This window comes from Cebus imitator, unplaced genomic scaffold, assembly GCF_001604975.1.
Source record: "Cebus imitator isolate Cc_AM_T3 unplaced genomic scaffold, Cebus_imitator-1.0 Scaffold856, whole genome shotgun sequence".
NCBI classification, from domain to species: Eukaryota; Metazoa; Chordata; class Mammalia; order Primates; family Cebidae; genus Cebus; species Cebus imitator.
The window spans coordinates 149,464-279,150 of NW_016108171.1; the positions used below are offsets into that span (position 1 = coordinate 149,464).

The 129,687-nt window shown below is 44.4% G+C and overlaps 1 protein-coding gene and 1 long non-coding RNA gene across 23 annotated transcripts; one reads left to right on the plus strand and one right to left on the minus strand.

Moving 5' to 3' along the window:
* Positions 1-20,160: 20,160 nt before the first annotated feature.
* IKZF1 (IKAROS family zinc finger 1) lies at positions 20,161-120,387 on the plus strand. Of its 22 annotated transcripts, none has more exons than XM_017520566.2 (9): positions 20,167-20,386; positions 34,997-35,050; positions 42,888-43,007; positions 82,357-82,416; positions 91,194-91,454; positions 97,133-97,300; positions 101,990-102,115; positions 106,378-106,512; positions 114,473-120,387. In XM_017520566.2, the coding sequence occupies exons 1-9, from the start codon at positions 20,257-20,259 to the stop codon at positions 115,180-115,182; spliced, it is 1,764 nt and encodes a 587-aa protein (XP_017376055.1). In that variant the 5' UTR covers positions 20,167-20,256; the 3' UTR covers positions 115,183-120,387. The 22 variants fall into 22 exon arrangements, with proteins under 22 accessions (XP_017376073.1, XP_017376067.1, XP_017376059.1 ...); XM_017520572.2 differs by lacking the exon at positions 20,167-20,386 and adding an exon at positions 20,393-20,809; XM_017520573.2 differs by lacking the exon at positions 20,167-20,386 and adding an exon at positions 20,825-25,164.
* On the minus strand, positions 96,707-102,010 carry LOC108297890. Its single transcript, XR_001822377.2, has 2 exons — positions 101,491-102,010; positions 96,707-100,562 (listed from the first exon to the last, which is right to left on the minus strand). It is a non-coding gene; the product is annotated as an uncharacterized LOC108297890 (long non-coding RNA).
* Positions 120,388-129,687: the final 9,300 nt, after the last annotated feature.

Genomic DNA, 129,687 nt, shown 5'->3' on the forward strand with positions numbered 1-129,687 from the left:
TCAGTTCATTCATGGATCAGTTAGTAGTAGGCGGGTCCTTTGCACAAGTTTGTCCCCAGTATTAACTCATTCCCGCTGTGTTCCCGGCCATAGGAATGTGTGCGCCAGTCAGTTTGGACAGCCAGCCTCCATCTGTCACTTGTCAGAAGGAAATGCAAAGCCCAAGCACTCTGTATCACCTTGGTAAAGATGAAATAAGGAACTGAATTATTACTTGGAGGATAGAAGACAGGTGGAATACAAAGCCATGACGATGTTCAGATTTCAATAATCTCTTAATTCACCAAATGATTTATAAAGAAGCCCCTGACTTGCATACATCTCCTCTTCTGCATAGCATTTATCACCCTGAGTGCCATTTGATCTCATTTCTGTTTTCCTCAATAAACACTGGTGTTCTTGAATGAAAGCAGCATATTATAGCCTCTTGCAGGCTTGGGGGCCCAGCCCAGGACCTGGTATGTTACTATAAACAGTTAACAGTGGATGGATGAAGAAATGATGAATGGAGGGAAACATTTAGGGATTAAAGGTTAGAAAGAAAATAAGAAGGGACTGATAGGTAAGGGAAGGAAGGAGGGATGGAGGAAGGAAAGAAGGAAGGAAGGAAGGAAGGAAGGAAGGAAGGGAAGGAGGAAAGGGAAGGAAGGAAGGGAAGGAAGGGAAAGGAGGGAAGGAAGGGTGGGAGGGAGGAAGGAAGGGCTTTCAGTAGCAAGTATAACAATCCCAGGAGCACCGGGGTCATGCATCCCGTAATGCAGTGCCGCACACAGATGAGCTCCACCTCCTGGATCAAACCTCCTGGACCAACACGGAGCTGGGACTGGGCTTCACTCAAGAAGCAAATGAGTTTGACCCAGGTCTAAAAGATCTCAGTCTTCAGAGACTCCTGCCTCCTCTTTGCGTTCCCTTCCCTTCCACTCAGGCGGCAGTGCTCTCCTTGGCATCCTCCCCAAATCAGAAGGGAAGTCACTGCTACTGGCCGTTCGCTCTTATTGATGGATTACACTGCAGTGTAAATATGTTTTATCAACTTTAGCCCAGTGGTTCTTAATCTTTTTTGGCAGGAGAAGAGAGAAGTTGGCTGGGTGCATCACAGACCTGCCCTGACATCTTGATAAAAGATGTGGATCCTCTCCTCAGGGAAACCCACCCCCCAGCACCCCTTAAATGCACAAGCTCAGTGTCAGGGGTTCCCAACTTGAGATCTGTTATCAGGGTCTCCTAGACTCTGTATTATTTGGCTCTGCATTTTTTTTTTTCCAGTTTTAAGCTTCTGATCCCTAACTGGGGAAGTCCCTTTCTTAGAGGATTATCAGGCTCCAATAGCCAGATAGGGAGGAAGATATTTCTCTGGTCAGAGTCAGACTTCAAAGTGCACAAATGGAATTCTGTTGGACGCCTGGGTAACGGAGAGGCAGTAAGGTAGCAGGGTGACGTAGGAGCACTTCTCCTGTACTCTGGGATCTCACTGGCCCTGTGTGCGCTCTCTTTCTCTCTCACACACACTAGCCACTGGATGGAAGTCCCAGAATATTAAAGCCCCTGGGAAGCCGCCCTCCATTAATGATTAATGTGTCACTGGTTAGCAGCCTTGCTTCCTAATTTTCCAGAATTATATACCTTTGGCCTTCCAGAACGACTATCACATACATAATTTTTAATAGATTTTTTTTTTCTTTTTGAGACGGAGTCTTGCTCTGTTGTCTAGGCTGTAGTGCAGTGGCACAATCTCGGCTCACTCCAACCTCCACCTCCTGGGTTCAAGCAATTCTCCTGCCTCAGCTTTCCAAGTAGCTGGAATTACGGATGCCCACCACCATGCCTGGCTAATTTTTGTGTTTTTAGTAGAGACAGGATTTCACCATGTTGGGCAGCTTGTCTCAACCTCCTGAGCCACCCACCTTGGCCTCCCAAAGTGCTGGGATTACAGGAGTAAGTCATTGCACCCGGTCTGCACAGACTTTTTTAAAGACAGGGTCTCACTCTGTTGCCCAGGCTGGAGTGTAGTGGCACGATCACAGCTTGACCTTCTGCTGGGCTCAGTGTGTGCATGCGTGCATGTGTGTGTGTGTTGGGGGGGTGTGGGTGTGTGCGCACGCAGATGGGGTTTTGCCATGTTGCCCAGGATGGTTGCAAACTTCTGAGTTCAAGCGATCTTCCTGCCTTAGCCTTCCAAAGTGCTGGGAGTCACTGTGCTCAGCTGGCTTTATTTTTTGGAGCAGTTTTAGGTTTACAGCAAAGTTGAACAGAAGGTACACACTTGTTATAATTGATGAGCCTACACTAACATGTCATTATCACCCAAAGTCCATAGCTTACATTAGAGTTCGTGCTTGACGATGTAAATTCTATGGGTTATGACAAATATAGAAAGACACATATCCACCATTATTGTATCATACACATTGTTCCACTGCCCTAAAAGTCTTCCGTGCCCTTCTAATTCATCCCTCCCTCCTTGCTACCCCCAACACCTGGCAACCATTGATCTCTGTGCTGTCTCCATAATTTTACCTTTTCCAGAATATCATAGAGTGGAAATCATATAGTATGTAGCCTTTTCAGAATATCCTTTTTCACTTAATAATATGTCCTTAAATTCCTTCATGTGTTTTCATGGCTTGATAGATCATTTATTGTTAGCACCAAGTAATACTCCATTGTCTGGAATTACCAGTTTATTTACCCATTCACCTACTGAAGGACGTCTGCTTGCTCCCAAGTGCAGGCAGTTAAAAATAAAGCTGCTATAAATACTTATGTACAGGTTTTTGTGTGGACACCAGTTTTCAGTTCTTTTGGGTGAATGTCAAGTGTGTGATTACTGAACTGTGTTTGGTAAGAGTTATGTTTAAGTTTGTGAGAAACTGCCAGCTGAATTCCACGGTGGCTGAACCATTTTGCATTCTCCCCAGCAATGAGTGAGACGCCCTCTTGCTCCACATCTCACACCTTGGCTGTTGTCAGTACTGTGGATTTCCATCATTCTAATAGGTGTGTAGTATTATCTCATTGCTTTAATTTGCATCTCCTTAATGGCATATGATGTCGAGCACCTTTCATGTGCTAATGTGTCACCTGCATATCTTCTTTGGCGAGGTGTCTGTACTTCCACACTGTTTATTCTACTGATAATGAAGTTTCTTACAGCAAATCCTGTAACCTTGTTTCTCATGAAATCGTTGTAACCCTTCTTTGTTGGCTTTTCTTTTAGATCAATTTTCTTCAAATCTAAATTATGTCCCAATTTTATAAAATGAAAACCAAAATTAATTTCAGTATTTGGTTTGTCACCAGTTACTACTCTTACAGCTTATGAATTGAAACTACCTTATCATTTTTAGAATCATCCAGAATCTCTTTTTAAAGTTGATGACACTTTTTTTATTTCCTCTCTTCAATGAAGAAGTAATGGCTCAGCAGATGACTCCTTCCAATTCCTTGGGTATCAGGGAATGTAAGCCACTGGGTCCAATTGCAATGAACAAATTCAGCTTTCCCAGGTACTTTTTGGTCACTTTCTTTCCAATTCTAGTACACATTTCATCTCCCCACATAAAGGCTTCTAGCTTTTAGGCCGCAATTTTTTTTAAGAAAACAAAAACCATAAAACATCCGTACTTTCCTAATTTTACCCTAAAGTTCTAAGTTCACCAAACAGGTGAGGAATATGCATTTTTAACAACAACAAAACTAAAAACAGACACTTTAATTTGAAATTTTGGGGGAAAAAATATTTAAGTAAGTAATCATAGATTATAAAACATGCTGAGGATTCTGTTATCAAAACATTTGAATACTCAAAAATACAGTTAAAATGACATTAAAATATGACATGGAAAGCACATCCAACAAAATAAAAATATATATAAACAGAACTTCATCAAAATCAAAACCTGGGCTGGGCACAGTGGCTCACACCTATAATCCCAACACTTTGGAAGGCCAAAGTGGGCAGATCACCTGAGGTTGGCAATTCAAGACCAGCCTGACCAACATGGAGAAACCGTGTCTCTACTAAAAATACAAAATTAGCCAGGCATGGTGGCACATGCCTATAATTCCAGCTACTTGGGAGGCTGAGGCAGGAGAATCGCTTGAACCCAGGATGGAGAGGTTGCTGTGAGCCAAGATCGTGCCATTGCACTCCAGCCTAGGCAAGAAGAGCGAAACTCTGTCAAAAAAAAAAAAAAAATTAAAACATGTAATGCATTGAGGCTACTATCAAGAGAGTGAAAAGAAAGAATTGGAGAAAATATTTGCAAACCAGGTATCTGATATGATTCTCTATACCAGAATATCCAAAGCCAAGTATATATTCAGAAAATATAAAGTATCCAGAGTGTATAAAGAAACTTACAACTCAACAATAAAATGACAAAAAACCCAGTTAAAACTGTGCAAAAGACTTGCTCATCATTTCTTTCAAGATATACAAGTGACCCATAAGCACATTAAAAGATGCTCCATGACATTTGTTATTAGGGAAATGTAAATTAAAACCACTTTACAGCCACGAGAATGGTTATAATTCAAAAAAAAAGAAAGAAAGAATGGGCTTTGATAAGGATATGGAGAAATTGGAATACTATATATTGCTGGAAGGAATTAAAATGAGTTACAATGTGGTCCTGCAATTCAACTCCTAGGTAGGTACCCAAAATAATTCAAAACAGGTTTTCAAGCAAAAACTTGTACATGAATGTTTATGACAGCTCTATTCACAATAGCCAAAAGGTAGAACCAACCTAAATGTTTATCAACAGATGAATAGATAAACCAAATGTGATGTATTCGTATAGTGGAATTTGCTCCACTGTCAAACAGAATGGAATACTGATACGTGCTATAACATAGGTTAATTTCAAAAACATTATGCTAAGTAAAAGAAGCCACAGACAAAAGGCCACATAGTATATGCTCCCATTTGTATAAAATATCCAGAACAGGCAAATTAATAGAGACAGAAAAGAGACTAGCTGCTGCCGGGGGCTGAGGGCAGCGGAAAATGGGAGTGACTGCTTAATGCGTATTGGAATGAAAAGGTTGTGGGAATAGATAGTGCAATGGTTGCACAATACTGTGAATGTACTTAATACTACTGAATTGCATACTTTAAAATGGTTATGATGGTAAGCTCTATATCATGTGTATTTTACCACAATAAAAGAGACAATAAATGTTTCAAAGGCATGATTTAAATTAGTCTTACCAGTGCATTTTATTTCAGAAACCGGTGTTTACATTTTATAAAGATAGAGCTAATCCATGTTTTAAACTTTTGTTCTAAACAGGGGAGAGAGAATGTTCAGATGTTTCTCACCTTCACCCTGTGTTCTTGGCATATTGGCTGCAAATGTACATTATTTTATTTTTTTAACTTAATTTGGCCTCCACAGCTATGCGCTATAGCTTGAGGTCCAAGATATAGGAGAGTTTCATCATAAATGCTTTTGGATTCATATTTATGAATTTTTCTAAACTTTGTATATGTCTGAGTCGTAGTTAGTGTTTTACAGTAAACCCAGTCTTTCACTTTTCCGGTAAAGTTTATAGCTATCAAAATTGCACCTAACATTATTGGTCTCATTTATCTCTTAGATTTAATTAGATTTTCTAAACAGTCATTGCTCATTATGTATTTTCCTTCTCCTTCAAAAATGAATCAAATATTAGTTTCCAACGTATTTTTGACCAAATTTAAGTTCTTGTTAATACTTCTTTAATTCTATGAAACAAGTCAAGTGAGTTATCTCAACTATATTTTCATAATGTATGTAGACTTACTGATAATATTAAGTATTACTGCAATGGTTAATGTTATATGTCAACTTGACTGGGCTAAAGGATGCCCAGATGGCTGGAAAAGAATGATTTCTGGGCCTGTCTAAGAGGGTGTTTCTGGAAGGAATCAGCATCTGAACCAGTGGACTGAGTAAAGAAGATCAGCATCACTGACGTGGGTGGCACCCATTCAATCTGTGGAGGGCCCAAATAGCACAAAAAGACAGAGGAAGGGCAAATTCTCTCCGTACTCTCTCTCTCTCTCTCTGCTTAAGCTGGGACATCATCCTGTCCTGCCCTCAGATATTGGCATGCTCCTGGTTCTCAGGCCTTGGACTGCCATCTACACCACCAGGTTTTCTTGGGCCCCAGCATGTAGATGGCAGATCATAGTGCTTCTCAGTCTCCATAATCATATGAACCAATGACCTCATAATAAATCTCTTTAGATCTATATCAGTATCTACACCTGGATGTATTCTATTGGTTCTGTTCTCTGGAGACCTGTTGATATGATATGCTGTGTCCCCCACCAACCCAATCTCATCTTGAATTCTAATTCCCATAATCCCCACATGTTGCAAGAGGGACTTCATGGAAGGTCATTTAATTATGGGAGCAGTTACCCTCATGCTGTTCTCATGGTAGTGAGCAAGTTCTTGCAAGATCTGTTGGTCTGGCTTTTCCCCTTTTGCTCATTCTCTCTCCCGCTGCTACATCAAGTCAGACTTGTTTGCTTCCCTTTCTGCCACGATTGTAAGTTTCCTGAGGTCTCTCCAGCCATGCTGAACTGTGAGTGAATTAAACCTCTTTCCTTTATAAATTACCCAGTCTCAGGTATGTCTTTATTAGCAGCATGAGAACTAATGCACCTATAATACAATTACTAATAAATGATAATGTAGTACAGTCAAGGAATATAGAAAATTATTAAGAAGAAAATATAAATCACTCAAGAACCTCTTACTCGCTGTTAACGTTAATATTTTAGTGAATAGCCTTTAGATATATGTATGAGAGATATATAAAATGCTTAAAACAATCCTGCAGTTTTCATTTTCACTCTACTATACATAGTGGATATCTTTTCATCTTAGAAAATAGACATAAGTCATCTACTGATAGCTCAAAAATATTCATTTGTGGGAATATATCAAATACGATTTCATTTGGGATAAGCATTCCGTTTTCAATTCTTGCTTCTGTGAGCATCATTCTAGTGAATGTTAAACACCCATACATGTATTTCCATATACAGTCAGTTATCTTTGCAGGTATTTCTTGAGGTTATGAAGTAAAAGTCCTCATACCTTCTATAGTTTGAATTCTACTGATATGTAATGCTAACTTTCCTCTGATCTGCCCTAGGAATCCCAAAACCAGACCCCAATCTCCATAACCTAAAGACAATCTTTTCATTGTAAATTGATAAATTACAGTTGTATATATTTATGAGGTACAAAGGGAGATTATGCTTTACAACTAGATTGTAGAAAAACTAAAACAAGCTAATTAACATATCTATCACCTCAAATACCTTTCATTCTTTTGTGGTGAGAATGTTTATTCTTAGGGATTCCGAAAAGGTCCAATACACTATCACTAATTATGTTCACCACACTGTACAACAGACCTCAGAAACTACCCTTATTTCTCTTGTCTAATTGAGGCATCATCTAACAGTTTATTTTAGTTTTTATCTTTTTTTTTTTTTGAGACGGAGTTTTTTTCTTGTTACCCAGGCTGGAGTGCAATGCCGCGATCTCGGCTCACCGCAACCTCCGCCTCCTGGGTTCAGGCAATTCTCCTGCCTCAGCCTCCTGAGTAGCTGGGATTACAGGCATGTGCCACCATGCCCAGCTAATTTTTGTATTTTTAGTAGAGACGGGGTTTCACCATGTTGACCAGGATGGTCGCAATCTCTTGACCCCGTGATCCACCCGCCTCGGCCTCCCAAAGTGCTGGGATTACAGGCGTGAGCCACCGCGCCCGGCAGTTTTTATCTTTTAACCTCTACTAAAGTTGAACATTTTTTTTTTGCTTTCAGTGGTCTTTTGTATTTTTTTATAAATTGTATAATCATGTTCACCCATTGCTTATTGAGTTATTTCTTTTTTATTAATTTGCAAGAGCTCTTCGTATATTAGGAAATTTAACTCTTCTTTCATATTCATTGCAAATATTATCTCAAAATACCGTTAGTATCTAATAATGGTCTTCTTGTCTTTTCCTTTCATAAAAATACTTTATCTCTGAAATTTTCAAATACATACATAGAAATAATTACATATGGAATCTCCTTATAGCTATTACTCAGCTTCAATAATAATTGAAACTACTACCAATCCGGTTTTATCTGTCAACCATTCTTTTTCTTTGTTGTTTTAAGCCAAGCTCATGCTACCCATAAATACATCTGTAGGCATCTCTAAATAATATGAACATTTGGACTCATAACCATGTACCATGTTCCCAATTTATCCACGTGTAATATGATGGAAATTTCACCAACTCACGTAAAACCCTTTTGCATAGCATACACCCATTTCAAAACGTCTTACGACTATCCATACTCCTTCTCCTGGCCCATCTCCTGAAGCTGTTTGGCCTATTAAATCAGAAACTATTTCATGCAGCTACTTGTCATAGGTTCTTGAACAAATTTTCATAATGTTTATCAGATTCACTTTTTCCACAAAGGTTTTTTTCTTCATTCAGATGTTCTCCCCACAGTGTTCACTTTCTCTTTTCTGTGTATCAGATATTTGCAGGCTTTTGAACCTAAAGGTAGTTGTAATTCCAATTTTCACTGCCTCTCCTCAATTGCAGCTCAATATTTTCAATTTAAGTGATAGTGTATGCTGAGATGGCAAGCTCTTCCTGTTAATTTTCCATGTTGCAGGCATTTACATAGGCTTTTGGGGAAGTTAAGGGTTTTCCCCAAAGCATTTCCCACTCACCACAACTGTCCAACTCACAGCAGACTTTAGGATTTCCCCCAGATCAATACACTTATTTTAGTCTCATATTAACTCATCTTCATTAAATCTCCCTTTGCCTATGCAGCAAGCAGCCTGCCCCCAGAGTCCCAGTCTTCACCAGGTGTCTCTCCTCTTTTACTCAGGAGGACTTTCCCAGGAAAACCATGCCACTAGCCAATACACACACACACACACACACACACACACACACACACACCCCAGATTAGGAGAATTTGTGACTTCTTCACTCCTATTTACACAGTCCTGAAGTCAAACCATCCAAGTTTGACCGGGAGGGGTTAGTCAATATAGGTTAGCAGGTGATGGAGTTAGTGATTGTGTTTGTGCATATCTGAGAGTGTGATAAGCTCTGGCTGGTTTTAGCACAGTTAACTCTCGGTGCTTGGGTCCTTCTGGAATAGAATGGCATAAAAGCCAGGGAGGCCAGGTCCACTTAGCGATGATGGGGCAAGAACTTGCAAAGATTTTCCCTCAAGCTGTTCTCAGTTCCATATCAGTGTCCTAGAAGTATGTTAACAAGGCCAAACTGAAGTCATAGCGTATCAGTTGGGGGTTTCATAGCAATCATCTTGTCAACCTTTATCATCTAATGAATAAAACCAACACTTAGGAAGGTGAACTGAATGACTTGCCCATAGTTGGAAAGAGAATCATGACGCAGACCAGGTCTCCTGAATCTTCCATCCACCAAACCAAACCAAACCATCTCTGGTGACACCCTCTGGCTACTGTGCTTTTTACTCAAGCACACAAGGGCCAGTGTTGACTCTACAAAGCATCACATGTTACAGCAGAGCCTCAAACAACCTACATGGGACTAATTGCCATAATCAAATTAACTCCAAGGCTATGAAACTCACTTTCTCAATCTGGGGTCTCATCTGTCGCAATTCTAGAATCCCTCATAATGGACATCAGGGAAATGGAATTTAGTATGGCCCTATTGGATAAACTAAAGTCTACTAAACAAAAGGGAATAGTGAGTGGAACTAAGAAGAAAAATAGACTTCAAAGGAGAACAGATGATGAGCTTTGACTCCCCCAGGAAGCCCCAGGGCAAAGCTTCGGTCCCACCCTACCCTTGACCCACCTCAGACCTTAAGGTAGTTGGTCTTTTGTCTGTAAAAAGACAACAGGATTGGGTCTCTAAGTAAGAAATAAATAGTAAGTAGTTCTCCAGGTTTTCTGCAGTTATGTCTCATATTTGACAATCTTACACTCACCGACTTGACAGTCTGCTTTCACTAATCCATATGCATATAAGGTGTATATTACCCCCATGTCTACGAGATTCTCACTTAGCCAACGACATCTGTCTTTGAACTGTCACGAAATGCTAGAATGATTCTTTTTCTTTTGTGGTGTCAATTCCTCTTTCTGTCATTATTAACCTTGTTAAATACCCTCTTCCCTCCCCTTCTGAAAGGCATGAACTGAGTGCTAAGTTTCAAGCATACCCCCTTAACACCTCCAGATGGGGGGAAAAAAGCACATCTAGCTATCTACTTAATCAAACATCTACTTTCACTCCATCAACGGGGAGTAGGCCCTTTTGTACATTTAACAAATTCAAGCAATTTAGCAACTGGGTTAAAGTCTATGTAAAGTACTTCAACAACATGGGAAATGAAGACACTGGTCTTCTGTCTTAGAATTGGTTAATGGAAGACATGAAGTCTCAAAACGCGCACAACAGTGGGTTCTTACGGAGCTGCCTAATGCACTGCTGGGAAAACCTTGAGAAGTTTTCCATCACGGGGGGAGGGGAGTTGACAGTTTTTGCCTTTGCTGTCAGTTCCACTGTGGGAGGCTCCTAAATTTATTATACCTGGGAAGTGATTCTAGTGCAAACCCATCCTGAAAGAAGCCAAAGAAGTGAGGCATGCAGAACGCCCTTCTACAGGTAATATTGGTCCCTACCCCAAGTTGCAGAGGCTGAGTCAAGGTGACTCCATGGGCCATGACCACGGGGCACTTTATCTAACTTAAGGTGGAGCACAGCAAGAAATTGATCCTATTTGCTTTGCTACATCAATCAGTTTTCCAAGCCTTAACTGAAAAAAAAAAAGTTCAGCTCATAAAACAGAATTGTCACAGTGGAGTGGTGGTGTTTTCCATCAGCAACAACATCTATAAACCACCCTTTCTACTGAGTAGTCAAAATGCTCAATGCCACCTGTTAGAAGCTCACATGTCAAACATTAGTTTTGGGTCATCAAGAAGCAGCTGTATTTCTTTAAAAAAAAATTAAAAATAACTCTTCTCGCTTTGGGGGACTCCTTTACCTCAGTTTCCTCATCCACAAAATAAGAATAATAACGTGGTCCAACTTTCTGGGGAGGAGAAGATTGATAAGTGCTTTTTGCTGATGAGCTCAAAAGCCACGCAAATATAAATCACTGAGTACTGCACGCATTGCCACACTGCTATGGAGGTGCTGGGAGCTTTCAATGAAATCAGCAGGAGCTCCAGGAATGCAGAAGAAGGACGTACTGGGAGAGATGGGCCCAGAGCATTTGGTGGTGCTTACTGAAGCACAGTGTTGTAGTAAAGGGGCAGCTGCTAAGTGTATAATTATCGACCGCTGCATTTGGATTTGCTCTGAGAACTCTGCTACATCAGGTAGTCCAGCTCAAAGGACATCAATCATTTGGTGCAACACTCTGTCTCTTATGGACTTAATGGCCTTTGAATCCAAAGGGCCAAAAGCTGCCCTCTGAAGTGAGCAAAGAGCTCTTCAAAGGCTGGAGGAATACAAGAAGGATGAACTGACGTTTGATTCACAAATAATAAAGAACCTAATAATAAGGTAATTAAAGTAGCACGCAGGTTCTGAGCTTCAAATCGTCAATAAACAAGTGCATATCTGTGCTCTACTCTTTAGCCCCTGGAACCAAATCCCTGGGTTCTACCCTCAGCTTAGTCATCTTTTGATGGCCATGGAATGTGTCCCCAACTATAGTCAACTATCTTACAAACATATATATGTCCTGTATTTCTATTTGTACAAAGAATTGGCTCCTGGAATTGGCTCCAAGGAATTTATCCTGCATAGTCTCTTTTCAAAAGTAGCCTTCGCTTATCATCGATAAATAAAGACAACATTATTCTTTCTCCCAAAATGCAGGGTCATTCAGTACAACTTGTTGGAAATAGCCTGCTTGGCTGAAAATATTTATGACCTATAATCACAGAAAATAAAGGGATACTATAATGAGAAGTCAATCTTTCAGTTTAATTGCAGAACACTTTTTAAGCTAAAGAAAATTGTGAATTTGAGCTCTGAAGTGGAAATAAAGTTGCCAGCTTCAGACTGCATATCACAGAAAATGAGTTCTTTTTCTTCATTAGAAAAACATATCTGCAAGTAATAAGATATTATGAGTAAATATTAAAAGAATACATTGCACTGGGCTGTGTGTAGCTATAGAATACATTATATCTTTAAATTATTTCTAAATCACCAAGTTAGAGAAAGTCTGCTCCTGGCCTTACTAAATTATAATCTGCATTCTTATCCGAAATAAAGAGGTATCACTCACTTAGGATAATTGCCTGCTACAACCAGAACAGGATTAGGGAAAATTCATTATGGTAGTGAAGTCTTGTATTTTGAAATTATTCTTTGCTTCCTTTTTGAAAAACAGATTGAAAATGAGCAGAATGATGCACATACAAGGAAAGTGTGAACCAAAGTGTCAACTTTTGTTGAAGGAAGGAAATTTGGAATATTCTGTACTGAAGCCTTTCCTGCTAAGAGAGCATTAAAAAGGTGAAGCAGAAACACGGCTGGTGTGTGATGTTGAGCCCCAGACAGGACAGAAGTTTGGGAAGGGAAGGAGGGACTTTCGGCTCTCAGGAGAGGAAAACACAGTCCCTCTGCATATTGGAAAACAAATGAGCCAACTCCTTGCCCTGTAATGTAAACAAAAATGTTTTTCTTGAGTTACAAAAGTAAGATAAACCATTCAAAAGTAGCCCCATGAAATGGAACTGTCTGTTGAGTATCTGCTCACTGTTCCAGGAACTGAGGAAACAAACAGACAAGAGTCAAATCTCTACTTTCACGGAGAGCAAACAATAAAGGATATCAATGAAAACCAGAGAGAAGGCAGGAGGAAAGGTGACGCTTGGGTGGATCGAGGTTGCTCCCTTTCATGGAGAACAGACAATGACAATTCAACCACAATGACAATTGAGAAAACACTTGAAGCCAGTAAGGGGGAAGAAATCCAGCAGAGGTAGAAATCTGGGGGAGGACCTTCTAAGAGAGAGCAGTGAGTGCAAAGCAATGATCTGGTCTGGAGCATTTGAGGACTACAAGGTAGGGCCCAGTGGCCAGATACGGGCAAGTGAGTGGGAGAGTAGCCAGGCCCGTGTTGTGTCGTCAGGATGGAGGAGTGAGAAAGGAGGGAAATCACACACCCTCCTAGGACTTTGGCTTGGACTGGGGGAGGGGTCTGGTCTGCATTCCACACAGAAGCACCCCGATCTGACTGCTCTTCATCAAGCTCTTTCTGGATTCTGTGAGGGACAGGGGTGGAAGTAGAGAGACTCCCTGAGGAGGCTGCTGCTATTTGCAGGTGAGAAGTGACCAGCCGGTCTACAATGGAGGGAGAGGAGGTTGGACCATGGATACCTGTTACATGCAGAGCTGGCGAGATCCCCCCATGGACTGGATGATGAGGGAGACAGAGAGGCATCGAGAATGACTCCAAGGATTTGGCCTCAGCAATTGCTAGTTGCTATTCAATGAGATGAAGCGGTCTCAGTGAAGCAGGTCAGAGAAGAAGATCAGGGATTCAGCTGGGAGGTAGTAAATATGAGTTGCCTATTAGGCTTCCAAGTAAATGCGTCAAGGAGGTGGGAGAGTTCAAACGGAGGTCTGAACAGCAGGTACAAATTTTTGGAGTAAGGGTACAGAGATGACATTGCAAATTGATTCTGGAGATGTTCCTTCAAGGAACTGACTGCGAAGGGAGACATGTCCAGGGTCTCCTCTGGAGAGCTGCATTCATTTAGGAAACAGACAGGGGAGAAAACAGCCAATGAATGGACAGGAGAAAAACCTGGCCAGTGGGGTGTCCTGAAGATCTATCTCACTGATATCAGGGTTCAGTGAAGTATTGGTGCAAGTTTTTGGTAAATTTTAAAGTGCTAGATAAATGCTTACTTACTACTCTTGGGACCAGCTGGACTTTGCTCCATCCATTGAGATCATTCTTCCCAGCTCTTAGATTTTAAAACAAAAAATCCACTTGCAACTTAGTCAAGGTTAGTTTCAGCTGAGAATCTGGAGACACATTCCTGGGAATCAGAGCTTCTGCCTTCTTTTGACTTGTTAGATAGCACTTTCTAAGAATCTTTGCAGCCACCCATATGCAGGGGAAGGGGAGAAGGGTGAACGGATACTGATTACTAGATATTACAATTGAAGACTTATGTTCATGCTTTTGTTTAATCCTAACCACAACTCCGCAAAGCAGGATTTATTTTCCCTGTTGCAGAAATGCGAATGTGATCCTCAGAGAGGTGACATAACTCAGCTGAGTTCACGGAATGCCTTCGCCATGTACCTGTGGTCTAAGCTACATGAGAGGCTGAGGTGGACGGATCCCTTTAGCCAAGGAGGGGAGGTTGCAGTGAGCCGAGATCATGCCACTGCACTCCAGCCTGGGTAATGGAGTGAGACCTTGTCTCAAAAAAAAAAAAAAAAAAAAAAAAAAAAAAAAAAAAAAAAGAAAGAAAAGAAAACAGAGTTGCTATAATTCAAAAATGTACTTGATTGCTGGAAAGGCTGTTCACATGCCTTAATCTCTCCTGGACAGCTATATCCCATCTGAACCCTCTACCAAGATTACTGCTTCTAAGATTGACAAGTTGGCCTTAGGGGAAATAAAAAATTCAAAGAGAACTGGAGAAAAATGCTTCACCAGTTGGAGAAGGGTGTCTTAAACCAGCAGTCCCAACCTTTTTAGCACCAGGGACTTGTTTCATGGAAGACGATTTTTTTTCACAGAGGTCATGAAAGGATAGTTTGGGGATGATTCAAGAGCATTACGTTTATTATGCACCTTAGTTCTATTATTATTAAGTTGTAATATATAATGAAATAACAACTCACCGTAATGTAGAATCAGTGGGAACCCTGAACTTGTTTTCCTACAACTAGATGGTCCCATCTAGGGGTGATGGGAGACAGTGACAGATTATCAGGCATTAGATTCTCATAAGGAGCATGCAACCTAGATCCCTCACATGCATGGTTCACAATAGGACTTGCGCTCCTACGAGAAACTAATGCCACATCGATCTGATGGGAGGTGGAGCTCGGGCAGTAACACAAGTGATAGGAAGTGACTGTAAATACAGATGAAGCTTTGCTTGCTCACCCACCGCTCATCTCCTGCTGTGCAACCCTGTATTGGTCCATGGCCATGAAGTTGGGAATTCCTGTCTTACAGGAATCAGTCCTTGGAGAGATCTCATTTCTGTGCTGGGAAATGTGGTGTAAGCAGGAAGAAAGAACACAAGGATGGAGCCAGAGGAGGAGCCAGCATGATTCACAAGGTAATTTGAAAAGAGAGGGCAGAGGCATGGCTGAAATATTATAACTGGGCAAGATTTGTAACCCAGCCTGGTCACATAAAAACTGAATGTTTCAAAGTCCCGAACACTTACCCAGTGCACGATATCTGCCAGGGAGCCATCGAAGTGTCCTTAATGTGCACTAACTCATTTAGATCTCAAACATTTTCAAGGATGTTTGTGCCACGGCAATGTTCCCATTTTACAGAAGAGGAAACTAAGGCACGGAGAAGCCTAGTCACTTTCAGAGCTAACTCCAATAGTTTGGCTCCAGAGTTTGTCACTTCACAGCCGGGTTCTGGGCTTTCCATCAGCCCCTGGCGAGTCACCTGCCCTGAGCTTCAGTGTCCTCATGTGAAATGGGGACCACAGTGCTGGCTTTGCTGCATCATTAGATGGGAGATAAGGACTGAATGCCTGTTACAGAGCTGGGCTCAGGGCCGAGTGATTGTTACAATATTACTATTAATCTTTGGTTAAGTCTCTCTTTTGAGACGGATGTTTCTAAGTACCCCACCCCCGCCAGCCAGGTGTGGAGCAGAAAAGCATTTGCTCAGACCTCCTGAATGATCTCTCCTCCCCATTTCCCTCCTTGTGTCCATGAAGCCTCCCCCACCTCTCACAACTCTTTAGTGCTGTCCTTTGTGTTCCATAAGGCTCATGTCAGAATTTATCGTGACATATTTTGCATCAGAATGAAACTATTAATTGTCCACCGACTCTACTAGATTGTGAGCTCCTTAAGGGACAAATCCTACCTTCTGCTTTCTTGTGACTACCTGCATCTCAAGTGCTACCTGCAATGGTACACTCTCAATAAATACAGGCTTTCTGAATACATAAATGAATACATGCCACCAGAATGTTTATGCTCCCAGAAATCCTGCTCCAATCCTATTCCTAGCCAAAGAATCAACTGGGAGTGACACACAGCTCTGTTTTTCTTTGTTCTGATCTGTTCAGGTCAGATGAATATGTTATTTTTTTAATAATCATCAAAAACATCTTCAGAAGCTTTTCATCAGAACATTTTTTATATAAACCTATCTCCTCCAAATCACTATATCTGACTCAGTGTGTTTTTTAATCTCTTCTAACCAAATGATATCGATAGAAATTTGTTGGTTTTGAGAACATAAGTGTATTTCTCTTAAAATTTCAAAGGAAATAGAGTGAAAGTATTGTCAGGAAGTGGGAAGAATTCATATGTCAGCTGCAGCCCATCCTTGATTCAAAACCCACAGGCAGAGATGTGAGTGGTCAGTAGTGCCAAAGGATTTCTGTGGTTCCTGCAAACCAGGAGCCACTGGGAGCCAAGATAGGGCCTTACAGCTGTTTCAGGAAACTGAGCGCCCAGAGGAGTGTCTTGCAGGGCTCACCAGGTGCTTCCTACCCAGGCACTGCCAGCAGGGTAGCCCTAGCTCTGCACCAGCCCCTGTCTCTCCTCTGCGTCCTGCTCCTTCACCTCCAGCAGCAGGTGGGAGCCAGTGAACTGTTCTTAGAAACAGCCAAACCAACGAGGGAGCCCAAGAAAAAAGATCGAGGACCTCGCCCCAGGTCAATAATCATTAGTTTTTAAAAACAGCAAAAACAGAAGCTGGAGGTTATGAAAATTGGGAAAAAGAAAGCAAAGATGCAGTGTCTTTGTTGCAACCATTTCATCCAAGTCCTGGGTCTTTCTTCTGCTCCCTGCTCCTGTTTCTTTTCAGATGAAACTAAATGAGTTCTCTTAGCTTAACACTGTAAAAAGACAACTGACTTTTATTTTTTACCAAAAACAAAACAAAACAAAACAAAAACTTTTGCTGTTATTTTTAAATATTCTTGCTGTTTTATAACCATCAGAGGAAACACTCTCTTTATATTGCTGTTAACAGATTTTTTAATTGATGAAAAATACAATTGTAATAACTACTTCCATACATTATTTTAATTGCACCTAATTCTGTCAAGACCATTGTGAAGTAGATATGCTCTGCAGATAAGAAACTGAAGCTCAGACTTTAACTTGCCAAACACAGTAAGAAACAAAACTATTAACCATATCATATCACTTGAGTCATACTTTTACTTTCCTTTGAAAGTAAAAAACTCACTCTCCTTTGAAAATCCCACCCAGGCTTTACCTGGACAAAAGTGCCTAGCTACCTCTCTTTCCATAGGGAGCTCTGAATAAGTAGCCTTTGATTAATCCTATAGGTGGTCTCTATACAACCTCAAAAGAAGAAAAATTGGTGATTTAGCAATTATTTTCCGAAAAAATTAAAGCGTTTTATTTAACACTCTAACATTATGAAGAGGGCAATACATAAATCAAATAAAATGACTTTAGACATAAAATGTCTACAAAACAGTTTTACATGTTTCAGTTTCTCCCTATATGTTTTCCCACCCATTTTGCATTTTCCTGTTTTCCTGAAGGTTTAAACATTTGATTTATGTCACCTCTCTGGTCCCTCTGAGTCTATCCACTGACCCCAGGTTACAATAATATAAGCCTGAGTTCCTTCAACTCCACCTGCTTGGGGGCAAGGGTAAGGTGTGGTGCCTGCAGCCTGACTGCCATTTTGGTTTTGAGACAGGGCCTTGCTCTGTCACTGAAGCTGGAGTGCAGTGCTGCCAATCATGGTTTACTGTAGCCTCAAACTTCTGGGCTCAAAGGATCCTCCTGCCTCAGCCTCCTACATAGATTGTTGGAACTGCAGGTGCATAAAACGACATCTAATTTTTAAATTTTTAATTAAAATGGGGTTTGATTTTTAAAGTTTAGCTTTTTTTGTACGAACAGGGTCTTGCTTTCCTGCCCAGGCTGTTCTGGAACTCTTGGCTTGAAGTGATCTTCCTACCTTGACCTCTAAACGCAGGTGTGAGTCACTGCACCCAGCCAAGAAGCCTGAGTCTTCACAGCACACTCGTCTCATTGGGAAATTGGTTGTGTTAGCAGGGAATAAACGTTCCAACTTGGAGTGTACTCCTCTCTGTCAGGCATGCGGTAAGGTACTCCATATGTGATCTACTTAACCCACAAACAACTCCACCAGGAAGCTTATATTAACACCATCAATTTGCAGATGGGGAAAGGACCTCATTTTTGAGAGGGAAAGGACCTCAGTTAGAGTCGTAAGCCCAAACTATCTGGGCTCATAGCCCCATGCGCTCCTGCCTCAGCGGGCTACACCTCAGTGAGATGCCTGTTGCGGTCCACCAGTCCACTCCTGAGGACCAGGGCACATAGAGAGATATACCAGCGGCTAAAGGTACTTACGCATCCAAGAACTAGAGGAGTCCCGTGTCCCCTTCACAGCATTGCTGGCCTCCCTCTGGGACTTGTACCTTATGTATATTGCCTCATTTAATCCAAGCAAGGACTCTTTAGGATTAGTGGCATGTGGCATGTATTCTTTTTACAGACAAGATGACGCCCAGGAGTTTGAATAACCTGCCCAAGGTCACGCAGTGAAGGAGAGGACTAGAAGGTAAATCAAGAGACCTTTCGCTACCCTCCCCTTCTCCGGGCTGTAGCAGTGAGTTAACTGGCTCAGGCTTGCCCAGCGGATTGCCCTTCGGGACACACTGAGAACTGTAGTAAGAGCCATATAAGTGCCCAGGAAGAATGTGGCCAGACGCTGTTTGTGATTCACTGGTAGACGGGTCTTCTCCCGGGGGCAACAGGCAGATCCCTGTCTCTGGTGTGCCCAGGCCTCAACTTGGCAGCCTCTTGGGCCAGGCCACAGCCTTCCCAGGCAGCGACAGTCTCCAGCCACACTGAACTGCCCTGAAGGGACATTTCTTGCTTATTCCCTTGCCCGGCTGTGCCCTCTACCCTCAAGGCCTTGCCTTCTTCGCTTGCATGTCCTGCCCTGGGAGGCTCCTTGGTCTTTCTTCGCTCTCCCTACAGATCTTCACGCCTTCCTGAGCCACTGCGCCCAAGCAGGAGACCGCCCTCGGCCCTCTTCCCAGGGCGCTCTTCCTCACAGTGGTACCCGGGATTTTTCTTCTGTGCCTTCCTAGTGGCCCCTACAAGTCTGGAAGGGCAGGAGCCGCATTTCACTTCTTTGGGTCCCCTCCCCTAGCGCCTGGCGGGAGCCAGGCTGCATTTGTGGAATTCATGACTTTCTCTCTCCGGCTCAAGCTGAACACACTGCTGGCTCCTGCTCGGGTGGAGCCGGGCTAATCAGAGTGAGGGGCTCCCCGTAGGGCGAAAGGGTGCGCTGTCAGAGGTGGCATTCCGTTTTACGGAGACACACGGCGTTACACTTCAGGGAGAGGTCTGAGGCGCAAAGAGCCGTCGAGCGGACTGCGGGATTGCTCCGCTGTCATCTCCGCCCGCAGCAGCCCTTCCTCACGCACTTGCGTGTGCACCCAGGCCAACATGGAAGGCGCCATCCTAACTTCTGCCGTGAGCAGGTGGGAGGGAAGAGAGACGAGAGGTATTCCATTGGTTGTCTGGGAAAATGAATTGCACCTTCCCCTCCCTTACGGAGGATCAACTTTTCCCACCCCCTCGGGTGGGCACTTTCATCCTGGGGCCGGAGCCCGAACCCGGGAGCCAAGGGGCCCCAATTCCAGGGACGTGAAGCTGAGCGTGCAGCGGGCGCTCCCAGACACTGGGGAAAGTGCTTTACGGTGTCCCGAGTCCCTCGAGTAGTCGCCAGCTGGGCGAGCGTGCGGGTGCCCCGACCGGCTAGCGGCCCCGGGTGCAGGGTGGCGGGCCCGGCGGCGCGCGTCCCCCTCCCTCCCCTTCCCGGCGGCCCGCACGTGTCGCCCGCGCCGCGCCCCCACGGGTTACGCGCGGGTCCCGCAGCGCCGCGGCCGAGCTGGGCTGCCCGGCCAGCGGGCACAGCGCGGACCGCCGCATCCCGTGCGGGGCCGCGGCGCGATGCTGCGCTGGAATGAGGAAGCGCGGCGGCGAGGGGAGGGCCCGGGCGCGCTGCGCGCGGGGGTGGCGGCGGCGCGCCGAGCGGGCCAGGCGCGGGCGAGCGGGCTGCAGCCGGCGGCGGCGCCAGCAGGTACGGCCCGCGCCCGCCGCCGCCCGGGCGGCCTTTGGGGGCTGAGCCGGAGCCCGGCGCGGTTGCAAAGTTTGCGCGCGCGGCCCCGCTGTCCCGGAGTTGCGGCTGAGACGGGCGCCGCGCGAGCCGGGGGAGCCGGCGACGGGGCGGGGACGGGACGGCGCGCCCTCTCCGTGTCCCGCTCTGCGCCCCCCTGCGCTCCCCGCTCCGTGTACCAGAGCTGCGAGCCGGGGGACGGCCGAGCCCTGCGCGCGGGGCCGAGCGGGCTGCGGGGCAAGTCCAGCAGGGACGGCCAGCGTGCGTCACCCCAAAGTTTGCGGAGCGCGGGGCGGCGGGGCGCGCGCTCGGGCCACCCGCCGCTCTGGGCGGCAGCAGGTGGCGACGCGAGGGCGCCGCGGGGGCGGCCGGCACGGAGAGGGCCAGGTACGCGGCCCGCGGGCGGCGCTGTGCGCGCGGGGCAGCCGGTCGGCCGGGAGCGCGAAAGCCGGGTCGGAGCCGGCGGGGGGCGGGGAGTGTGGCGGAGAAATGGGGAACAATGCGAGTGAGCAACTTCAGGAAGTCATTGTGAAAGAAAGCTGGGAAGAGCTCCGCGGCCAAGTTAGCAGGACACTCTAACAAGTGCCTGCGCGGCGGGCGCCCGGGGCGGGAACTGCGGCGACCCCCCTGGGTCCCCGCGCAGCGCAGCCCAGCCCGGACGGGACGCTCGGCCGTGGCGAGGCGGGCGAGCCCGGCAGGGCAGAGGGAGCCCCGGCTCCGAGGTTGCTCTTCGCACCCGAGGATCAGTCTTGGCCCCAAAGCGCGACGCACAAATCCACGTGAGTGTTTTCAAATTGAATTTCAATAGGAAAACTTGGGGTAACTGGTGAATTTAAAAAAAAAAAATGTAAAGAAAGGCGGTGAGATTGGTAATCCCTGGTGTCGCTCAGATCCGCCTCTTCTTTCTGAGGACAGTGAAAGCGCTGACTTCTGTCAAGGGTCTGCCGCTCTGCACTGTGCCCGCAGGTGCAGGACCAGGCCGGCATGGGACACTTCTGAGCAGCCCCGCTGTCACCAGAGGAGGAGGTTGTAGCCCCCAGACATATTTAAATTTATAGACCTACATAAACCCACAGAAGTCAGCCTTTGTAAAGTCATGTGTAAAGAGTTTTCCTTATATTTGAGCCGAGAGCTTTCTTTTTATACTACAAAAATAATGAGATCGAGTCTGAACTTGATTTCTGTAAAAGAGGAATTATCCCGGCTTTGAAAAGTTAGTCCTTTTGCTGACTGCAGGTTTGGCTCTCAAGTCACCAAACCTTCTCAGGAAAACACTTAATAATATTAAGGCATCAGGTTATTTGCGGTTACATTTGAAATGTATTTTAAATATTTGTCAAACATCGCTGGTGATGCCTAAGGAACCTCGTGAGGGCTTGATTGTTTTTCCTTCTAATTTGGAGGCACAGTGTATGGCATCTAATGACCGAAAACCCTAGCGATTCCATAGGGTCTGACCAGGCACAGCTTTCAAATGCAGCTTCCCTCTTTCCAGGGACTGCAGCCCACCCAGATTGAATTTCAATGCGGCACTTTCTGCTTAGCTTTCCCACTCACAATTTCCCACTGTGCTTCAGGCAGTATAATTCAGCTTTGAGATACCTTGCTTTAAACTTCCAGACAAAATAGTGTTGAAGAAATATCTCCTTATTAGTTCCATCAGCTTCTGTTAAAAAAGGAAAATTTATGGAAGTTGAAAATACTTCATATGATATTTAAACCTTCATAGAAATTCAGATGCTTTTAAGGACTGGTTCACTTTGGTTATGAGATGAGGAGGGAGGGAAACCCACAGAAAAATTTCCCGGGTCCTCCTGAATTTATTTATTTGTTTGAAGATGTTTGTTCAACCAGATTTATTGTACTCATCTTTTATATGGGGTTTTAAAAAGCAACAGTTTCAGTATTATTTATATTAGAATGTGTAAGAATTGTTTCTGTGACAAATCAGATCATTTGGGCTGTGGCTTAAAATGTACACAAGACAAATATTTATGACAGGAAGGTTCACCATCTTAAACTGGCATCTTGTAAAACGCAGAACATGTTAAAGAGGTAATGTGTACACATACATATAAATAATGATGTCACATTGAAAATACTACACCATTCTTGCTTGATTGAATGTACCTGATTTCAAATTTCACCATGAAGATATTTCATACCTTTTTTACATGAAAAAAAAAATGTGCTTCTCAGCCTCCCAGTCCACCAGAGCTGATGACCAGAACATTTATTGAACTAAGTGGTCATGTTTTCTTCCCCTTTTGTTTCATGGTGAGAGTTGAAGGAAGGAGTTTAGGAACTCTCCAGTACTTTAATTCATCAGTGTTCTAATTAGAGTGCTACCTCTTGGAAAACTACATATCCCCATAATGCAGAACCATCATAGCAATAATCGCCCACCCTCGGGGTCTTCAGGAGACCACAAGGGCTACAGATAAAAGTGTGGATGTGTTAGATTTGACCCTTTTGAAGAGTTTTATACAGGCGCCTAAAGAGAAGATCAGCTGTGGCCATTTGCAGCCATTTCCCTTGTTGAAAAACTAAGATCGCAGTGAATGTGTTGGCGGAGAGGTCTAAAGCCCGGTTGTGCCACAGACCACTGTCTTCCTTGTGTGACCGGAGGCTTGGAGTTTGAGAACAGTGGTTCTTTGGTTTGGATACATTTTTGTTCTTGATTTGGATGTATGTGTTTCATGCATGGCTAATGTAGCATATTTTCAATATAAACATCAAAGATTTTGAAATTGGAAAGAACTCTATATACATTAATATACGTATACACACACACTTCAAGATGATGCATATATTAACAGATACATGAAATAAAGAAATTCCATGTGCATATGCGTGTACACAAAGCATGCACATAGCGTGGAGAGGCATGGGGCAATGTGAAAGAATTTTATCAGACTGACATGAAATTAGTATTAAAGGCCCCCTTTATTTTTAACCTTTTACTAAAAGAAAATGGATTTCCCTATATTATATAACAGTAAATTTTAGGCATAAATAACATTTTTTGAGTGTTTGCATAATGTTATGTATTAATGTAATGTAACTGCAATTAACTAAGAATTCATCAAGGATAGCACTGTTTTGTGGCATTTTTTCCCTCCTCTAATCTTTGGAATTGTGAAATGATTTCACCATGATATAAGTGTTGGTTCTTGTCATATTCTAAGGGAGATTGATGTAAGTGGCTTCCCTCCAGCTTACAGAAGGTAAACCTTTTTGTGTTCTCTGAAAACGCTTGCCTTCTGATGCCTCTGTTTCTAAGACTGACAAGCACTCTGGGGCACTCCGAGCCTGCTTCTAGCGGCAGACTTGCTGCAGCTCCTGCCCTGGCTGTGAACATTGTTCTCCGTCTGGTGTCTCTACGTTCATATTGACGGAGACTTCAGATCAATTCCATTTCATATTTGTGCTGAATAATCCTTCCATTTTATGGGAGAAAACACAAGATGTAAAAGCAACAAGTGACCCATCCTTTGAAGCTTACAAGAGAAGACATATGAATCTATTTCATATCTTAAAAACATATCAGTTTTATTTTGCTCAAAAAGGGCACATGTACATTTTGACCTGGATTTTAGAAACGTAGAGTTTCAAAGGATCAGCATTATACACACTGTCGCTCACACATGCACACTTAAAATTCAGATGAGGAACAAGATAGAAATGAAGTTTTATTAGGGACGTAGGGCACCTAAAACCAAAGGATATCAGTAGTAACAAAACAGTTTTTACTGTGTGCTCACTGAACACTCATGCTGGTATCTTCATGCAGACCATGAGCTTTCTTATATTTCTTTGCAGTTTAATAAGTGACTTCAGACCTCAGGTTACCTTTCTACATCTCCTGGAATATATGTTTATGTTCTTAAAGTTTCAGTGTCATGACTTTAGTAGCTTTAGTTTGAGTTTTTAAATGTTTGGTGATACTCCAACAAATATTTTTGAAGACATTATGAAACCTTATGAAGTGCTGCATACTACAAGTGAGATACAACAGCAAACAAAAGATTCGCAGAAGGTTTTTAAGTGGTGAAGTGCGGGCCTGCCCATTTTGGTGTCTCCTTGGTGGTTACTCCTGAGAAGGCCTGGAGGAAGAGCAACTGAGACCTAATCCAGGGGCAACTGCCGGACTGTTTCAGTTGGCGATTTTTCCCTCTCATGTTTGACAGTGATACATAGGTAGATGCCAGAGGAGTCTTCAGCCAACCACCTGTTAATAAACTGTTAAAAGTGGTGCAAACCGCAGCTCACAGGTATGGGGGCCATTTGTCTTGCCTGTTAACAGGCCTGGCCCTAATTCTTTTCTCCCATGGCCATTTCTGCCTTTGGGGAACTCACAATTCCTGTTGACTAAAAGAGCGCCCTTTTCCACCACAAGCTTGACAAATCAGACGTCCACATAATTTCTGAACTCATTTTGGTTAGGGCAGGAAGCACAGGCTCCCTTCCTGTCTGTGTTTTCCTAAGAGAAAACGGTCTTCCCTCCTTTTTTGCATATTTGGCAAGCGGTTCCACCTTTCTCTGCACCCTGGTGGAGTGTGAAGGCAGCAGTGGAACCTTTTGGAGCAGGAGGAGGACACAGAGGCCCTGTAGCCAGGCACCAAGATCCCTCCCAGGTGGCTGAGTCTGAGGGGAACTCCGAGCAGCCCTGGGTCCTCAAAGTCTGGATTTGGGTGGAAAAGGCAGCTCTCACTTGGCCTTGGCCGGGCCTTGGTTGGTTGGTGAGTGCCACATGGTTTCTTTGTGTGCTTGCCTGGATTGGAATAGCCAGTGTTCTCCCCTCTTCCCTGTTGGTGTTTCCGCAGTGGGTGGTCTGAGCCCAAAGCAGCTCCCCATACCCCTGTGCGGGCCGCCTGTCTTGGGTGATGGAGAGTATCATTAATGCTCCCTCTGCATGCTCTGCTTTCGGATGGCCCCAGGCTCCACCTCTGATAGCTCATGGCGCAGGGCCACGGCTTAACGAATGGCTGGAAATAGGTCCTAATTAGTGGAAAAGTGCTTTCTTCATATTTTCTCACTCAAGTGTGCAGTGATTCATTTTTCTTCTGCAATCAGCTCACTGCTAAAGGAAATCTGACTCTCTTCCCGCCATTTCACACCGAAAGTTGTCTAAAGGGTGTAGGAGGTTGGGTTTCTGGAGAGAGCAGTGCAGTAGGAAGAAGGGACCCAGCATGGGCTTGTCCGTCTGGTCTTCTTTTCTTCCTTTTTTCCTCCTTTCTCTTCTCTCTCTCTCGCTTCCCTCCACTTCCCTTTCCTTTCCTGTCCTTCCCTTCCTTTCCCTCCCCATTTTCTTTCTATAATTGGTGGGGGTTTTGTACAGACTGTTGAAACATCAAGAACTGCATAAAGTGTTTTTGAATGACTTAGAAACTAGATTTTTATGCTCCATTTTTGAGATCACACACTAAAACCTACACCTTTAAAGCATTTTCTGTTAGTTTGAATCTATTTGAAAATGAGCAGTATGGTTTAGAGTCCTGTTCTGAAGCTAATAGTTCCGCTATGAATATTGATTGATCAGTTTTTGATAAACTTTTGTTGTTATACCAGATTTTCGCTGGCAAACCTAGAACAAGTAAAATTCCACATAAGATACTTCCCTACACCTAATGGGAAAAATGTTTAATTTAGAGTCTTTAGGAGAAATGAGAATGAGGAATTGACCTTTTGTAAGCTTACTTCTCAGGCACTCTGAAGTGTGTTCCAGTGCTGTTAATGGAAAGTATAGAGAGCCAGCAACCCCCTAGTGTGAGCCCCACTTTTAACCTGAAAAAGTGACCTTTTCCTCCTCCTTTGTGCTGAGTTATGTGTAGGGCAGAAAATTAAGCTGATATTCAAAGAGACTCACTGCAAAAACATATTGATAAATTGTATATTCTGTTTTATTAAATTAACACCATACTGCTAATTATCTCGGGTTGTTAAAGATAAGGCAATTAATTATCATTTTAAAAACTGGTAGGAAATTGTGAGTACTTTTGCAGTACCAGTGTTTTCCCACTCTAGTATGAGGTTGTGTATGTTTCCTTGAATTGAAAGAATTTTCACTTTAAGAGCAGACGATGTTTTTGTTAAAGAAATGAAATTTGCTAAAAAGGAACGTATAAAGTAAAACATTAAAAATAAATAATTGCATCGTACCTCAGGGCTGCAGAAAAATCAGACTGCAGTGTTTAAAATGAGTTTTCCCACATTTTCCTCTGTGATGGACAGGAGCACTTTCCGTCAGGTTATAAATAAAGACATGCCCATTTTTGTAGTCCTGCAAATGAGGAAGTTGTAAACTCTCTGAGGTTTTACTGATGATCCCCCTCTCCCTGGCTGTGCATGAAGAGGTCATAGGCCACAAGTTAAGGGCTATACAATGGGGTCTAAACTATCCTGGTGGGGCCTGATACCCATGTTTTGCATGGACCTTGCAATGCGATGCGTGGTTTTGGCATGAGTGTCTTAAGAACTCTTCCAGATTTGGGTTACAGGACAGCCAGCACTGAGCTCCCTATTGCAGAACAAAATAGGAATCTAGAACCTTCTTGCAAACAGGATCCAGCTGAAACACCAAGTTAGATTCTCAAGTGATGTTCTTTTCTGTCATTATTTGATTGTTGTCAGTAGCAGTTATTGATACTAAGTCATTGATGCATTTCTTCTTCCCTTTGCCCTTTGAGACACGGCTTATTCTGACTTCAGTGGAACCCCTTGAAGGTGGGGCAAGCAAGGTGAATTTCCAAGGTAATGCTACTAAGAGATCAAACTGCAATTTAAGGAGATTTTTGAATCAACTTCAGTGTGTGATCTCATATACTATGAGCATAGTTCAAAAATGTGAGCATAGATTAATTTCTTATAGTTCTGAAAAAAATCTCATTTTAATTGATGATAGCTGATAATTTTATGGATGTCTTAAACACAACAGAGCTCAGAATTCAGTCCCTTTGGGGAAATTTTTGATTAGTCTGAAAACCAAGTGGTCTCCCCTAGTTTGAAAACAGCAATCAGGATGTCTGCACCTTTTCATGCTCTCTGGAGCAAAGACTACATACCCATGATTGTCTACAGGTCAGGCCAAAGCAGCTTTTTATATCACATGGAGTAAGAGGTAAATGGGTACATGTGCAACAATAAACCCCTAATGTGTTTACTCTAGAACACACGTTCTCTCTGCTTATATGTAGATTTTGTAGATCTTGTCTTACCACCTGCTAATGGTAGATACTATATCTACATAAAATGAAGAAAATTTATAGTACCTAGGAATGTGTCCTCAGTAGGCAAATCAATCAGTAATGACTCCCAGTTATTTTTAATAAATATGCACGTGTGGGTACATAAACAATGGGATATTCCTGTGAAGATCTAAATAATTTTAATTCTTTGGGACTAAATAAAATATACCTCTTCCCAAATAAGCTCACACAAACACTTATTTTAATAGAAGTCAGATGGCTTTGCAGAAACTTCTGTGTTACAGGTACCTTGTTTGAGATGTTATGGGTATGCAAGTGGAATTCTCTATTATGTGTAGTGTTAAGTTTGAGTTTTAAAATATCCACCTGAAATGATTTACTGGTACATCAAGATAATTTCACTGCTCGGAAGGCACAATAAAGCATTCTTTGTGACACCATATGGCCTTGCTGAGGGAAAAACTTACTGTTAGAACTTTGTGTTTATCGCTCTTTAAAAAAATGAAAAAAAAAAAAAAAACTTTGAAAATAATGGAAACACAACTGTCCCTGGTCCCCTCCTCTATATTTTATCTTTGTAATACAAATTTTAAAAAGTCAAGACCTTGGGCATATCTGTGTAGACCCTTCTTTGGAGGCAGTTTCTGTGATTTGTAAAGCTGTAGGTTTTATTTTCATTGCATTTCATTTTGTCGCACGGCTCCTGGGCATGCATGAAAGTCTTCTGAAATCGGTAAGAGGGCAGAAGAAAATGATTCTAAATTTAGATTTTTTTAACTTAAGTGATGAAGTGTGAAACGCCATTTATATTTGAGGAAGCTACCTAGTAAGTAGCTGATGTCAATGGCCAAAATCAGGAGAGGGCCTGTAAAAGCCTCTGAGAGTTTTGACTGTGTATGCCTCTCCCATGGCTGCTCAATAAACAGTGGTAGTAGTTTGAGAGCAGATGGTACAGTAGTATAGACAGGAAGTCTCTCCTCCCCATGTGAACCGTGCACCCCTCTGAGAGGCCAGAAACAATGCAATACACCTGTAACGTCAGGGCACACAGCCATGGCCAGCTCCAACTCCAACTCTGGGCTTCTTGCAGCAACAAACGTAAACACAGAGGACTGTCTCCTACTCTACTTTCTCTATTTTTAAGACAACCTTTCGAATACAGCATCTGCCGTCTTTTCTTATACTTCACTTTGAGGCAGGTGGCTCCACTGTGGCATTTAAAATGTTCCGTTTCTTTTCCCTCTGTATCAAATACCTCTTTACAAAGAAAACGTTCAAACAGCATAGTTTTTAACTGTATTTTAAAAGGTTTCCTTAGTTCCCTTTGACCCTTCCTCTTTTGCATATCAGTTCCTGGCTGTAAAAATAAAATAAAAAAAAATGCTAGGACAGAATCACACATCTGAGCTGATTTGCCCTCAAAAAGAAGGTTCACAGTGGAACAAACCGCAGGAGGAGTTTTCTGTGGCTCAGTTAAATGTCGGGGGAGGGCGGTGTGAAAGCCAAATTGGATTCCTGCTTTCCTGTTTAAATCTTGTTTTTCATTGTTATTTGTACCAGCAATACTCTGTGGAATAATCATGAAAATGTGTAGATTGGCAGCTAATTTTTGAAAAATGAAAAGAATCAGAAATGAAATAAGAGTGCTCAGAAGTTTTTATGCTCTCTCAACCTGTTTTGTCAAATTGTTACGAAAACCTATAAGGTCTCTTTGAGTAGATACAAAGACTTTGCATATTGCCTTAGCTTTCTCTTGAGGCCTTTCCTTTTTTAAAATACAGTGTAATTCACAGTGATAACAATAGATTTGCAAAAGTAAAATCTACCAGTCTGAAGATGAAAGGACTTGTCTCTTAGCAGGAATAATGGGTTTTATTAAAGAGGTCTCTGACCTAAGGCATTTTAAATAAATTAAAGGCTTGGTCCATGTCCCCCCATGTATCTACTCCTTTCAATATTCAATATAAGCATCATTGAGTATTTAAGGAAATAACCCGAAATGCAACTCTAGTGTAGCTTCACTTGTCAGGGAGGAAAAAGTAAATAGCATACCTTTGGTCAAATAACCAGAACTTTACTGTGCTATAGACGTTTTGTGATACAGTTTGCCTTTATTGCAGAGTATTACAAAGATCATGTTTGGTTTGTGGCAATATATAAGTAGCATCCATCCTCATCTGTCGTACGTTTGGAGTGCGTGACCCCTGCACTGGGCTGTGACATTCTGATGGGCAAGACTGCTAGAGAGAAAGAAGCATCACCGTCAGACTGAACTGGTTCGAGCCTCAGCCCTGTTGTTGATTAGCTATATGACCCGGGGAAAGCTATTTCTCTTAGCCTTGGTTCTCTTATCTATAAAATGGAGGTGGTAATGCAGATGCCTTGGGTTTAATTGGGAGAGTTAAAGACACATTTACCTGTTTAGCAAATAGGTGGTGAATTTCAGCTCAACATTGAACACTATGCCAGGTGTTCAAATAAGCAGATGGACAAGACAGACAATGCCCACGGTCTTAGGAGGTTTAACCATTTGCCTCTTAAAAGAAACTTAGTAGGTTGCTTGGCTAAAGCCAGTGGGTACCAGTATCCTTTGCTTTGCAGCCTTTTCCTGGGGTACTGAAAGTATTCAATAAATGTTACAAAATATCACTGGACAAAGAATCCTCCATGGAGTACCAGTGGAGAAGGAAGGCATTTGCTTAAAAACAAATTAACAGAAAGACACTGTAAGGCAGCTGTTTAAGTTTCAGAGAACTACAATTATTTTAAAGCTTGAAAAAGTATTGTGGGCTACCAACAGATAGGTTAATTTTGAGTGACCCTAAGTACTTTGTAGGGTAACTTTGGGATGCTGTGTACTTAGTGGTTTTTTAACAACCGTAAATTTGGGCTGTTAGGAAAGCAGTACAGTTGTGATTCTTGACAGGCATGTGCATTTTCATTTTTACCTCATTTGTCTAGACTCGGCTTGTCAGAATTATGGAAGAGACTCCTTGTGTCACTGTGAAGAGAGGTATTCACTGTCAGAAAGCAGAGAGGAGCTGGAGGCAGCTCAGAGGCCTGAGATCCCCCTGCAGGGGCCCCAGCAGGCTCAGCAGAGCTCTGGCCAGACTCTCCTCTGGGGTGCTGCAGTTAGAGTGAGTTCACTTCCCAGCCAGGCTTGCCAAGGCTCCTCACCTGGAAGCAGCAACTGCCCAGGGCTGCTGGATGTTTCTCCCCAGGACACAGCCAGGTCCCAGTCCCGCCTCAGTGTGGAAGGAGGAAAGGCAGGGTCCAGGAAGCTGTTTCAGGACAGACCTGAGGTCCCCCAGGGACACCTCGCAGGGTCAGCGGGGGCTGTAAGTCAGCACCACCCACGTGGCCTGGAAGAGGCCCCTGTGCTGTTGGCTTGCCTGGCTCCTAGTCCGGCTTCTGCTCCTCCTTTGTAAAGTTATGGGTGTGCTATCAGTTTCCAACTGAAACTAGGAAAGTAAGTCCTATTTGGTCAGAAAGAGGGAGAGAAAGGAGAAGGACAGAGAGAGACTGAGAGAGAGACAGTCTCTCTCAGACAAAGGGAGACAGAGAGAGGGAGGGTGGGAGAGAAAGAGAAGGAGATGGGAGGTGGGCAGAGGAGGAGGGAGAGATGCAGAAGACAGAGGGAAGACAGAGATTCGGACCTCCCAAGTCAGTGGACAATCTGGAGTGGGAGTGGGGGGTGCCTGGTGGCTTGTGACTGCGGAGTCCGCTCCTCGCTCCTGGAGGCGCAGCCATGGACAGCTTCTGTCACGTTGGTCCTACACTTATCTCTGTATCTGTTTCCCCTGGTGCATGATTCAGAACTGCATGCTCCTAGAAAACAGTAATAGCATTCATGTTCGTAAGAACTGTGCAGGCGAAAGGTAGTTTGCTGATACTGTTGTATTTTCTACTATGGATTCTTTTAGCTCTTGCCTGAAATTGTTTGGATTTCCCAGGCAAAGTAGAAAACTGTGGTCTGTTTCCGTGAAATAATTATTCCTTCTGGCGTCTCCCTTTACAGACCTACTGATTTGGGTTTTTCATTTAGGTGAAGGTTTGTGAAACCACGCCATTAGTTTGCTTTTGTGATTAACTCCTTTTACTGAAGGTAAGCGCCTTTTAAGCGGAGGCCACATCAAGCTTAAATTCCATGTTTTACTTTACACTGTGTTTCTTCCGTGTGGGAGAAGAAGGGCTGCCTAAGAGCTTGTAGATTACGCAGCCAAACTGCTGCATGTGCTGACAAGGGAGCGTGGTGGGACTTAAGTGCCCTTCTGGACACCTCAGGCTGCCCTTTGTAAGTTGTCTTGGAAGAGGCCACGTTTTCTTTGCCTCAAACACTTTTCCATTATTTGATTATTCCTTTAGCCTTTCTCTGGAAGCAAAGCCACTTTTACGAAAAAGTCACTGCTTTTTCATCTTAAAAGATGCAAGTTTGGAGCCTGGGAAAGTTTTCAGGAGCTCATCAGCTCATCCCTTATGATGTCAGATGAGTCAGGCCACAGAATTCACAGGGCCCAGTGCAGACTGAAACCTTGAGGCCCCTTATTCAGAAATCATTCAGAATTTTGGTGAACATCACCCCAAGCAAAGAGACCCCCTAAGCACCAGCCCCCAAGCAACTGTACTCCCAAGCCCATGAAGCCCTTTGCCGTCAGAAGCAGTGTGGTTGAAATCGTGTATGAACTTGGAAGTGAGGTGGTTTGTGAAACACAGGTCTCCATGCTGGGGCAGGAGGTGGGGATAGGGCATCGAGTGGAAATGCCCACCCAGCAGGCCCATGTGCGGAAATGCAGAGCTCTCTGGCTCCTGCAGACTTGGCTGCTGACACTGAACTTGCCCCAGGAAGATGCTCCCTGTGGTGTGATCTGCTGCCCACCCTTAGCTCCCTCCAGGAGATTGGTGCCTGGACTATTTGCAAATGACTACAGAAGGAAGGAGGTTCCTACAGAGCAGAGCTTGATCTGGGGACCAGCCGAGGGCAGTTTGTCAGGATTCCTGCTTGAACCGTTCTCACATCTCACCCCCTGCAAGGATCAGTGTGTCCAGAGGACTCAGCATCTATCACCTCTGTCTCCATGCAGGAAACCCAGGGGCTCAGGCCACATTCTACTACCAGAAGGGTGTTTGCCCGTGGTGCTTAGGTGGAAGAGCCTTGACTGTGCCTTAGGAAAGATTTTTTTTTTATTTTAATTGAAAATAACGAGTATGCAACAATAGGGCATTGGTTGTATAAATGAGTTGAGTAGCGTGTAGCCAATAAAATGATGATGGTGATGTATATTTGTTAAATAAAAAGATATGTGTAGTATTAAATTAAAAAATAATTTAAAGCAGTATATTTGTAATCTGTTTAGTGTCCTCTTTTTGTAAAATGCAGATAAATACATATACAGAAAAAAAATTAGTAATCCTAAGTGGTAGAAATTATGAGCATTTTCTTGCCTTTAAAAAAGGTTGTAAAAAATAATATCGTTTATGTAGCAAAGAGTTTAAAGTCACCATTCTCAAAATTTCGTGTTGGTATAGTTGCTGTGATAAGATTTAAGTTCTGCATGCTTCACCAATCAATACAAAGATATTTAAGACCTGGTGTGTGATAGGCCACATTAAAATACCATACATGTCTTCAGAAAACTAAAGCACTAAGTTCTAACTTCTTATACTAGTGCGGCACGGTGATTAGAAAGATTTTTCTCATTTGGGTCTGTCTTGTTTCTTTATCATTGTTTTGACAGTTTCAGAAGAATCATGGCTTTTCCCCTTTTTAACAGTAAAGGTATCTGAGACTCTTGATGTATTGCTTTTTTGGTAGTGCTGGTCACATGCTTGTGTCTGGGCTAGTGTGTTTGGCTTCCGTGTGCTGCAGGATGCTTACCCTAGTTTCTGAAACACATTTTCTGTACGGTGGCCACTGGCTGTACTCCTAAGCCACACACCCACCTTGAAAATTCATGCCACTTTTAGAAATAGATAAAAACCCTCCCATCCAGAAAAAGTGACTCTCATGTATATCCTCACCATGACTAATACTGATGTTCCTGAAATTGAAAATACATATTCCATAGGTACCATAAAAGGTATTAAAGATATGTGGAGTGATAGATGTATTATGTATAACACTTCTACCCACGCAGTTTTCAGCCTAACTGAGTGGGTAAGATCCCTGAATCATACATCAGTTTTCAGGTCCGTGCTGAAACGAGGCCTCAGCTCAGATCCACACATCTGAACCAAAGAGATAGAGGTGGCCAAGAAAAAATAGGGGGACTGGGTAACAACCTGGTTTAAAGTCAACAAATAGACTCAGTTTTCCGGTTAGCAAAGGAGCTCTTCTGAAAATCATTTACCAGAGCATAAATGAGCAGATTTCCTTGAGGTCACCTTCTGCTGGCCACAGCTTTCTTATCCATGGAGGTGCCAGCTGTCATCCACTTTGGGACACCTGAGACTGCTGCGTGGTAGGCCAGGACCCCAAGTGCGAAACACACAGCACACCTTTTTGTTTCTACTCCACTGACGCTGGGGCTCTCTCCCTGGTGTCTATGGCTCGTAGTGTACTTTGTGGAACATTCACTGTGACCACCGAAGGACAGCATCTTCCAGTTTTTTTTTGTTTTTGTTTTTGTTTTTTTAATTTAAACCAATCTGAGAAGTCAGCCATCTGTCAGCAAAACAGGAAGGCTTGGGCCCTCTCCTGGGCTCGTTTTGCTGCCGTAGTGAGCTTCACTTCTCCCCGTGTAAGAGTGCTGGTGAAGGCTGAGGCAAGGGCCCAGAAAGATTGAGGGACAAAGACAGGAGCGCCCGCATTGCCCATCTGCCAGGCTGGAGGTGTATTCATTATTGATGGAGGTAGTGCAGTTGCTGCTCAGATATGCAGCCCTGCCTGGGTAAATGAGACATTCTTCAGCAAATTGCTTCGTTTTTTGATTGCTGATTGTACGCGTGTCACCAAGCTGACTCAAGGTTCATCGATGCATGCTCAGTAAATTAGAAAGAACATAACTATGGATCAGCCAAGAGAATGAATTCTGTGCCTACAATGACCCAGGGCCATTTAATTTTCTGCTTAATTTTGTTGCAGTCAGTTTGCATTTTGGGTTATTATGCAGTAGGAAATTAACAATAAATAACAAATTTGGTCCTCCTGTGCTTGTAATGATATTTTTATAAATCTTTGTAATGCTGTTTTTAAAAGGATCAAGGTCTGTGCCAGTCTGATACTCTGGCAAGTATGTGAGGAAGAAAAATGCATTATTCTTGCTAGATAACCTTGTTGTTAAATAGCATAGGGGTTCTTTCTCTCTCTCTTTCTCATATCTTATTAGTGTTTTTGCTTTTAACTAAAATCCCTTCCTCTCTTTCTCAGATAACCTGAGGACAATGGATGCTGATGAGGGTCAAGACATGTCCCAAGTTTCAGGTGAGACCTTATGAGATACCTGTGTGGGAAATTCATGAGAAAAGCTTCCCTGGGGCCAGAAGTCAGGATGCTTGGTATGCTCATGGGGGAGGAATAGGGGCTATTCTGCAAAAGAAAAGACCATGATAGAATTTGCCTGAGTGTTTCCTTCACCTGTTACAAATTATCCGACTTTGAGAAGCTGAACAGAAAGTTTCAAGAAGAAATTAGTTTTACTATTAAACCTCAGGAAACAAAAAAGGAAAGAGCTAAATACATATTTGTACTGTTGGAAGGAGAAATGGCTGATTGATCTGCCCTAAAACCCAAACACATGCCAATGATGGTATTAAAATGAAAGAGAGAGAGGAAGAGGAAGAAGGGGAGAGAGAGAAGGAGAAAGTAGCTTGAAAAACGTAATTGCTGGGCGTGGTCATGACTTTTTGTTCATTAAGCGTGAATACAACATTGCTCCCCTTTGCCATATATCTTTTCAAGCCATATTGGACATAGCTCTTCTCATCCAGGAGACCCAGGAAGTGGAGAAGTCTGTAGTGGGAGAAACCTAAGGGTGGGTCACAGACTGTGACCATTTGGCAGTACTGAGGATGGATGGCCAGCCATTCCAGCAAAACCGCACAGTTCCTCAGTGCATGGACACAGGAAGACAGCTTTCTGTCTGGCCCTGTACCCAGAGGCATCAGCCCCAGTAGCAGCTTCCATGGACTTTGGGGTTTTTGGTATTTCATATTTTCATGTCTCATGGGGTCACAGCCAGCCCCAGAGGCTAGCCTCTATTCAAGAAAAGTCTCTCAGTGGCATCTTGCCTTGGCTGAGTGCCCTCGTGTTTTGAAGTTTCTATGGGATTCCACATGTCAGTGCTCCTGATGAAGACCAAGACCAGTGTGTGGCTGCTCCCATGCTTGCTGGCCTCCCTGGAGAAGGTGAAGGAGAGAATCTTCCGAGTTCCATGAAAATGGAGATAGATCTTCCAATCACAGGCCTCCGTCTCCATCGCTCCTTCAGCCACTCTATTCATGTTTTAGGTTTTGGACTTTTAACTCTCCCAGATGCGAAGAACAAACAAAGGCTAGCCTATTTTTCTCTTAGAGTTAGGCGTCATATTTATTACAATATAATTTTCATATTCTTTATGTAATTCTCATCTTCTATATCTTAAATGTAACTCTCACATATGAGAATTATGTAATTCTCTTTTTGTATATCATTGAATAATTTCACTTAATTTTTAAATTTTTTAATAGACATAAAATGGGCACTTAGTGATGTTATGATACACACAATGTATAGTAATTAGATCGGGTAAATCAGCATATACATCGTCTCAAACATCTATCATTTCTTTGTGTTGAGGACATTCAACATCTTCCTTCTAGCTATCTGAAACTATATATTATTGTTAACTACAGTCATCCTGCAAGGGTGTAGAACTCTAGAACTTATTCCTCCTATCTAGCTGTAATTTTGTCCCCTTTAACAAATCTCTCCCTGTCTTCCCCTCCTCCCACCCTTCCCAGCCTCTAGTAGCCTCTGTCCTACTTTTTACTTTGATGACAACAGCATTTGTTAGCTCCCACATGTGCGTGAGAACATGTGGCTTTTGAACTTTTAGAATGTGGTGTTCAGGCACTTCGTGGTACCGTTGGTAGAAGTGAAAATGTGTCCAAAAGTTTGTGATTATCTGTATAAACTAAAATTGTATAAATCCAACCATCTATCAACTTCACGTTGAAGAACTTACCTTAGAGGTGTAGTCTCACAAGTGCACAGAGCATGTAAGCATTTGTTCATTGCAGCAGTTATCAATATTTTAAAACTATGGTACATCTGTGTACGTCCACATACAGCTCTTACAAATAAGGAGGATGTGAATGAACTAGTATGAAAGGAAGTCCAAAATACGTGTGAAAGTGACAAAAGCATGGTTCTTGATGGTATGCAAAGTAGGATCCCATTCTTTAAAAAGGAAATAAATTACATACACGTACACATTTTCCATATGCTTGCACATATGTTTAGGAAAATTCTGGACTTCCTCTTGGAAGATTGGTGGTAGAAGGAAGTGGGTGAGTTAGGGAAGAGGAGGAGGAGAAGGAAAACTTTGCTTTTCATCTTCTCCCTTTTGGCATTATTTGAATTTATTTTCCTTAAGCACATACTTTGTTTTTTAAACAAAAAAGCACAACAACAAAAGACTAGTTAAATGGGAGGGCAAAAAGCAGTTTAACTCTCTGTTGGCTTCGCCAGCCTCTCATGCAGCCTAGGAGAGCTGGTCTGGGAAACATTGGCCCATGAGGACTGTGATTCTCACTCATGGAAGAGGGTCTCATTCACTGGGTTTTTTTACTGTGACTAGAAGTGATAGAGTCAGAAAACCCAAAGATGTTACAGATTTCCAGAGGCGGAAAGATGCTTTCATTGTTTCTGCTTTTCTGCTTTTCTGTGTCACTTTCACTTTGGGTAGCTTCTAATTGGTATTTTGCGTGGTGTATTTGAAGAAAATGAAACCCCTTCAGCCAATGCAGGGATCTACACTCTGATATTCTAGAGTCAAAGCTTAATGCTGACGCCTAGGGATTTATCTCTAGAATGTCTCTATAAGGAATAGCCGCTCAATATTCTGATCTCAGGTCTTAGTAACAAAACTAACAAAAGCCTGATTTTCCTCTGGTGGTTTTCTTGTCCCTACCACTATACAAAATAAGTAATTTTTTCTGCACTCTGACTGTTTAAAGGATAGAGTGGCTGGGGTGGGGATAAGAATGGAGGCCTTATTACACAAGACTTCCTGAAAAAGGAGACTCTTTTTTTTGTTGGTAATGATTTGGTCTGAAATTTAGTTTGTATGCACTTACCAAAGGGATTCTTATTTCTAAAACACTCATGGTACTTTTGATTTCTGTTAGCCTTTGAGTACTCTACATAGTGATGAGAGCACTCAAAGAGTCATGTCACTTTTAGAAAGAATTAAAGGATACTTTTTCTACTTCTTGGAGTTTCGTCTCTGCTTCTCCAGTTAAAACCAGTATTTGTTTTTTCATTTCTAAAGTTGGAATAAGTGACAGCTATGGCATAAGGATGTACATTTAACCAAATAGGAGTTAATATTCTTGATAAGAAATCTCAGGAATATGTTACTGAATCATCCTCTTTTCCCATAAAATATTTAAGTATCAGCAATTTCATAGGATTCAACCTAATATATGTGAAATGCTTGATAAACAGATAAAGGCTTAATATCTGGGGGGTTTTTTTCAAAGTACTGGGTTCTTTGTTCCTTGAGATTTATCCTAAATGTGGGCTGTGTCCTGGCTTACTGCGTCTTGCAGATGTGTAGTAGCAGACACTCCGTAAGTGTTTAGTGACTTGAATCCACAGGGTATTGAGAAATGCTATTGATAGACTTGGAGGAGAGAATATCTAAAGCAGGGTACCCTTTAGGACACAGCTCACTAATTTTTGGGTAGAGCATATTTTTCCTTTCTTTGTGTTTTTGGCCATCTTTCCAAAATATGTGTTATAACTATGCATTATTTTTTGGTTTGGTTTCTAAAGAAAGAGTCAGCCAGGGGAAAGTGAAGTATATGGGAGCTAAGAGACTTGCGTCAGCATCTCATCTCTGCCTCCCACAATGGGAACTGAGACAGTTATCTTTGCCTCCTGGACCGCTGTAGTATTATCTGTAACAGGAGGGACTTGAGCCAGTTGATCTCTCAGGTTCCTCTGGCACCTCTGACCCTAAATACATATTGGAATTTTACTTAATGCTATTTGTAGTTTTGTTGGGATGTAGAAGCCAGAAGTACACCCTTAGATATATATAATCTGCTTCAATAAAGACTTTTTGTATATATTACAGTGTCAATGGCAATATTCAATCTAGTTAAGCATAGTAAATCACTTTGATTGAATGCTTTGTATTTAGCAAACATTACACGAAGTGTTTTCTCATTTCAAACTCACAAAGTCCCACAGAAGAAAACAAAGTTATCATCTCCAACTTGCAGGGAGCTGAGACCCAGAGAATTTAAGTAACTGACCACAAGTCCAGTAGGGAGTCAGAGATGACTCTGGGGTGTGAGCCCTACTTGGACCCTAGAGTTCAAGCTCCTCCACTACTTTATAGAGTGGAGATTCTGTATTTTGACCTTGTATTTACCCAAGGAATTATGGCCCCTTGGGCAATTGTATATAATAAAACCTCATGCATTTGTGGGGGGGGGCAGATCACAGAACTTTGTGAAGTGAATTATAATCTACTTATGAAATTATTTGCTTACAGTTTATAAGCTAATTGTACAATATCTCATTCAGTTTTCCCAAAACACTTGTCATAGGTAATGCTTTATTTGAAACATAGGCCATAGGTAAGTTAAACATAAATTTGTATTTTTATAATTTAGCCAGAAGTTTATTTCGTTTTTCTGAATAAGTGAATTGTATTGCATCTTCTAAATTATTCTGTTTAAACACTTGATGTCTTGCTATCTTCATCTCTGTGTGTTTGCTGGGAGCTTGGTGAAATATATGCCTTATGTTTCTCTGTGCACATAGTTTACCAAATAATGCCATAAGCTTACTTAGCATATTAGAATCCATGTACATTATTTTTATTTTATCTTTACCGCAACCCTGTGATATAGATGAAAATCATGTTTTTCAGCCTCCTTTTTCCACTTGAGGAAATGAGTCTTAAAAAGGTGACCAGTCTCATGTTCCCATTGGTCTTACAACTAATCAGTGAAGCCAGAAAAAGCCAGAATTATGTCCTGGGTCAACTAACTTCTAGTCACTGTGTGTTAGTATTTGAGATGTGTTGGCTTGATTTAATCATTTATTTTTCAGTGTTTTTTAACCTTTGCATACTTTTACATTTTAAATGGTTAACCAGACAAATTCATTTAAAGTCAATGCATAAAAATACTGTGCCTGTTATGACAGGTTTCATGTAGTGATAACTTTTCATCATGGAGATCCTCAGCTGTCACAGACGATGAGGGGCCCTGGGTACAGAGGCTCACGTGAGGGATGAAAGTCTCAGCAGCCTGGACTCACACTTTGGAGCTTTTAGGCAAATCAGACAACCTCTTAAGAACTATCACTGAGTTGAGGCAAGGCGAGCTTGAATTAACGCAGAGCCCTTGGTGAGCATGTGAATATATCTCACTTCATGACCATCCAGTTCCGACTCTTTACTAGATGCCACTATATGTACCAAAGCTGATTGTTTATTCTCCCTTCTCCCCATGTGGTTTCTTCTGCATAGAGAGTTTCTATTGATCAGTCTGACCCATGGTATTTTGGAATTGTGATCCCTACTGTTTCATTATTCCTTTGCCTCCCCTGTGTTGAAAAAAATAAATGTCCTGAGATGGAAGATCAGGGACGGTGGAACACTGACATTTAGTTCAGTGCAGGAACCGAAGGCAGATGTAATTCTTAAGAAGCACCCCTGTTATTATGAACCATCCTCAACAAATTGTAGGTGATCCTCTTCTCTCATAGACACAGCATTTAATTCTTTTGGAAAAAGTAGGAGTTATTTGGATGTATTTTAGCATGCACTGAGCAGAAAGGATGGCGTTCCTTCACTGGGTAACTCCTGATTCTTTATGATCCTCTCTTGGCTCCAGGGCATCATGCACCTAAGGGCGTCTGAAGGAATCTTTCAGTGCTCCAGCATGATCACAAGGAAAAGCCATTGGAGGAAAAGAGTCAATAAAGTTTAGTTTCTCAGCCTAGGTTCCTGCCTCCCCAAATTGCAAGGTTCCCACTTTACACAGAAGACCTGTTATGTATAGCACAGTTCTGTGTAAGATTATTTTGTTATTCTTACCCCTTGCCCCCACCCCCACAGAAAAAAGATTCCTAAAGTCCTAGAAGTTTGAAAATCATTGCTCTAGGAAGTCATCTTACACAAAAATAAGAGTTGTCAGGTGATTCATATACCTCCTGCGTTCTCCTATGTGGAGTTTTTCCCCATTTATGAAAGAGGTGAAAATACTTAAGATATCTAGCAATTGTCACTTTAAAATTTTTCTATTTATAGCATGAAAATAGTAATGACTTAATGTACATTTCCAAGGCTTTAACATAACACGAGGACATTCAATCAGTGTCTCTCTGGCCTTTGTTTTTCCTTGGGAAATTCTCATAATCCTGCTCCATCTTTAACTATTTATTTTGTATTGGCTATCTAAATATACCGAATAATGCTCTTTCTGAAAATATGCCAATTGTGGTAATTACAGTTAAGCTGGAATATTAAATTGTGATGCCTGTTTTCTAGAGAGTGAAGTAGTATTCCCCAGAGCATAGGCTTGGTGCCTGTGTAGGTTCTATTTTAAATATTCCAGTAAGGGTTGTTTTATATACCAAGGATGATTTTACTGGTCTTGCCAGTCAACTGAAATGCTGGTGTTACTCTTCTGGGAGGTTTATTCAAACAAGCAAGGACATTGCACACAGTACCTACTCATATTTTTCAGACATTTTAATATTTGGTTTATCACTTGCACACACTCTTAAAAATCTAGCTTTGTCTATGTGTTCATGTCATTTTGTCTGTTGCTAGCTCAGTCAGCAGACACACACTGCCAGGCTGTTGCCATTTCATTAGACTTCTTCAGGACCTTCATCTAAAACGGTCTTCCACACCTAGCTATGCAGCATTAGTTCACATCATCTATTTCTTGCATGTGGGTTGTGTCGCACCTCAAGTTTAAGTTAGATTGGAAGGGCAGAAACTATAGGAGTTGCAGCTTCAATGGAAAAAAAAAAAAAAAGCATTTTCTGCTAGTCATGGCTTCCCGAGGAAGGTTGGATTCCTCGGAGTAGGAGTGATCCCACGTTGCCAGAGCTTCTGCTCCAATTTAATTCTAATCCAGTCAAAATAAATATAGGTATTCTGTAAAACCCAGTTTCATTTTCTAAATCCTACTTTGTCTAGTATAAGCAATTTTTGTATTTATGTGGATTGTGTTTTATTTTCCTATTTCAAAGAAAAGAATTTGTGTTGGCCGACTCCCTTTGCATGCAGAGGGGGTCATTTTCCCAGTGGGCATGGGGTTCCCTTCCATTCCCTGCCCAGTCGTCTTCTCCCCACCAAGTTAAGTCTAACTAAGCAGCTGGTAAGATATTCCCTGGTGCTTGAAAAGAAAGTGAGCAGATAGCAGGATGTATGGCTCTAAGCAGCGTACCCACTGTGGTGTCGTCAAACACAAATTGACAAGAGGGTATGGCACAACAAGCTCATTGGAACGAGCTTACAGGGGGAAGTTGACAAAAGGGAGAGCCTTAAAACTGTAGATGCCTTTTGATGCAGTGATAGAACGTCTAGCTATTTATACTGTGGTGATTGTTAGGGATTTGAGCAAAGATTGGCTATTAGGATGTTCATTACAGTGTTGTTTAATAATAATAAAAAAAAACACAATATGAGCTCAAAAATAGGAAAAGAATTTAAATAAATCCTAGTGTACCCGTTATAAATCAAACTATGGAAATATGGCCCCTAGCTGGAAATATGTTTCTGAGAATGTCTAAAATCTAGTTTATTATTTGTAGTATATAGAGGTGATTTTAAGAGTGGCAGTGTCTGGGATTACAGGTTATTTTATTTCTTCCCTTTTGCACATCTGGGTTCTCTCATTTGTTTTGTGTGGGGAGCAGTGACTTTTTTTTTACAAAAAGAAAAAGGTGTTTGTATCTCAGCAGAGAAAGCACTGGTTCCACCCAGTACCTGCCCCCTCATGCCACCCTCTCAAGCCAAGCCAAGGGGAAGCCCAGGCACCTTGACAATGAATGACCCAGACTCAAGCTCCTTCTTTATCCTCAGGGAAGGAAAGCCCCCCTGTAAGTGATACTCCAGATGAGGGCGATGAGCCCATGCCGATCCCCGAGGACCTCTCCACCACCTCGGGAGGACAGCAAAGCTCCAAGAGTGACAGAGTTGTGGGTAAGTGGGTCACCGGCCGCCTCCATGCCTGTGAAACCTTTATCTCTTTGTATTTGGATGCAAGTCATTTTATCCATTGTGTTCCCCCAACTGGCATATTAGAGAAATATGGCACAGAGTCGGCAGGATGAGGGTTCTCTAGTATGCGGGAGGATGGACACTCACAGGCCAGCATGACCATGAGAGCCACACACACCCCATAAAATGTCCGAGTTGAGGAGCAGTCTTCCCCAGGGATGCGTCTCTGTTACTGTCCCCTGTTCCTCACTGCCCCTTCAGGAATATCGAATCTTATGGACTGTGTTTTGGCAACAGTGCTTCAGTGTTTGGGGTTAGAAGAAGCCACATCTGGCCATCTTGTGCTATCCCTCTAATCCCTAGTTCTTAAATTTCAGATTTAACTGAAAATAGAAAGTTTCATAAATGGTAATTTTTAAATGTTAGAAAAAAAATCTAAGTTAGCACAGAGTTACACACCTTTTCCATAAAAACGTATGTATGGAACCATCATCTGCAAGTCCACTGGCTAAATTAGACATGCAACAGTTTGTGTTTGGAACGCTTCACCCACCCTCTTTATTTCAAGAAATCAAAGACTGAGAAAAGTTAATTAACCAAGGTCAAATGACAGAGTCAGAAGTGAACCGAACTTCTGACTCAAAGACTAGTCAGAAATTCAGTTATACCATGTTCTCATGCGCTAATGAGTCAACACTTCCTTGGAATACCTGTTTTCTTCTTTCGAAAGAGAAAAAGCTGTGATACTGAGAGCCACCTATTGACACAAAAGAGTATCATGAAGGACACAAAGGTAAAATGAGGTAGACTGGATCAGTGTGGGTCAGCTACATAAGCTCCCATAGCCAAGGAGGGAACGTGTATGTAAAATTCCCATGCTTATACGAATCACCTCACTGTCTGCCTATAGGACATACTAGTGCAATAATGGGAAATTGCAATCACTGAGAATTTTATCTACATGTACAGAAAACATACTTTATATGTTTTTTATGTGTATTAGAAACCAAGTAGACTAGGTATAATGGTTCTTTTTTTTTTTTTAAACTCAGCAGTACAGTTAATGACACAAACAGATAAAGATAGTGGCTAAAGCCATTTGGTGTAGATGAATCCAGAAAACAAGTACATTTATGAATTATTTTACCCTATAGGAAAATGACTATGTTAAACGGGAAAGCAGAGGGGAAGAGAAATGAACTTGTGGCTCATCCACTGTATTCTACCCAAGGAAGATACATATATCATTTCAGGGTTTTCCAACGTTGGGATGCAAATGATTATGTTTGATTTCAACTTAGGTTTTTATTTTTGAGATTATCTTCTGTGTATTGCAAGTGATACTGGTTTTACCATACATTGTACCGTTACAAGGGTTCCTTTCAAAACACATTTATATAAGTTAAAAAATCAAATGAAATGAAAACATTAAGTCACTAGTAGTACATAGATATGATAAAAGTTTGCAAAAATGGCGCAGGAATAGCCATTTGGAGGGTGATGTTACCTGACTTGTTTAGTCCCTGAAGCACCCAGCGCCAAGGGTACTGTTCTCCCTGCTTAACACAGGAGCAAACAGATGCTCACACCCTGCCTGAGAATACAGAGAGGCTCAGAGACTGAGCCAGAATAAATGACCCGCTAACCATGTAAATGAGAATCTGGATGTCAGAGTGAGGATGCTCGCTCGGGTCACTTTGGAGAAAGAGATGGGTTCTCCCTGGAATCCCTGCAGCTGCCCTTAGAGGCTGTGAGCCATGGTGGCTGGGGGCATATCCTTTAGAGAACTGAAAGTCAGGCTGATTCCTGGAGAGTGAAGACTAGCACACATGCCTTCAAAACAGTGTCAGTATCCTGTCCCTTATGGACTTCACATTGTTGGTAGGTTTTCCTGGATGGGAGATCACCCAGCACCTGGTTGGCATTACTGACAGGTTCCCAGAGCTGTGTCTCTTGGTTCAGAATCCTGCCCTCCGTCCTAGCTGCACCCAGCACAGGCATCACCTTGGAGTCAGGGGCAGGTTTGTCATTGCCCATAGGCCCTGACCCTGTCCTTTATCATGTTTGACATGATTTTTAGTCTACGTTTTCTTCAGGATGAAGTTGAGAAAATATGACTTCAGAATTGTGAAATTAAAGAGCCCTAGAAAACCTCTTTGCTTGGCTTGTAAATAGCAGTTGATGCAGCCCTGTGGACGGGCAGGGACAGCCATGTGACCTGGGCACTGAGACGATCTAGGAGAATGGGAGAATGGATGCTTCTCAGTGGAGCTGGGGGCTGTAGGAGTGATGGGTTACTGCAAAGAAAGCAAAAAATACGAAGGTCTGCACGACACACTGGGCACCACACAAAGGACGGGCTTGAGAAGAGGAAGTGAGGGAGGGAGAGGATCTCACAAGACTCGAGCGTCCAGGAGACATGGAGGGAAGAGTGGGCTCTTTACAGAGCTGCATTAGAGACCGGCCTCGAAGGTTCTGGAAGGAAACCAGCTGGCTTTCTTATGTGGCGACGGGCTGTTCATTAATTTGTAGTGTATAGCATTCAATAAATCAAGTGTGTAGAGAACATTAGGAAACAATATAAAAAGGTAAGGAAATTCGTGGGTAAAGGAAATAAACTGGGTGCCGTATTTCATCAAATTATTCCATGGGAATAAGTCATCGGAGCAAAGGACTGTTAAGAGTGCACAGCAGGAAATGAGAAGACAGCCCTCCCTGGGGACAGAAGCCATGGGCCCGGCAGGAGGAAGTGGAGTTGCTTAAGAGCAGGGCAAGCAGCAGGGTCGGAGACTGCCGTGTGGGTAAGGCACACCTCGGAAGGGACAGGCCCAGGCCCCTCCTCCCTGGCCTGGAGCTTCTGGCAAGGCTTTTCTTCTCTGAGCCTCAGTTTCCTCTTTTGAAGGGAGCAGTAGCAACTGAACCCATGTCAGAGTAGCAAAGACAAAGTAAAAAGGACAGAAAAAGAAGTGCAATGTGTGCAAGACAGAAATTTCAGAGATTTATGAGAAGGGTAAAGGAACCTATTGGAGCTTCAGTTGGGAAAAGGGAGAGAATAGATGACCTTGTAACACCAAGGATAGAAAAAGGACTTCTTGCTTAACAACAACAAAAAAAAAAGGTCCAAAGAATAAGCACACTGAAAACAGCCAGAAGAGAAAGGAGGAACTCGTTAGAATAGGGCAAGACCGAAGGACTGAGTTAGGGTGCCGGGCAGCACCACCTGACCAAGTTCAAGTTGAGCCAGCTGTCGCTGTTGAAATTTTAAGGAGAAATGGTGAGAGGCTAAAAGATGAAAAAAATAAAGGTGGAAAGTTATTTGCTAATAATAGATTACAAGGGCGTCTGCTTTAGAAGGAGACAAGGAACGCTTTTGGAAAGCTGTGAGCTGTTATGACCACTGACATCCTTCAGTTTTAGACAAATCTAATCTCAACAAGGATAACAGACCATATTAACAAACAAATTGATGGGAATGGTGGCAATCAGTCCCCTGTGATGAGGGTGTGAGGATATACTGATTGGCGAGTCACTCCCAGAATAAGCAAGTAATGGCTTCACACCTCACTGCTTTGTTCAATGTGGAAGGAACATTCTAGGTTTGTGTATAAGTTTGGGGAGAAGGAGACAGAGCCAGGAGGGAGAGCAGCCCTGCAGCCATGAATTGGCCTCAAAACAAAGGATTCAACGTGCGGCTTGGAGAATGTAAGTTAGACTTACAGGAGACATGTAGTCTTGACTCTCCTTTTGGCAAGGGGAGATTTAGTCATCAGAATGGTCTATTTAATGAGACTCTAGCTTGTTCTTCTGAAGTGGTCTTTTTAAAAACTAGAGAACTCTCACCTCTCTGAAGTGGTTGTGTCTGAAACTGTTTCAAGCTGAGCATGCACTCAGTGACCTCTTCAGGCAACCCCAAATCTACTCAGTCAGCCACGGCACACATACTAGAAAAGTAGAAACATGAATCCAGACTTATTCTGAAAACTCTTGAGCAGGGGCTCTTAAAAGTTTTTCATTTAGGAATTAAGTCAGAGTTGGAGTCTGGAGAGCAGATACGTGTTTTGGATGAGAAAAGTAACAGGTTAGTTATTTTCTTCCCTTATTCAGTAATACCTCCATTTTTTCCCTCCTTCTTTATACATCCCTTTTTGCCGGCTGCCGACTTCTCTCCATGTTCTACATTAACCAAGGGTCCTCAACTAGGATTCTGCTGACAAGCACACAGGTCTGGAGGTGTAAGGACATTCCTCCCCCATGAATTCAGGCAGCAGGGTGGAACAGAGGAACAAAAGACCAGAGGATAGAGAAAAAAAGATTCCAGGTTAGAAAACGGGATGGCCACCCAGGAGAAAGAAGACAGGCTAATTTAGGGCTTAGAGTAAAACTGAAGAAAAAACACAGGGCAGAGGCACAGGGATTCTGTAGACCTGAATTGGGACCACGATTGATGTAAGCAGAGATGGGTTGGTTGAATTCGTGCAAGGCGAAAGGTTGGAGCCCCATATGGGCCTGGAACAGGGCCTACTAAATGACTTGCTGTCTGGCTTGATAATCGGGACAACCTCAGGCAGTAGTTATTCAGGTGGGAGGAAACGTGAGTTTGAATATAGGGAGATAAGGTATATTTCTATATGTCCCGGTACATTCTAGAATGTGCTTCTTTGGCTCTGTACACTGGAGCAGCCAGGTCTTCAAGTTATGAGGAGATCGCCATGATTTCATGAGCGGTTTATTTCCGCTTGCATCTCACAGTGTGGTGTTCAGAGGCACGGGCTCTAGGCGCCCTGAGAGAAACTGAATCAGTACAACGTTGAATAGTTTGAACAGTATTTGATTTACCCCAGCACAATTGGAAAAAAAAAAAAAAAAGTAGAAAAAAAAATCTAGATGTTTTCCCCCTGGACGACAGAACAAATGATCGAGTGTGTAAAAGCATAAATCTTTTTTTTTTTTAATTCATTCAATCAAAGTGAAAATTTCTTTACTCAGCCATGAGTTCTAGGACTGCAGTGGGAATTGTAAGAGGATTACTATATTTTTAATTGGCTATTCTGTTGCCAAATCTCCCCTTCATTTTCCAGTGTCAGGCAGAAGACCAGCACAGTACTAGGGGGTAGACAAATGGTGGTAACAGTCCTCTACAGCCTGGGAGGGAAGGAGCCGCGTTGAGGACAGCTTTCACCATGGAAAGAAAGCAGCTGCTCTGGTCTAATTGGAGATTGGGCAGCAGGCTTTTGAGCACGGATGCGGAGCCTGCTTATCTAATCAGCAGCTAGAGGAAGTTGTTTTTATCTGCGAAATGCATCTCTTCTAAACCGATAAACCCCATTTTAGCTGGGGAGAAATATTATCTAGCAGCATCTGAGCATTAGCTGCAGCTGAGCTCAAGCATGTTCACATGTGAGAGAAGTCTCAAGCCGGGAACTATTTGCCGAGCTTCAAGTGGCTGGAGTATTGGTTTTCAAGTTTTCTTTTTTCTTCTTCTTTAAGGAATAACTGAAAGCATATTGTTTGGATTCTTGTTCACCTTGCTTTTTTAGTTCCTTTCCCCCATCATAGTTGAATTATTATTCAGTGGTCCATAGAGCAAATTTTGAAAATTCTGTGTTACCCGTCTTGCAGTTTACTACCTCTGTCTTGGAATGGCTTGTGAAGACAGCAGGTATCGTCAGCACGAACATATCCAAACCAGAAGATGCCAGTTGGAAAGCCTCTTCTTTTTCAAATTTCCCAAACATGAGATATAGCATCACAAAATAATCTGCCCATCTCTAAGCTTTTCCATGTTTGATAAGAGAGGCTGTCATGTAACAGGCTCATTGCTTTGCATTTCAAAGTAAATTTTAATTTACAATCTTCTAGATTGCCTTTTGGGTAGGTTTTTTATGACTGCTAATTTGTCAAAAAGTTCAGAATGTTTAGGGATCTTGATGTCTTCAACAGAACCTCATGACAGCTTTGACTTTAAAGTAAGTGACTTTTGTGCTAGATCAGATGCCATCTTGTACTAGGTTTTGGAATAGACCGGTGAGGTCAGACAGCAGAAGTTTAATCACTTTCCTTGGAAAACTGAAATTGATGTGCGTGTGTTTGTGTATATGTGCATGTGGTAAATGTGTCTTGTGTGTGCAAGTGTCTGTATATATGTGGGGGATATGTGGTGTATGATGTATGTATATGTGTGTTTGTTTGTGGCATATGTATGTATCTGTGTGCGCGCATGTGTGTTTATGCATGCAGTTGTGTGTGGTATGCATGTATATGTGCATTCATGTGTGCACTGTGTATGTATGTGAGGTGTATATGTTTATGCTGCTTATATGTATATGGGATGTGTATGTGTGTGATGTGTGTATATGAATGGGATGTTTAGTGTATATGTATGTTGTGTATATGTGTATGAGATGTGTGGTGTGTATGTGTAGTGTGTATATACATGTGAGATGTGTAGTATGTATGTGTGGTCTGTGTATGCGTATGGGATGTGTGGTGTGTAGTGTGTATATGTGTATATGATATGTGCTGTGTATATACTGCGCAGGATGCGTGGTGTGTGGTGTATATGTGTGTATGGGATATGTGGTGTGTATATGTGGTGTGTGTGGGCATGGAATGTGTAGTGTGTGATGTGGTGTATAGTGTATATATGTGTATGGGATATATGATGTGTATGTGTGGTGTGTGTGCACGTGATGTGTGTATTTCTGCAGGATGTGTGAGGTGTGGTGTATGTGTGCAGGGTGTGGTGTATATGTGCGTATTGGATGTGTGGTGAGTATATGTGGTGTATATGGTATGTATGTTTGTATGGGATGTGTAGTGTGTATGGGATGTGTGGTGTGTATGTGTGTATGAGATGTGTGGTAGGTATGTGTGTGAGATATGTGGTGTGCATGTGTGGTGTGTATGTGTATGGGATGTGTGGTGTGTGGTGTGCAAGTGTGTATGGGGTGTGTGGTGTGTATGTGTGGTGCGTTGTATGTGTGTGAGATATGTGGTGTGCATGTATGTGGGATGTGTGGTGTATGATATGTATGTGTGTATGAGTGGTACATTGTATGTGTATGGGATGTGTGGTATGTGATGTGTATGTGTGTTGTATGTGTATGGGATGTGTGCTATGTGTTGTACGTTGTATGTGTATGGGATTTGTGGTGTGTGTGTTGTATGTGTAGGGGATGCATGGTGTGTATGTGTGTATGGGTGTGTGGTGTGTATGTGTGTTGTACGTGTATGGGGTGTGTGGTGTGTATGTGTGTATGGGGTGTGTGGTGTGTGTATGGGATGTGTGGTGTGTATGTGTGTATGGGATGTGTGGTGTGTATATGGGATGTGTGGTGTATGTGTATGGGATGTGTGGTGTGTCTGTGGTGTATGTGCACATGCATGTGGCAGCTGAGCCACAGGGTGTTGCTGTGCCCGGGAGCAGGCCATGTGGATAGGCAGGCCCAACTCTTTCATTTCCTAGCTGTTGGCCCTGGTATGTGGCTCTGCCATTCCTGCCCTGTGAGGTGAGGGCATTTCCCCGATCCTGGCTGTCATGTCTGTGAAGCCTGACCCAAAGGAGCACAGCATAGACCGCCGTCCCGGGCAGCCACGCCGACATTATCATCTTCTGCATTTTGGCATGCTCCATGTCAGACATTCCTGTTAAGCAGGTGGCTTTAGGGGGAAGCCCTGACTCACTGATCCCAACAAAAAGCTTACAATTCCTCGGTGATTAAAAAAAAAGGTGGGGAGGGAGCAACTTGTGACTAGCCTGGCAAGGCCTACAGGGTTCCGGAGAAAGCTCTGTTGGCAAAGCCATGTGGTTCCCACAGCTGGAAGCACTGGGGCAGGAGGAGCCCTGCCTGGCCCCCGGGGGGACAGAGGGAGGGACGAGTCATTTTGCCACAGGCGCGCATGTGCTGGTAGCGGGGTGTGCATGTGGACCTTAGTCACGCCTCAGCTGTCTCCTTCTTTAGGAAGGTGTGGAGGTGGCAGGAGTGGGGTGGGCTCGGCTCAGGCTCAGAGGACAGGAGGCCCGCACTTGCTGTGCAGCTGAGGAATGAATGGTGCACTGCTCAAACCTCAAACGCGCTGATCTGGGAATACCCTTCAGGTGGCCTATCAGATAGCTTGTCCTCGGGACAGGCAGCGGCCAGAGGCCAGGAGGCCTTTGGTGCAAAGGAGAGGTGGGCCAGGAGGCACGGCAGGAGGGGAAGAGGGGCAGGGAGGGGTGTCCCAGCAGCCCCGTGGTGTTTGCCCTTTTGAGGCAGCTCCATCTGTTGGTGCAGTGTTCACCTCGGTGGGTGACTGGGGCCACAGTGATTCCACTGAATGCAGTGGGAACAGCCCAGAATAGGCGTTAGTGTGAGACCCAGGGATGGTGACTAGCCTCAGAACCATCCGGATGGTAGGGATGTCAGCCGTGGGTGAGTTCCAGCTGTGTGACACCATCAGCTCAGGAGGGACAGCCGGCGAAACAGCAGGACCACAGGGGCTCTGGGGAGTAAATACCTTTAACTGTTTAAGGGAGGAGCGGAGAAGGAAATAGAGAATAAGTTGTGTGATTCGAGCAAAATTTCTAGAAACAAACATGGCAGGGAAGCCTGGGACAGCGATTTTAGCGAAGGCGAAAGGAATTGCCGGGGGCAGTATGGTGGCCAAGAAAGAGGTGTCTGGGGGGTCAGTGGTGGCTTTCCCGCAAGCAGCCCAGTAGGGTTGGGGAGGTAACCAACCTTGTGAGTGGGACCAGGAGCAGCACAGGAGAGGGGGCAGCCTCTGTGGGCTGGCGGCGGTGTCTGGAACTAAGGGAAGAAGACAAGGAGTCGGTTGGGGTCGGGGGTCAGAGGGGATGGTATTTATAGAGTAGTGTTTTTAGGGGAAGGTTTAAATGTGATTGAAGGCCAGTAAGTGGGAGCTAGCGGGGAAGAAAGGAGGTCTTTCCGGACACAGGCTGTAAGATGGCGTTCCCCTTGCCCTGCTTTATAGCAGCAATGTCACCACTCACAGGTGAAGGACTCAGCTCTGATTTGCCCCCTGTGCGATCCCCAGCACATGGGCATCCGGCAGCCTACAGCAGGTTGGTACCTGATGCATGAGTATTGAATGAATGAATTGAATGTGGCACTGCTCTGGAGAGTGGGCCATGCCAGGAAGCTGCCTGCCAAGCCCTCTCTTGCTGGCAATTCAGGCTCTCTCAAAGATGAGGGCAAACAGAGCATGTAGGACAGGAGAGAGGACTTTCTAAGTGAGAGGGGAGAATTTAAGACTGCATCTGACTGTTCATCATTTTATTTTAGGTCACTGTTTCTCAGTGGACACAGTGATATCGGGGGTAGAGGGGCACTTCTTCAGGTGAGACTCCCCTTCCCATTGCAGGATATTTAGCCACCAACATCACAGGTGGTACCATGGTGATTGTGACACCCCAAATGTCTCCCCATTTCCCAGGTGAGGCCCCTGCTGGAAAAGCCATCATTTAGCCCAGACTCATTCATCCTCACTTCCTTCAGTACCTCCTACTCAGAAGAGCTTTGAAAATTCAGAGGGGCATCCTTGGCAGATTTGTTAGGTTTTTTAATATAGCAAGTAATGTTCTAGAATCTGACATGTGAATTAAAAAAAAAAAAATCTGTAGAGAAATTGGACCAGAAAAGTTTGAAAAATACAAACCTTGCATTTTCAACCATGTTTGCAGTGGTAACTACCTGTCTTCAAAGATGCAGATTAACTACGAAAAGTTGCTTAGTTTTATAAACAAAAACCAACATTAGTCGTAATCTTCATTTTATTTTGATGCCTTCAATTCAAGATCACATTGAACCTAATTGGTTCAATAAGTAGAAGCAACTTCTAGAAAATAAAGAGATCCTCAGATTAAAAGTGCTGTCAGAGTAGAGAGAGAACGTTTTCTGTTGCCGGGTTTTTGGTCCCAGTTTTATTTTCTGCTTTGTTCCATCTGCGTTGAAAGAATAGTTAGCTCTGTGTATAAAACAACCAACCGACATTTCGTTAACTTTCCTTCTACATGGGGTTTCAGAAAGAAATGGGAAAATAAAGCGGGGAGGGGGGGTTGAGCTGTGGTTGCCAGTTGCCACCTGTCCCCCTATCTGGTTAGGGCATTTTCTGATTTGGGAAGTGTAAATATAACCCAGAAAAAAGAGCTTCCCCTCCTTTTATGCAAAAGTAGAAAGGCTTGAACAGAGTACAGCCTTAACATCGCCCCGGAAAGTTTCCACAGAATGCATTAGACTAAATGAAAGCCCTTGCTCTGGAGAGTGGGTCATGCCAGGAAGCTGCCTGCCAAGCCCTCTCTTGCTGGCAATTCAGGGCTGGGCCTGGGCTACTGTCTCCCACCAGATAAGCCCAGTTTTCTTCAAGGCCCTAACAGGAACCTACATTTCACAAATGACCGCAGACCTGCTCACCATTTTAAATTCTTTGCCTGTTAGGATCAGTGCGATAACAGAAACTTACGGGAAACTCAGAAAGCGTGCTCCGGTGAGCAGTGAGCCGCCTAGAATCAGCCAACTGCTAATACTCAGAAAATCTGCCAGGCTGTTGGTAAACTTTTGGTAGCTTCAAGTCGACTGTGGTTGGGAGTAGTTACAGCACAGAAATCGGTGAATGCTGCAAATCCGGGCTTTTTCTTTTTCTTTTTGAGAGCCGGTTTATCTGCACACCACTAACTTAAATACACTTTTAATGTCCTGACAGCTGAAATTTGACAGTGCATTTTGAAAGGAGGAATTTTTGTGGGGTAGGGGTGTGTGTGCATGTGTGTGTGTGTGTGTGTGTGTGTGTGGTGGAGGAGGAGCTGGGAAAGGGTGACTCTATTGGGGAGGACTGTGGGGTGCATATATATAATTTGTCCAACAAGAGTTGGTTCCAAATGACCATTTGCTGTTGATATCACAAACTGGAAATGCTGGAGCAACTAGACTCTCCATATTCTAAACAAAACACTTCTTTAGCATTTAGTTTGGCTGCTGGGGGAGTATGATTAGAAAAGTATTCTGTGTCTTATTCATGAGATATTATTATTGTTATTGCTATTATTTGGAGCTGAATGATTTTTATTTGGGGCTGAATGATATTTAAATGTAAAGCAAGATGTCTAAATTACATTAATATGTCACTAAATTCATATGATTTTTTCCAGAAAAATATTGGCCCATGCAATATTCTTTAATTCCTGTGATTAACTTGGTCTTCTGCAAAGAAATTTCTGTTGACTTCCTTAGATGAAATGCAGCCCTGAGATGGGTGTGTAGAGCCAGGAAGTGGCCTGTGCAGTTCTCCCTGTGCCTGCAGGGGTGGCTTTGTGAGGGCACTTTCTCAGTAAGGACTTAGCAATACATGCATGTGTAGGGAGACTATCAGAAAACTTCCTCTACTGCAGAAGGGCTGGAGGCACTGTATTTTTGTGCTTTGAAACACCTGACACTTGCTGCACCTCCATTAACCGAAGAGCGAGCCATTTGGTGCCCTAATTTCAGGAGTGAGTTCAGCTGCAGGGATCTCAGAGAGACAGGTCTAGGGTGTGTCTTTGCAAGGCCTGCTGCCAGGAGAGTACTTCCCCCACAGGGGATGTGGCTGCAGGCTGCCGATTTCCACTGAAATCACCGGGCGATGATTCCGGTGAAGCCCTGAACATCCGGTGTCACTCCTCAGCAGGCTGGGTGTGATCGATGGAAGGCCTCCAGCACAGCCCCTTGCTTCATGGCGGAGCCCAGTGGCAGATGTGGCCGTTCTGTTTTTCAGAATGAAGGACTGTTACCCTAGAAGTGAAATCCTGCTGAAATGAGAAAAGGGCTGTTATTCTATTTCTACAGGCAGCTCTATGATCATTTTTATTATCATTCTTGGAACCTGGCAGAATTTTGACTACTTTTGCAATATCTCTATGCTCTCCAGTTGAACTTGGTGGCAATAAAAATAAGAATCTTCCAGTGCCCCTGAGCATTTCTACTCTGTCCATAATGTTTAGTGACAATTAACTATTACCAGGTGTAGCTACCCTTACTTAATCTTAGCATTACGGTGTAAGTAATCCTTAGTGAAATTATTGTTTTATAGAGAATGCTGTGATCTGAGGGAAGTGACTTTCATCCTGAGATGGTAATGGAGTAGTTTTTGTCATTCCAAAGGCTGCATTTTACTCACTGTTTTAAAGTATTATTGGTACTCATGTATGGTCTCAACACTGGTTTTTATGTTTGACTTTGTAGCTTTAAGTGTAAAAATTTCTGTTAAGAGTTTATATGTGTTAGTTAATTTTTCCCATTTCAGTAACCATGTTTATTATTGATGGAGTCTCCTAAAATATACCCTTAAAATCTGCTTGCCCTGTGCACATTTTACATGTTAAGGGTTCTTTTTTTTTTTTTTTTTTTTGAGACGGAGTTTCACTCTGCATCCCAGGCTGCAGTGCAGTGGTGCAGTCTTGGCTCACTGCAGCTCTCACCTCCTGGGTTCAAGCAATTCTCCTGTCCCAGCCTCCCAAGCAGCTGGGATTATGGGTACCCACCACCACGCCCAGTTAATTTTTTGTGTTTTCAATAGAGATAGGGTTTCACTATGTTGGCCAGGCTGGTCTGAAATTCCAGACCTTGAGTGATCCACACGCCTCAGCCTTCCAAAGTGCTGGGATTACAGCCATGAGCTACCATGCCCAGCCAGCATGGAGTTTTCCTAATCAGAACGTAGGCCGACTGTCCCAGCCCAGCTTTATGCCTTACGAGACACAACAACCTTGAACAGCCATTGTTTGAGGGACAGAGGTTTTACAGATGGATGATAGCTAGCATCTGTGCAACATTGTCTGTGAAGTATAGGACTCTGATATTACCAGGTAGCACTGTCCAATGGGAACATAATTTGACCTGCATATACACTTGTCCATTTCTTAGAAGCCACATTCAAAAAGAAAAATGACACAGGTGAAATTAATCTGAATGTATTTTCTTAACTGAGTATGCATAAATATTATTTAAACATGTACTCGGTATAAGCAATTGTTAATGAAATATTTTACTCTTTTTGAACGATGTCTTTGAAACCCAGCGTGTATTTTCTTTATCCTCACCACACACTTCAGTTTGGGTTGGTCACATTTCAGGTGCTCAGGAGTCACATGTGTCTAGGGGTTACCTATTGGACAGGGCAGATCTTGAAAGTTCCAAAGAACTATGTGTCATTATATTGTGGTTGGGGGGAGCTTTTTAGATTAACCCTTATTGAATGTTAGCCAAAGACTAGTCATTTATCAACTCTCTAAAAGTAGTTTTTAAGTCAGTTTGCTTTTCAAAACATTTTCTCAGTGTTCAATTACAAATGTATATGAACACCTGCTTTTTAATTCTTTCATTTTTTTGCCCGCATTTGACTTAAAGAAAATCTAGGTCCAGTCCAATTTTAACCATTGGGTTTATTTTATGTAGCTGTGTTTTAAGTATAGGTCTTGTACTTGTAGGCATTTTGGTTAAGTACAAAGGAGTGACAATACAGCAAATAGAGCACCATGTAAACATGTCAAACAAAGCAGTTTTTCAAAGCTAGGTAGCTGAATTAAATGTAGAAATACATGACATTTAGCTTTAGTCTTCATCACCTTCATTTTATTGCCATGTACTCTATGGTAACTTTTTAAAGTCGGGAAGTCCTCTTTAAATTTTTGAAATGAGGTAGGCTACTTTATAGAGATGAGGCAGGTTCCCTGAGAGTGCCCTTGAGGACAGGCTCTAAGTAAACTAAGCTGCAAAGACAGACACCATCACGCCTATGGAACTGTTTTGCAAAAGTGTGGAGAGTAATGCCTCTTGATACTTCCTAAAAGATGCTTTTGCAACCTGATGAAGCAACAGAAGAGAGGTGTTGAAGGAAAGCTTGTGTTTTGTCTTTTTTTTTTTTTTTTTAAAGGATCGTCTTGGCTATACAGACCTTTTTTTTGGTTCCATGTCACGCCTATGGAACTGTTTTGCAAAAGTGTGGAGAGTAATGCCTCTTGATACTTCCTAAAAGATGCTTTTGCAACCTGATGAAGCAACAGAAGAGAGGTGTTGAAGGAAAGCTTGTGTTTTGTCTTTTTTTTTTTTTTTTCAAAGAGAGAAAGATAAGCAGCAAGCTGTCTGCCTGCAGCCTGAGAAAGCAGTTCCACCCTGGCACCCATGTCCTCATAGCCCAAGCAGGGCCACCCTGGCATGTGAATCTCCTCCGCAGTGTGCAGCCCAGACCCCAGCCTTCCTGTGTAAGGGACACCTCTTGCCTCTAACCGCTGCTCTTCTTGCAGTTCAGGAGACAGCGTGTGCTCCTGTGGCGGCTGTATTTCCTGAGTACACCATGATCCAAAAAGGCACAGATTCGTCATGGAGGCTTTGATTGGGCTGTCACTGTCTTTTGACCTTTCTTGTTTGCTTACCTGTTTTTTCCTTCCCCCCTTTTCCTTCTTTCCTCTGTCTTTTTTCCTCTTCCTTCCTCTCTTCCTTTTTATCTTTCTTTTCCCTCCTTTCTCTTTCTTCTTCCTTCCTTCCCTTCCTTCCTTCCTTCCTTCCTTTCTTTCTTTTTCTTTCTTTCTTTCTTCTTTCCTTCCTTCCTCCCTCCCTCCCTCCCTTCCTTCCTTCCCTACCTCCCTCCCTTTGTTCCTTCCTTCCTTCTCTTCTTTCTTTGGCTTTCATCCGGTCTTCCCTCCTTCCTCTCTTCTCCCTCCCTTTCTTTCTTTCTTTTTTTTTTTTTTTTTTTTTTTCTGAGACAGAGTTTCTTTCTTGTTACCCAGACTGCAGTGTGCAGTGGCGCGATCTCGGCTCACTGCAACCTCCGCCTCCTGGGTCCTTTCTTCCTTTTAACATTTGATCAGGGTTATTATTTCATCAGGATTCTGTTATTTGGGTCCAAGAACTAGTGACCAAATTGTTTTTCCCAGGAGTAAACTTTTCTACAAGACATAGAGAAAAGGCTGCCGGTACCATCAGGCACACCATCCTATGTGACAGGTAACCTAAAATATTAGTACAGCTGGGAATAACTGGAAGAGTCAAAGCTACCCAAATTTGTTGCATTTTCCTGCTCCTTAAATGAATTAGGGATTGCCTGGCTTGAGGTTTGTGGACAAGGAGAACTACTTCTTTGTATAAGAGGCTTGTGCCAGGAGAAGACACACGGTGGTGAAAATGTTACTGTCTCTAGCTATGGTCATCTCGTGTCTTTAACTATATGCAGAGTGTAATACATGCAGAGGCAGCAGCACACATGCCCCGCAGACTCAACCTTGGGGGTCCACATTTTTTCCATCACTCACATTTATTTTGCATCTCCCTCTTTAGATTACCTTCAGAGACCCAAGCACTTGCTTTTGTATATTTGAGTCTGTGTTTTATTTTTCTTTTAAAAATAGTCCAAAACCCTTTTAGAACCTAGACCTTTGAATAAAGTGTTGTCTTAACCCGGGGAATGCTGTTTTTGTTCACAAATAAGGCTTAATTGTGAAGTCGTGAGAATTGCTTTCTGAGCTGACTTATAAATTTACCCACCTCTTTTTTCCCCAACCCCCAAAAAACCTCCAGAAGGTGAGCCCAGCTTGTTGTAAAAGATTTTTGAAAAGGGAGGCCTGGTTTTGAGTTTCAGTTCTCTGCCTTACCAGAATCAGGATGTGTGGGACAGACCTACCTTCTCTTTCTTCATCTGCAAAATACATTGAATGAAATTGTATTTTTTCATAAATATATGATATGTAAAGCGGTATTTCAAAAATGTATTAATCTACATGACCAGGTCGGAAAGGATGCACTGTTTGTCTTGTGTCTGGTGCGCGGCTGTCCTCATATGCAGATGCTCAGGCCACATCTGTTGATGTCCTCTGCCTTCACTTCTTTGTCCCTTCCAAAGACTCCTTTATGAACTCATTCAGCAGTATTTATAAGCCAAGTTCCTTCTCTTCACACATCACCAACCATAGGGCAAGTCATCCACATTTCACCTCTGTATTCTTTTGTGCTTTGGGAAACACATTTTACAACTTCCAGACTGTTTTCCTAAGTTCATCTGAGTGCATCTAGAATTTTTCCATTCCTCTGCATCAGTGCTAAAAGTACAAATATTGCGTATAAGCTGTTATACTTCAGTTATTTTGTACCTTGTGTGCAGGTAGATTGCAGGATCCTTGCAGGCAGGTACCACATCTACTTGAATTGCTTCGTGATCATGAAACACAATGCAATGTAAAAAGTAGAAACGTAATTACAGAAACACTAAATTCAGTGTATTGTGATGATACCTTTTTATGAGATAGACTTTAGAAATAGAAAAACATCTTAGTTGGAATTGAAAGTCAGGAAGCAACATTTTAACTAAGAGATGAAAATACTTAAAAGGGAAAGGAGCAGTCCTTATACAGTTGAGGGGAAAATAAAATGTGTCATCTAAAACCTTAAATATATTAGGTTGGTGCAAAAGTAATTGCGGTTTTTGCCGTTAAAAGTAATAGCAAAAACCGCCATTATTTTTGCAGCAAACTAATAGATGGCAAAAATAAGAGGAATGAATATTTTAAGCTTTGCTATATAACTAGAATATTCTTAGAAGTCTGCAGTCTGTGAAGGTCACAGCCTCTGGTCTTCTCTCAGCCCTTAGGGTATAAATAATCTGAATTGACAGCATCTTGGGATCTCAGAAATTATTAGTACATCCCACATTGGATTACCACCTTACTAAAATACTCGTGGGTATATATTACGAATTTGTTTTATCCTATTTGGTTGTAAAAACCATAAAGAAATCTGCAGGCTTATTAACATATTACTCAGAACTGTATTGTCTCCAAAGCACAAACCAAATCAGTTATCAGATGTTGGACTCAATCATGGCAAATAGGAGGTATATAAGGCCTGTTTCACTTGAGGAGCTAAACAAACTGCAGAGGCCTCAACGGAAGCCTTGCACCACACTCTAAGTTTGGAGCTCAGGTTTTGAGTGGTGTCAGCACTCCAGAATGCATGGGACCCCGGGGAAGTGGAAATTGAGCCAGCTTTAGGGGATCAACTTATGAGACAGGTACATGTTAACTATCTGTGTGACCCGGGCACTCTGCTAGGCAGACGGGTGAACCAGGAAGATGACATTCATGGGGCCAAAGAGTTTGCCTTCTGGTGCAAGAAAAGATAGATGTAGCTTGGCAAAAAGGAAAAAAAAAGGTAAAAGATAGAAATGAAATAGAGAATAATCTATCTCCTTGTCCCACAGGCAATTCTGCCTGGTTTTGAACATCTGGTTCAGTTAAAATACTTGATGAAAATATTTAGCTTGATGTATTGAAGTTCTTGGCTGCTTTTGTGGGATGCACTGATTTCAGTCTGACTGTTCTCCTAGTGGAAAAGGGAGCGGTAGCTTCTGTCTGTATGTGCATGAAACAGATGGAAATTAGAAGTGCTTCTAATGCAGACCCCTTCATCCCACCCCCACTGCCCAGAGCTAGCCATGTGCACAGTGTGTCTGAACAGTGTTATATCGCGGCTGTGCACAGAGATCCCCAGGCCCATAAAACTACCAAGAAGATCATCAGGAAGACTGCCAAGAGATCATCAGGCCCCAGTGCATAAGTTCTTTGTGGGCATCCTTAACAGGTGATCAGCTCACCTGTTGAGACCCCTCAGGAGGCAGCCCGCTGTGAGTTTAGGGAAGCACTGATTATTAGAAAAGCCCTAAACTTCTGCTTCTCTCTAAAGCCAGCCCTGCAGATGTCTGCAGTGTAACTACTTTCTCTTCTGTCAAGCAGAACTGCCCTTCTAATCACTGACAACAACTCTGCAAGTCCCTCTAAATAGCCTGTTCTCGGTCGGGCGCAGTGGTTCATGCCTGTAATCCCAGCACTTTGGGAGGCAGAGTCCGGTGGATCACAGGGTCAGTGGATCACAGGGTCAGTAGATCAAGACCATCCTGGCAAACATGGTGAAACCATGTCTCTACTAAAATACAAAAAATTGGCCGGGTGTGGTGGTGCACATCTGTAGTCCCAGCTACTCGGGAGGCTGAGGCAGGGGAATCTCTTGAACCCAGGAGGTGGAAGTTGCAGTGAGCCGAGATCACACCAGTGCACTCCAGCCTGGTGGCAGAACAAGACTCCATCTCAAAAAAAAAAAAAAAAAAAAAAAAAAAAAAAAAAAAAAAAAAAACAAGCAGAAATATCTTGTTCTTTTGGCTAAACCATGCTGGTTTTCTCAGAATGTAATGAAGCAGACACCATGATACCTTTTCCTTGCTTCTTCTTGCTGGTCTCACTCTTCCCTAGCATTCTTCAATGTGCCTGAGTCCTTCCTGGAACGCTGCACCCAAAGGGCCTTCCTGGCTTTGCTAGGGAACACAGAATGAGAAAGAAAGCCCAGCCCCTGCCTCCAAAGGAGCTTGCCCGTGTGTAAATCTGCCTTTCCCCTCAGGGTGTAACGGCAAACAGTTTCCCAAAACTAAGTGTGTGATTCCACACAACTCACTGCCATTAGTCTGAGAAAGCATGGCATATTAAACTCACTTTCCATACTTCCCACCTTTATTTACCATTCCGGTTCTGAGGGGCAGAGAGCTGAGCAGGAATAGCACCTTCCTTGCTCCTCCCAGTAGAGCACATGCGCACGTGTAAAATTGTGTTCAATTTCTGCAGCCACGGCCCACGTTAACCGTCAGCTAAGAACTCATGAGTCAGTTTCTCGGGAACAGCCCTGAAGACATTATCTCCCGATTCTTGTATTTGTGCCTTTGATATTTGGAGGGAAGGGTAGGATCTGGCAATTCTCGTTATCTCATTTGGTTCAGTGTGTTTCATTTCAGCCTGTTAAGATCTTCTGGAAATACTGTATGTGCTAGTTACAGGGACAGTGATAAATAAAGCAGCATTCCTACCCTTGAGATGCTATTTCCACAGCTCCGTAAGATGCCTAGCTAAAAACAGAGCCCTTTTTGAAAACAGCCTAATAATCTGTTAAAATAGTAATTGAAAGAACATGAAGTTAGCATACCTGAGCTGCTAGGGATGCCTCCTGTTCTGATCCCTGACAAGGATCAGATCCCAGAGCCCCTGAGATGGCTGGCCTCCCTGTCTGCACAAGCCCTCGCAGAAGGAGAAACAGTTTATGATGGTTTGTCAGTGAACCAAGCTAAAATCAAAGTCATACCCTTTAAACCATTGGAAACCAAGTTTCTGCGAGTTGCCTAAAGGGAGCAAAAATCCCACAATGCAACGGACACAAGCGGCAAAGCAGACCACTGTCTCCCCAGGAGCCTTCCTTGACTTCTACTTTACTTTATCTATTGACGCTAGTCCTACAAGTAGCTTTGTCCATCCAATTTTTAATTGAATTTCGTTTTTATTTTCGTGAGTGGAAATATTACCTTTAAAGAAATCAATCCTCTCCTGAAATCCAGAATTCCCGGAGCTCAGTTTACATGTTTGCCCCGTGTCACATGATTCCACAAGTCACTCAAGGGCAGGTGGATTACCATCGATACGGAAAGATTTCTTAGAAAGCTTAAGTGAAAGGGAAACCAGGGAGAGAGTGTGCTTCATGAGAATAGGTATGCGGACGGCTGTCTGTGACGCTCTGTGCAGCCCTCCTGTTTGCACTGAACCAAGCTGTACTGCAGATGGACACCCATCCCATTTCCCCCACTCGCACCAGAGAAGCTCACGTTGCAAGCTCTACAGAGAGGACTGCAGAGCAAGGGGCCATGCAGGGGAGCGAGGGACATTTTAGTGTAATCAAAGTGTGAAATATGCACTTTCCTTTATTTAGAAAGAATAAAGAAAATCCCAGGGTTTCCCTCTGATAGGCTAGGGAGATTTCCAAGAAAATTCCTTTTTTGAGAGAAATCTCCGTTGATATCCCATCAGTCAGCCATACCTGCATAATTGTTAGATAGTGAAAGAAATTCATTTTTAAGTTTGTCAGAAAAATAAATTATTTGAAGTCTTAAATTGCTGTCTCTGGACATGACGTATCTGGCTCTTCCAGAATCCATATTAGTCATAGCTGAGGAAGAAGGAGAAAGAGAGGGGGGTTTGTTGATTATTGATTTGTAAGATGCCCCACGGGTTGGCTGTTAGCAGAATTCTCACCTCCAAAAGGAAAATGAGTGTGAGCTATGTTCAAAGAGAAACAGTTATTTTTGGCACATTCTTTGAGGTAAAACACCTCCCTAAGCTGCTGTTTCCTCATTGCTGTGGGACCAAGATTAGAGCAAGAACATCGTGGTTTTGAGACCCTAGACGTCATCCATGGCTACTGCAGAGGCCCTGCCCTCTTGAGTAATGAGACGGGCCACCACTTTTTTTTCAAGAATGAACAACGTGAACCACCAGAGCAGATGTGGTCAAGTCAGCAGCTTCTCTGAAGATGGACATGAGCTTGTCAGGGTGGAGCAATCTCAATCAGTGACTTCTTATTTTGCACAGCAGTGTACCCACTCATTGAATAAAACGCACCAGAACCATGAACTGCAGATGCTAAGAAGAGTTGTCCTTCAATAAGGGAGACAGGCTGTGCTGGCCGCAGGGCACGGCTTATGTAACTTGGTCCTTGTCATGGGCAGGCATGACCCTCTCTCCGCTTCACAGATGAGGAAGGTCCCCAGCACAGACCCAGTGTCCAGCATAGCCTAGGGGTGTCAGGCACTACTTAGCATCACCAGCCCCCTGCTTAGTCATGGAGTCAGCCAGTTTGTAACATAAACAGAGGTTAACGAACTGATCGTTCCATCACACAACTGGTGTGAACCCATGTCTTCTGATTCTAAATCTTTTGCTCGTTAACTCTTAGTCATTACCACTTTTTACTGTAGCCCTGTGTGTTCATGGCCTTTGTTGCCATCAAAAGATCAACTATTAGCTGAATAACATGCTGAGACATGTTGGTGTTGTGTTCTAAATAGCACTAGGAAACTGGTAGGAAATCTGACCATGATGGCTACTATCCAGTCTAGTTTGTCTTGCGAAGTGTTTGTTGAGTGTGTAATAAAGAGTAAGGTGGATGAATAAGAAATGGCCCGAGTCTTTCTAAGAGGGCAGCATTTACAAAATAAGCAAAGAGAGAAATTGGCTTTGTTGAGAAGCGCATGCGCCTTTTAGAAGATAGGACATGTATTCTGTACCTCCAAGAAGGGGTAGGATTTTAGAAGCGATTGATGGGGAAAAGGAACAGGGAGTGGGAACCAAACGTGGACCACTGAAGAGCAGGTGTAACCGTGGAAGCCTGACCCCAGGCTTTGGTTTATTGTGGGCCAAGAGGATAGACCCTGTGGGGAGGGCTGGCCACAGGGAGGCCTTCCAGAAGTCTATCCTGCAGGCGGTAACAACCACCCAGTCTATAAGCTGAGTGGGCGTGGGGGTGATGGGGAATGGGTGGGGAGTCATCGGGGTAGTTTACTCACCCCAAAATGTTAGCTAGTTGGAACCATTTCTTCTATTGCCTTTTATCAAGAAATCTTACAGCAAGTATCATCCTAGTGAAAACCTTGTCACATTGAGGGCATCTGTGCTTATGTTTTCATACGTGCTATTGAGTCTATGAGAAATAAGGCTGGAACCTATGAGCACCCTCCATGCAAAGTTTCCGTCAACGTTTTAGAAACAAGACAGAGTGTCTTACTCATTTTATAAATTCATTCAGAAAGCTGTAGGTTTGAAAACTCCAAAGTTAAATGTAAGAAGCTCTGAGACACACATGAAATTATCCCCACATCAGTAGAGGTGTCTCAGCAGAGATGGGAAGAGGGGCAGCAGGGTGTAGGGAGGCAGGGCAGCCCCAGTGTGAGCTGTGCGGGCTGGGCTGAATCCCACGGCCACCACCATCCACTACGAGGCCCGGAGCCAGCTGACCGCTCTCTGATCAGCACAGGTTAATGCCGTCTCCTCAAGGATACCGCGGTCTGACATCCCAGGATGCAGACCTGAACCCAGCACCCGCAGGGTCTGCACATTCCCTCTCTGAGGCAAATCCCAGCTCCAGAGGCTGGTCCCTGTCTCTGTTTCTCAAGAAGCCTGTGCAGATGTTCCCCTCACCATTGTTTCCAGTCGCCTTTGGCTTTCATGGTGCAGATGCTAAGTTTGGTTTTTTTTCAAGGTCCGTGTGGGAATTCAGTGAACTGAATGGGTAGCACTTCTGAACCCACCAGTAACACATGCCCTCTGCACTGATTTTGAAAGAGAGTTTGCTTTAGGTGTCTTTGCTGCCAGGTAGAGAATCCTGGGGCAGGATTCCGAGGCAGGTGCATGAGCGAGGATAAATTGGGTTTTGATGGCATGTTACACCAGTGGACTCTAACGACGACCTCACCTTGCGCGCAGATAACTCTGCCTTGTGCTTAACCGTTAGAAATGTGTCACTGAAGTGTGAACATATTTATGCTGTTAGATTTCCCATCATTTCTGTTCTTTCATTCCCTCTCATTTGCATTGGTTACTCATAAATGTAGATCTTTGGTACGATTTGTACAACTGCCGGGTGTCAATCTGTGAAATTGCGGAGCAAGCTGGGCCCTGGTAGCGCTTCATCCCTGCGTGCTGGCTTGCGCCAGTTGACTCAAAGGCAATCCCACATTCAGCTGCGCTGGGGCCAAGGACCCAGGGAGTCAAATGTGCTTCTGTTTTCTGTGTTTACCAATTTAAGACCTGCGTTTAAATACTGGTGATGCATTCTAGCAAAAGAGGTTTATATTTTAACACAGTAACTCTAATTGTTTAATTCAGTTTGTGTATTACTTCTCAGAATAAAATAGTAGAAACCAATGAACTATAGACTTCCTAAGTTTTAATTTAAGATCACCAAAACATTTACCACGTCACAATGTTCATTACATGCTGTCTCTTTTTTAACATCGTTTTTATAATATGGGGAGTGGGGGTGTGGATTTAACCATTGTATTGTTATGATATTGGGGGTAGATTTAACCATTATGTAAATTGGGTTTTTTAATTTTAAAAAAGTCACTTATCTTGATGTAAAATCATATGTCTTCATAACCTTGATAAACTAAGTTTTGCATGATTACACCTTAAGGTTAAAACATATTTCATTTCATCATTTCCCAGAAGGGGCACCGAATTCACCCATTTCCTGTTTTTCGTCTCAGAATGTTCTGTGTTTCCTCCATATCTACTTTCCCAGCAGCAGGACCCTGGATGCAGTCACACCAACCTCATTTACCCCACCTGAGATGTATGCACTTTGAACAGAGTTGCAATCAGATCAGCCATCTCTTTGCTCAGAAATGGATATGGGAGGTAAAACGTGCTGCCCCAATCATTGTGTATGAAATCGTTCAGCAGGCTGGCCAGCGAGCCCTTCACTGCAGCAAACATTTTTCTAGAGCCCCTGTGCCCTCTCGGGCTCTTCCAGGCCTCACGCTCCGGCTCACACATTCGGAGGCGATCTCGGCCAGGATTTCCTTAAACCAGCATTTAGGGGAGGGAGTATTTCAAGACCAAATTTTCTAAATGACTCAAGCATACCCCCATTTTATTTCTTGTGTATTTTAACACTTTTGGGTGAGGACTCTTCCTAGAACCTCCTAACAATCTCCCCAGCTACCACATCAAGATTCTTTAAAGACTATCTTGAAAACGTTTCAACCTTTTCTTCTTAGCTCAAGAGTTCTATCCTAAATACTAACTCCGGCATTACAGGGAGATGAATTTGTGGGCACGCTGTAAATTATAAACCCCTTAAACAGGGAAGATTGTATTATGTTTTCATTACTTTTCTCATTGATTCCTTCAGCAAACACTTCTATTGCCTCCAGTGCAGCAGAGGAATTGACTTCTAGAATTTCCACAGCAGTCCAGCTTTCAACGGTGTCGTCCTCTTTCAGCCAGAAAGTACACTTGTGTTTCCCTGCCCATAGGTCCTGAACCTCACTTCAGAAAAGTCATTGTGCATAGAGAGCTAATAGCTGCACCCGGCATGATCCTGCTTTGAATTCTGTTATCTATTTGGATAGTATTATCTGTCTCTTCCTCTGCATTCTAATTTGCTACTTCCAATCTGCTGGGAATTACAATAAGAAAGAACCATTTAATCATTTTCACAACTATGCATAAAGCAATGTGCGTAAGTGCCAAGAGAGTGTATGAGGGACTTGCCCATGAGTAAATGCCTGAGTCTTAGGTCAAGGGTTTTTTGCTTCTCTTTTGGTTGATTACCTCATAGATCAGTTTTACTTTCTTTCTCACTCTTGACCTATCATCACTAGCTATATGGATGATGTGTACAACTTCTGAGTAAGAATAATGTCCATGGGATGGGATGGGATTGGCTGGTGTTTCTGTTAATCTTAAAGTTTATATATTTTAAGTTTAGTGTTTCAGAATGAGACCAAAAGGGTGACATTTTCAATCTCTTTGGTCTGTCTTCAATTTTTTCATCTTAAGTTTTTGTTGTGCTTCTATCACTTAAAGGAAGCCTCCAAGTTGAAATCAAATACTAATGACATTTTGTCTAATGTATAAATATACTATTATTATTTATTAGGAAATTTATTTTACTTGGCCCTCAGCCATGATGTATCATGGCATAACCACTATCCCAAATTTGAATGTCTTATCCTTGCATAAGGTAAGACTTCCTATGAATTACATGTAGTTCGCGTTTTCCCCTCTTACATATTTTTAAAAATTTTTTATACTTTGTTTTCTGCAAATGACCAAGGTGATAGCTGCCCACGCCGCTTTTCGCCTGTTTACCCTTGTTTAGATCTTATGGTAGAATCTTTTCAAATAGAAGACTCAGAAAGACATGAAAGAGCTGGAGAAGCCTAAGGGGCTGACCGGGTGGTCCGCTAGGACACTGTGCCACCGTCCAGCCACAGGAGCAGGGAGAGCAACGGGGCCCTTCCCTTCCACCAGCATTCAGCAGAATTTGCAGTTCCGTGTTTCCAAGGCTCCCAGGGCACTTGCATTTAGAGAGAGAGAGCTAGCAAGCTGCCTTTCCTCTTCCTCAGTTCTGCCAGCCATACTCTTGCCATTACGAGCAGTTTCATCCAACATCTCCTTCCCCGGCCCTCACACCTCCTGCAAGGCCTGAGGTCTGGAAGCCTCCTGAGCCTGCTGGCCTTTCCTTTCTTGTTTCTGTAAAGGATGACATGGCCCTGTGAGGGAGAACAGAAGAAGAAGTTGCCCCCTTCCCTCTGTCCTTACCTTCTGCCATGCTCTCATCCTCGTAAGAGAGAAGGACTGACCATCCAGGCTAGTCCCTCAGTGACTCAGGAGAGGTCATCCCGGCTGGAAGAATTGGAACTTCAGGTGAGCTCAGGTGGGTCAGCCCCTGAGGCTGTGAAGAGCCCAGGGGCCAGTGGATGCCACTTTTGCTCCAGGAAGAATTTTCAACTGTGTCCTTTTTATTTAAGGGACTCTCTTTACAGTGAATCTCTAGATTTACTAGCCACAAACACCTGCATTTATTTAAAAATATCCACAGTCCTCTTACATATTTCTCTCCAGGAGCATCACGTTTCCGAGGGCCCTGCACCTGTTTTCTGCAGGAAGTTGCTATCGTCCTGGTTTCCCCTGCCCTCAGTGCCTCTGTTACTACAAGAAGGAGACCCTTCCTGCCACACTGGGACCCAGCCGGGCCCTGAGCTGGGATGCTGAGATCTTAGTAAAGGTCCAGATGATGTCAGGATCTTAGTAAAGGTCCAAATGATGTCAGGACATAGAGGAGGCAGAATTCCTCTCCCCGCCCACCCCCGACCCCGCTGGTAGCATCCTCCTGGAGGGTGCTGATTTGCGTGTTCCGCCAGGCTCATCTGTAACTGGGGATTTAAGAGCCGCAGGTGTGGTGTGCCTTCTGGGCCTGCAAGGTGCGTCTTTAGCAGTTCTCCCTGGCGTGGGAGGATCAGTGGTTCTTGCAATCTGGGTGCCCTCCACAGCAAGCCCAACACGGGTGCTGTGAGCAGCTAGTTCATGAATGGTGATCCTGGGGGAAAGGAAAGGATGAAAGGGGAAAACCAGTGGAAAGGTGAGTCACCTAGTTGCTCACTGCTGTGAATGCCTGGGCTTCCATCTCACCAGAGCCCCCACTAGCCATGGCAGCCTGGTAGAGGTGAGAATCATTCTGCTTTCTGGCTGCACCTGTGTGCACAGAGCCCGTTCCAAGCGTCCCAGGCACAGGGCAGACATCGAGCAAGGGGCAGAGCTGGAACGAGGGCCCTGGGTGGCCCCCTTATTGAACACAGACCTGAAGGGAGCCTGAGAGGTGGCCGGCGGGAAATACTACAAGGCAGAAAGACAAGGCAGCAGTCTTTGAACTGTATGCTTTTTTAAGACAGAACAAAAAGTCAAGGTTGAGAGATGAGAAACCTTCTTGCCAAAAAGAGAATACCAAAATCCTGGAGTCACAAGTCTTCCGTTACCCTCTCTAGCATTTCTGCCTGTCTCTTCCCTAGTATTGGTGAAGAATTTTTAAAGTAACTAATCCACACCCCTGGTTACAGGCCCTGTGTTCACTGGGCTGTCTCCCCATGATGGGGATGAAGAGTGGTTAGTGCAGAAAGTTAGACCCCACCCCCAGCTTGTTGAATGCACTGATGTCTATCTAGGAGGGAGGATGCTCAAGCGTGGGATTTCACTGATGCATTTGGACAGCATCAGCCTTATGCTTTAGAGTCAAAATCGTCACACTGGGTAGGAACAATACATAATGAGTGGAAATGCCCTTTGTGACATTTATTCAGGAGATTCCCCTAGGAACCTTCAGAGGCAGAGTCCTCAAGTGAGGAGGGGAACAAGCCTGAGTCTTGGGGGAAACTGGAGATGACCGGCCTCGTGCCTCTCTCCCTGGTGGCCACAGCCTCCATCAGGCAAATCTTGAGCAGCCCCCTCCATTCTGCAGGCAAATGACTGAGATGTCTGAGCTCTCCTCCTCAACAGGCAGAAATTCACATGGGGAGAGGACACCTGTGAATGGCCTTCTAGAACTATCAGGAAGCTCTGGATCTAGTACCCTGTGGGAGCAGATGGACTGGGCCGCGTTCGGATGCTCCTGCCCAGCCAGCTGGACCACAGAGTGGTCATCATCATCAGTGAGCTGTTGAGGTGTTGAGAGCAGTCAGTGTTGTGTATAGGATGGGTTGGGGCTCTGGCCAACCCCCGCCCCTTGAGTCCTGGCTGCCAGATGGGAGGCGGGAGCACAGGAGAGTCCTGGCTGGATCTGCCCCCTCTGCAGGGCCACACCATCCACTGGAAACTCTGTGCCCACTAGGCTGTGTGCTAAGGGGCTGTGGCCAATGTTCTTGTCCAGATTTTACTGGATCTGCTGTCTCTCTTGTTTCAATTCACTCCAGAGTTTGTAATGTGTTAGCTTGCAAATAAATAAATAAAGGGAAAGAAACAGTCCTCAGAAAGTCCCAGCCAAATTTAGATGTCCACAGACGATCAGCAGTTTCCTCTAAGAACAATGAGAGTTCTGGGGCTAGCCAGTTTTTCTCTTGGAAAATAAGGAAGAGGGAAAGCGTTGCGTTCATTTAAAAACCTGCACTAGGGAGGCAGCGTTCCCTGTGAACTCGGAGGCTGCAGTGAGCAGAGCAGGCTGGAGGCCTCCCGGCTGTCCCGCCCCTCCTGCCGCATGCCTGTGAAAATGCTAGATAAGGACTTTTGCTCAGCGACCTCCACACTCCTCCGGTGGCGACGTCTTTGCCTCAGAGCTCTGCCACTGGTTATCTCCACGAACAGAAAATGCCACAGACGGGTTAATTCACTGTGCTGTTCTCGTTTTCCCTCAGTTTCAGGCTTTCCTCTCTTTGCCTGTTTTCCTCACTTAGAGAATGATTTGGGGGTCCCTAAATGCATGTACCCCAATAGATCTAAGTTTTTTGTTCCGTTAGTGCACTTTGCATCTCAGCCCTAAAATTAGGTTTTTGATTATAATGTAAGGGAGCTGTACCTTATTTTAACTCTGGGTTTTTAAATACAAAAGAAAAATAACAGAATGGACTTCTAGAACGATCAGGAAGTTCTGGATCTAGTGCCTGGTGGGGGCAGATGGTCCTGGGCGGGCGCACTTGGATGGTCTCTCCCAGCCAGCTGGACCATAGAGGGAACTTGTCACTGTCCCTCCAAGGCTGAGAACTAAGAGCTCATACTTTTTTAGCAGTTTGATTCAGACCTGAGAAAGGCTGTGTCTGTGTGAATTTGTGAGTGTGTGAGAGTCTCTCTGTGCCTGTGTTTCTGTGTGTGTTGTCTGTGGGGCGTGTCTGTGTGTGTGCATGGCTGTGTGTGTGTCTGCGTGTGCATGGCTGTGTCAGTGTGTGTGCGCACACGCACTCCGCTAAGCCGCTCAATGCAATTCCTTACTCTTACTTCCCTTTCTGTCACTTCTCCATAACTCTTTGTATTTCGGTTGGGCTGGTATCTCGCGGCGGCTTCCTCTTTTCCTGCATTCCTATATTTCATTATTTGCTCTTGTTCCTCTTCTAGGGCTTTTACAATACAGCCAGGAGGATGTGGAAACCCAGTTACAAGATGACACACAAGTGCAGTGTCACAATCGCTGTGCTTGGGCCCTACACTCCTGGAGACCAGGGCAGGACAGTGCCTCTGGATGTGGAGGGAAGGGCGAAAGATCACGGGGTGGCAGAAGGCCCGACTGTCGGGTCTTCTGGAGGCTGGGGTCTTGTGGTTGCTGGGCTGGTGGTACTCTAAACTCTAGAGTAACCAAGAGCAGGATGACCGCACCCCTGACTGCCGATTCACTGGGCTCCAGACGGCTATGCGTGTGTGATTCTACTTGTGATCCCCCTACTTCCCCGCCCATCCTGCTGGCTCCCTACTTCTCTCTCTCTGTCTGTGGAGTGTTATGACCAACTCCTTCTCCCAGGCATCTCCATCCCAACCCCAGACCAGTTCCCTTAAGCCAGCTCCCACCACAGGACCCCACAAGCAGGGACCTCTGACAGTTCCTGTTGCCTGGGGACTTCATCTCAGCTTCCAGGGCCTCTGGAACTGGACCCTGCATCCTGGGGATCACTGTCCCCTGCATCCTGGGGATCACTGTCCCCATGTCTCCCTGGGCCAGCCATGCCCCTGCCCCCTCAACAACACTGCTGGCCCCGCCATAGCCCTGCACCTCCAGCTATTGAGATTCCCTCTTCCTTCTTTTCATTTTGAATGTCACCTTTCTGTGACTTCTCACAACCCCCTGCCACCCCTCCCTCCAGTGGACGCGCCTTGTCTTCCTAGGAAACCCCTCCATGTGCGGCCTCCCGGTAACCGGGGCTGCTGTGCACCGTGACGCATGAGTTTGGGCTCATTTTCCTCCTGCTGCTTATAGAGTGCAGCATCCCTGGACAGAGCCTCGATTTTCCCTCTATAATTTCTCTGGAGACTCCCTCGGGGCTCTGCACACACACCTGTGCAATGCCCACGTCAGAGATGGTCCCCCCTGATGTGTAGTATGGGCTATTCAGCGGGCCTTATTTCATAAACTCATTAACAGCTAGGATGAGAAGACTTGCAGAAGTCAGCTCAGGACCTGCAGAAAGAGGGGGAAGCAGCGAGTGAAGAAATGGGCCTCGGAGTGCCACAAATTTGGGCTCCACTCCGCTCCTGTGTTACCTGGCCTTAGGCAGGTTGGGTGACCGTTCTGAGCCTGATTTTCTCTCATTTGTAAAGTGGGGTGATATTTTTCTCACAGGGCCGCTTCAAGGGCCAACAGAGTTCATGCCTAGGAAGGACATGGCATGGCACCTTCGCCTGGTGCAGGTGCCTGGAGTCGCATGGCGACAGCGGTTGCACCAGGTAAATGACTCGACTTAGATGTTACACGCTGTCACTTCTTGGATTTTAAATGGTAAGAGTGCGTGACCTAAATTAGTCGTTTCCAGATACTTACTGGTAAATGGTTGTTGAATCACAGAACTAGAAAGATGGGAAAGAAAGGGAGGAACCCCCCTTACTTCGAAGAATTGTTGTGATGTGAAGGACAGGACTTTTTGAGACATTCTCATCCTAAGAAACAGCTGATATCTACTAGGAAAAAACATGACATTTGAAGGTTCTTCCCAAGAGATCTGAGGTTTTGACAGAAGTGCCAGGAAGCAGAGGCGTGTGAGTCTCGGGCCAGTCTCATGTGAAGGCTGTGGGATGGGGCAGGAGATGGGCAGCCAGCATTTCCTGAGCTCCAGCTAATGGCAGGGACCTGGAGCCTTTGCTCTGTGACTGTCCAGCTGTAGGGTGGCAAGAGGCTGGCGTTTTCTTTGGTTTCATACGTGAGGAAGCCCAGGCCTGGTGATGTCCTGGGCGTGGCTCAGGCCCCAGAGCTACTCAGAGGCAGAGGCCATCTGTAAACACTTTCAGTTGGCTAGAGGCAGGGTGCTGTGGCCAGTGCTGATTTGCTCACATGCCAAGGCTTTATTGTGAGGAATAAATAAAATAACATATGCCTGGCATTTATAGGAAATAATGAGGGGATCGGGGACAGCTGGAGGAAGAGAGAAGGGAAAGAAGAAAAAGAAAAAAAAAGCCTGAAAGAGTTCCTTAAGAGAACTATTATTTACAAAGTTCTTGTAGTTTATTTTTTCCTGGTTAGAAATAAGTTTACCCGAAACGTTAAACGGCTTAAAGTATCCCCATCTCCTCCTGATGCCTTCTCACAGCCACTGTGTGCGTTTCTTATTGAGATACAGAATTCTGGCCAGGTGCAGTGGCTCATGCCTGTAATCCCAGCACTTTGGGAGACCGAGGTGGGAGGATCACATGTACTCAGGAGTTTGAGACCAACCTAAGCAATATGGTAAAACCCTGTCTCTACAAAAAAAAAAAAAAAAAAAAAAAAAAAAACCCCGTCTCTAAAAAAAAAAAAAAAAAAAAAATACAAAAAGTAGCCTGGCATGGTGGCATATGCCTGTAGTGCCAGTTACTCGGGAGGGCGAAGCTGGAGGATCGCTTGAGCCCAGGAGGCCAAGACTGCAGTGAGCTGTGATCATGCCACTGCACTCCAGCCTAGGCCACGGAGCAACATCCCGCCTCAAAAAATAAAATAATTTAGCCACAAGTCACAATTCCTTGCTCAGAAACCTCTACAGGGGTGCTTCTTGCTTAAGAAATGGAGGAAGCATGCATTTTGTCCTGACTTCTGAGTCTTGTAGAGCCCAGATCTGACTCCTGCGGCCTTCTGCCCGTAGAGCTGGCAGGCGGGGGAATGTGCGCAGAGTGACGAGGGGCTGGTCCGACGTTCAGAACAGTGGAGACTGCTGTCTCTTTCTATTTGCTGCTGTCCTTCTGCAGGGAAATGTCATTGTAAATAATGAACTCTCTACCTCTGAGTCGATTTTACTGAGCTGCCTTTTTAAATATGTGTGTAGAAAGGGCGATCTCTGTGTGTCATTTGCACATGTGCATACATATGTACACACATGCACACGTGATTACTCATGTATACACCTGTGTGTACCAGTACACCAGACCAGAGGCACACACCCCAGTCCATGCTCCTCAGCCCCTTGCTTCCCTCTGCAGACAGTTCAGCTACAGCTATGCCAGATTGCCTGCACTCTGATCTTTACCATCACCAGCTTCACAGCTTGAGCTTGTGTCTGAGAAATTCACTTTCTGGGAAGAGACTGCCAAGGCAGGACTGAACGCTTCACCTCCACCTGTAGCGGGGTCAGGCCACCAGGGGCTCGCTGACTCCCCAGGATTTCTTAGCAGGATTACTATACAAATAACCCTTCCTTAAAGGTTAGCAATCACTTAAAGACCCGAAGTGTGCAGGACTGTGCCCATGGCCAAGGGCCGAGGGTTGAAGAGGGTGACTGCAGTGTTCTTCCTGTCCCTCCTCCTCTGTGCTGAGTCACCTTCTGCTTGGAATTCTGACAGGGACCCGTTGGGCTTCTGGAAGGGAGGGACAGGACGGCAGAGGATCCACCCTCTGTGTGTCCTGGGGGAGATTACTTATCTCTGGCCTCCCTGAAGCAGGGCCTGGGCCTCTGGAATCTTTGGGGCTGACACCGTGCCAGCCCTGGGGATGAGAGGGAATGGCCACGTCTATCCGCAGAGCCTAAGGAGGAGCCGCACGCAGCCTCTGGAGTTCTCTTTGGTTGATTGCTTAGGAGTACAAAGGCCACAGACGTGGATTTAAAGTCCTCAGTCCTTTCTTTGTGTGTTTTATTTTTCATTTGAAGTCAGGAGTGATAGGTCCTACACCTCGAGAATGTGTGAAATGCACATACAGTAACCCCATTTCAGGAAGCCAGGTCCAGCTTAACAGTGAAAACATTTCCTTCAGTCTTTAGTCCTTCACTTTGCCAAACTCCCTTTTACACCGGCAGCAACAGTTTCACCTGTTGCTTCTGTAAGTGTGCTACTGGGAAAACCACATCTAAAACACGTGTGCAGTTACATCAGCCAGAGCACATGCCAAACAGTTGATCAAAGGCTCTCGCCTGTGGCCCACGCTGCAGACACTCTGACGGCTGCCGAGCTCAGCAGCCCCAGGTCCCCTCCGCGCTGTCTGCTGCGCCACGCCTCTCCATGCTGCAGGGAACACCGCTATCCATCGCCATGTGGCTCTGCCCCACGCTCCCCCTGCATGTCCTGCTGGGGCCTACCTATGTAAAGGTTGCTGTCCATCCACACATTGTCACCCCTCCTGCCCACCGCGTGGCCCACACTCTCCTGGGCAGCCCAGTTATTTTGTAGAATTTCTCTTCCTGATCATTTTGGCCCCTGTGATCCAGTATAAATCTCCCTTATTGGAATAAAATTTGGAATGACAAAATAAAATACCATTTTTCACTTATATTGAGGACCTCACACTCTGCCACCCCGCTGTGATCCCTGACAAGAGCCTTCCGATCTAATCGGAAACTGTAGAACTACAGCCCTCTTAGTTTTTTTAGCCTTTCTTGATTGCCTGAATGTCCCTTTCCCGTTTCTCATTTTAAAGCATGAGCTAAGCTCTGTTACTCGGTTCTCACTACTATTTTTCCATTTTCTTCTTTGCACATGATTCTCCTTAAATTATAAGACTTGTGGGTAATTTCTGGAAGTGCTATCACAGTGCTTCTCGGTAGCTTTAGAATAAGCAAATATCATTTTTGCAGAAAAGTAGTATTTCTTCCAAAGGAAGAAGGATAAAGCATTGGAAAAGTACCCCTAAGCCTGTTCTTCAACCCGTTGAATGTTTTCCCCAAAATTGTGTTATGGAGATCCTGGACCCGGTAGTCGGCTGACTTGAAACGGGCCTCGCAGGGCGGCTGAGGAAGTGCTCCAACCTCAGGATTTAGGAAGCTTGCACATGGCACCAAAACAATCGTTTCAAAGCTAATCTCACAAAAGAACCATCATTTTGAACCTGCTGCTTTCTTTCTTGTACTCTTGTGAAGTGTCCACTTCTCCCTTTCTAAGCCATAGGTGCCTTAATTGGAGCTTTTTCTATCTTAATTAGTTCATTGTGAAAAATTAACATTGTGTTAGTAAAACATAAACAAAAGTAGGACAGGTGCCTAGTTGTGCTATGAAGAGAGAAAGGGCCAGACGTTGGTTTATCCTACTTTTCTGTTAAGTTCTCCAAATCATCTGCTCTGGAAGGGCAGCTCTGACAGCTAGGATTTGAAGTAAACCATAGTGACTTTGCCCATCATTGATATGTCCCATTTGAAGCAGCCAGAACTGTCCCTCGACCTGACACTCGTCCCTGAAACATGATGAGGGTACGTGAGGCCCTGCGGAAGGTCCACTCAACCCGTTTCCCAGATAGAGTAAGTGTCTTCCAGGGGCATTTGGAGCTGAAGGGGAGACAGACTCAGGGTTTGCAGGCACTGGTGGCATTTTCCTGCCTTCTTTGTCACCTTCAGTGGACTTGCAAAGCTCTAGCCCTATTGTCTTTCCCATCAGGGAAACATGGTGAATGTTAGTCGGTTGTAGCTAATCCGAGGGGTCTTGAAGTCTCATTGATAAGAAGGTAGATATTACCTTTATCTGCCTATGGCTTTCTACTGAAAAACTAGCTACAGGGCTCTTTTTTTTTGTTTGTTTTAAAGTGTTTTTCCATAAGGTTCATCCACTTGCTTATCTAAATAATATTACCTGCTGAGAAGTTTATTGTCACTGCTCACCAGTTGTAGGGGGATTTTGACACAGGAGTGGACGTTTTTTCCTCGTCATAACAGTGCAGACCCATGGAGTATTTGGAAGCAGATGTGACCGGATAAGAGCAGGTTGAGGATGATAATCTTAGGGCAATGAGCACAATGACTGAAAGGGGTGACTGAAAGCGAGGTCCTCACGATGCAAACAAACCAACTTATATGCCAGACGGTGGACAGGAAACATGGGCAGGATGTGGTGCCATCTGGGCTGCCTTAGCCAGGCGAAGGCAGGGGCTTCATGGCCATGCTGGGATGTGATGCGGATGGAAAACAATACAAACGGTGACCTCTCCAAAGACCTCAGACATAATTTGGCCATGAGAGGCAAGGGTCAAGGCGAGCCCCGTGTGGGTTAGAATGTGATGAGGCCCCATCAGCATGCATGGGCTGCATAGGAGAGCTGGGTCTGGGGGTAAAGATAGGGATTTGGGTTTGGCTGAGCGTGTTCTGGGCATGAAGGGAAGAATGGGCAGATTACCGAGGATGGAGCCCTGGTGCAGCTCACCAACGGGGTCCTGGGCGTATTTTCACTTGCCTTCTCCAGACTTGTGTGTGCCTGCTGGGTGGGCTATGCTGGGGTCACACAGGATCCAGAGCAGTGTAAGACACCATGGCCTGCGCGGCATGACCCTTGACTTCTGAAAAGAAGGGGCTGGTAGAGTGGCAAGCAGACAAGCGGCAGCAGAGTTGAAACCCTCAGGACTGACTGTAGGACAAGCAATGGAAGGAACCACTGAGGAGTTATTCAGTCCCCTGTGGAGCTTAGATGTGAGACTTGCACCAGCCAGCACTCCCCAGCTGGGTGTCCCTGGGTCTGACTGAACTTGATTGTATTTTAGCTGCCTCTTTTGTAAGACTGAGCAACAATCCCTTCCTTGAGTGTGCAGTCCTTAGATGGCAGCCAGTGTTCTCTTCCTGTGAGGAGACTCGGAGCCTCCTAACTAGAGGGTGGTCTAAAAGCAAATGTATCCATCCACAGAAGGTCTGAAAGGTTTTCATAGAATCTTGACTTGGTAGCTCTTCATGATCTAACTAGTACTTTCTAGAAGTGTGGCCTGTGGTGCTCTGCCTAGGGTGCTTACTCCTCCCATCCACCTCCACCTTGCTGTCCTGTGCTGTGATTCTCACTAGCTCAGCCACGGGGTCACGAAGCTCTACCATGAAATGCTAGGTTTGGTGGCATTGCCAGGGTCACCGCAAACCATATTCAAACAAGGTAATGATAGACTAATGATCTGACTGTCACTAACAGGTTAATGTGATTAAAAGAACATATACAAACCACAGCGTTTTTCTAAATTCTCCTAAATACAAATCTGAATGTGTTCGCCTTTAGAAAGATTTTCACAGAAAATTGTCAGTGTTCTTGCATTTGAAAATAGATCAGATCTCCTGTCTCTTGTTTTGAACATCTCGAGTATGTTTCGCCTCTCCCCAGAGTGACAGCGGCACAAGAAGTTTATAATCTTATGCACAGCTAAATGCAAACTGAGAGGAGTGGTTTGCGGGTATTTCATTTCCCCATAATGTTCATCAATTTGGCAATTCAGATAGGATTCAGAATCCAAGGTATTCACAGCATTTTATATGAAAATGTGCATGAGAGTTTGGGGAATAGAAATTCCTACCAATGAGTTAAATTTGCTCTGGATAAGAATATATTTTATAAAATGTAGAAAACTGAGAACAAAGTTTAACACCTTTTTCATGTGCACCCTTTTATCAAACAATGGCCTGAATTTACTAAAGGAAAGAGAACAAGGTCGAGAGGTAATCGCTGAATAGTAGCTTCCCTAATCCCACAGTGACTGTTTCTTATGACAAGCAAGAGGGTCAACTTAGAGGCAGGGCTGTCCTCATAGGCAAGGCAAGTCGGCACCTGCAGACCTCTCCAAGTGGGCGAGAAAAAGCAGGTTGTATGGCTCATTTTTCAGCGTGCCAGAAGCAATGTGGGAATATTGTCAGATTGCACAGCCCCTGGGGCCAGCTGGCTCCTGGAGTGCATTCGAGGAGCTCTCAGTGGCCGCTGTGCGTACTCACCTGCTCTGTGACTTTGTTCAGTCCCAACCCTGGATGTGCGGTGTGCCAGGCTCAGCTCCTGGAACAGTGAGGTCCCTGAGGGGGTGGCGCTAGGAGGGGTAACAGCCACACTTGCCTAGTTGTTGGTTCACTGGTTGGGAATTTGTTCATTGGGGGACACCGTTACTCCCCATGCCTCACATGTAGATGAGTGTGTGTATATTTGCATTAACACAAAAACACACTTATGTGTGTCCCTGTGTGGGCAGCTGTAGTACCTCACACACCTTCCAGTGCCTCTCAAGCATCATAAATACAGCTTCCACAAAATCTCTGCCACCACCTGGCATCAACAGAGCTTCCGGTGACTGGCTCCCACGAGATACTGGACTTTAGCATGGAACGGAGTGAGTTTCCACATTTCATGTTGTATGTAATTACCTGTTCAGCTAGAATAGTACACGCTTCATTTTCTGAGCTCAGAAGTTTATGTGCATGAACATGGATGCTACAGGAACAAGAGTGAGCTCTTATCAGTTCAGCATTACTGTGGAGACATGAAACAAACTAGTAAGTACAGCTATATTTTGTTTTTTAAACAATTTTGTGACTTTTAGGGAACCACATATTTGGGACAAAAATCAACAAATAAATTTTGAATTACACTAGGCAAAGAACTGATTATTTTCAAACATGATTAACATTCAGTATCCAACTTTCCGAAAGAAGACATCCATGTGGCCAACAATCATATGAAATAAAGCTCAACATAACTGACCATTAGAGAAATGCAAATCAAAACCACAATGACATACCATCTCATACCAGTCAGAATGGTTATTAATAAAAAGTCAAAAAATAACACATACTGGTGAGTTGTAGAGAAAAAGGAATGTTTATACACTGTTGGTGAGATTGTAAATTAGTTTAACCATGTGGAAGAAGACAGTGGGGCAATTCGTCAAAGACCTAGACACCATTTGACCCAGCAATCCAATTACTGCATATATACCCAAAGAAAAATGAATTGTTCTACCATAAGTCACATGTACTCATATGTTTGTTACAGCACCATTCACAATAGCAAAAACATGGAACCAACCTACATGGCCATCAGTGATCGACTGGATAAAGAAAATGTGGTCAACATACAGCTTGGAATACTATGCAGCCATGAAAAAGAATGAGATCATGTCCTTTGCAGGAACATGGATGGAGCTGGAAGCCATTATCCTTAGCAAACTAACCCAGGAACAGAAAACCAAGTACACATGTTCTCACTTTTAAGTGTGAGCTAAATGAGGAGAACACATGGACACATAGAGCAGAGCAACATACACTGAGGCCTATCAGAATGTGGAGAGTGGGAGAAGGAAGAGGATTAGGAAAAATAATAGGTAGTTGACTTAATACCTGGGTGGCAAAACAACCTGTATAACAAACTGCCATGACAGGAGTTTGCCGATGTAACACACCTGCCTATGTGCCCCTGAATCTAAAAGTTAAATTTTTAAAAAATTTAATGTCTATTACAGTATTCTTTATATTAATGGCAGTGTGTGGAGTGGCAAGTGTCTTGACAGAATTCAGTATTTCAAGGCTTATATTTTGACTACCCAAGACTGCCAAAGGCTACATTTTCTCCTGGTGAGACGAATTTGAGACACATTGCATTCAGATCTAATCCCTTAACTCCCTAATCTTCAGTGTATTCAGTGTGTCGGTAAACATGAAGCCTCCCCAGTGCTGTAGTCATCATCATATGTACGACAGGTGGCTGATCTGGCTGTAGAGCTGCCGGGATATATTAGGAAGTTAACTCTCAAAGCAAGTCATCTTCAAGCACCCTATTGGCATTATCAGCAGTATAAACAGTACCTTAGCACTTCACTGTTTAGTCAGAGTTCTGTACTCTATCACTATTGCAGTGTTCCCATTTGCAGAAGGTAATACCTACCCTTTAAAACATCTTTGCCTTTTCTGCCATTATCTGAGATGCTAGCAACTCCATGAAGTAGAATAAGGGCAAACAGATTATATAAAGGGCTGGAGCTCAATGAAGATGACAAGCGCAGCAAAGGTTATTGCAAAATTGGCTGTTTGCAGGCCAACAAGCACATCCCCATGGAGGCAATTTATGCTACCTGTGTTTGATGGGACTCGTAATATTGACTTACCCATTAGATTTGGACTAAATAAAATAAGCAGATAAAGAGTAAAGATTTGCTAGGAAATGATTCAACAAGTCACTTCAAGAAACAGCTTTCAAAATGTCTCTTAAACTATGATGCTCATTATCCCAATAATTTATTTCCCAATAATTTCATGGGAAAAGAAGGAGCGTCTGTGGTCAGATAAGTCTGGAAAACACCGGTTTAAGCAAAGTTCCATAGGTCTGTTTCCTGCAGGTCACCTCAGAGTCTTGACTCTGCTAACCTAGGACCTCATCCAACAAGTTGAATTTAGCAGCTACACTGTGTGTGTAACTTCAACAGTTGCTGAGATGTGACTCTTGGAGGGAAAATTTTGTGTGCGTGTGTACACGTGTGTGCACCTGTGCAGAATCTGCCAAATCTTAGGGAAAAGGAATATGCTGGGAAACTATCCTGTGAAAGAGAATAGGAACCTGAAGACTTGAGGCAGGGATAACGTTTATGAAAGCAGCTGATAAGGACTGCTCACCAAAATGGGTAGCTCTTTTGTGGGTTGGGGAAAACTATAATTTTCCCCCACCCAATGTGCTGCATTTTCTAATTTTCTATGAACGCTTTCTAAGAAAAAGCTGAATGAAGAACATTTGCGATGCAATCAGCTCAGTAAGAAACACGCACTTTCGTGGCGTTAACGAGCTGTCCCAGGAGACGCTCTGCGAGGAGCCTGAGGTTTTGGACCGGAGCTGCTGAATGGTTTCTCAGAGCTCTAGAATCTTTGGAGCTGCACCCTCTAAGATGTTGAAGCCGTCAGTAATTGCTCCAAACCACTTTATGGGATATAATGCTGTGAGTTGAGACCTGAGGGGATTGTGGTCCTGTTCATGAGTAATTACTTTTCTGTTGCCTGTAGGGGGGCCAGCAATAGAAGATGAGTAGCTGAACAGTGGTTTTGAGTAATAAAACGTTCTTTTTTAAAAAGTAATGCTTTCTGTTAAACTCTGACTGTATCTCTCTACTGGTATCACAACCCAGCTTTCTTTTTGCCTTCTTTATTGCAGTTACATATGGGGCTGATGACTTTAGGGATTTCCATGCAATAATTCCCAAATCTTTCTCTCGTAAGTATTTACCTTGCTTCTGGAAAACAAAAGCATGCCTTCATCTCAGTCCATCATGTAAATATCGTGTGTGCATGTTCCTTCATTAATGCCTTTCTCACGCTTGAAAGAAAGGAGATACGTTAAATATTCACTGTTCTTTTCGTTAGACACCTAAGATATCGTTTATGGGTATTTATACCATGAAGTGCAAAAGGAAGGTCTAGGCAGCTGTGCGGTGTGCTGGGAGCATGGCAGTGGAGTCACAGTGAGGGCTGGAGTTGCAGTAGCACTGATGGGACTGTCACTTCACTGGTGCTGCTGGAGAGCTTTGAGATTACTGTTGTGATGATCTTTTTATTGAGTGTGAGCGTAACATGGCCATACTTTCAGTCACCAACGAAGAACTGAACATGGTTTCAGATAATTTTTACAATTTTGTGGGACAAGAGAAAGAGGCTCTTCATCTGTGGCTTTGGAGTATTAATTTCAGAACTGAGAAGAGAAAATCACAGGCCTCCAGGCCGTTTTTCTGGGGCGCGTTTCTGCTAGAGCCAACGTTCTGTGCATGCTTAGTGCCCACAGGACCTTCTCTGATCTGAGCTGTTAAACCAACAACAGATGTGAATTTCATTTTTCTTTTTTAGGTATTGAGAGCTGATAAATGATAAATATATTTGAGTAACATCCTCAAAGGAGTACTTTAAAGAACAGAGAGTGCTTTTTAAAAATGTATAGAGAGCTGAATATTTAAAGTCACACAAGTTGATAATCCCCTTAGGATCTGTATTAGTAAATTCTCTAATACTGTAAAGCAACATCAGAAAACAGGTCGCCTTTGTTAACACTGTGACAGTCATAATTACAGGCTCTAATTCAAAAGTGCCAGTAACAGTTAAAGATAGGTTTCTGACATCCTTGTTGTCAAAAACTATCTGGTGTCTAAGGAATTTAATAGTATCAATCTAAGTGTACCCTTTTGCTTATAAACTAGATTGGCTACTTTTCCAGTTTATAAAAGTTACAGAATCTTCCTTTTACTGATATTTCTTTGATTCCACTTTAAACAATAGCTTGATACCTACTGTGAGATGTCTATGTATGTACATGTAAATGCTTATATGTGTGCATCTGTTTACATGTAAGCTTATATGAACGTATAGAACATTACAGTATTGGGCAGAGAACTAATATTAATCTGAAGAATCATATTGCTGAAGGGTTTTGAGAAGTCAAATGCGCTTGAGAGTAAGCTAATGCATCCTAAAACATGTTTCTGTGAAGTCTGAGGAAGGTGTCACCCAGAGCATATTGAAGTGTTGAAGCAGACTCCACTGAAGACTTCAGACTGTGAGAATCACTGCACATACAGATGTATCATTGTGATACTTACAGTTTTATAAAAGAGATGACATACACTTGGATACACTTTCTGTCTGTGTATTTATGCAACTGTGTCCATCAAGTATTGGTGTCTCTCTTTCCCCTTCTTCCCAGTGTTGGAATTGTGACTGTTCTCTTCACACAAGTTGTTAGTTGGTCTTGATGGCCTTTCCACCAAAACAGCAACCAAACTGTTCTGGGCCAATATCACCACCTTGTGTTCATAATGAAGAATTGCCCTCTTGGCCCTGAACACCTCTTTTCTTCTTAAAAATTAAAAACAACCTCTTTGACTCTCTCCTGTCCTCATTCCAGTCTGTGTACCTAGCTGCTGGAGGAAAGAAAATGTCTACATGCTTGTAGCTTGTTTTTTTTTTTAACCTGTTTATCTTTTTACTCTCCTGCCTTTCTTTTCTCTCCCTGCCCTTATTCCATTTAAAGGCCTTAAATTGCAAATAAGGTGAAAAGTATTTTCTAACAATGTAGCCTGGTGGTAAGAAAACAACCAGCTGCATTTTAAATGATATTACGTTATAATAAATGGTTCCATTAACCTTAAAATGCTTAAAAGTTTTATAAATCTCTTTTAGAGGCAACACAAAAATACCTCTATGTATCTCCTCTTCATCTCAGATTTTCATTTAATTACCGTGATTCAAGAGATCTCATTTTCCTTTCATTTGCTTTTTACTTCGTAGTCCCCAGTGTTGCAAGAATATTCCTGTCTACCAGTTGTCAAGTAAAATATTGAGCATTTTAAGCTTACATGGCCTAAACCCACACTGGCGTGACTATTTCGGACTATCTTTCCAATGGAAAAATGCATTCTGAGTACCAAACATTTACTTTTACAGTAAATATGAAGACACATTCTAAAAAGGAAAGGGAAATGAAGAGGAAGCATAACTCCTTGGTCAGGTGGGGACTGACAGTGTGCATTATACCTATGCATTAAAAAATGTTTAATTATCCATGAGCACATACAGTGCCTGGCACAGATTCAGGCCTCTTGGCTCCTGTTGGCATCTCAGTTCCCTGAATTATCCAGATTCTTCAATCCAAACTCATCTGTCTACCACCGTTCACCTTCCATATAGGGGTGTGGGGTCTCTCTTAGTCTACTGTTGGGTGCCAGTGGCATAGAAGGCCTCCAAGATAGGACAATGAAATTTGAATTTTTCCCAATTTTAAATAGCATCTGAGAAGGAAAGCAGCTCTTGACTAGGACTTTGAAAGCATCCACTCTTCATATTTATTGCTGCATTTATTGAATAATAAAACTGGGCTCTTGTCCATTATCTCTTCGTCAGTGAAAGAGCCCAGGGTGGGCCTGAGCCAGAGTGTTCTGGGGAAAGAGAGGACCAGTCTCCATTTCGTGTTCTATATTTAATCAGTTCATTTCAGCACCTTACTGAGTTTGGCATTTTTCTAAGTCATGGGGGTGGGGTTACAAAATATTTATAAGTATCTTTCCTATCTTCAGGGAGATGTACCATTTCACTGAAGCAATACCACAGCTAAGCAGTTCTAGCTCCGAGTACCAGAGGAGAGAGTGAGCGGTTTAGGAACTCACAGAAGGGCATGGCCAGGCAACTTGGGCCCTGGCAAATGTTCCACAGAGACAGCATCCATAGAGTTGGACCAAGCACAGTGCCTGCAAATCAGGGGCAGGCAGGTGTATGGAACTGATTCTGGGGCAGGTATGATCAGCACCATTTAAGGAATGGCAGTTGTTAGGAAACTGAAGGAATTTATCGTGTCATTTTCAGCAGAATTAAGCAGGAGCCTTGCATATATCCCTTTGGGTGGGCTCTGGGGTATTATGAAGCTGCCAGCAGGTGGGCAGCTTCAGTAAGGGCCATTCCTTCCCACCTCCTCCGTCATTAGTGGAAGCAACAGCTGGTGTCATTGTCTTCTGCAGGATGATGGATTTCAAAATGAAGGGAAGGGCCCACAAAACTCACCCTCGCAGAGTCTCCCTCACAAGTGGATGTGTTCACTGCCATCAACAGGCCAAGCCCCACTTGTTCTTTTCTTCCAGGTAAAGGGAAAGGCCTGCAAGACAAAGGCCCCGAACTCCTCACTCCTTGAATGGGAGGCATATTTGTGGAGGCTGTCACACAACTACGGTGGCAGGCACCTGCCATCAGGGCTCCCACCAGCTTCCAGGGCTTGCTTCTCTGCCCTCTGTGTGGACGCCTTCCACTGCTGCGAACCCCCCTCTCAGAACCCCTTCTTGCACTCACCTCCCACTTGCCCCTCCTGGGCACCTTCTTCACTCTCAGGGTCCAAACTGAGGGAGTGTGAATCCAGTGCTACCGATCTTGCCCTCAGGAGTTAGTTTCATGCCCCACCGATTGACTTTCTTCCAAGCCTACACCAGCCCATGCTGCCCTTTTTAAAGGAGGCATACATACGGCCCGGCTGGTACAGAGGATTCTAGATTTCAGTGAGTACAGGACTCCGTGACCCCTTCTTCTGTCTTTTTTCTGTCCACATCTCTGATTGAGCTCACCTTCAAGGGGAAACCCCAGAAGCGTTTTTCACACTTACATGGGAAGCCAAGACACTCTTATTCTGGGCTTGTGTTTTTAAGATGTGTATTTTAAGTTCACAGGTCCTTACATTTATGACTAATAGGTTTCAGATTTTGAGATCCAGTCTATAGTTGCCATTTATGAAGATAGTTTCAAGCTCTGATTTCTGTCTTGTACGAAAACCATAAGCAAGTTGTTGGTGTTCTCCTCCTAGCTAGATAAGAGACCCCCATTTTCCTGGACAGCCTCCTTGGGTGGTCAGAAGTCTGTTGATCTCGTCTATGTAACCAGCACCCAGTCTGCATTTTTCCACAAAGAAACGAGGACCTTAACCCTATTTACAGGAAATCCACATACTGCTTGACTCTAACGTGCCTTGTGGGGACAGTGTTGGCCACTCTGTTCCCACCAAATCCTGCTGGCACCCGGCAGTCATCCAGTCCCTGTCTTAGACTTCACAGACCTTTCCTGTCATAACATGGCTTAGACCTTGTCTGAATAGCGCTGGAAGCTTCCAGCCCTGGAACTCTCAGCATCTGCCATCTAACTCCTATTTAAAAGGTGTTAATCATTTGCTAACATAGGCTTCTCTGTCCTTTTTCCACTGTTTTCGATTTTTCACCCTCACCCACAGTGATCTGTGGATATTGTCTGCATACTCTTTTAGAAACCTAGAGCATCTCAGTATCCTTAATTTTCCTCTTCGAACTCCATCTCTTCCTGAGTTGATCATCCCTACTGCCATTCCTACAGACCTGTGTGACCAATCTTCTATAGATGTCCTTACACCTAGCCATCTAGGTGGAGGTGTAGGTACCTGTCTCCCTAAGATTGTACTTGGTATCCACATGGATCTCAGGACAGTATGTGATTGCCTCTTGTGCCTTTTGAGCCTCTTTCTCTTTTGGTTCTGTTACATCTCTCGGAGACAGTGTCATGAAGGCTGACAAGGACAGAGTGCTGCTTTCAGCAACCATTTGTCCAACGAGTGACTCACCTCCAGGCTTCTGGCTTTGAGGATGTCTGTGATATCTAAGACGGCATCCATTGTGGGCTTTCCCCACGCTTCTGCTTCCTTCCTGACACATAGCTTTGCCTCCTCATGCAAGCAGCCTGCTACAGCAGAACCGGTGCTCTGATGCCAGAAACCCAAAGGTCGTGTCCAGTGCTTCCCTGCTGTTCTGCTCCCTGCCTGCAGGTGCCCACACACTCATCAACAGCACACTCCATAGAGTATGCCACAGACTCCCAGAAATACTCGTTCTTAATGATCCAGAAAACAATTGATAGCTTCTGGCAAGTCCTAGTAGGCCATATGTGCCCATGGGAAAGCAAGAGTCAATTCTCTATAACTGGTTGCCTCTGCATTTATGAAGTCAAGCTGAGTAGGGGAACATGCCAAGGGAATTATCCCAATGCCCATTCTTCTGTGTGCCGTCCTTTTTCTAGCCTCTGAAGCGCTCAGCCTACACCTTCGCTATGGCCCTTGTCTTAGTGCCTGTATTTGAAAAACTTGCCACTCCAATCTGAATTTGCTCCATTGTGTTCTTATCTCATTTTTTAAACAACAAGATAAATAATTAAAAATATATATATTTTTGAGACAGAGTCTCACTCTCTCACCCAGGCTGGAGTGCAGTGGCACAATCTTGGTTCACTGCAATCTTCACCTCCTTCAAGCAATTCTCCTGCCTCAGCCTTCTGAGTAGCTGAGATTATAGGCGCATGCCGCCATGCCTGGCTAATTTTTGTATTTTTAGTAGGAACGGGGGTTTCACCATGTTGATCAGGCTGGTCTTGAACTGCTGACCTCGTGACCCACCTGCCTTGGCCTCCCAAAATGCTGGGATTACAGGCATGAGCCACCACACCCAGCCCTAAAAATAATCTTAGATTAAGGAGTACGCAGATCTTTGCAGCCTCATTGTGTTTCAAGAGCAGGCTAGCGTAGACACTCGTGAGCAAGGAGGGCCTAGAGAATTAGGTTCCTCCCAAAAAGATGCATAGCCCCTACCTGAGGGTACCGATTCCAGAGAACTCAATGGTCATTAAGAACCATTGCCTGTACAGCCAACCAGCTTCACCTGCCTGCCCGTCTCCTTTGTTTTCCAAGAATCTCATCCCTGGCAGTGGGGAGAGGATAGCAGGAGGCTGTTCAGATGCTCTGAGGCTCTGATCCTCAGAATCTGAAGGGGAGAGCATTTGGAGAATCCCCACTGCTAGATTTCTCAGGATGATCCTGCATAATGCCAGGACCTGATGGAGGAGACAGGCAGCTCTGTTCAGCCTCCGGCGCATCCTCCCTTCAGCGCTCTCCAAGTCCACCACGTCCCAGTTAATTCATTTCAGGTCCTTATTCATCTGTAAGTCATTTCCCTAAAGAGCTAATGGGAAAATACTAGAGTACAGTCAGCCCTCCATGTCCATGGGTCCAGCCTCTGCAGATTCAACTCACCATGGCTTGAAAAAACAGTATTCGAGAGATACAGAACCTGTGGGTATAGACGGCTGATTTTTCGTATCCATAGGTTCTCTGGCACCAATTTAGGGACTTGCGCATCCATGGACCTTCAGAAGTTTCGGAACCGATGCGCTGCAGTTACCAAGGGATGGCTGTATAAGGGGTTAGGAATTTGGATGTTGGAGCCAGGCTACCTGCAGTTACCTTCCAGCTCTGCCACTTGCTAGCTGTGTGACCTTAGCAAGTTGTTCAATCTCTCTGTGCCTTGGCTTCTTCAACTGTAAAACAGGATAATGATAGCATTGCCCTTACGGAGATGTTGTGAAGGTTAAATAGCAGAGTGCAATTAATGTGCTGTGTGCTGTGTGCCCAGCACTTGGTGTTAGGGTTTGGTAGAAAACTCTACTGGAACCACTGGGGGTGAGCTTCCACATGCCACGCCCCAGCCCCTGTCCTCAGCTGACTTCTTATCTGTCAGGCCTGTTAGGCTGGTGCTATAATAATTCCCATTTTCATGGATGAGGAAATCAAGGCACAGAGAAGTTACATGACTTGCCTAAGATCTCAAAATTTCTAAATAGTGCAACTAAGACTCCAGACCAGGTATTTTTATTTCAGTGTCTGGATTGTAGTTCTCTAAATCAAGAGGAACTCACTGAATAAAATAAGCTGGGAGTCTTATTAACCAAGTTGGTTATTTAAAACAATTGCTGTCAGTCTCCAGTGTGCCTTAGAATCTTCTGGAGTGTTCATTAAAACAGACTGCTGGGCCCACCCCTGAGTTCCTGAGCCAGCAGCTCTGGGGTGAGCCTGAGAGCCTGTGCTTCTAGCAAGTTCTCAGGTGATGCTGATGCTGCCTCTCCAGGGACCAAGCTTGGAGAACCGTTGATTGAAAATGTTGATCAAAAAGTATGTAGTTTAGGCTGAGCACAGTGGCTCACACCTGTAATCCCAACACTTTGGGAGGCCAAGATAGGTAGATCACCGAGCTCAGGAGTTTGAGACCAGCCTGGGCAACATGGCACCACCCATCTCTACAAAAAAATACCAAAAAAAAACATTGGCCAGATATGGTGGCACACAACTTTAGTCACAACTACCAGGGAGGTTGAGGTGGGAGGATCAGTTGAGCCTGGGAGACAGAGGCAGCAATGAGCCATGCCACTACACTCCAGCCTGGGTGACAGAGCAAGACCCTGTCTCAAAAAAAAAAAATGTATATATATATATATATATATATATATATATATATATATATATATATATATGTTTAGTCTTGATTTTCATCTATCTCATTGATCATTTTACTTGGCAGAATTTACCTATCAACTCTTACTAGTCTGTAACAATGACTATTAAAATGATGGCTTTCAGTGTAACTACAAATTCTCTTAGTCATTACAGTGTTGGATTCACCAATGTATCATCAGTCAGCTCTCTGAAGTGTGCAAATAAAATATCTCCTATCTTTTTTAGGAAGGAAAATATTTGAATGACATACTTACCCTAAGATGTGTGACTTAAAGGAAACAGAAATGCAGAGTCAGTAGTGGTCATTATATTCAATACACAAAAAGTTCACCTCCCACCCCCACCTCACACAAGCTTCTTTCTCTTTGGGAAAAAAAAAAGCTCTTCCAGATATCTACATTCATAAACAATCCCAGTTAATCCTTCAGCAAGTAGAAGTGGTGGAAGAAATGACACTGTTCCTTTAGAACACAGGGTTCGTTTACGTTATTTAAGGTAAACAGGAATTCAAATAGTCATGTACTAAAGAAACAGAAAGATCTTCCAGAAATCTGCAAGGGAACTGTGGTCAGAACTCTGAGCATTTTTGTGTTTACTGAGTTTTGTCCCAAGGTTTATTAATGTTTACATGGCACAAGGAAAGATAGCATCACAAGTCACAGACGTTTTCAGGCCTGATAACCACTTATTAGGTATTTTGCCAAACAAGTTCACACATCCTAGAGAGTTGGATTGTGTGACCCAGCATCCCCCTCTGGGGCAAGGTGCCCATCTGGTTGGGTGGAGGAGTTCGCCTCAGACCACTCCTGAGGTTCCATGAGGCTGCGGATTGGTGGTGTGAACCTGCTTACAGTGAAGGCCCAACTCTAAAGTGGGAACTATGTAAATATCTTTCTAGCATGTCTTCAGACACTCGCCATTGGAGCCTGTGGAGAGGGCTGGCAGATCCCCCTGTAACCCCAGGTGCATCCTGAGGCATGCCACCAAAGCCTTCTCCAGGCTGAATGCACGGGGATTCCAGGCTGCTCTCCCCTTGGATTTGCCAAGAACTTCTGTTTGGTAGCTCTCCATGCCTATTTGACTGTCTTTTTGCTGCTGTGTTGTTTTGTTGCATCTTTTTTTTTTTTGCAATGACACTGAGTGGCCTCCTGTATTTTTCCTTTCAGCCAGTAATGTTAAAGTAGAGACTCAGAGTGATGAAGAGAATGGGCGTGCCTGTGAAATGAATGGGGAAGAATGTGCGGAGGATTTACGAATGCTTGATGCCTCGGGAGAGAAAATGAATGGCTCCCACAGGGACCAAGGCAGCTCGGCTTTGTCAGGACTTGGAGGCATTCGACTTCCTAACGGAAAACTAAAGTGTGATATCTGTGGGATCATTTGCATCGGGCCCAATGTGCTCATGGTTCACAAAAGAAGCCACACTGGTAAGGCCTGGCTCAGTTTTTCCTTTAGTGGCCTGAGAAGGTCCATGGGGTTTGAAGGAGGAAAGCATCCTGTCTTCTTTGAGTGTTCTGAGCATGTTTCAAATTGACTCGTAGCTCAGTTGTTGCAAGCGATTGGTTCCAAGTGGTACTGAGTCCGAGTTCTTATTCTGGTACAGCCTTGGAAAGGACTTCTCAACGGGTACCAATTCCACTCTATACATAAAACAAGGGGAAAGTGAGCAGTATCACATGAGAGGCCTGACGGGGCCCTATTATATTAACACGTACTAAGTAGTTTCAGCTGAGTCCTCAGGGTACCTGCGCAAAGTGATCACCCTCCACAAAACAAAACAAAAAGTCCTGATACACCAAAACTCACTGCTCAAAATTTCCACTGAGAAAAATGTGTTTTATTTGTATTCAGACTAACAGTGATTGATTTTTAGAAAAAATAGTAAATGATGGAACAGTAGAAAAATCAGGTTTTCAGAAAGACTTCAGATGAGCTTCCAAATGGCTTGCCCTCCAACAGGAGAGACTTTGAATCAGATGCTTTTATTGCCACTGGCTATCAGCTCAAATTCCTGAAGAACTCCCAAATCCCCTGTCTTGCTGAAAGGTTTACTGGAGGTATAAGAGAATATCGTGTTCTATGTCCAGAAAGGAAGGAACACGGGCACCCTAGTGTCAACAAGTTGTGCTCAGGCTCGCAGGAAGCCGCCTCACCAGGGGCATGAAAAGCATGGCAAGCCCCCGCTGGCCGAGCTCTGCCAGTGCACGTGTCTCTAATAGTCACGTTGATGGAACCGTCACAGAGTTGTCCAACAGAACTGTCCAGTCACTGCCACTCAGGATACTGAAGTCTTAGAAATAAAATATGAATGGCACACACTTATTCAACTGCAGGCAGGAGGTTTCTTATGAATTGAACCGAAACTTTTCTTCACGTGGGAAGCTGTTCTAAAGTTGGGTAAAACGCGATAGGTCCACCCCCTCTCGCAGTCACTGAAAGCTGGATCATGAAACATAGAGACCCTGAGCCATCACTGCCTCTGAGCTGGCATCTTCAGGTCAGCATAAAGCTAGCGTCTGCCACTGCAAAAGTGGAAAAAAACAGTTGAAAACCCTGTTTTAAAGGCCTAGCAGATTCTGTAAGATACCTCAGGAAAGTGATGACGATGACTTGAAATCAGACCCTTGTGTGTTGTTTACGTGGGACCAAACAAAAATATGTTTATCAAAAATTAAGCAGGAATTCAGAAAATTCCGTGAGCCAAAAAGCTGTGTTATCAGGAAATGCAGATATTTATGGGGTGGTAATTTTAATATTTGAATCAGGGCAGTTCCCAAAATGATCTATTCCATTTGTAGTGTATCTGGAAAACTAGAAAAATAAGTTGATATCAATAGATATCCATCTTCAATAAAAATTCAACTTCTAAAATTAAGCAAACTTTGCTTTTTCGAATGGCCTCTTTAACCTCAAATTACCCAGTGAAATAGACCCATCACACTCAGCCCTAAGTGAAGCAAGCATGCACGAGGGTGGTCCCAGCCTTGCCTTTGTAATGAGGTGGAAATTAACATGAAGGTAGGCTACTCTGTGATAGACACTTAACAGGATACTCCAGGACCCATGGTAATACATCCCTGATGAGGCATAGACCTCACAAATGAATTACTTTCCTATTAATTCATGTAAAGCCTGACTATACAGTGAAAATTCTCTTAAATAAATATTTGATAAGTGACTCAAATTCTGGCATACTAAATTGCCAAAATATAATGACTGCCTGCCTTGATAAAAAGAATAATTACATTTAATGAATAAACCTGCCAAGTACAGATATGCCAGGTGGCACCTGCTGTTTGCTGCTCACTTCTCCCAACAAATAGCAGCTAGTTGCCACATGTACACCAATAAGCTGAGTTTTTCACTTACAGAACAAATAACTTTCAGAAGTCAGTTTTATAGTTTCTGCCTTGCCCTTTATTAAAGAAATAAACACACTTGAAGCAATGAACTCATGAATTGTCTTCCTCATGCATTTCCACTTGCCTAAATATAGAGGGTCCCAGGTAGATACAGAAATACCTTTGACCAAACTTAGTTTGAATAACTAGACATGCTAGAAAGGTTTTCATTTTCCTGGGATCTGAGAGGAATATGTTAGAAAAGGAATGGTTTCTCAATCCTCTATGCTTAAAATATTTTGAGAGCAGTGCTTCTCAAACTTGAAAGAGCATGTAAATCACTTGAGGTCTTGTGAACATGCAGCTCTGCTTCAGACCTGGGGAGAGACAGAACAGGCATTCCTAACAGGCTCCCAAGGTGTGGAGCACTGAGCCTCCTTAGGCAGCCCGGCAGTGCAGCTGAGCAGTGACAGCAGCAGTGCCGTTCAGTGGGCTCTCCATCTGGGGCTTAGATATGACGTAAATCCCCACAGGACAGACTGCGATCACTGTTCCTCCTTTTGCCCGTGGCTGAGTCAGCTTCCCAGTCCCTTCTGGGATACACTGAGGGGATTCAGGGGGCAGTCCTGCCTCTGCCAGTATCCCCATGTTGGCGAAGTACCTCTGGTGCCATTTTCTAATCAGCTCATGGGCACCAGCATGTCACTCCCCTGTCGTGCAGCTCAGTTTCATATTTTTCACTCGGGTGTGATGGCCTTCCCCACCAATGTCTCAGAGCTAGTGTGAGAACTAGGGGGGAGAGAGGCAGGAAGGAAGCTGGAAATGCAGAGTGCAAATACACCGCATTATTATTCTAAATGAGGGGCTTTTTAATAATAAAGACCAAGGAGAGTATCTGTGCCTACTTACTTCCCATCTGTAAGATAAAAAGGTGCAGTCCCCAAGCTTCCTAAACACAGCACCCTAGTGGCACTGCTCTTGCTAGGTATGGTTACAGTAGACCTACATCAGTTTTTGCAGTTCAAACATATTTTTTTCACTTTCTTCTGGTATGCCCTGAAATTCTATGATGTAGGCATCCATGAAGACTCCCGTTTTTACCCAGTGAAGTTATTAGAAGGGGCTCAAACATTCTTACAGAGGGTTCCTAAAATGGGAGCTCTGTGGAGTCACTGGGATTAAAAATTAAATTTCAAATTCATGACATCAAAGTCCTCATCCCAATGAAATAAAAGTAAATAAAACCTTGGAGAAACTTGACCTACTCAGCTGCAATAGCTGTTGACTTTCAGAAGGCAAATGATGGCCCCCAGCCATACAAGAACACACATGGCGTGGGCTGTTCTTGTGCCTCAGCTCCATGGACGTGTCTTCTTAGCTCTAGACCCCCCTAAAGGAAACCGCTTGAATGGAGTGCTCTGTATGGTCACTTTTGGTAATGCTCTCTTAAGACCCCATGCCTTGTGCTATGTGTTCATGCCAGCATAGGCACTCAAAAGCAAAAAAGGTTTCCAGTGAAATTTGTTTGCAGGCAGGTATTGACATGAAGCACAGCAGGATCCAAGCAAACTCATGCTTGCCTGCCCTGCTCTGCTCTGCAGAAGGGCAATGTGTCTGTGGCAATCTGCCCCTTCCGTCTGTGGACAGAGACCCTGGCTCTGCCTCCTGTTTTCCCTGAAGCCCTCCAGACCTGGGGAGAGACACGACTCCAGCACCTGCCCAGCACGGGAGGGGGTCTTTCCCAGGTGTAAGTGCAGGGCTGGATTCACTAGCTTAGGATCATACCACAAACACTGTTGTGTCACCAGGATTTTCCCACATCCTGATTGTGAGCATTTCTGTGACATGAGCTTTCTCCTGGGGGCCAGCCTGTCCAAATGAGAGCTGTGGTTGGCGGCGTGTCCATCTCACATTGTCTGGGTCTTCCTGCACCAGCTCACTCTACTTTTCCTTTTATATCCACTTGGAGTTAAATGCACACATTTATGCTCGAGTGCACAGAAGGCCCAGAAGTGTTCCTAATAGATAATTAAATGATCTCTCTCCAGTAGAAACGCTCCTGGGCTACCTGGCTGCTAGCTATTGTAGTCTCTTCATCCAGTATTGATTTACATGTACGGGTTTGTAACTCAGAGAGTATAGTTAGTTAGTTAGTTAGTTTCGTCATCACCTTCCAACTTGCTTACATTTAAACTCTCTGCTTAGCCAAGACCAATTTCTCTAGGGATTTGCAGAAATACTAGAAACCTCCGGGTTAGTATCAGGACCCCTCCAATTGGCCTGTAATTGAATATCACTGTAAATTAGTTTCAGCTTTTATAGTAGTGCATCTAACCTGCCAGCTTAAGAAAAGTGATGATAATCATGAAATTCAAGTGTCAATATAGACTTTTAAATTTAATCTGGTGTGGATGTTAATAGTGCCAGATATGCTTCTGCGTAATCATTTTTGAGAAGTGCTGTCTTCTTTACCATAATCACATTAATCAGTCGGGAACATGGTTAAATAGACATTTTAATACATTGTCTCTTCCTGAGAAAAAAGTGACTCCAGGAAATATGTTGATAGGGTATCTCAACACCAGGAATTGTGGTCACATAGCATTCTTCCTCTAAATAAAGCATTTGTTTTTCAAAAGAGTTTCATGTTTACTTAAACATGACACATGTATCACTCTTCAAAGTGAGAGTTAAATGAAATGTTCCCTGATTTGGATTCTAAGACCTGTGACTACTCAGTAGGACAACAGCGTATTTCTTTTTCTCAGTTGCCAGTTTACCCCTTTGTCAGCTCCAGACTGGAGACACGTGCTGTCACACAGAGCAGAGGGTCAGGTGTTTTCCTAGTCACAAATGCAGCAGTACCACCCCTGAAAGAATTCCTTCATAACGACTAAATTGCATCTCTTAGAATACCTCTACTTATAATTTGTCTTCTATGGATATAGAGAAATAATAGCTTAAATGCTTTAGGATTTGTAAAGAAAGAAAAAGCTAGAAATCTCAGTGCAACTCTGACTTGTATTCCCTGCCATAGGGAGGTTTGGGACTTTTCTTTGGAAGATGGGGGGCTTCCTTCACAGTTTCTTAACTTCTCATTTTATTCAATCTTTCTCCATCTCTCTCTCTCTCTTTCTCTCATCCTCACGCTCTCTGTCTGTCTCTCTCCTGATTTGCCTGCTTAGGGACAGACAGGTAATGGAGAAGAAATTGAAAGGGAAAATACAGGGAAAATGTAAATGAAAAGAAGTTATTATAACTGTTATAATGAAGTGCCTTTCATTTAAATATAAGAATGTAACGCTGAAATGAACTTGTGATCCTGAAATGCATTTTTAATGAGTTTCCTTTTTATTTTGCTGCTTCAGTGGCATATTTTAAAGACCCTTTGAAAAAAGCCACATTAAAAACCCCACCAAATGCCACAACACGCAAAATTGGATATTGGTTTATTCCAAAACTGCTGATCAGGAAGAGTGGCTCTTCATCACAAAATGTTGCAGTCACTTTATTTAAATGAGTTTGAATTTGCATTGTGATGTGCCATTCTGATTTAGGGAAAAAAAATTAGATTTTCAGATCAAATTGACCCAGCCAGTGAAGCGTTAAGGAGCTGGCAGGTTTAGTCTGAAAGCCTCATGTTCTATCAAACCTGCAGCCGGTGGAAGTCACCAAGCCCCCGTGGGAAACAACTTTCTTGTAGCGCTGTCCTCGTGTCCCTACGCTGAGTTTAGTTCTCACCGGCTCTCCTCTCTCCGTCCCAGGAGAACGGCCCTTCCAGTGCAATCAGTGCGGGGCCTCCTTCACCCAGAAGGGCAACCTGCTGCGGCACATCAAGCTGCATTCCGGGGAGAAGCCCTTCAAATGCCACCTCTGCAACTACGCCTGCCGCCGGAGGGACGCTCTCACCGGCCACCTGAGGACACACTCCGGTAGGTCCCCTGGACGCAGTCAGGGGCAGTCCGGGTGTCTGGGGCTCCTCTGCTATGCCCTTGAGGGTCCCAGATTGCATCCTGGCTGGCTAACCCTGAGGCCTTTCCAGCTCGCAGCCCTGCATCAGGTGTGGGCTGACACTTCCTTAACATTGCCCTCCCTCATATTCTATTTTCCCCATCGCACCAGGGGATTGGGCCCCGGGACCCCCATGCGCGCGCGCGCGCACACACACACACACACACACACACACACACACACACACACGTCTCACCTTAGGTAGCGTGTTTCAGAACAGTTCTCCTCATCCCATTTGTCAGGCTAGTGGGGTTTCCATAAAGAATTGTGCAGGAAATGTTTTCACCACATGTACTGCTAAGACCAAAAACGTTTCCGAGTACAATTTGTTATGTTAGCTGTTAAGTCACACTTCGGAGTGTTTTACACAGGTATAATGGGATAGCTATTTTGCAGAACTGGTAGACAAGGGTGATTTAGGGCACATCCACCCAGTCTGAGCCCAGTGTAGCTCTGACACCAAAAACCAGCCAAGGCCACAGTTGCAGAGGCCAGTCTGGGGCTGTTACCAGGTTTTAGACAGCAGCCTTTCTCTTTGAATTAGACAGATAAAGTACAACTCAAATAATCCAGAGTCTTGGCAAGATCATCAGAGGCATAAATGCTCCATCATTCTCAAAACACTCCCATCCTGTGAAGCCCAAATCCACTATAGTTTGGTTAGATCCCCTTCCTCTGCCTCCTGAGAAATAGTCCACAGTGTTTCATTACCCAGCAGCCCCATAATTCCACAGAGCAGAGGAAAAGCGGGCTCTTGGCCAGCCTGTCACAGATCTTGTTTGCCTGAGTGTGGTCTACACAACATGAAACCCACAGTTCTCCTTCATACTGTCCAGTCGGGGATATTTGCTATAGTATACTGCATGGGGCTTGTGGGTGGGAGGTTGATGGCCTTTGTCCTTCCCCCCGAAGAGCCTCCTGCCCCAGCCAGCCACCAGCCTGGGCCCTTCCCCAGTCAGTAGTCTCTCTAATCAGGTGCCCAGGAGAATGGCAATGCTTCAGACCAGCTGCTCCTCACCCTCCCCGGGTGGCAGGATAAGGAGGAGCCTCCCTCAGTGAGGCAGGGACGTGTGCTCTTTGTGAAAGGTCTGCAGCAGCCCAGGCCATCTCTTCCCAAATGTGACGTGGATTTGATGATTGGGGGTTTTAGAGGCTGCTCATTGTGTCCATCTCTTTATCACACATTTACTGAGCTTCCTGGGGTGACCATTCTGCACGGGAGACCTCAGGTGCGCACAAGGAAAGCATCAGCTTTATAGGAGGCATGACATTGAATCTGAGGGGACGGAGGGAACATAAGGAAGGGTACAGTGGATCCTGGGGTGAAAAGTCAAGAGAGACTTCCCATAGAAGGGAGGGACTTCTGAACCACATGCTGGAAGGCGAGTGTCTGAAGCTTGCTTTAGAGAAGTTGTAAACCAGTGTGTGAGTCAGCAGTAATCCCAGAAAGGGGTGTGGCCCCCATATTGGCAAGAATGCAGTCTCTCTCCTGGCGGGTGGTCCCTGCGGTAATCCACCCAGTTGGCTGGAGACAAAAAGGAGAGGAGTCGCAGGGACTGGTGCACCCCCTCCTTTCCATCCTGACCTCCTTCCCGGGGGTGCACATGGAGAAGGATCCCCACATGCTCTCGATCAGAAAATTGTGAGGATTTGGGTGATTTGACTTCCTAAAAACTTCCAAGAAAGTGGCTATACTGTGAGGAGTTGCTTCCCCCAGAGGGCAGGTGGGTCAGCAGGGGGCTATGAAGTGGGACAGTTGCCCTGTTACAGGGGGGCAGGGAGAACAGGTGGCTCCCCTGAGATGGGAAGACTACTGTCTTGAGCATCTTTAGATGTTCACCTGGGCGATGAGCATGGATGGTGGTTCCACCTGGAGCCAAAGTGGTGCCTGGGGATGACAAGAAATGGGCCTCAGTAGAGAGGACTATGCTGTCTTTCTGCCGTGCTAACAAGTGATCTAGGAGGAAGCCTCACAGCTGTCGTTGCTAAGGGGTCATGGAGACATAGACAGAGTTGGCAGCAATAGTACCTTGGGTCAGTGGGAAGCGCCACTTCCCATGTCAGTGGAAAGCACAAACACTCATTTTTAAGTTGACACCAACCCTAGGTCATCATCATTCCCAGATTACTCTGACTGCAGTGGAATCTGTCATGTACATCAGTCCTTAAAAGCAGAGCTGCTCTCTTTTCTTTCCTGTGTGGAGTTAGGAACACCTAGTGGAGTGTTTTACGTTATTCTGGCTCCAGGCCTGTATATTTCGTTTCAGGCATGATGGTATCCTACTCTAAACACCGCAGATTACTTGAGTAATTATAGAACAGTGGTAGACTTTGGACCGTGTATTTCTATTCTGGTTTCACGGATGAGCAAGTGGAGAAAACCATCATGGGTGCAAGACTTCTGGGGATCTGTCTGTCCGAAAATGCTGTGGAGACACACACTGCTCTTGGGGAAAGAAGCAGTGATGATTTCCTCAAAATGGTTTCATTGAAGTAAAATAAGGACTTCGGCCATCGTCTGGCAAATTCAAATGTGGTCACACTCTATTCCATTGGGAATGACCATTCCCTTGTCCCATTAAAAGCGAGGATCAATATCACAGCTTTCCCTAGTAGCTGGTGGTGGCCTGAGGTCTTATGGACCAGCACGTTAGCAGAAATAGAGAATTCGTCCCATGCTGACAGCAGGAGGGAGCTGGGGGATTTTGGAGGGGTGGAGAATAGATCTCCCTTCCTGCCTCATGGCTTCCTTTGAAAGTTGCAAGCTTAGAACTTCTTTCCTACAGAGTATTGGGCTATGCTTCAAGATACTCTTGAGCTCAGTCGCTTATAGTGAACATGCTTCTTATGTTCCAGAGTTAAAATCAATTGTATTTTCAGAAAAATGGATGTTCAGACACCATAGCATATATACCGGAAACAATTTGATCATGAAATTTACTGAAGGAACAGCTTTTTCAGAAAAGGACACTGAGTGGTTATCTATATCCTGTTAATTTCTAAAAGTAATACTCAATAAAATGCGCAGTTTTAGGCAATATTCTATATTGCAACATTATTTCTTGATGTCGGGGGTACATCACTTTGTATAAATAAAGAGAGATCCTTTTCATTCTCTATTAAATGGTCCAGAAGTCAAATTTTGGCTACCACGTTGATCTTCTTACTGTGGCTTCTGTTCACCTAGGAAAGAGATTTAACCCGTAGAAGCTCTGGCTAAACCACTTTACCAAACATTCCTATTTGGATGGTCTTAATTTTTATACAATACTTTGAAATATGTTCAATCAAACAACATAGAAGATTCTGCTGTTAGGTTGGAAATTTATATTCCCTATAGAAGTGATTAAAGATACTTTATTCAGTTTATCTCTTAGGATGGTATCTACTGAAGTCCTTAAACTTGGGCATGATATGAATTCCTGGCTCATCTTTCTTTTTCCTAAAATATCACTCAATAAAATCCAGGAAGGACGAAAACTCATTATATAGAACTGCACTGCCCCATACAATACCTACTACCTACATGTAGTATTTTTAATAATAATTTAAAATTAAAATTAAAATTTCAGTCCTCAGTGGCACTAGCCACACTTTTTATGTCCAATAGCTGCATGTGGCTGGTGGCTACCATATTGGACAGCACTAATGGAGAGCATTTCTATCCTCATGGTCAGTTCTGTTGGACAAGGCTAATCTGGAAGCTACGCCATCCTAAAGCTCTTTGGCAAAAAAGCAAAGCTTTTCCATAAGCTCTGTTTATGAAAAATACATTTTGTATTATGTATATGTATATGAAAATACATATACACAGAATGTATATGTATATGTATTGTACATACGCATAGAATAAAAAATACATATACATAGAAAATACAAAATATTTTGTATTACATCTACACATACATGGGAAATACAAAATATTTTGTATTACATCTACACATACATGGGAAATACAAAATATTTTGTATTACACCTACACATACATGGGAAATACAAAATATTTTGTATTATAATGTAAGATACACTTATATTATGTAAGAAAGTATATTTTAGAAATAAAATGCCCATTTCATTCAAGCGTATTTGTCCAGCATGGTTTCTTAGAGACCTCAAGTGATCCAGTGTAGCACCTGGAACTGAATTCACTCCGGCTGCATTCAACGTAGCCCCAGCATCGTGGCAGATCCGGCCCACAGCATAGACTGGAGCCTACTCTGTAGGCAAATCTGAAGACAGTGTAGCCAACACGCAGGCCTTCCTCACATCTCTGTCCAGTCACCGGCATCCACATTGTAACACAGCAGGGGCTCGTTTCCGCCAGTTAAAGGATAGGCTTCAGTGATTGGGGAGGAGAGAATTTGGTAGTCAGTAAAGCAGACAAATTAAGACAAAACAAGAGTCTCATGAGTTCTTGGTACCATGAAAGAAGCCCTTGTGCATTAACATTTTTAAATTCAGTAATTTTCACCAAGTCCTTAACACTTTTAGCTCTCAAGGGTAAAATTTTTTTTTTAGCTTTTTTTGGTAATGATTGTATTGCATGCATTCCCCTTACACATAAGGCTGACATTTAATTGGGGTCTTGAACTCAATTGTGTTTTCTGCAGTTGGTAAACCTCACAAATGTGGATATTGTGGCCGAAGCTATAAACAGCGAAGCTCTTTAGAGGAACATAAAGAGCGCTGCCACAACTACTTGGAAAGCATGGGCCTTCCGGGCACGCTGTACCCAGGTAAGCGCTGCTGCTCGGAGGCCAGCCTGGTCGGCTCTCCCCCCAGCACGGCGGGGAAGGAGGGCGCTCTGCAAGCAGCCTTAGGAGCAGAGCCACGGGCCTGCTTCCCGCCTGGGCTGGGAGGGAGAGAAGTTTTTGGCCAATAACATCACAGTTTCGCTAGAAGCACACTGTGCTTCCCAGCTTTCTGGGTCCTCATCTGACCAGAGAGAGCTTGATTTTAAAACCCTTCCCACTTTCAATCAGGAGAAATGAGGATAGCAGTGACCTTAAAAGTTTTGGGATTGTTTCTTGGATGTTGGTGGTTTTAAAACAACAACAACAAAAAAAAAACACCTCGAGTAGTGATCATTTCTTTGTAAACAAAATAAAATGTAAAATCTTGTTTTAAAACAATTTTTTAACAAAGTTGATCAAATAAGAACTTTGAGGCCGTGATTTTAAGTGTCAGTTCGGACTGAGGGCGCGGTATCCACCCCTGCCTGGAGTGTGAGGCTGAAGTTTGTTGGAAGCCCCCCGTAGCTGATAGTATTGAGGCTGTCAAAGGATGAGAGGGAAAGTCACTTCTTGTGTAGGAGCTGTGATGCTCTGCTGTGTGTTGCCTGACGAGGTGGGACTGGATTCCGACCCCGGAGGCTGCAGAGTAAATGATGTGGAGAGCACTAAGGAAGGCTGGATTCACCCAGGGGAATGGCAATGTTATAAAAGCTTCCTTCCTAATTGTTTAAGAGATAAGCAATTTATAAAGAGATCAAATAAAGTTAATCTCTTTCAAAACAGTATTCATCTAGCACTACCCCTGGAAAAATCATCACTAGACTGGGAGGTCAAAATTCAACAAATGGTGGAGAATTTATTAAGCCTTATTCACCTTCCTGACTTTGACAAATGGTTCTAAAGGGAAAATTCACCAGAATACCCTCAGATTATTCATGGCAGATGAGAGCAGGAAAAAGCAATGTTGAGAATGGCTAAAAGTGGATTCTGGTTAGTCTTGGCATGGAGAGGCAGCATCTCATCTGGCCAGAGCTCTGCACCCAGATGCTGTCTTCTCTGCCAGTCAACCAGGGACCTGGAGCTCACAAGCGATTCCTCCGGGCCTCAATTTTCTCACCTGTGAAATGGGAAGATACCATTAAGTCATCATGTGGCTTCTTTCAAAATCTCAGGTCTAGAATGGAAAGGTATTGAGGGTGAGTGGAAGAGAAGAAACGGGATATTAAAATAATAATAATAGTAATTTAACGGTTATTTATTCACATGGCGAGACCCCAGGACAGAAGACTAATGGATGAGGAGATGATTATGTTCCTTTGAAATAAAATGTCAACATTCAAATACCATTTTTTCTATAAAAAAAAATGAATGGGTCTTGAAAGTAAGTGCTCCTAATGATGTAGTTTACATAGTAATGCTTAATAAGCCATTTTATTTACTCAAAAAATATTTACTGAGGACTTATAATTGATAATACCAAGCCCTATTGAATACAGTAATCTGATATGCACATAGAATTGAAAAGACAAAATGAACAAAAGAAACAGACAGTATATTGTTTCTGTCTGTTTCCTCCACTGTTTTCATTACTAAAGGAACAAGCTGCAGTGCACAGCCAGCTGAGGGGCGCTGCCTGGGGAGCAGGGGAAGCAGCACTCATTTCACTGAGACCTGGGTTTGGGTTTTCTGTTTTTGAATACGACCCAGAGCTTGTCACTTAAATGTGAGTGATAATTCATGCCTGGCCACCCTCGTAGCAATGCTCTGAGAGAAATGTGAGGGAGTAGTTCCAGGTGTGAGCAGGGGCATAGACACGTGTCAGGTACTTACCTAAACATGGACGTTTTGGCCACTGACATACTGACACCTTCAAGCTAATCCTTCTCTGTTGGTCTCTTTGTCAGTAAGATTATGTCCCAGTATGTGTATTAAATGTTACCCTGTGGTGAGTGTCAATTTCCCCCTAAGATGTTAATTTATTCCCTTTGATGGTTAAGTTACTTGGACTACCACAGTGATGCCTCCTCTATGTCCCCACACTCAGGAGGCATGAAAGCTTCTCTAGGAAGGAGCGGTGATCTGGTCTCAGTGTGGCAGCAGGCAGAGTCAGGCCCGCACTTAATTACATTGAATTGTTTCTGTCTGGTGTGGCATCAAAAGGTGCAAAATGATCATAAACACCTTGCGACAGTCACCTTTGGTTTTTGCCTTGCCAACACCTAACCCTGGTAGTTCCTGCTGCTTTAAGGAACTTGGAGCATTGAGAAGATCCATCAAAGGACTTTGACAGAAGTCCTCCTGAACTACGCTGGGGGCCAGGAAGACAAGCAGGAGCTTGGTCATTTCAGCTGTGCTGTGCCTGGGTGGGTGGAACCTGTGCCTTCTGACGCATCTCTCCTCTGTCCCCCTCTGAGAACCCCTCATCTCTGCTCAGATGGATGGGCGAGTAGTCTCTTCCCCCACCCCTGAAGTCCCGTTAGATTGGGTGGTTACAGTAAAATCAAAGCCTCAGCTAGGTGATATAGGAAAAGATGAATTTTTCTGAATATAATTTTCTTTAGTAAAAGGCTTTTGGGTCACCTGTTATAATTTCTCATTGTCTTTATAGATAAAAAAAAATAAGTTTCTCTTGAGCCTCTGGTGCATAATCACCAGCCTTTGGAGGTGCATGTATCTAAGGACAGAGTAGCCCATGACTCAGGAGCATCAGGCTCACTTGTTCCTTGCTGTGATCAACTCTGGGGGTGGAGGCTTTTGGGAAGCCCTGTGCCATGGTGCAGAGGAAGACCCCTCATTGCTGGGAGCCCTGGGCAGGCTGCATGCGCGGCTTTGCAGGGAAGGATGGACATGTCAGAAAGCACATTAGCTTAATAGATGAAGTGTGTGACCAGTGGAATTGGATTTTATGGATTTATGTTTATCTTGCGTGTAAATCAGGATGTGGGCTATGTATGTTTGCCCACTTAATAAAAAACACATATTTCAAATGTTAAAAATATACCAGCAACAATAGCCAATTTGAAATATGTGTTTTCAAAGTTACATTTGTAATCGCATTGAAAACATAAAATACTTAGAAATGAGGAAAATCAGCAAACCATACTGAGACAAGAAAGAAAATGTGGGAGGTTAGAGGGGTGGAGAGGGCTGGATGCTGTCCATGCGCCCCTGCCCAAATTACAGTATCACTTCAGCATAAAACTGGCCTGTAAATCTTACTGGAATCTGGTACCCATGTATCCTGAAGTATCTGGATATAAGCATGAGATAATTGGCAGCATTTTAAAAGAAGAGTAATGTCAAGTGATGTATGAAAATGTGGCTAAAATGGATGGAACTCTTTGAAGAATAGGCAGACAAATCAATAATAGAGATGGATAAACCTACCGAAGACCCCGTGGTAAATCAGTGTGAAATACCTGAGGCAGGAGGAAGCATAAGGCAGGAACAGTACAGGAAGAATTGATCAGGCATTTAAGATAATCAGTTTCCATTATCAGCTCCTTATACACGAGGATAAATTGCAGGGAAATGAGTTGTATTTTTAGAACTCCAACCACAATAACTAGATGTAAAAGATAGATGCAGCTATGCAGGATACGAAGTTGTACCTTCAATTATGGAAAGAGACGACATAGAATAATCGAGAATGACTAGAAATGGGCCACACATCAACATTCACCTCCGTAATTTGTAAATTCTCTAAATAGTCAGGGGTGCTTTGAGTTTCAGGAGTTTGCCGTGTGTTCAGAGATAAGGGGCTCTGGTTTTTTCTCCGCATTGCCCAGATCTGCTGCAGTACTTTGGGGGCCACATTTTTGTATCTCAGTTCACTGTGCTAGTCCATGAAGTCAGACGTTAGGTCAGACAGTTCTTTGCATCTCAGAGGGCTGCTGTTAGGACTGAGTGAGGTAGTGGATTTGGGAGTATTTTGAAAGTTAAAAGGACTTGTCCAAGGGACATCATTGCTTAATCCAGTCCAGCCTCTGGCGATGGTGGTGGTGCTTGTGCATTTGGATGTAAAGGGGACGATGTGTGGTGAGCAGCTGTCGGAGGAAGAAGCCTTTGCAGGTGGCTGGTCGTTGGCATTGCTGGGGCTGCCTCCACCTGTCTGGCAGTGTTGCTGGGAAGATTAGAATTAATCTCTAGGAAGGGCCTGGCTCTTGTAGGCAATTAACAGATGTCAGATTTCACATTGGACATGACTGAACCCTTTAAACATAAGGCATTTCTAAACTGGCCTCTTTAACTGTCTTTGACTTTAGTCATTAAAGAAGAAACTAATCACAGTGAGATGGCAGAAGACCTGTGCAAGATAGGATCAGAGAGATCCCTCGTGCTGGACAGACTAGCAAGTAACGTCGCCAAGCGTAAGAGCTCTATGCCTCAGAAATTTCTTGGTAAGAGTTAAATGTTTGCTGTCTCTTAAAAAACAACTATGCGGGTGTTTTAGGTACAAGTGGAAATGAGTTGAGGGTAGAAGAAAGGGAAAAAAGTGAGATTTTTTTTCAAAAGCAAAAATTGGCAAGCTATATCATTCCTTAAATATCTTAGAATTTTTTCCAATAAGTGTCTTAGAAATAACAAATCTCCTGCCAGTTTTTCCTAGATGTGATTGTGTAGTGTCCACGGACTTTGCTGTGATCTGCCTGTGGGCACCGTCCCTAAGGGGAGGTTGGGCCACCGTGCACGGGGTGGAGAGTGTGGGCCTAGCTCAGCTGGGGGACATCACACTGCAGGACACCCCAAGCCTGGCCAGCTTCTTCAAGCTTCAGATCCTCATTTTTCAATGAAGCTCTTAACGTTCCCCTTATGGGGACTCTGAAGGGTTCATGGGAGGAATCGTACAGTGACTGACCCCTGAGAAGTGTCTGCCGAAGACTGGGTTTAGCTAGGTTTGCTGTTTTGCCTAATGCTTTGAGAGATAAAAAGGAAGAACAAGACCATGTTTCTCTCTAGGAGCATTGCCCAGAGTAGGTGACAGGCACACCAACACGGCCATCCAGCCAGACGCCGCAGGGTCCAAGTGGGAAGGCGTAGGCTTGGACCAGTGCAGAGTCAATACAGAGCCACTGACACTCGTGAGCTCCGCAGCATCTCACGGGGTGATTGTGAACATGCCGTGACGGCCGGATGTGAGAACATTTGGAAACCCTCAGTGTGAAGGTTAACTCTGTCTAGGAAAGAGGACCAGTAAGTGCTCCATGAAGCTGAGGTGCACCTTGGAAGAGGGATAGGGTTTTGGCACATTCTAGGTGTTGGAGGAATGCGGCAATCTAGGCAGATGGATAAAATCAGGGAGAAACCGGAATGCTGACCACGAGGGCTGGAGTGAGGGCCTGAGGACATGACGGAGGAGCAGGGCGTGTTCCCAGCTTAACTCAGGTACCCATGGGGAGGCAGGAAAAGTGAAACTGTCCCAGGTAGCTGTACCACAGGATGAATGGCTCCCAATGCCAGGTGAGATAGGGACCCTTCATTCAGTCAGCAGGAAAGAAGCATGGGCATATTTTTGATGAGCACAATGGCTAGGACAGTAAAGACAGCAAGTACCAAAACTGACTGGAAAAGGTGGAGTGTGGAGGCGGCAGCAGCGGGCTTGGAAAGAGAGGCCTGTGAAGGGGAAGGGTTGATGTCGGAGGAACGTAGCGGTGAGGGCAGGGATTGGGTGAAGGAAACCGTGAGTCAGTCACACACACTGAAGTAGAGTAGTGTGCCCTTGATGGAAAGGATAACACGAGGTTCTGGGAAAAGACGGGGTTCTGTTTTTGACATGTTGATTTTCAAGGACCTCTGGTGTCTGTGACACATGGGGAAATTGTGGTGGGGGGTGCCAGAACAGGGGCTAGTGAGGCCAGGGGTCTCAGAGGGCACCTGTTGACCTGCAGGATGGCAGGAAGGGGGAAGGACAGAGGCAAGGCCACATCCCGGGCACCAGCCTCAGTTTCAAACAGGGCTCCCTTTTGACCTTTGGATTAAATAGAGGTTTGTCATAGGTTGGGGATCAAGAGGAGCAAGGGAGAGAAGGATTCAATTTACAAAAGGAATGAAAGCCACTGGCTGAGGCAGTGAGGAGTTGTCCACATACGCCTGAGCCTTTGGACCATGAGAACGAGGGAGACCCTGCCTTCCTGAACAGAGCAGGAGTGAGGTCCTGTGCTGAGCATAAGCGGTAGGATTCCAACAGCAGTGGGCATAGGGCCCACAGGCTGCCCCCTGAGCAGCCAGCATCTGCTTGGAGGCCCCCTGGGATGGACATAGCGACAGAGAGGTGGGTGTTGACTGGGAGATGGGCAGCGATAAGGCAGTGAGTGTGTGCAAGGGGAATGAAGGGTTGCTGACCTTGAGAAGCAGGGACGGCATCCTCTGTCAAGTGAGGAGCCTGCAGAATGCTTTGGTGAATGAACATTCGCAGCCCCTTTTAGCTTTGGAGACTTGAAAAAAAATGAGAAAATCATCTGTGAAACTAGTGGAGCCACTCCCCAACCCCGCCAGTGTGAGACCACAATGTGGGCGTTGGCTTGAGATGCTTCCGTGTTGATAGATGAACTAAGCAACACAGTGCTCTGATGGGGCAAAGCAAAGATGAAAAAGGAGTCCCCAGGGGACACAGTGGGAACAGTGGGCAAGGGTAGCAGAAGAGGAGTTAGAAGCAAAAGACTCACAAGCAGCTGCGTGATCTGTTGGTGATTGGCAGTTCATTTGTAAAATAATGCCTCTTCCTGCCCTAAAATGCCTACCTTAACCCCACTTCAACTTGATGAGATTTCCATCAGTCATTCCTAATGTATCACAGCTTCTGCAGCCCTGAAATGAAAAGGCCAGTGAGTCTCTAAGGCCTTGCCCCACTTCTCAGGTGCCGAGTTTAGCCTTCATGTGAGCTTAGAAAGAGAGTCGGAATGGAGCTGTTCTCATACAAGCTGGCCCAGTAGTGCTTCAGTTGAGAGCTCCATGCTTCAGAGTCAGCTCCAGCTAGCAGTGACTGGTGGTGGCCTTGAGCATGGTGCTGGGCTCAGCATTGCCATCTGTGGAGTGGGTGTGGACCTATTGCCCTGCCTTCTCCCAGAGCTGTTCTGAGGCTAAAAAGGAGTGACGGATGTGATGGTGCTGTCAACACTAGAAAGCATCTTAAGAATGTAAGATGACAGGATTTTCACGTTGACCATTGCTCAGTGGCATATGGTTTTGCTTTATTCATCTATAACCTATGGATAAAATTTTTACCTGAAACTTTGACATGCGTATGAATAAGTATTTGTTTTGCCAGCAACATTCCTTACCATCAGGGCCATTAAAGATCTCCTCCTCTGAGATCATCAAATACAGGAGAACAGGACTGATTCATCTAATTAGAAAAGGGACATACTTGTTGGTTTTAGTCTGGTGTGTGAGGTAGGAACACTTTTGACATAGAGAAAAGCACAAAGAGGAAAACAACAATTACCAATATTCCTGCTACCCATTATCATTTGTTTGGTATATTTTCTTCTTTTATAAGAAAAAGAAACCCTGTTATATTATTAAAGTAACACAAAGTTAATATAAGGAATTTTAATGCAAAGATAAATGTTTTTAAATCACCACAAATCCCAACACCCAGAAATTACCAATATTAAAAACAGGGAAGCATCATTTCAAATATCTTCCTATGCATATGTATGTGAGTGGACAGGCTGATGAATAGATGGATTGATGGATAGGTAAATAGGAAATAAATATCTTCATAAAGATTCCAACGTAGTATACATGCCTTAAATTCAAGAGGTGGAAAAAGACCCAAACAAAACTGGAGAACTGGCTTATCTGAAATATTCTCTCACATAAAGGGATATTATTTTTAAAGACTCCTCTAAGATTAAAAATATGTATTATGTATTAAAAACATTAAGAAATTTGAATTATTTTTTAAATCCAGTTGTTTCCATTTAAATAGTATCTACTGGCTCACTGCTTTGAAAAATAAGGACAGTATTCCAGTTCGCATTCAGCGTTCCAGGGTTCACAGTGTCTTACTATTTTTACATTGTTCAACTTTGTAATATTCACATTCCGTTCTGTAATCATAATTCATAGTAGTTTATTTATTACTAAATCTATTTAAATAGATTCAAGGATCAGACCCTGCCCTTTTATCCCTGTTTCTGTTTATTTTGATTAATCTCTTCATTGATTGGACTTTACATTCAAGCAACTTTTTTCAAAAAGTTTCTGTAGGTGTTCTGTGATTGTATTGTGTTCGAGGATGGTGGCCTGTTGCCTTTGTTTTTGACGAGCATTTTGACAGAGCCTAGGGTCTTGGGTCACTGTTTTGTTTTGTTTTGTTTTGTTTTGTTTTGTTTTGTTTTGTTTTGTTTTGTTTTCTCCCTTGAGAACTCTTTAGATTTTGCTGATGGCATTGCTTGTTGAATGTTGCTATGGAGACATCAAAGTCTAGTGTAACCGTTTCTTCTTAAAGGTGATTTGCATTTTATTTCTGAATGCCTGAGGGTTCTTTCTTTAACCTTGAAGTTAAATACCCTAATTAGGATGTATCTTGGTCTATTCATTCCGAATAAAAATTTCCTACCATTTTATCTAGAGAGTCCCTTTTTTCTCTATTTCTGGGAAATTCTCTTTTATATAAATATGTTTTGTTCCATCTATTGTGATCTCTGTTGAGGGATACCAGTTGTCCGTATGTTAATTTGTCTTCCATATCTGTTAACAGTTCTTTAAGTTTTTTGTTTATTTCTTTGTCTATTTTTACATTACTCACTGTTCTCTTGTGGTTTTCCTCTGTCAGTAACTTAATTTTTAGTAGTTCCTGTTCTATTACTTGCTATTTTTAATCCATGCATTAATTCTATAACAATATTATTTTTCTCCTTATTTTGCTTTCTGAAACCTGTAATCTCTTTCTTCCTTTTATTTTGTTGCTTTTGCATTTTATTTTGCATATTTTTAAAATTGGTTCCATGTTGTGAAGCAATTATGAGGCATTTTCTCTCTTCTTGGAATTAAGGACTTTTTTCCCCTAGGATGGACTCATTGGTCTCTGTTTTACTTCCTTTCTTTCCCTGTATTACTAACAAATATTTTCATAGTAACCGTGACATTTCTTTTCATCTTGCTTGTTCTGCTTGGTCTAATATAGTTTGATTGACGTTTCAACCTTCTTCCCACTGTATTTTTTTTTTCCTGTGAGAGCTATTGAGTTTTCTAAATCCTGAATGAATGCCAAAGATGGGGTTGGAGGAGTTTGGTGAGGAAAAGTGCAGCCTTTGTTAAAATACTTTTCCTTTGCCTTCTCTCCCTCATCTGAAATTTAGCTAAATGCCCTAAGCCATCAGCGCTGAACCAAGTTGGGGAATGCTTCATCCCCACAGGAGATACTCTGGGGCTTTGGGGCCATCTGCCCCTTCAGTGTAGACCATGGAGGACTTTGCTTCTGTCCCAGGGAGCCTGCAGGGGCTCACTTCTCCATGGTCATCTGATTCTTGCCAGCCAAACTTTCAACTGCTATTTTGATCAGAACAGGAAACAGATACCTATTTGAATCATGTTTGTATAAGTATGAGGCTATGAGGGAAAATGCTGAGGTTATTGTTGACTTGTACCTAAAGATTTGGAAATGAGATTAGCAGCCAAGCTTTGCCCTACATCTCATGCCAGAATTCTCTGTTTCTTTCCAGTCTTTGGTGTGTGTGTGTGTGTGTGTGTGTGTGTGTGTGTGTGTGTGTGTCTGTGTCTGTGTTTGTACTCATACACACCATAACGAAATACATATTACATATGTAGTTTTATATATGTAATATTCGATGTCTATACGTCACATGTTCTTTCAGCTGATTGCTGTTGGTGAAATTTATAGGTTTTTATTTTTCTTGTTTTGTTGGATAGTAGGGAAGAGAAATTCGATGGGTAATTTCCATGTTCCACAGTAATCTGGCATATATGTTGATTTTTTTCCTACACCCATTTGTTGTGATACCAGGTTTTGAAAACAACAGATTTCAGTGGTTGCTTGGGAAACCATGGAACCATGACTTGGGGAGAGACAGGATGATTAGGTGGGAAAGCATCTTTCTGGTGGGGCTGTAAAGACTTACGTTTAGCAAAATTGGCAAGAAAGTCCATTCCCCTCCTTTTCTTGCCTTGATTCGGTAGAGGGATAGACTTGGATACAAACTAGAATGGATTTGTCCTGCTGTATAGTAAGAGTAACAGGACATTTAGTTGCTCAACACACACACAAAAAAAAATGTGTGTGGTTTCAGCAATGTTATACCATTACTTTTTCTGACCTTTAATGGAGAGAAACACCACTTCTTTGCTCACTACCATTGACTTCATAAGTTTTCATCCTGTTCTGTTTCTGGAAGGGTATACCTGGCCATGCACAAGTTTTCTTTCCGTAATCAGAGTATGTGCCACTTCTGACCACCAGTATATGAAAACAGACAGAAACCAGGCTATTACGTGATACATATCCATTACAAAAGAAGACATGAAACTCAAAGGTACTTTATAGTATAATGGGGCATATAGTCCTGGAAGATTCTTAATGGTCACAGATTTTATAAAAGGACTATTAGTAAATTTGTGAATTACAGTGTAGTTTATCTTTCTGTTAGTAAGAACCAGCTGAAGCCCTCAGTGTCAGGTGCAGCGTGGGAGGTGGTGGAACCTTCCCTTGTCACCACCCTCATGAGCCACCATCAGCCATAACCTGCACTTTGGGGAAGTCTCGAATTATCCCTCACTGTTGCCCCTTTTCAATCTGTTCTTTCCACAATGAATGAGAAGGCCACTTCTTCCTTCAAACCCTTCAGTGGTTTTCATTTTCCTTTAGACAAAGTCTGCCTGGCTGGCCTCTGCCTGTCCCTCCTGTGTATCTCTCCAGCATTGCCCCCACATGGAGCTCTGGTTCCCTGCCCTTCACCTGGTCCTGCCACACCTCCCAGCCTCCTCTCCCTTCAGAACCTTCCGTCTTGTTATCCCCGACACTGGGACACAAAACCCTCCTTGTCTGGCTGACTCTTACAAGATCAGAAGCCTGTGTAATGCTCTCATAGCAAGCTCCCCTTGTCTTCATGGATTTCTCAGATGGAAGGAATTATCTGTGCGATCATGCATGAACTTCTACCTATCCTCCCCTAGTAGCTGTTTGTTGCTAAGGATGGGGACCACTCTCACTTGCTCACCATTCTGTCCCTCTGTCCCGTCCAGATGTGTTGAAGGAAGGAAATACACACAGTAGGGGTAAAATATAAACTGTTCAGACATTCCCTGGTTGGGCTCATGTGCTTTGATTCATTAATGTACCACCACTGAGAGTAGAACACAGCCACAGTCTTGCCAGTAAGGGTGCAGTTACTGTCATTAATGAATTTCCTAATTAAACCATGATTATTGAGAAGGTGTGTCTTCAAGACATTTTTTTTATTAAGATGTCTACTCCAAAGCTAATTGAACAAGCCAAATCTAGGCTCCTGTTTCACCATTGCCAGGGAAATGAGCTCATGGACTCCTATGAACTGATGATGTTAGATCAGAAGCTTCTCGAGGCCAGGGCCCAGTCACTGCTGATGCCTCTACAGTAGTAACATCAGTAGTTCTCAATAATTTTTTTAAGTAACAGATGAATGCGAGTGTTTTCCCCTTAGCTTCCTTGCCGCGCCTCCTGCACTCCCTGGCATGTTTCTGTGGAGCCCTGCTTCCGGCCTGCCAACTACAGAGAACTACTATTAAGTCTGAGTATCCTTTCCACTCTCATCACAAATCAGAGCTCATCTACCTTTCAGTTGTTTGTCAAAAATGTGTCATTTTATTATAAAAAATATACGGTCATCACGGATTTTGATTAAATTTTATGCTCGATCGTTAAAATTATTAAATGTAATTATTAAAATTATTAAACATCCCATATTTTAAATATATTGTATATAATGATAATTATTGTGTATTTTAAGTCAATAAATGTAGAATTTAGTTGTAAATTACTGAGAACACTCTACTGAAAATGCATCATTTAAAATACGCTATTTCAAATATGAAATGAAATACAGTAACATAATTCAATTCAAGTCAATTAATCTTTGGTTCCCCTATTTATTCATTCATCCAAGAAAATCTCTTTAAGTGCCTATGATAGGTAAGTCCTGGCTCGTTGCCCCCCTAGACAGATGCATGGGGTGTGGTGCAGGTGTGATGTGTCCGCAGGTGTGTGTGTAGGTGTGCAGGTGTGGGGTCCGCAGGCGCGCTGGGCCCCCAGGCCGTGTTCCCCTTCCCCTCCCCAGGCGTAGATTTCAGCTGTCTCTGCCGGACCTGACCGGTTCCGGAGGTGGTCACCCCCCACTCACTGTCACCTGCTTCCCACAGGGGACAAGGGCCTGTCCGACATGCCCTACGACAGCAGCGCCAGCTACGAGAAGGAGAACGAGATGATGAAGTCCCACGTGATGGACCAAGCCATCAACAACGCCATCAACTACCTGGGGGCCGAGTCCCTGCGCCCGCTGGTGCAGACGCCCCCGGGCGGCCCCGAGGTGGTCCCGGTCATCAGCCCCATGTACCAGCTGCACAAGCCGCTCGCGGAGGGCACCCCGCGCTCCAACCACTCGGCCCAGGACAGCGCCGTGGAGAACCTGCTGCTGCTCTCCAAGGCCAAGTCGGTGCCCTCGGAGCGCGAGGCGTCCCCGAGCAACAGCTGCCAAGACTCCACGGACACCGAGAGCAACAACGAGGAGCAGCGCGGCGGCCTCATCTACCTGACCAACCACATCGCCCCGCACGCGCGCAACGGGCTGTCGCTCAAGGAGGAGCACCGCGCCTACGACCTGCTGCGCGCCGCCTCCGAGAACTCGCAGGACGCGCTCCGCGTGGTCAGCACCAGCGGGGAGCAGATGAAGGTGTACAAGTGCGAACACTGCCGGGTGCTCTTCCTGGATCACGTCATGTACACCATCCACATGGGCTGCCACGGCTTCCGTGATCCTTTTGAGTGCAACATGTGCGGCTACCACAGCCAGGACCGGTACGAGTTCTCATCGCACATAACGCGGGGGGAGCACCGCTTCCACATGAGCTAAAGCCCCCCGCGCCCCCCGGGCCACCCCCAGGAGAAGCACAAGGACTGCCACCGCCTCGCTCCGCCAGCAGCAGAGACTGGACTGGACCGGATAACGTTGTGCTTGGATTTGTAGCTGTTTTTCGTTTTATGTTTGAGTTGGTTGGGGTTTGATTTGCTTTTGAAAAGATTTTTATTTTTAGAGGCAGGGCTGCATTGGGAGCACCCAGAACTGCCACCTTCCTCGATGTTTCCCCAGACTGCTGGCTGAGATTCCCTCACCTGTTGCTTCCTAGAATCCCCTTCTCCAAATGACTAGTCTAAATTTTCAGAGAGAAATAGATAAAACAGGCCACAGCCCGGGAAGGAACTTGCTGATCTCCGTGCTAGTCTCCGTGCTAAGCACGGGGTTCACACGCCAGGTCTTTTCCAGTCCCCAGACACAGGGAGCACAGCCCCTGCCTGTGGCTCTGCCAGTGAGCAGATGGACATGACAGATGTACCACCGCCCAAGTGCCCATACAGCAGGGCCAACAGTCTGTGCCCAGGCCAGCTTTGGGCCACATGCAGCTAGGTCTCAGAGGCTGCATTTTTGAGAGAAAATACTATTTTAAGTCGTATTCTGCATAGGAAAATGAACTGTTTGGGGAAAGCCGTGTCTAACTGCCCTGGGTGGAGGGAGAGGTCAGGCTAGGGCCTTTCAGCTCCTCCTGGATTCACTGGCTTTGCGGAGACTGCTCAGATGGCCTGAGCCTCCCAAGGTTTGCTGCCAGTATAGGAGGAGCCGGTCTTCCTGTGGGCACATCTGGGGAGCCCAGTTCCCCACTTTTTCACTCCTATGCATTTAATGGCCCCCAAAGTCTATCACTACAATTTAAACACTGGTCCCGAAATTTAGATCTTCAATATTTTTGAACCTCTCAAACGGCAACATTCATCAGAAATCAAAGCTTTATTTCAGATCTGTTCCTTCCCTGGCTGGTTCCACCTAAGAGCAGAAGAAGCCTCTTTTCCTGAAGAAATCCAGTCCTAGTCCTCATTTTAGTTATGTGCATCTGTTTGTAGCCACAAGCCTGAATTTCTCAGTGTTGGTAAATTTCTTTCCCTCTTCTCACTGTATATTATTCTCATTTTAAAGCCCATAAAAGAGTGATTTAGAATGATCATTAATTTTCAGCTTAATGAAATACGTGAAGCCCAGCATCTCTCTTGCTAACACACAGAACTCACCTGTTTGAAAGTAAGCTTTCAAACGTGGCGAAGCCCTTTTCTGTAACGGCAAAGCAGCATGTGTGTTCACATATACTGCTTTGTAGGATGGCTGGCTCTGCACCTGTGGGATATTGGAATGCACAGGGCAATCGAGGGACTGAGCCAGACCCTTGGATAGTAATGCCACCAGATCTCCCAGGAAAGAGTAGGCAGGTGGCATTGCAGGTGAGAACCCTGCCCATCCATGCTATGACATGGAGGCACTGAAGCCCAAGAAAGGTGTGTGGAGATTCTAATCCCAACCAGCAAAGATCTCCTTTAAAATTAATGCTATCATTAAGGTCATTACTCTCAACCACCTAGGCAATGAAGAATATACCATTTCAAATATTTATAGCACTTCACCAACACTGTCCCAAGATGAAGCAACAGAGGGGAGATTGTACATAAGCACCTCAGCATTTAATCCAAACAGGGGTGCTTAGTCTCAGCACTATGACATTTCAGGCTGAATACTTATTTGTTGGGAGGAGTACGTATCCTGTGCATCATAGGATATTTAGCAGCATCCCTGGTCACTACCCAGTAGATGCCGGTAGCACCCCAAATTGACAACCCAAACTGTCTCCACGTATCACCAACTGTTCCCTTTGAGGAGAAATCACTCCTGTCGGAGAACCACGGACCTAAATGAACTCTAAACCCATCAAAGGTCTGGGAAGCCTTCCAAGAAAAAATAAAATAAAGCACTTGAAGAATATTCTCAATATTCCCAGTCAGCAGTATCAAGCCTGACTTGTGATCCTGTGGAACCATTATAAATTCTATAAATGAATTATTCCCCTTCAGTCTTCAAAAACATATTTCCTCATAAACATTTGAGTTTTGTGGAAAGGATGGAGTTAACAAAGATATCATTCTTGAGTCATGGATTTATCTGCTTACAGAAGGGTGTGGCATTGGAAACTGGAATAAACAGCATTGCCACACCGATGCACTGGTGAAGGAAGAGAGAGGAGCAAGGGCTTTAGACAGCACTCATTCAATATGCAATTACAGAGAAAGATGCGCCTTATCCAAGTTAACATCTGTAAGGTGAGAGCCTTCTTAGGGTCTCTCTAAGAGACTCTCTTAGTTTGTTGCAAATTTCACCTACTCTGTCCTTTTCCATTCATCCCACTGTGTCAATTGGTTGAAGGGAGTTATTTTTTCAAGTGGAATTCAAAAAAAGCTCAAACCAGAACTGTAAATAGTGGCTGCAGGAATTCTTTTCTAAACTGCTTTGCCCTTTCCTCTCACTGCCTTTTATAGCCAATATAAATGTCTCTTTCCATACCTTCTGTTGTGGTTTTATAGTGTAACGCCATTTTTCTTTGAAACTATTGTATTTAAAGTAAGGTTTCATATTATGTCAGTAAGTAATTAACTTATGTTTGAAAGGTGGTCATATCATGGACCAAAAGTTGCTGAAGTTTCTCTTCTAGCTGGTAAAAGTAGGAGTTTGCATGACCTCACACTTTTCATTGTGTAGTTCGTTCTGTTGTATGATGGCATGAGTGTGTGTCTTGGGTACCGCTGTGTACTGCTGTGTGCCTAGATGCCATGCACTCTCATTGTGTTTGAAGTAAATATTGGAGACAGGAGGGTTACCCATAACAGCTTGGCCTGTTGATTACAGCTAGAAATCACTGTTTTTTGTTCCCTCCCGCTCCCTGCCACCCCACCTTCCCAGGATGTGGATAGCGTGAATCTCAGCTCCTTGCCTCATATTCCTTCTGTAATTTGTACCTAGAGAGTGTGATTATCCTCATCCAAGAGTCACTAAAAATCATCGCATTATCATTGTATTATCACCAAAGGATAACTCCTAGCTCCAGTTGCTTCAGATAGCAGCATGTCCCATTTCAAATTTAGAATTAGCCGCACAATAAAATCTTAGAACCTTCCTTGAGAAAGAGCTACCTGAGAGTAGATTTGTTATATGGTTTCCCCTCCTGTTTTATGCTTTTCTCTTTTTTTTTTTTTTTTGACTGCAAACTATGAGTTTTGTCTTGTCCTTTTCTTGCCAAAACAAACACAAGATGAACTGAACTTATTCAGACAAATCATGACACCAGTGTATCCTTCCTTTCTTCAGTTCCAGCAATAATGAATGGTCAACTCTTTTAAAATCCGTATCTCTCTCATTCATTTCAATGTATTTTTACTTTAAGAGGAACCAAAATTATTAGACTTATTTAAGACGTACAGGCATCAGAAAAAAAGAAGCACATATGCTTTCGGTGCGATGGCACTCACTGTGAACATGTGTAACCACATATTAATATGCAATATTGTTTCCAATACTTTCTAATACACTTTTTTATAATGTTGTGTGTGGTGATTGTTCAGGTCGAATCTGTTGTATCCAGTACAGCTTTAGATCTTCAGCTGCCCTTCTGGCGAGTACATGCACAGGATTGTAAATGAGAAATGCAGTCATATTTCCAGTCTGCCTCTATGATGATGTTAAATTATTGCTGTTTACCTGTGAGCAAGGGATGTACCACTGGAGGGATAGAGTATCCTTTTGTACACATTTTGAAATGCTTCTTCTGTAGTGATAGCACAAATAAATGCAACGAATACTCTGTTTGCCCTATCCCGTGAAGTCCACACTGCCATAAGAGAAGACCCAGCAGCAGAGCAGCAATCTGCCTAGACTTTCTCCCAGTGAGATCCCAGTATGAGAGGGAGAAGCGAGGGGCCTCGGGGCAGCGGCAGTACCACTTGGGAACATGTGTGGTATCATGTGGCTGGCGCAGCAGTTCAGCGCAGCAGACCTCCCATCTGCAACAGTGCTGGGCAAGGGGATTCTAAGTCCCCGTCTTGAGAGTGGGTGAGGTTAGAGGGCAACAAGAGATACATTTGCAGTTCTCCACTGCAGTATGCTGCAGGCCTTCCGTGAGTGGCCGGGCCCAGGGTGGTGGGAGCACAGAGGGCAGAGTGACCACAGTGAGTGCACCTTCAGCATAGCCACTTTGCAGAGCCGCAAGGGCTGGGCTGGTGCTGGGAGGTTCGTCTGAGCTCCGCTGCGGAATCTCACTACTGCAGACTCTCTGGTGAAAATCCTTGTTCCTTTCGGATGAAGAGCCAGATATCATTTGGGTTCAGATCCAGCCAATCAAGTCAGGTGACTACCTTTAATGTGGCACAACATCGGATCCAAACAAGACGAAACTCTAGGGAAATAAACAGTGCATTGGGTTTCACACTGGGGCCTGGCACCACTAGCCAAGCAGGACTTTTGAAAATGTCTTTGCCAAGGCAGCATCTTTAGGAGAACTTTTCAGCCTCCTTAGGTTATCTCATTGAGGGATCATGTTGTATATATGTACATGTACATATAATGATACATTTGTTTACAGATCTGTTCAGCCATTTTTATAGCTACACCTTGCATATTTCCCAGTGATCACAGTACAAAAAAATAAAGAATATCTACAGTTAGTTAAAAAATAGCCTGGACTCAAACTAAGAGGGAAAAGTAGTTTAGAAGGGTGGGGGTCGGGCAAGAGCATGATAAAGATGTTGAGCTATATTTTTGTTACACTCTAAAATACGGGCTAGCAGCTCAATGCCTTAGGAAGCTAGACCAGCAACGTAGTGACATGAAAAAGAGGTTCCAAAACTCTTTTAGGAGCCACGGGTAGGATGACAGGCTTCATTTGTTAGTTTTCGCTAGCTTGTCTTTTACAGAAGAATTACCCTCAACATAGCCTTTCGACGCTGTAAATCTTGAGTATTCATTTACCCTCTTCTGGTCTCCTGGAAACAGCTGCCAGCCGCATTTCACTTCTCTTCCTGAGGAGTGGGGTAAATTTAAAAGCCAAGCTATAGTTTAGATGTTACTATAGAATTTTGGAATTGGAAATTTAAAATCAGGACGGAGGACTAGGAGACCCAAAATTCCTGATCTCATTTCTGATGAATTTGTCACATTTTCTGTCAAAATAAAATGTCTTGGAGGTTGTGACTTCTTGGTGAAACCCTCTCACATTCTCGTTGAAAGCACGTGGGTTCTCAAGGAACAAAATCCCTTTGGCTGTTGGCAAAACTCATGTCTTGTCTTTATGGCCTCTCAACTCCAACACAGGGCCAGGCACAAAAGAGACACTCAAGGTATTGAGCAATTGGTAAAAGACCCGGAGGAAGTTTCAGACAACCAAAGCAGAAACTCCATGTTCCTCCAAAGCCCAGGACATCCATGTGAAAACGTCTGGCCTTTCCTCTGCACTGGAACCCAGAACCGCTGGCACAGGGTTGCTGTTGCCTGTACAGATCTGTCTTGTCTGCCTTTTTGCAAATCATCCGCCCCTAACTTCCTCTAAGGAGGCAGAAAGGGATTCCCCGTGGCTCTTAGAATAGCAACCCTGCCCTCAGCATCCTAGGCTCCCATTGGCTTCTCCTGCCATTAAACAGGCCTGAGCAAAACCAACGCCCAGTTTTGGGCTGCCGTGAAACTCCCTCATGGACTCCAGCCTTGCCCAGGCTCCACTGCCTCCAGTCGTCTCCCAGGATTTTATTTCCCAAATGCAGCTCGGAATCACCTGAGTGGCTATTAAAAATGCAGCTTTCAGAAGCCTCCTCCTGAACATTCTGGAGCTGGAGGTCTGGACACAGCCCACCCATGAGGTGTGGGACTAACCCCCAAATTGTGCTAAGCAGATTTCCAGTCCATTCCCCTTGAGACAGTTACACCCTTGCCTCTCTTCCTGGGCCTAAAACCCATTTTTGGAGGGAAGGAGAGGAATCAATAATAGTCTCTTTTTTTTTTCCTCCCGAGTTTGAAACAACCCAGATATTATAGATAAAAGACGCAACAAGTGGGAAACAAAAAAGAAAAAAATAGCTTTCTTCCTCATAAAACTGAAGAGAGGACATAGCTTCACGGTGTGACCCTAGCGGGAATTATACTCGTCCTGCGTTAGATAGACTTGCCACGTGGCCACAGGTAGCAATTAAGCTCAGGAGCCCCCAGCAAAGGCTGAGCCCTGCCCTACAGGATGGGGAGATGGGACCAGACCCTGTACACTGCAGGCAGCAGAACCCCGTGGAGCAAGAGGAAGCGCACTCGGTTCCTACGACCAGACTCAAGTTCAAGCCACTCCTTTCCTCCTGGGGTCCAGCAAGGGGCTTTACCAAAGTCCATCCACATGGAAACAGGAGGCAAGAAAATAGAGTCCATAGCCATCCCCCATCACCCCCTGGATCTCAGCGTATTTCCCCTAGTGGAGAAGCCAAGCCTGTTCACCCAGACCTCCATGGTCCACTGAGATGGGAGGTCATGCCTCAGCTGCCATTGGCCTCCACAGTGACTCTCAGTGTCACAGTGCCTCTCTCTGGCTGCACTTCAGTGGGAGCCTCCTAAAGGCCTCCCTGCCTCCCCAATCTCCTTAGTCCAACCCAGCCTTCTGAGTTCTCAATAGTGATTGTGTTAAAGCAGGAAACTGATCAGTCACTGACCCTGCCCTGCACACACATCTCCCCTGGTTTCCTGCTACTTCAAAGCCAAGTGCCATTTTCTCAGCCAGGAGCTCAAGGTGGCCCTGCCTTAGAGGTGTCCCTCTGGGCACGCTGAGATGTGCATATGGCATGGTGGTTAGGAACAGGACTCTGGAGCTGCCAAGCCTGGGTGTGAATATCTGCTCCATACATTAAGGCTGTGTGACATTGGATACATGGCCTAACCTCTCTGAGCCCCAGTTTTCTCCTTACTGAAAGCCTTGAGGCTTATAGCGAGCAAGGATTAAATCCTCAGTGTCTGTGGCGCACTGGGCTCAGTGCTGCGAGAGTGGCTGCTCAGCCTTTCTTGCCTCGCCTGGCGTTTCTATAGCACTGTCTAGCCCCCTTATCTCATTCCAGCTGCGTGACAGCCAAGCAAGACAGAGACCATCCACATCCCCCTTAGAGATCAGACAGTTGTGTCTGGGAAGCACCAAACCGCCTTGTAGCCACACTCATGTTCTGCATGAGCCTGGGGAAGATGATCTGTGCCCCATCGTAAAGTGAAAGAAGCATCTCGGGGCTCCACAGTGCACTCAGAGTCCAGTGCAGCAGAGGCAGAATGGGCCCAGGCCCCTCAGTCCCTGTCTTCTCCCGGTTCCCATTCCATCTCGGCAGTGCCACCTTCAGGGAGGATACGGGATTTGATACACAGGAATGACAGGATTTGCAATCCCATGGCTTCTGAATTCCAGGGACGGGAGGAGAAAGCTGTGGGTAAAAACCCGTTTTCGGAGGAGTCTCCCTTGGCTGCCTCCTCAAGCAAACTCATCCACAAATTGCACATCAAGTTTCCCAGCCTCCATCTCAGTGAGCAGGCCCCTTCACTTCAGAGAATTCAGAGGCCTCTCTGGGGCATATGCCAGGGCAGGCACAGAGCAAGGATGTGTGGTTGGGGGTTCTGGAGAGCTCTGATCCCCTCCAGCCCTGCAGAGCATGCAATGCAGCTGAGCTACCGGAGAGCTGGTCCCTGAGAGTACAGAGAATGAATGAATCTGAACTAGAAACAGAAGGGCGGGAGGACCAGAAAAAGAAATGAGAGCCAAACAGCGGCTGGGCAAGGAAGGGCTATTTCAGAGTGCTGGAAGCACAAGCTAAGCTAAGCATCAGGGGCCTGGGAGAGCTCTGCAAAATATCAGGAAGCCTAAAAGCATCTAGTCAAAGATGAGCGCAATTACAAGCACACTCAAGACCAAGGACAAGAGCAGGAGCATTTCCCCAATTAGACAATGTCCCTTCTGTGTCCCTGCTGCCAACACACAATGACACATTTGACTTTTGACTTCATTCTGTTATCTCTGCACTGCATCTTATCTCTGGCTCTTGTTAATCTTAAGCTCCTTCGTTGGTTTGCTGAATAACTTGAACTGCAAAGGGGGAAACTGGGAAGTTGGGAATAAAGTAAATCAATTTCTTCTTGACACAAGAGACACTCCTGACGTCACATAATGACCTGACCCACTCACATCACATCACCCCTGAGCCCTCAGTGCCTGGCTGTATGCTGGTATCAAGGCTCACAGCATCACAAGGGCTGGGGACTGTAACCACCTGCTTGTGCCACGTGTACTCCCTGTCTGTCTCTAAGAGTACTATTGTCACCTCCAGTTCTGCAGATGAGGATTTTGAAGCTTGGAAAAGCTGAGTAACCTGCCTGGGGTCACACAGCTGGAAAGTACTAGGACCAGCACTTGCCCCTGGGCGTCTGGCTCCCGTGCCTGCCCTCCAGAAAGCATGGCGAGAAATGACCCAGCACAAAGGTGATTATGAAGCAAGGGGCAGTGAAAAGTGCTTAAAGTGATAAAGCCCAGTGGAAGGAAGCGTCCCTTCTCCCTGGAAGATTACAGAAGGCTTCCTGGAAGAGATCTTGTCTGATTCCAGCTTTTCAGAATGACCGGGATTTTGACATTGGAAGCAGGGGGGCAGCAAATGTGAATGAAATCTACTGTGTGTCAGAACCAGAAGTCCAGCAGCAGTAGCCCCGTTTGTCTGGGAAGGAGTACTCAGGAGGAAAAAAAAATGGGAGATAAATTCAGAAATGTAGATTCAGGACAGACAGGAAGAGTTTGAGCAGGTGAATAGGGAGGCATCCAGGAGCCTTAGGAGGTGAGAAGGAGGGGGTGCACAACAGGAACTCTGGAGACAAGGATGGGGGCCGTGCCGTCCCGGCAGAAGAGAGGCGTTACCCAGAGCAGGTGTGCTGACGCTAGCCAGCAGAAGAAAGAGAGGACCAGACTCTGTCACAAGGACACAGGCTCCATGAACAGGGATTTTTTTTTTCTTTTTTAATTTAGTGCCATATCCTTAGTGTCCAAAAGAGTACCTGGAATACAGTAGATATTCAATAAACATTTGCTGTGTAACATCTATTTAAGATAATTAAATCTATTGTGCTTTGAAGAGAGGTGAGGAGTTGAAACCTAGTCTCAGAGCCTATATGAGCCATCACTGAGAAAAGGGAAAATGGGCAGAGAGTCTGAAGAGGGGAACTTGGTTTTGTGTAAGCACGAGTGGGACAGCCGGGTCCCCGTGGATGGCTGATGCATTTGGGAGTCATGAAGCATGGGCTCACGTAGTGGGGGCTGTGACAGGCACATGTCACCTCAGGAAACAGGTGGAGGCACGGGATGACTCTGGGGAGCATGGGGAGAGGAGAAACAGGAGGAATTGGGCAAAGGAAATAAGAGCGGCAGCTCCAGGTAGGAAGGCCTAGGCGTTGGGGACAGCATCTCAGATTTGCTTTTTTAATTCAAAAAGAGGCCCATAAATAGGTTCAATAAAGCAGATGGAATGAGGAATGGGGCAGAGATGAGGCCACCGGGCCAGGTATTTAGGATACTGGCAATGACCTTCAAGTGGTGGGCGGCAGCAGGCTGCAAGGGTGGGCAGAGGCGGGCTCTGGAGAGCAGCCAGTAGAGAAGATGGGACCCTGCAGCACAGCCCAGGCCTCATGGGGGCTGATGCTTTAGAAAAGCCAAGTTCTTGGCTGCATCTTCCTAAGGAGAAAGGTCTCACGGGGACGTTCCCTTGCTTTTCCAGCTTTTCGACATGGTCAAGGCAGTAACAAGGTGGACGTCCCTTGAACTCTGCCTCCTGTCCGTGTCCGGGATCTGGGTTGCTCAAGGCGGGCTGCATCACCTTCCAGCTCCAGGAGTGGCCCCTGCCCATGCCCCTCCTCCCTGGCAGCAAGCCCTGGGCCTGGGCTGAGCAGATGGCCCTGGAGACTCAGTGAATCGGCACCATGGGAAGCAGATGCACCCACCATGGGTCCCCGGGCACAACTGGAACCTGCTGGGGGAGGAAATTTGCATAATAAGGATAATTTGGTACCAAAACTGTCCCCTGAACTGAACTGCATGGATCTCAATACAGTTAACAAATTTCACTTCTTCTTTCCCATGTTTTGTCAAACCAACTGGTTGTGACGTTGAGTGTGTGAATTGTCCCAAGGTTTCTCTTTCTCTGCCCCATGAGTCAGCCCTGGCTTCTCTCTCTGCTTGGCTACCCCCTGGCCCAAAGAGGTGCCATGCACATGCATATGGGCCTCTCTCGAACAAGGCCACCCCAAGGCCTCCCTCCGTGGGCGCGACCATGCGGGATCCCAGGCTCCCAGAAGGCCTTAGTGGCTGCGGCCTCCTTTCCGCCACCGTCTCACGGTGCTGTTCCTCCCCAGGCACCTGCGAGAGCTTCCTCATTGTCATCCTCCCTCCAGCTTCCTGTGGGTAGAGGGTGGGCTGGGCCCCACAGTAAGGAGGCTGTGCAGTTTCAGGGCCCCTCAATTCAATTCCCCTTTCAGGGACCTCCTCCCTCTGGGCACTGCCCTGATCCCCACCCTCAGTGGGCACTGACCTTTGTAAAACCCTCTGTAAATTCCCTCTGCCCACACCCACTTCCACCTCTGCGAGCACCACGATTCCTTTTTTAAGTTGGTTTCATACCACCCCATGGGAGAACAGTGGTGTGTTTACATGCATTGATAGGAAATTAAAGCCTGCACGCGTGGAGGCAGGGACCCTGAGAGCTGCAGGAAGCTGGTCAGCTGGTGTCCCGGGTCAGATCCCCGTCTCCAGGAAGGCATTGAGCCTCAGTGAGATGTGAACGCAAATGATCCCTCCAGGCTCCTCCCAACATCCAAATCACACCCGATTCCCAGGTTCCCTCGCACCACAGAGACCTGCTGGTCCTGGGAAGTCTTCTCTGCCTGGCTGCCATCTGAGTTCTTCTGGGACAAGGCAGAACTTACTGCATCTAATTTTTAGAGCTTTCTTAAGACCTGGTCTCTGAGTTCATGTCAGTCGTGTTAGGGCTCTCATCTCGCAGTGTGTGGGATGTCCACCTCCTCCATCGGACCGTGAGCCTATGGAGGTCAGAGGCTGGCCTCACACATCCTGAGCCTCTAATAACAACAGAGTGAAGGCTGAAGATTTCATCCCAAGGCCCTGGACTCTCTGAGGTCTTATCTTGTCCCAGGTAGTGACATGGGCCTGAGGCCCATGGTTTTCCCTTTGAAGCCCTGCCCATCTTTCTACTTGCTCCACCTCCAACATCAACTGCCCCCCACCTCAACCCCAGAGGGAGGGCCAGACACAATAGGATGCTGACCCCTGGGCTCCCTGAGCTCCCTGGATGCTCCAGGAGGGTCCTCTCCTCATCTGAGCATTCAGGCCCTTCTTTTGGAAAAGGAACTCCTCCAGAGGGCAAGCAAAGTGGTCCTGGGGTGAATCGGCTGAATCTAGAAAGGGCTGTGGGGTGTGGAGGAGTTCAGCCATGCAGCAGTTGGTGTGGAGGAGGGGGATTTCCCTCAAGAAGGCTTCTGGGGCTTGTTATTTTCCAATGTAAACATGCTTTTAGTCCTATAAACGCGTGCTTGTGTAACGCTCATTCAAGTGCCACCCTATATACACAGTTCTGTCCTGTCCCACCAGCACTGACCGAAGACCAGGGTCTCTGTCCCTGATCCCTGGTCCTTGCCATCCCAGGAGTCAGGGACAGAGACATGAGGACGTAAGGCCACTGCCCTGGAGGAGCCACGGGTGAGATGGGCAAGAGTGTCCACAGACAAGCTCTGGGCTGCCGACACAGACACCCGGGACCCAAAGGTACCAGGGACCCATGGGACCAAGTGCACCTCAGCTGAACCTTGAAAAACAGAAGGCAGAGAGGGGACACGTCGAGTTATACAAAATACTCAAAGCCAAAGAAGGCAGGAAGACTGGAAGACAAACACAAAACAAAACAAAAAGGCCCACAAATACAGTAGAGAACAGTTATAAATACAGTCAATATGAGTCCAAGGTACCCACAATCTCTTCGAACATCAGTAGTCTAAGGACAGCCACTGAAAGAGAGAGTTTCAGTGGACCCAAAACCAAGCCCCAACTAGACGTTGTCTATAAGAATCCATTTTAAGTATAATGACACATATGGATTAAAAGTAAAGAAATGAAGGAAAAAAATATCATAGTTACGCTATCAAAAGAAAGCAGGAGTAGCTATACTGATTGATTTCAGACACAGCAGAGTCACAGAAAGCAAAGGCATCAGGGTAAGTAGGAGTGTTCCATAATGACACGGGGGTCAATTTTCCAACATGACGTTCGATCCTTAACTTGTACGCTCCTAACAACAGAGCACCAGCATAATGAGGCACCACCAGAGAGAACCACACAGAAATCAATGAACCCACTCTTATTGCTGGAGACTCCAACAGTCCCCATCAGAAACGGACAGATCCAGCAGGGAGAAAATGAGTAAGGACACAGTTGAACGGAAAGACAGGAGTTATTTGGGCAAAGAAAGGCAGCAGATGGTTTCAGGCAGAGGGGGCAGCGTGAATGCGGTCCAGAGCCTTGAACTGGGAATAGTGTTGAAGGAAGGCCGGCCGTGGGGCTGGGCCGGAGGAGTGTCCTGGAGGGTGGGGGGTGCCAGAGGCCCAGGGAGGAGGGGTCCACCACTCAGCCAAAGGAGTGCCCTCTGAGGGCTGGGGAAGGGGGCAGGAGCTGCAGGGCTGTCGTGAATGCAGGAGCCCCCTGAGGAAGGGCGGAGAGGGTTGTAAGCACCAATTTCAGGTAGTGAAACTCAGGCCAGAAGCAGAGAGAGCCGTTTTCAAGGTCACAGGGAGTCACCCTCAAGCCACATTTCCTAAAGCCCATTATGCATAATGCAAAACAGGAGAATGGGGCAGATGATTTGGGGAAAGCCACACACTCTTCCCTCTTTTGGAGATCCACAAGGTGCCTTAGCATTTGAAATGCCCTGGGAAGAATGGAAGATGGTTTATTTAATCCAGCTTTCCACAGGCAGAGTTAACCTAAAAATGTCCCACCTGCCCTCTTTAACATTACCATTAATACGCATGTCTCCGTAGGAAGGGAAACACTTTAGGAAATGGGGTCCTACAGGGAACACCGAGGGCCAGGGAGGGACCACAGCCAGCCTGTCCCCTGCTCTTCCCTGGCCTGGCTGTGGTCCTGGCCTGCTGCCCTCGGGTTGCTAACGTCCCCAGAACTGCCGTTCCCTTCCTGCGGTGCCGGGCCCTGGATCATGGATGAAGGCAGAGGGTTGGCTGACACGGCAACTTGGCTGTGCTTACGCCATCCCAGGGTGAAGCAGGGTGGCCCAGAGCCTGCTCCAAGGTCACCAGGCAAGCTGTCTCCTGACTTCTGGAAATCAGACTTACCCTGAGAGTGAAACTGGCTTGGTGGGAGCCCCTGTCTGCTGCACACAGAGTGGGGCCGGGGGATTTTAGCACTGAGGCTGAGCGGGGTGGAGGGGGAGCCTAAGGCCCTTTCTCCTTAGGTCAGGAAGCAGAGAGGCCGGACAGCTTGCATCTCTACTCGGCATTGAAATTCAGGACCTGACAATGGGCCTGAATAATTCAGAACAGATTTGGGTCCTAAGCATCTGTGTGGACCATATGAAAAGTACCAGCTTACTTTTCTGTGTGCATTCTCGTTCAGGCCTGGATGAAAAGTAGCATTAGAGTCACTGTAAAATGCTTAGAAACTCGAATACAAAGGAATGAGGAACGTTAGCATTTGCTGAGGTGGTATCATATAGGTGCTCTTGTCATTCTCACAGGACGTTACTGTGCCCACTCACTAATATGGGACCCTAAGGCTCAGACAGGACAAGTAACGTCCCCAAAACCACACAGTGTTCACAGACCCTCGAAGCCAGGATAAGGCAATTCGCAATAAAAAAAATCAGCGCAATACGCCAATATCGAAGTAATTTAAAATCTTAATAACATATCTGAGTTTTAAAAGTAGAAAAGAAGAAAAGCTAAGTTAAGTTAATAAATTATCTTTGTTTTCCAAAGATAATTTCCTACAACTGAATGCCTTTAGGTCATATTTATTTTTATGTTTGACCGTGTATAGATCTTTCCACGTGGAGTCAATCATTTGAAATCATGAACAAGAATCCTCAGAATGGTTTCTCTTGGGTAGCAAACCCCCTTACAATACCGCATGTGGGGAGGTTGCAGGGGGGAGGACAGAATAGATTTGGGAAAGAGAAACATGATAAAGAGATCTGACAATGGACTTCAAAGGCACGCACCGGACTTTCAACAATGGTACAAGGAGAAGTGCTAAATAGGACTGGTAGTTCAGAGGAAAAATCAGAAGTAGAAGTGGGCTGGGCGTGGTGGCTCATGCCTGTAATCCCAGCACTTTGGGAGGTCAAGGCAGGCAGATCACCTGAGGTCAGGAGTTCAAGACCAGCCTGGCCAACATGGTGAAACCCTGTCTCTACTAAAAATACAAAA

What these genes read in the sequence shown, in the direction of transcription:
- IKZF1 (XM_017520566.2), top strand. Translation starts at nt 20,257, where the DNA reads ATGCTGCGCTGGAATGAGGAAGCGCGGCGGCGAGGGGAGGGCCCGGGC. An exon ending in TCCGGGCACGCTGTACCCAG is followed by an intron (nt 102,116 to 106,377) that starts GTAAGCGCTGCT and finishes CTTTGACTTTAG; the next exon opens with TCATTAAAGAAGAAACTAAT. An exon ending in TATGCCTCAGAAATTTCTTG is followed by an intron (nt 106,513 to 114,472) that starts GTAAGAGTTAAA and finishes TGCTTCCCACAG; the next exon opens with GGGACAAGGGCCTGTCCGAC.